Below are 124,598 nucleotides of genomic sequence, written 5' to 3'. Positions count from 1 at the left end.
TCCATCCATACTGCTGCAAATGGCACTTTTTCATTCTTTTTTATGGCTGAGAAATATTCCATTGTATAAATGTACCACACCTTCTTTATCCATTCCTCTGTCGATGGACATCTAAGTTGCTTCCACGTCTTGGCTATTGTGAATAGTGCTGAAATGGACACTGGGGTGCGTATATCTTTTTGAATTCTGGCTTTCTCCAGATATATGCCCAGGAGTGGAATTGCTGGACCATATGGTAGTTCTGTTTTTAGTTTTTTAAGGAACCTCCATACTGTTCTCCACAGTGGCTGCATGTTCTTTCTTTAAGGAGCTCACAGTCCAGCATGGAAGACAAATCCTTATAACAGTATTTGATAAGTGCCGTGACAGAGAAGGCACCAGGTACGTGAGGCCATTGAGGGGTAGCAAGCCTAGTCTGTGGAGGACATATGCTTTATCTGGGATCTAAAGGAGGGGTAGAGTGTTATCCGTTCACTCCTGCTTGAAAAAACACTTCGTAGGCTTCAGTGACAACACCCTCCTGAGTTTCCTCCTACATCTATGGCTGATCCTTCTTGGTTCCTCTTCCTATACCAGCTGGTAAATGTTGGCCTTTCTCAGGGTTCTCTCAGTATATTCTCTCTTGTGGTGACCCCTTCATTCCCATGATTGTAAATAGCACCTCAGTGTTGATGACTGCCAAGTCCAGCCCTCTCTTCTGAGTTTTGGACTCATAGACTTAATTGACTACTTCACAGCTCCACCGGCAAGTCTCACAGGCACCTCCAACTTATTATGCCAGAATGTGAACTCTTCCTTTCTTCCCTCCATCCTGCTCCTCCCACAGTCTTCTCCCTCTCACTGAAGGTTGTTGTCACAATCCACCCAGTTGCTCGAGCCAGAAACTTGTGAGTCATTCTTAACACCTGCTTTCCTTTGCCTCCCACACACAATACATCACCGAGCGTGCTGATAACACTTCCAAAAACTCTATCTCAAATCCATCCACTTCTTCTATCCCCACTGCTCACCACTCTAGTCCAAGCCACTGCCGGTCTCTCTCCTCACCACTGGTTACTTTCCAGCCGAGCCTCACTTCCACTTCTGCCCTCTCCAGACCATTCTCCACACAGCAGCTGCAGTGACCTTTTAAAGGCACAAGTCAGATCTCCTAAACATTCTTCAGTGGATCTCACTGAAGGTAAGTTAAAATTCAAAATGCTTGACATGATACCCAGGTTGCTGCCTGACCTGGCTTTTGCCTATTTCTCCCACCTCATCTCTTGACATTTCCCCTTAGGCCACTACTCACTCTGCTCCAGTCACCAAAGCTTAGCTCTTTGCTGCCTCAAGGCAGCTCCTTCTGTGGGGAAAGGTCTTTCCAGAACTCTTTTCCTGGTCATCTCCTACTTATGCCTCAGGTCCAGTTTACTGGTACTTCCTCAAAGAGGCCTTCCCTGTCTTCCAGTGTAAAGTACATTCTTCATTTTTCTCTTGCATAACACTTTGTTTTCTTTCCTGTGGAAGACTGCTAGTTGACTCCCGGAATCCATTCTCCCTTTCTTTTGTAGCAATGGAATTTAGCTGGGTCTTTGGCCACTTGGCCAAAGACTACGTTTCCCTCCTTTGCACTCAGATGTGGACACGTGACTGTTTCAGCCAAGGCGATGTGCATGGACATGATGGGTGCAAATGTGAGGGCTTCCATTTAAGGGACAGGGCTTATACTCTCCCCGGCCCATGTGCTGGAAACGGTGAGAACTGAAGCAGTCACCCTGGACCAGACATGGAATCCATGTGTTGTGCAGATGGTGAGGTCGCACCATCAGCCTTGGACTGCCTACCTGTGGACTGTTATATGAGAAAAAAAATTCTAATTCTATTTGACTACTGGACTTTTGAATCTCTTTGTTACAGTAAAGGGGGCCTTGGTGTTTTGTTTTTTGTTTTTTGTTTTGGTGGCACCACACAGCTTGCAGGATCTTTAGTTCCCCGACCAGGGTTCCTGGGCCCTGGCAGTGAAAGTGCCAAGTCCTAACCAATGGATCACCAGGGAATTCCTTTGGATGGGTTTTAAGTAGAGAATTAAGGTCTGCTGGTAGCACATCCAGGAGGCACAACACAATGTGAAAGGTGCCCTGGGATGTTGTGCAACCCTATGGGACTGCAAAGAAATCACACTGTCAGATGTTCTTAAAGATTACTTTGGTTGCAATAGGGAAAATTGATTGGATGAGAAAACACATTGAGGCAGAGAGGCCAGAGAAGTGATTGTCATAAAGCAGAGGAGAGAGAACCTCTCGGATTAGCATAGCACAGGAATACAGAGAAGAGGTCAAATTCCAGGAATATTTTGAAAGGAGGACTCCGCAGGGCTTGGTGTTTACTGGGTATGGTAGGCAAAATCATCGGCTTCTAGAGACGCCCATGTCCTAGTCCCAGGAACCTGTGACTATATTACCTTACATGGCAAAATGACTTTGCAGATATGATTAAGTTAGGGTTCTTGAGAGGAGGAGATTATCCTGGACCATCAAGGTGAGCCCAGTGTAATCACAAGGGATCTTATAAGAGGGAGGCAGAAGGGTCAGAGTCAGAAAAGGCAACATGGTTGCTGAAGCAGAGGTTAGAGTGAGGTACTATGAAGATGGAGAAAGGGGCCATGAGCCAAGCAGCCTCTAGAAGCTGGAAAAATCCAAAACATGGATTCTCCTCCAAAGCCTACAGATGGAATGCAGCCCTGCAGACACACTGATTTTAGCCTGGTAAAACCCATTTCGGACTTCCGACTTACAGACATGTAAGATAGTAAATTTGTTATGTTTTAATTCACTACATTTGTGGTAATTTATTATAGCAGCATAGAAAACTAATATGCTGGGTGTGGGTGTAAGGGTGGAGGGAGCGGTGAGTATAGGACCTTGTACAACTGGGTGGATGACGTTTGGGAACCCAGAAGTAAAAGCCAGGGGGGAGGGGCTGAAGATGGGTGCCTGTGAAACAACCTACTGGAATTAGCCATACAGATCTGGCACTCAGGAGAGAAGCTGTCCCAGAGAGAGGGGTTTGGGGACATCCTCAAATATTCCATGATTAAAGCCAAGGGAGGGGGTAAGAGCAATCACAGAAGAAAGAGAAGAAAGAAAGGCCTAGAACAAAACCAAAATGGAGTATACAAAGGGGAGTGGCTTGAGAGGAAGAGCAAAACCCAAGGCTGTGGGTCACAGAAGTCTGAGGAAGGGAGAGTTTCAAGGTGGGGGACACTCAATAGTGTCCAATGTTGCTGAGAGAGAAAAGTAGATGATACCATTTGCCTTAAAATAAAATCCCCAACCTGCCATATGTGAATATACATGTTTGTAAGAGTTTGCATGAGCTAGGAAGAGGAATTGGTTAAGAGCCAGGGCCCTGAAGCTAGACTACCTAGGTTCAAACGCAGATTCTATCACTTACAAGTGGTGTGAGCTTGGTAGTTACTTCACGTTTATATGCACCAATTTCCTCATTTGTAAAATGGGGTGATAACAGTACCTACATGTACGTGACTGTTGTGAGGCTTAAATTAATAAATACCTAAAAAGGGCTTTGAACAGTACCTGGCACAGGTAAGTCCTATATAAGTGTTAGCTGTTTGTTCTCATTATTACCTACTGTAATATGTTTGCTTTGTTATTTAAGAATAATCAGTTCTGCCAAAGGAAATAAGAGAAACAAACACTATAAGGAGAAGAAATGAAATTAAATGAAAGCAAGTAGTTTGTGAGACAAAGTAAACAGTGCATATATGAGCTGAACGTAGAGAGGAAGGGTTGGAAGGTCCAAATAGGCACCAAATATTCTTGATACAGTAAATATTCATGAGGCATATTAGCACTCAATATTTAGGCAGGATTCAAATGACCACCCACTGGTGACAGCTACACAGCCTCCATTTGTTCTCTGCCTGAGAAATGCAGATAAAATCCACAGCTGCGCATCGGGCTAATTGGTGACCTGGAACTAGCCAGCCATCCTCGCCCCTGTGTCTCTCAACAGAGAAAGTGTGTGCTGGCTCTGGCCCCAGGTACCCTCTGACTGCCAGTATCAACCTCAACTCTGGTCCTTGTAATCACACCATCAGCACCAGAAGGCTGACTCAGGAGAGAGAGGCACAGATTCTACACATGTTTCATAAAATATACCACCTGCTTGTACCCTAGCCTGAGTGTGTTAATCTACTCTATCTCCTGACTTCTTACTCTGCATTTTAAATTGATTCAATTAGCCACGTGATTTCAACACCCTAATTTTGTCTTTGAGCCCTTCTGTACAATGACCTCTGGGATAGCTTGCCTCGTGGTATACTTGGAAGCTAACTTCCCATACCACACCAACAGTTACCTCACAGGGGGTAGGGAGATATGGGAGGAGTGGCAGTCACTTTTTCTTTATGCATATTTGCATCTTCTCCTTAGTTATACTGAAAAGGGAAGGGGCTACCAGGAAAAAAAATCCTGCCCTAATAAGGCCAATTAAAACAACATTTTCTGCTGTGATGACCCTTGAGGCTACCCTGTCCTATTTGAAACCAGCTTTAACCTCTAGGATGATTTGGCTTCGCTTTTCAACATGGAGCCACTTCTGAGCAGCTGTAGGTTAAGAACAAACGCCCCGCCCCCTCCTGCCCTCCTTCTGTATACAGGAGAGAACCTGAATCTTGTTAGACCTGGAGTCCGCTCACTTTTCTTTTTCCTTCTTTTTCAAAAGGTTGCTTCTTTAATATCTGGACAGATAAGAAGGATGATAATTCTGTTATGACAGCTACCAACTGGGTACTTTATGAGCCGTTCAGTTCCAAATACTGCAGGGGAAGATGTCTCCAGGCCACACCAGACCAAAATCTGTCAATCTCAGAGTCCAACAACCACCTTAATCTCTTTCATATGAAACTTGAGCACTCACTGCTTTTCATCGTTTCGCTTTTATCAGTATTGCAAGTGGATTTATCATGAGGCTAATGGAGCATAAGCTTCAGGGACCCTTTGTAGGTTCCAGGAGAGGCCACAGTGACTTTGTAATTTTGTTTTATTCTTCCTAAAGAGGGACCTCAAATCCTAAAGCTTCGGGGCCTATAAAATTCTCATCGGTATGATTTCGTGGTTAAGAGCTTAAACGCTGGAGATAAAAGACTTCTCACCCTTTTACTATTTAGTCATTTTAGGTTAGTCACATTAAATTTCAGCCTTGATTTCCTCAGTTGTAAAATGGGAATAATAGTACTTATACTTTTAGGATTACGGTAAAGCTTCAATAGTACTTAAACAGTGTTTCATGTATGAGAAATGTTCATCGATGCTAGCTGCCATTATTATTGTTGTTATTCCCAGAACAAGACGATAAGCCTCCTGAGAACAGGATCTGGCACCCCAAAGGCCCATCACAGGCACCCAAAAATACTTGCTGAAGGAATGATACCTTTTACAGCCAACTCCACTCTCCCCACCCCCTCTGCGTGTCTAACCAGAAATACAACTATAATTGCGTTACTGATGCGACACACACGGTTACCTCTTCAGCAAGGTGCCAGATACTCCGTAGCACTTTCTCAGTTTGAAAGCGTGCTTTAGTCTCAGCCCTTCCCCGGTGAGTCCTGAAACCCCGGTGGTTTGCCTCCTGTCTCTTGCCAAGCTCCTCTCTCCCGGGTCAACTGAGGACAGTCGGCCACGGCCACGGCTGGCCGAGACACGCTGAGGCAACGCATTAATAGTGTTACCATTCTGCTTGGCACTGACTCAGCGCTTTATAAACGATGGCTATTACTGTTGCTGCTGTTGTTGTTATTATTATTATTATTACAATTCCCAACCAGCCGGCCATCTACTCTCCGCCCCCTCCCCCCGGAGCTAGGCCTGCATCTTTTGCCTGGGGTCGGGGTGGGGCGGCTCTTAGCCGGGACCCGGGGTGGGGGGACCTGGGGATAGACCCTCGCGTCTGCTCTCCCCCTTCGCGGCGCGCTTCCCCGGCAGAGCCGGGGCGGCGGGTCCCCCGGGGCCGCCAGGGCTGGCAGGAGGCCGGGAGGAGCAGTCGTCGACGCATCCGCCGCCGCCGCCGCAGGAGGCGGAGCGCCGCACCTGGCGGCGGGTCCTCGGCGCTCAGCCCTGAAACGGGTCCAGCCGGTAGCGAGCGGCGGAGGCCGGGCCAGAGGAGGAGGAGGAGAGAAGGTCGCGCCGGCCGGTGTGCTCGGCTCGCCGCTCCCGGTCCCCCCACCGGCCCGCATCCCTCCGCCGCGCCCCGCCCCGCCGCAGCCCCCGAGGAACCAGTGACCCGCCCGAGATGGTCAGCGCCGTCGCGACAGCCGCCGCCCCGGCGCCCGGAGCCGCCGCCCCGCGCCCGGGGGAGATGGCTCCCCGCGCCCCGCGCAGCTGAGCTCCCGCCGCCGCCGCCCGCCCGCCGCAGGTGAGTTGGGGCCCGGCGCGCTGGGGAAGGGGGCGCGCTAGGCGGGGCGGCGGGGTAGCCCCACCCTGGGCTCCCCTGCAGGGGCCGGGCCCGGCCGGAGGGCGAGGAGACCCCTGCGCCGCGCACACCTGCTGTCGCGGAGGGGCTTCCGAGGAGGGCCCCGGCGTCAGGGCGTGGGGCGGGGGGTGTCTCCGCTCCCAGCCCCGCTCTCCCGCTACTGCTTCCCTCCCCTTGGATCCGAGTCGGTTGTCATCTTTTGGGGCGCTGAGGGCAGCTACAGCCTGCACCCCCGGTGCGCCCGGCGCGGGCAGCACTTCCGCAAACGTAACTGCAGTGGGGAAAACAAAGGCGCTGCCCAAGGAAGCCGTCGCCGGCAGCAGCCAGGGTGCCGGGTGAGGGTTGCGCCCCAGTGTCCAGGCCCTTCTCGGCCCGGCCGCACTCGCGCCCTTGTCATAACCGTCCTCGGGAGAAAGAGGGAGGCGAGAACACCAGACAGTCCGAGTGCAGGGACGTAGCCACTTGGGTGGCAAGAGGAGGAAATTGACAGCGTCTGCTTACCCAGGTGAATAAATACGCAAAAAAATACCTCTTTCCCTTGTCTGCTATCATCCTGGGAGAAATTCCCCGCCTCCGTGTTGCTTTACTTAAGCCTGGCCTAACATGTCCCTAGAGCCATTTTGAGATAACAGTCGGGGTTTCTGGTCCTTTTGGGTCCTTTGTATCCCCTACACAGCTCCCTGTAAATTTAAGTAGGATGGTGAAAAATTCCAAATGCGACTTTCCCCTTCATTTATCCCATCTGCACGTGGACAGGCAGGTGGATTCATTACCCTTAAGGCCAGCACACGGTGCATTTCGCCTCTCCCACACGCATTCGCAACCACAAACATTTCCTTTCATCCGAAAATCTTTAATAAGTAAACACTTTACAGAGCTACTGGAACAGATGAAATCTTGCCTATTAGTAGTAGAAAAGAACCTTGAAGAGTTGAGGTTTTAATCCCAACTGGTGTCTAAATATTTGTATGCTGTTGGGCATATCACATCTTCCTGAGCCTCAGTTTTCTCACCTGTAAAAGGAGATGGTTGGATAGTACAGTGGTCAAGCTTCCCCCTAATTGTTGTTCTAGAAGCTTAGGATCTTCTGGAAATCTAACCTCTTCAAAATAGATGAATGTAAAGGGTGGGTGGACGTACAGTTGACCAACGACATGTGATAAAAGCAGATGTGTTTTTGGTAGCCCTCTGGTGCCTGCAGGGCATCTCTTCCCCAAGACATGGCCACTAGTCTGCTAAGGGTGTATGCATCACTGATGGCATTGTTAAGTGAAAGGAGAGGATAGGAAGTCGCCTCATTGGGAAGGTCGGCTTTTGACACTTTAAGCTGATGGTCGTCAGCAGACACGGAGGATATTTTCAGTTATTTTGTGGTAGTCAGATGGCTTGTGTTTACCACAAGTTGTAAGTAAAACTTAAGATTGCTTTTAGGAGGAAGCTGGGACATTGCTGCTGAGCCCAGGGCAAGACCCCCTGGGGGAGTAGGAGGAGAAAGGATCATATTTCAATAATGCATTAAAGCTACTAAGCATGTTTACAGGAATTTATTTCTAAGGCACTTTCTGTATCTGTACGAATAAGGTAAATGTAAAAACATGAAGGCAAACCAAAACACAAAGATAAACGAAACAGCAAGGTTTGCAGGTATTTGGTGATATGAGGTATTGGATCACCAAGTCTAGCATATATAATTTCTGGATTATTAACAGTAATAAGGCATTTTTTGAGCACTTAGTATGTTCAAGACACCATCTTAAACACTTAATTTCTATATCTCTGTAAGATAAGTCTTGTCGCATTTTATGGATGATGAAAAGGAAGCTCAAATGGTTAAGGAACTTACACAAACGACGTAATCAGTAAGAGGTGGAGTTAGGTTTGACCCCGTGTCTCTGGCTCCAAAGCCCAGGAAATTTCCACACGGTGTCCCTCCCTATTCAGGACCCATTAAGTCTTACCACCTACGCAGGTGCCTTCCTTTGCTTCTTGCCTTTGAATATTAATTTCATTTCAACATACACACATTACATATGTTAACATTTATCTGTGTAAGATAATCTGTATAGTGCATATATATTTATGCATGTATGTTTACCCATTTGTTCTCACCATTTTTAGGTTGAAGGCAAGTGTAAAAATGAATATAACCAGATATATTTAGTATTAGGCTGACAGGTTTTTTGTTTGACTTCTTTTGATATTCAGTAAATCTTGATTTAGCAGTCTCATTGTAGGGAAAGGGAGAAATGCAATAGATGTAAATGTATTTGTTAGCTGCTTTGGAACATTGTCTTGGGAAAACATCATGATATGGTAAGTGAAAAAAGGAAGAGATTTATATACAAACCATCATACAAGCACACATATACCTTGTTGTCTCCAAACTGTTGACAGTGGCTTCCTGAAGGAAGTGGGTTCAGATGGTAAAGAGAAGAGGGTACTTTTACTTTTTACCTTATAAAGTTATGTTTGGGCTTAAAAAGCTTTTTTTTTTTTTTTTGCAACAAGCATTTTTTCTTTTATTATAGAAACTAAGAAGAGAAACAAAAGGAATAGAATTGATTCACTTAATAAAAATCAAAAATAAAAAAATTGAATGTGCCTAAACTCTGTAATGTTAGAGAACTGAAATATGAGACTCAGGAGATCAAAGAGGAAGGTGGTATTCTGGGAATTGCACGTGTAGGAGCAAAGGGTGACGAGTCTTGGATGACTAAGTTTTACCTTTTCTAACAGTATCTATTGTTCTCCAGCACCCCCAATTTTCCTCCCCAATAAGAATGCTTTGGTGCACCCACCCCAATTTACCTGCTGGATAGGGTGATAAGAATTTCTTCCTGCTCTTGCTAGTGGTGGCTGTCTTTTTTTTAAAGCATAATTGTTCTTTATGTAGAAGGTAGGAGTAGGAGAAATAAATTTACCTGCTGTGTCATTTCCTGAAATTACGGCATTCTGGATGACTTCAGGTGTAATTATTTTTAGTAACATAATTTCAGGAGCAGGAAGTTGTCAAGTTAATCTAGTCTGATGCATATATAAACATACATATATATGTATAGATACATATACATATGCATATATGTACATAATCTTGTCTGATGTGTATATATACATACCGATGTATATATACAAATCCCACAATTCTGTTTTATGTAATACTAATAAAAATCATTGCTTAGAATCCTTAAAAATTAATACATTTCCCTGCTAAGACTTAGAAATCCAGAATCAAATACATTCAGACTTTTCAGAATCAAGAAAACACATTCTTCCTTGTGTTTTGTACCCAAAGGAAAAGTGAATAAGGTTGGTTCATTATAAACGTAATAGGCAATCCCGAGAAAAACATAATTGTAAAATTATTTTGCAGAAGAGATATTCTGACAATTTTAGGTGTCATCCAACGTTTCATTTAAGGTTCTAATTATGTTTTGGGCTGAGGGAAATCTCAGTCTTTTGATTTAGGAAACTTTGTTGCTCAGTAGGTTCTCTTTAAACCCAGAAATCAAGTGCAAAATCCTACCCTAGTACAAAGCCAGTTTTGGTAAAACCTTTTCCTCAAAGCAAAATGAATGTGTTATTTCCCAGGGCACAGCATTTTGGATTCCTGGGGAATGCAGACGTACACATCTGCTGTGAATTCTCTGTGGGGCAAAGAAAACACCCTTAATGTCTCCATCAAGAACATTCCATTTGGATATGATTCCTTCATGTTTAATTACCCAACATTAGCTGTCTTTGGCCATTTATTATACTTTACTGGCATTTTGGAGGGTGAGAATGCCTGTGTCAGCCTGATTTGTTGTCCTAAATCCTGAATGACATGTTATCCAGTACTTAGCACTATTGTTGGGTTTCAGTAGCTTTGCTTTGTAGCTGGTTTTCCTTCTCTGTATTTATAAGATGCTTATTTACTACTTTGTAAAATGGCATTGTTTAAATTAAGTTACTTGGCTGGGTAGCTTTTGGAAACTATCAGAGTCATTTGCTAAGATATTGATTTATTGGCACTGAGCCCAATAGAAAACTAAACCAAACCAAAACATAAAAAATGTGGAACACCTAAACTTTGAACCTATATATTAATATGTGTCTGCTATAGCTATTGCAACTCTGGTTGCTAGTTTGTGGCTCTAAATAGCATGCAAACACACACACACACACACCCCTACCTCAGCACCAACAAAGAATACCCCAAATGTTGTGTATTAAAAGTAGCTTTCATCTGCCTTTGTCTACTGTAATGTGAATATGGCTGAGCCATAGATGTGCTGATGATTGTGTTGAAGAGAGTTAAGGTTTGGAAATGTGAATGACTGGCCTGTACTGCCTTGTGACCTGGTGGTCCTGCTGTATTTAGGAAGGGGAGAGAATGGGGCAAAGATGGGAAGAAATCTAGGCTCTTACAAAAACCGTATTCCAGAGATATAAGAGAGGATTGAGTAAAGGATGGCCGAGACATCTTTTTTGACATTTGTTCTGGCCTGTGTTTGAGTAGGGGAGACAAATTCAGGGAATGATGTGCAAGTAGAAATCAGGGAAGTCCAGCTTTGAATGACTCTGAGGAAATGTTTTGATGTGAGACCAAGAGTGGATCTTGGGGGAGAGGGAGATGGGATGTTATGAGTCAGCAGTGGCCGAGGGAGCTCTGGTGTGGCTTTGTTGGGGATAAAAGGGGAACTGGAAAGAGGAACTGGTGTTGTCTCAACAAACCTGATTTGTGGGTTAATTGTGCCCAGCGAAAGTGAGTGAGAAGCCTAGGCTAGTAGTTAACTCCCTGCATGGTTCTGTAGAGAGACCTGGGTGCCCCCACCCCACTTTCCCCATGTGGCCACTTTGGGGGTGAAGAGCGGAAATGGAGCGGCAGAGTCCAGGACTTCCAGGGGAACTCTGAGCCCCAGAACAGAGGAGTGAGTCCCTATGAGCCATGTGGCGAATTCTTCTCCTATAACTGCTCTGGGCTTTTTTAGGCCCAAGGTTAAGGTAGAACACACTTGGCCCAAGGTAAATAAGGCCTCGCTCAACAGAGCCAAGCCCCAAAGCCCCACACTAAACACTTAAAGCAGAACCATACAGAGCGATGTGGACACTATCTATGACTTTTAAAGAAGTGCACTGATCTGATCCACCATAGCCAAGCTTCTGTAGCTATTGTGGGGTGCCTTCTTCTATTTCAAAATGCTTTCTGTGGAATCGTGTTTAACTGATGAACAGATGGAGCCCAAATTCACCTTTATGAGGGAGTTTGAATAAAAGAGTATCAAAGGGGTAAAAATGACACACTTTTAAATTTTATTTCCTATTAATGAGGTTCTCCTTTTTGAAGGTGTAATATCTTTGAGTATCTCAAAGCTCTTGTATAACTGGCCCTTTCAGTTGTTCTACTGGTGAGCAAGATCAGCACAAGGATAGGCAGACTTCAACTGAGCACCTCCAAGTGACCTTCCAGGAACTACAGGGTCAAGGTGTCCCAGTTATCACTCAGATACCTTGTATTTCAAATAATGCCTTTTAAATATGTATTTTATTTATTTATGTTATTATTTTTCCAAAAACGTATTTATTTATTTTTTGGCTATGTTAGGTCTTCGTTGCTGCGCGCGGGCTTTCTCTAGTTGCGGCGAGCAGGGGCTACTCTTCATTGTGGTGCGCGGGCTTCTCACTGCGGTGGCTTTTCTTTTTTAAAAAAAATTAATTAATTTATTTATTTATTTATTTATTTTTGGCTGTGTTGGGTCTTCGTTTCTGTGCGAGGGCTTTCTCTAGTTGCGGCAAGCGGGGCCACTCTTCATCGCGGTGCGCGGGCCTCTCACTATCGCGGCCTCTCTTGTTGCGGAGCACAGACTCCAGACGCGCAGGCTCAGCAATTGTGGCTCACGGGCCTAGTCGCTCCGCGGCATGTGGGATCTTCCCAGACCAGGGCTCGAACCCGTGTCCCCTGCATTGGCAGGCAGATTCTCAACCACTGCGCCCTGGGGTGGCTTTTCTTCGTTGTGGCATGTCGGCTCTAGGTGCACGGGCTCAGTAGTTGTGGCTCGCGGCCTCTAGAGCGCAGGTGCAGTAGTTGTGGCGCACAGGCTTAGTTGCTCCAAGGCATGTGGGATCTTCTTGGACCAGGGCTCGAACCTGTGTTCCCTGCATTGGCAGGCAGATTCTTAACTACTGTGCCATCAAGGAAGTCCCAAATATATATTTTAAAAGTGATATATGCTCATTGGAGAAAAATCCAGTAAAGTCTAAGAAAAAATTAAAGTAACTCCTAATTTTACTTCTGAGAGATAACCCCTAGTAATATTTGGTATTGTTTTCATATCTTTTTCTAAAGTATAGTTTTTATGAAGTACATAGAGTTACAAATATAAACTCTTACAATATATACAGGTTTGTGTCTTGCTTTTTTTCACTTAATGCAGTGCACAGATCATGAGCTTTTCCCCATATTCTATTAATTCTATTTAAGTTCTATTAATTAACTGCAGTTTTTCCATCCTGTGGATGTAAGTTTCTATTTTTCTCTCATGTGGACATACCATAATTTATTTAACTGTTTCTATTACTGATTGCTCACTTTGTTTCAGTTTTGATCATTATGATAAACATCCATACACTTAAATCCTTGCCTTCTAGAAAGACTATACTTCTACTCTCAGTTAATGAGAGTGACTGTCGATCTTCATCTTTACCAGCATTGAATAATCTCATTTTCAAAAATATTAGTATGGCATGTTTATTGAAGTATCTCATTTCTTTAATGGGCTAGGTAATAAATCTTTTTCTGAAAGAAACTGATAGCACTTGGTACTTCTCAATTTATCAGAGTCCTAACAGCATAAGAAGCAAGATAATTTTAGATTACGTATGCTGGAATGTGCTTAGGATATAAATGATTATTTTAGACTATAGTGTGCTTAGGGGATATAAAGAAGAGTCATTGACGGTAGCTACATGTCTATAGAAGAATGTATCTTAAACTTTGAGGTCTGTATTTTCATCTAGATTGTAAACTCGTAAAAGATATGTCTGAGAAAGAAACACCTATAAATTTCTGTTTAGAATGCCTTGTCTTATAGATAGACTGTATACTCTTTAAGCCTCTTAAGTTTCTCAGTGTCTAATAGTGCCAGAATAGCCACATAATAATACCAGTCTTTTATTGAATAAGCATTTATCAAGCACCCATTATAAATATAGCATTATTTTACATACATATACGTGTTATAGTACCAATACCTGGAGTTGTATTTTTATTTCTCATTATAATTCTTATTTTTCCACAGTCTACTTTTCCTGTGTTCCTAGTATTTTTAGATTTTGGACCCGTAGTCCTATACTAATTGTATTTGCCCAAGTCCTTTTCTGAAAAGATTTGAAAAAAAAATTAAATGTGTGTCTGTGTGTATAGAACAAGCATTCACATAACTAGGTTTAAAAATAAACCAAAAAACATTTTAATAGAATTTTAATTTCTTTTTTACTCATATATATTCTGTATTAATTGCTTCTCAAGTATAGCAAGCAAAAATTTATAGAGGAAAATCTAAAACTTTAAGTAAACAATGTAGCTTTCAATGTCAGTCTTTAAAAAAGTCTTTGTTTTATACTTTGAAAAGATAAGAAAAGAAAAAAAAAAGATAAGCTAAGATTTTTCTGTGTTAGCTTCTTGGCAAAGAAACAAAAATTGTGTTTATAATCATTAAAATAGTAAATAATTTGATAATAGAGACAGTTTTCAAATGACAAGAGTTGACTTGCTGTGGCTTCTGTTTTCACTGTGGCCTGTGCCCATGCTGACCAGGTTCCAGCCTTCCCTCTTTCTCTCCTCTTCTAACCCGATACCTGTTCTATTACCTAGAAGGTGTTTGAAGACACCGTTGCAATGCTGGCATAGTTCTCAGGCTCCCACATGAAAATAATTGCACTTGTAGGGTTCCCAATCTGAGAAACTGCATAATGTTGGAAAGCTAATAGGAATTGCATAAACATTTATTAGAGAAATACATGTATGATGGTAGCATCAATATACATTTGAAAATGAGTGGAACATGTATGTATGACACATTTATTCAGTGCTTTCAAAGACCACTGGCAGTAACTCCATGGCTCCCACAGGCTAGAACTGTTGCCCTGGAGGAAGCCAGTGGCCGGTGAGTCCATGCCCACTTCTGTGGCTCATGGCTGGAGGGGAGTGGGTAGGGAAGCTCTGGGTGGGCTTGTCTTTCGAGACCTGTTGCTGGCATTCCAGATTGAAAAGTAGAAGAATTTCCCCCAATTTTGAAGTTATGCGCTTTGTAACACTGAGGTTAGCACTCTTGGTTCAGTAATCTGAGTACCACCACTATTTGTAAGATTATTTCAATGGGAAAATGGTTTCTAAGCTTCAGCAATTGAAGTACAATGAATATTGGAAACCCGGCTGTTCAGGAGTTTGGTTATTTTGAACAAACAATTTCATTGCCGTGTCTAACTATTGATTTTGGTTTAGAGAGAGATGACTATGCACTGGTTCTATTTTTACAAAGTTTCTGTGGCCCCCTTAAATCCTTACATTGTTTTCCTTCTTGACAAATAAATGCAGAGTGTCAGCAGCAGCATATTCAATTAATTTTACTTCCTATTTTCAACACCTATTGGATTTTTTTTTTTTGGTTGGAGAAACAAGATATAAATATATTTTAAAAAACCTTTTTCTTCCATGCTGTACTATGAACTGTTACTTGTTCCTCACACTGGGCTTGTTTTATTTATTTATTTTTTAACATCTTTATTGGAGTATAATTGCTTTACAATGGTGTGTTAGTTTCTGCTTCATAACAAAATGAGTCAGCTATACATATACATATGTCCCCATATCTCCTCCTTCTTGCATCTCCTTCCCACCCTCCCTATCCCACCTCTCTAGGTGGTCACAAAGCACCGAGCTGATCTCCCTGTGCTTGCGGCTGCTTCCCACTAGCTATCTATTTGACATTTGGTAGTATTAGGAAGTTTATTTGAGAAGGAAACGAGGTTCGGGGGCCTGCTTCAAATTTATACTGTAAGCTCTTGGCACAATATTTAATCAAAAGCCTAAAACGAATAAATAGAAATCTGCTTCCATGATGGTTGATAAGGTCTAAGGACCTACATTACAAATTTTTTATTGACATTCAAATGTGTCTTCCACAAAGTGAAAGTGAAAACCCCCTTGGCTTTTATTACTAAAACCACCTTTAGGGTTAAAGTCTATGCCACGCCCCTGCGCCCCCCACCCTACCCCCCGTGAAAATAATTTGTTCTTTTTACTATCTTAGTAGGTGAAGGGAAATATGTTAGAGTAGGCTTCATCTCCTTTCTTTCATATTTATTATGTTACAGATATAATTAAAGTGTTCCTAAGGTGGCTATAGTTTTTAAATTTTTTAGTATTTATTTACTTGGTGGTGCCAGGTCTTAGTTGCGGCACAGGCACGTGGGATCTTCGTTGCAGCCTACGGCATCTTTTTAGTTGCGGCACGTGGGCTCTGGGTTGGGACATGCGGGATCTAGTTCCCTGACCAGGGATGGAACCCGGGCCCTCTGCATTGCGAGCGCAGAGTCTTAACCACTGGACCACCAGGGAAGTCCCAGGGGGCTATATTTTATTTTTTTATTTTTTTCTTAAAGTTACCATTTATTAAGAGCATACCATGTACCAGCCCTATTAACCTGTCACATCCATTTTTTTCTTCTATTCCTTGCAGCAATCCTAAGAGTTTAGTGCGAATGAGATTTACAGATTTATAAATGTAAAACCTAAGAGGTGAAGGGGTTAGAAACCTGGCCAAAGCCATGTGGCTAGTAATTGCTTCAAAACTCATCTTTCAGCCTCTAGTGCTCACCCTCTCAGTTATGACATGACACCCTTTCTAAGCACAGTCAATCCTCTTAATCGCCCAGTGAAATAGGTTGGGCTTGTGCCCCTGTTCCCACTTTACAGGTGAGGACACTGACCTGAGTGGTAACATAACTTGCCCAAAGACACCTGGTTATTATTTTATTTTTCACACACACACACTGTATTTTATTTTTACAAGAGATAAATAGACTGACACCAAGCATTGTAAATGGATGACCACAACAAAAGCAACAATGATTGCAATTACCAAGCACGAAACACACTCATACTGTGTCATAATATTGACATTCAGTCCAGTAATCCTCCACTGTAACACCTCCTTTACTTTGCAGTGAAAATTGATTTGTATATTTTTTGCCTCTGAGTCCTTGTGGGATTTTTTTTTTTATTCAAACAGAAAGTTACAAAAATTATAATCATCCTCATCAGTTCACTCAGTCCCAGGGGGCTATATTTTAAATGAATAGTTATTTCTTGCTGTGGATACTTAATTATCATTCTAGTCCATAATCCAACAATGTGTTCTCTAATAAGCCTGTGCACCCATCCCGCCTCCCAACTAGGCTGTGGTCATGGAAATGGATATGGATGTAAATTCATGAGCCATGATGGATAAAATGCTAGCTGGGTTCCGGGGTTCAAGGGTGGTGCCAGGGATTACGAGATCACTTGGGAAGAATGCTTTTGGAGTGATTGTAAAATAAGGCCCAGCATTGTAATGAAATATCATGCCCTGGAATGAGATCACAGCCACCACCGCCACCAAATGTTGCTATGTTGCTTTTGAGTTAGAAAAATGCTTTTTCATACATTATTTCATTTAAGCCCTAGAACCCCTCTGAGAGTTAATTGACTCTGGTTTGTGTTTTTAGTCTCCATTTTACAATGAGGAAAGGGAGGCTCAAAGAGGCAGTGCTTTGTCAAAGCCAGGAGAGCAACTGAGACTTCTCTCTGCACTTCCTAAAATTAATGTCTGTCACCTTAAGCTTTAGTAAAATCTTATGTGTATTTTGCCATCAGGTATTTGTCAGAAATAGCCAATATTTATTGAGTGCTTGCAAGAATAAAGGGCAATATGCTAAGTACTGGATTCCTCCCTCAAATAGTTTATAATCTAGTTGGGCAAACAGGAAATATCTATAAAAAGAGCAATAAAATTACCCCTAAGTCATGCAACAGCTCAGGTGTGGGAGTAATCTTCAGAAGTAGAGGAAGGAGTCAGGAAAATACTGCAAGTTTATTGTATTTCCAGATGTTATAAAAAATTGCCTTAGATTCAGTTCATAAAGTACTGTCTAAAATGATTCCATCACAGGATATCAGTATTTGCAATTAGTGTTACACTAAAATAGAAGGTCAGATGTTAGGGAATCCTTAGTAGAGGTTGCAGTGGCAGAACCCTGCCAATCTCTTTTCCACACTGAAGCTATAATGATCTTTGTAAAATACAAATGTGGCCCTTCTACTTTCCCGTTCAGTTCTCTTTGGAGGCTCCCCATTATACTCAAAATACATAATATACACAAGTTCTTACGTATCAGGCGCTGTGCAAAGAGCTCAACACGCATTATCCTTTTTTATCCTCACGGCTACCCTAACGGAAAAATATTATTATGTTCCTTATTTTGTAGATGAGGAAGAGTAAGACTTAGAGAAGTTAAAAGCTTTCCTAAGGCCACAGAACTCGACAGTGGCCGAGCTAGGATCCCAATCTCGGCCAGTCTCTCACTCCCGACTCAGGAACCCCTTGGCATCCTGCAGAAGGCCTTTCTTGATCAGCACCTCCCATGGTTCTCCTTTGTGGGTTACGCTTACTCATCCGCTAAGGCTCCCCTTAAGGCCCCACCCCAGAGACTCCTGTGTCACCCGTGCTTGCACCTATTTTAACATTTGGCACAGCAGGTTATGATTGTGGAGAGACCCCTGCCTCTCTTTCTCTCCACTGGATTTGATAGCAGGGACTGCATCTTTACACCATTTGAATTATTGGTCACCAAGCATGCATCCCATTTAATGGTTGGTGTTAAATTCATGCTTGTGGGATTAAAAAAAAAAAGCATGTCTTTATCTTCACTGTAACTCTCTAATGTAGTATTTTGTATTCTACCCAGTCATCCCTCAGCTTGATACTTGAGGGCATCTGTAATGTATTGCTGTTTGCTAGCCTCGTTTGCCCTTCAGCCCCAGTATTAACCTTGTAAGGATCTCTTGCTGTCTTTTCTTTCCCCCATCCTGGAGTAGTTTTTCCATCCTTTGTCTAAGGCAAATCGTACACATCTTTCAAGGTTCAAGTTAAGTCCCTCATTCTCTCGACAACTCCCATCTGGAGTTTGGACTCTCCACTCTGAACTCCAGAAGCACCCCTGTAATCAGTAACATTTTTGGTTAATTATGCAGTGTTCTGTGACTTCTCTTGTATTATTCCTCTGACTTGTCATTTAAATCTTCCTTGTGTTTTGGGCTCACCTTGTCAACTATAACGTCTTCGAGGCCCAAGACCTCTTTGTCTAGTAGCGGCACAGTGGGTTGACAGGCAGTACCTGCTAAGAGCACAGACTGTCTGGATTTGAATCCCAGCTCTGCTGCATATTCCCTATGTGACGTTGGGGTAATTATTTACCTTCTTTGTGCCTCAGTTTCCTCATCTGTAAAGTGAGGAAAGTAATCATGTTTACCCCAGAGAACTGTTGTGAGGAATAATGAGTTAGTACATTTTAAGCCCATAGCAGGTATTGTTTAAGTGTTGTGGTGGTGTAGTTAGTAATAATAGTGAGAATAATATAGCCCACTGAAAACCCTTATTAAAATACAAAAATGTTGTCCAAGGGGGACAACCACAGGCTGTGAATTAACCACTGTATGAATCAGTTTGTCACCTAGCAGACAGGTTTTGCTGTGAGCCTGGGAAAGGTCCATCAAGAATGACAAGGACAGCAGGTTCTGGGTTCCGGGAGGAGTTTCAGTCCAAGTGGAATGCTGTCGCTAGCAGCTGTGCGGAGCCTGTGGGTGTAGCACTGAGTGCCTGCAGGGCTCAAACTGGACTCCAGAGAATCGGGGCTGACAAAACTAGAACTAGTTTGATTCTTTCACAATTTGATGTAGCCATAAAGGAGCCACGTCAAAATGCTCCAAAAGGAAGAGGAAGGTTCCAAAATAGTCATTCACCTTTGCACACCTTAATGCCCTTGTAGCATGTGTAACTGTTGTAAAACCAACCTTATATTTCTTTTTCATGACGTTGGCTAAATGTGTAGCAGATGCTAAAGCAATCCTTATTGAAAAAAGATCTGTTGGAATTGACATTGAGTGCTGTGCTTCTGAGGAAAGCTCTATTCTGGAAAATGCTGGGGGTTGAACTGAATGTTCACAGTATAGTATGTAAATACCAGGATGCGAAGGCTTATTTAGAGGAGCTTCTGTATGTCTGTGTTAGGAATACATTGCAGCAGTGATTAGAGTTCTGCTCTGGGATTCACATTGCTCAGAGGCATAGAGAGTGGTCAGTAAGATTTGACAGGGTAGAGCTAGCTCTGAGGGTTCAGGAAGTGGATTTCCCCATTTTGCAGCTTCAGTCCTGGTCTCTGGTGGGCAACATCGTGTTGATAGCAGTGGTGCCAGGAGGAATGTCCCTTCTGTGTAATCCATGGATTGTTTCCTCTCCATCACTGGTAGTTATGTCACTGCTACATTAGAGCACACATTATCATAGCATTGGCAGATCTGACCTTTGGCAATTATTATTCCAAGTAATATATTCAGGTTTAAGATTTTCTTTCTTCAGAAGTTGAATCCATTTCCATACTCATGTATTTGTGGATAACTCAATGTATTTTTGAGCAGCTTTAATTTAAATATTTAATGAAGAAAGCTATCAATTTTAACAAGAATGATTTCATCACCCCTCATCAATAATTCAGAAATACCTACTATTTTTTAATGACTCAGTGTAGGTACTAGTAGAATGCCCTTCCAGGTTTTAAAAGGCTGTGTTATATATGTTCACAGTAATGATGTTGATTACTATCATTAGAGAGTGCCAAGTGAGAAAACTTTTCTGCTTTTCTAAAAAACAAACAAAAGCCCTTCTTATCCAAGTAGGATTAACTGCAAACCTGTAATATAGATTTTTCTAGAGAAATTCATAGATTTATTTCTGTTTATAATTTGAAATGTTTTCTCTCTTTTTTAAAGTTTCTTTAAAAAAAATCTTTAAGATTCAGAAGTTTAAAACAAAACATTAGCTTAATGGGTTCATGTTGGTGGACTATTAAATAAAAAAATTCTCCCCTAGATTTGTAAACAGGTTAAGTACTTCATACAGCATGTGAATATTCTAACTGCTCCTTATACTTATTCTATCAATCTTTATGGCAAATTAAATGTAATCTAAGTCATCCAAAGCATGCCCTGCTTTGGGACATATGTTAATTTTATTAAAATGCAGAGGTTTTTGGGGGGTTCATTTGTTTCTTTTTTGTCCCTGATCCTTTGATTACACAGATGACTATAGTTATACTTTATTTTGTTTCTTTGTTCACAATGTGATTATTTCAGTTTCTTTTCATAGTATCTAAATATGACCTGAAAATATTGAGTCTAAACACTAATGTCCAGAGTTGAAACTAAAAGTTTTTGTTTGTTTGTATTTTTAAATTTGAAATTCATATAAAAGTTACTGAATGTGACATTCATATAAAAGTTACTGAATGCCATATTACAGGAACATTTTCTTCACTACTTTGCATTTGTTGATATTTTGAGAACTACTTAACATCTGGACTCATGTTAACAAGAGAAACTTTGCATAACCTATGATAATTAAAAATCATTTGAATCAGATGGAGAGGAAAGAATGGTTTAGGGGAAGTCACTCATCAAGGTTTAAATCAACCTCCTAATGTAATATATTTTGCAGCTTTGAATTAGCATTTGGAGGTTGATTCAGTTCTTCATCATCACTTGAACAATTTGGGAATTATGCTTTTTAAAGGTAACTTTGTGTCCTTCTCTGACTTACTTGTTATAGAAGCAGTAGTTGATTTATGGAGGATAATTAAATAAAAGCCACCTGACAGGAATTCATGCAGTCAGAATTCGTTCTGTACAATTCTGAAAACTATTTTTAGTCTGTGATAGAAAGATACTAGCAGCTGCTTTTGATTATCTTGTACCAAGACAAAGCCCATGTGACTGCATATTTCTTTTTTAGCTTTGCTTTTTATTTTTTAAGTGAGTTATGCATGTACAAAGCTTTTTAAAAAAAATTAGCAAGTTTACAAGACTTGTTTCTTTTATTTTTTTAAATCAGACTTCTACGACATCCCTCCTCATTTTCCCTCCAGAGGCAACTACATTCTCTGCCTTTAAGGTGATTATTTTGATATTCACCAGTGCATTTTGAAATAAAAAGCTTGTATTCTTAATTCATGATTTTTAAATGTAGGCATTATCTGTTGTCTTCCCACTATGGAAGATACAGAGTTACTCTCCATGCTGCCCCGGCTCTCTGTGCCCATTCAGCCTTCTCATTTCCCTATCTTCCCCATATGGTTACGTGGCAATTTTGGTTAGTTCAGTAGTCACTACTTACGTTAGTATGACTATGTGATCGAAGCTGAGACATGTAGTAAACTATGATTATTTTTCTTTTCTTGTGCAACTTTTTGTTTTCTTATAGTGTTTTGTTTACCCTTCTCTAAACTTACCAGTAATTCATCCCTAAACTCTTCACCAGTGGTCTAAATTTCCTCTTAGGATGTTCAAATGTATTGGTATTCTGCAGGTGTCACTTTGCTGACAAAGCCTCTCCTGGAACCTGCACACCTGACCCAGCTACACTGGCCGCCTTTTGTGTCATCCTGGGATCTCCAGTCACCAGCATGCCGTATTCCCTTTGCCTCTCTCCTATGTTAGTTCTCTTATTTTCTAAATTCCATGTCTTACTCTCTCTTGTTTTATTCCCTTGTTTTGGCAGTGCACAACCTGAGAAAGGGTATATGAGAGGTACATTTCTTTTGAGAAATTGCATATGTGAAATGTCTTTCTTTTACCTATAAACTTGAATGATAATTGGGTTGAATACAGCTTCCAGTGTTGCTGAGATATCTGAAGCCATTCTGGTCCCTGATCCTTAGTATGTGACACATTTTATTCTCTGAAAGTTTGTAGGGCCATCTGTTTTGTTCTGATGTTCTGAAAGCTTGATGATGTACTTTGGCTTGGATGTATTTTATCCACTGTGTTAAGTACTCCGTGGTCATTTCAGACAACTCATATATCTTTCAGTTCTGAGAAATTTTCTTGAATTAAAAAGACTCCCATCTCTCAATTTTCTCTGTTTTTCTCTTGGAGTTCCTGTTTTTTAGGTACTTGACTTTCTGGGTGATCCTATATTTGTCTTGTCTTTTCTCTCCTACTTTCATCTCTTTTCTTTTTCGCTTCATATTTTAAGTTCTTTTTTTGTTGTTGAAAAATAATATAGTTCACTGACTTTTTATAACGTGAATACTTCCATTTAATAAAGATTCAGATAAAAACAAAAACAAAAAAACCCCAAACCCCCAAATTATCAGGACCCCAGAACTCCTTCTAGCTGCTACGTCACCCAAGGGTAATTACTATCTTGAATGTTTTTAATTAATCTTTTTTATTCTGAGATAATTATAGATTCACACACAGTTGTAAGAAATAATAGAGATAGCGCATTTATCCAGTACCCACTTTCCCCCAGTGGTAACATCTTGCAAAACCTTAGTATAATAGCAAAATTTTAGTATAATAGCACAACTAGGATACTGACATTGATACAGTCAAGATACAGACCATTTTTATCACCACTAGATCCCTCATGTTGCCCTTTTGTAGCCGCCTCCACTTTCCTCCCACCTGTACTCCCTACTGAACCCCTGGCAATCACTTATATGTTCTCCATTTCAATAATTTTGTCACTCTGAGAATGATATATGAATGGAATCATACAGTGGATAATCTTTTGAGATTGGCTTTTTTCACTCTTTATAATTCTCTGGAGATTCATTCAGGTTATCGTATGTGTCAGTCATTTATTCCTTTTTATTGCTGAACAATTTTCCATGGTACGGAGGTACCAGTTTGTTTAACCATTCATCTATGAAGGACATCTGAGTTACTTCCAGTTTTCGGCTATTACAGATAAAAGATGCAGTAAACATTTGTGTACAGGTTTCTGTGTGAAAATAAGTTTTCAGTTCTCTGGGATAACTGCCCAGAAGTGCAGTTGCTGGGTCATGTGGTAGTCACGTGTTTGGATTTATAAGAAACTGCCAAACTGCTTTGCAGAGTGGCTGTACCATTTTACATCCCCAGCAGCAGTGTATGAGGGATTTAGTTTCTCTTTATCCTTGTCAGAATTTGGTGGTGTTACTATTTTTATTTTAGCTATTCTTATAGGTGTATAGTGATGTATCATGTTTTTAATTTACATTTTCCTAACGGTTAATGACAATGAACATCTTTTCGTGTGTTTATTTGCATCTGTATATCCTGTATATTCTCTTTGGTGAAATGCCTCTTCATGTCTTATCTGTTTTCTAATTGGATTGTTTGGTATATTTTCTGTTGAGTTTTGAGAATTCTTGACATATTCTAGATACTAGCCCTTTGTTGAATATGTGGCTTGCAAATATTTTCTCCCAGTTTATAGCTTGTTTTTTCATTCTTTTAATAGAGCCTTTCACAGAGCAAAAGTTTCAAATTTTGATAAAGTCTAATTGTTCATTTTTTCGTTTTTTGAGTCATGCTTTTGGTGTTAAGTCTAAGAACCGTTTGCCTAGCACTAGAACCTGAAGATTTTCTCCTAGGTTTTTTTTTCCTAAAAGTTTTACAGTTTTACATTTAAATCCATGAATCCATTTTGAGTGAGTATCCATATAAGGTATGAGACTTAGGTTGACATTCATTTTTTGCCTATTGATGACTGATTGCACCAGCACTATTTGTTGAAAAGTTTTTTATCTTTCTCCCATCGAATTGTTTTTGCATCTTTGTCAAATATCACTTGGACATATTTGTGTGGATTTATTCCTGTGCTCTCTGTTCTGTTCCATTGATCTATGTGTCTGTTCTTCTACCAGTACCACATAGTGGTGATTAGTATGTGGCTAAGTAATAAACCTTCTTTTTCAAAATTGCTTTAGCTATTCTAGTTCCCTTTCCTTTTCAGATAAATTTTAGAGTAATCTCACCTATATCCACAAAAAAATCTTGTTGGGATTTTGATAGGGACTGTGTTAAACCTGTATATAAATTTGAGGATAATTGAAATCTTTACTGTGTTGAGTGTTCCACCCCATGAACATGGTATGGTTCTCCATTTATTTAAATTTTTAATTTCTTTTATCAGCATTTTGTAGGTTTCAGCATACAGTCCTGTACATGTTTTGTTAATTTATACTGAAATATTTCTTCTTTCTAGAAGCTTTTGTAGCTTTTTTGGGATTTCCTACATAGACAGTCATGCCAACTGCAAATAGAGACAGTTTCTTCCTTTTTGATCCGTATGCCTTTTGTTTCCTTTTTTTTTCCTTATTGCGCTGGCTAGAACTTCCAACACAAAGTTGCATAAGAATGATGAGACCAGACAGTCTTCCCTTCTTCCCTATCTTAGAGAAAAAGCATTCAGTCTTTCACCATTAAGTGTAATGTTACCTGTGGGTTTTTGTAGGCGATCTTTATCAAGTTGAGAAGGATCCCCTTTATTCCTATTTTTCTGAGACTTTTCCTGAATGAGTGTTTAATTTTGTCAAATGCTTTTTTCTGCATCAATTAATAGGATTATGATACTTTTTTTAAAAATAAATTTATTTATTTTATTTACTTATTTTTGGCTGCACTGGGTCTTCACTGCTGCTTGTGGGCTGTCTCTAGTTGCAGCAAGCAGGGGCTACTCTTCGTTTTGGTGCGCGGGCTTCTCATTGCGGTGGCTTCTCCCGCTGTGGAGCACGGGCTCTAGGCATGCGGGTTTCCGTAGTTGTGGCACGTGGGCTCAGTAGTTGTGGCTCGCAGGCTCCAGAGCGCAGGCTCAGCAGCTGTGGCGCATGGGCCCAGCTGCTCCGCGGCATGTGGGATCTCCCCGGACCAGGGCTCGAACCCACATCCCCTGCATCGGCAGGCGGGCTCTCAATCACTGTGCCACCAGGGAAGCCCCATGATACTTTTTTTTCTTTACCTTGTTTATATGATGGATTACATTGATTGATTTTCAAATATTGCACCAGGCTTGCATCCTTGGAATAAATCCCACATGGTCATATGCACAGTTCTTTCTACATATTGCTAAATTTTCTTTTCTAACACTTAGTTAAGGATTTTTGTGTCTGTGTTTATAGGGATATTGGTCCATAGTTTTCTGGGTTTTGGACTTTTTTTCTGCAGACAGGAGTCTCACCTGATAATTCTTTTCTTTCGGCATTTAAAAAATATTGTATTCCTTCTGGTGTCCATGGTTTCTGATAAAAAATCTGCTATCATTTGAATAGTTTTTCCCCTGTTGGTAAGTTGTGATTCCTGTCTCTGCCGTCAAGATTTTTTCTTTGTCTTTGGTTTTTATAGTTTGACTATGATGTGTCTTGGTGTGGGTTTCTCTTGTTTAGAATTCATTCACCTCCTTCTTGAATCTGTAGGTTTATGTCTTCTGCCAATTTGAGAGGTTTTCAGCCTTTATTCCTTTGAGTAATTCAGTACTGCCCTTTTCCTCTTCTCCTTCAAGGACTCTGATGACATTAATGTTCAATCTTTTGTTATAGTCCCACAGGTTCTTGAGGCTCTGTTAATTTTTTTCAGTCTATTTTCTTTCTGTTGTTCAGATTGTATGATTCCTATTATTCTTTCAGCTCACTGATTCTTCCCTCTCTCTCCTCCATTCTGCTGTTGAGTGCATGCATTGAGTTTTTCATATTTTGGTTACTGTATTTTACAGTTCTAAAACTTCCATTTTGTTTTTCTTTTTATATTATATTTCTTTGCTGAGACTTTCTATTTCTGTGCTTCAACTTTCTATTTTTTTTCATTTGTCTCAAGCATGTTTGTAATTGCTTGTTGAAGCATTTTTGATAGCCGTTTTAAAATCCTTGCTACCTTATTCTAACATTGCTCTCATTTTGGTGTTGGCATCTACTGTCTTTCTTCACTCAGTTTGAGGTCTTCCTGATTCTTGGTATGATGGTTTTTTTAATTGAAACCTGGATACTTGGGGTTTTATGTTGTGAGACTCTGGATCTTCCTTAAGCCTTCTGTTTTAGCTGGATTTTCTCTGACACTGCCCTGGCAAGGGAATGGGAGATGGTGCCTCATTATTGCCAGATGGAGGTAGAAGTCCAGGTTCCCCACTCAGCCTGTGCTGACACCTGCAGTAGAGATGGGTGTTCTGGCTCATGATTAGGTGTCCACTGATATCTCCCTGGCTGGGTGCCTTTTTACTGCTCCCCACATGGCCTCCCGTGGATACCACAGTGGAGGAGGGGGGAGTAATCTTGTTACTGCTGGGTGGTGGTGAAAGTTCTGGCTCTCCACCGGGCCTCCTCTGACACCACCTCAGTGGGGAAAGGGTGCCTTGTTAATCTGACAGGTAGGGGTGGAAGTCCAGATTCCCCATGTGGCCTCCACTGACACTGCTGTGGGGATGTGGCCTCATTACCACCTAACAGTGATGAAAGTCTCAGCTCCATACTTGACCTTCTCTGACACCAACTCGGCTGAGGGGTTGGGGTGCTCTGTTATAGCTGGTGAAGGTGGAAGTCTAGGTTCCCCATTTGGCCTTTGCTAGTAGAGGTGGGAGTGGGACAGGCTTTTCTTTCTCTGTGGTATTTAACTGGAATAGAGCAATTATCTATAGCTTTCTGTTTTTCTAGACTGCCCTTTCCTGGTTCTTTGGCTGGAGAGGCCCAGTTCTTTTTTTTTTTTTTGGTCTGTCCTCATTAACGTTTCTGAGTTCTTTAGCCCCACTCATCGTTGTGTTGTCCTTTGGGTATCAAGTCCCCTAGCAGGTCTGCCTTTTTCTGCCTACGTTTTAGAGTCTTCTATGTTTGTTTTATATATAATGTCCAAGATTTTTAGTTGTACTTAGCAGGAGCAGTAGGGAAAAGTATGTCTACTTCATCTTCTCAGAAGCAGAAGTCTACCTGGCTTATAATAGCATAAATTAGTTTTGCCAACTTTTGAACTCTGTATCAGTGGAATCATGTAGTATATGTTCTTTTGGTTTTTGCTTCTCTCATTCCATATTATGTTTGTGAGATTTATCCTTGTCATTGTACGTATTTGTAGTTTCTTCATTTTTATTGCTATATGGCATTTCATTGTATGGATATAACACAATTTATATATTCTGCTGTGGACAGGTTACTCCCAGTTTGGGGCTATTAAAATTGTCCTGAACATTTCTGTAGATATCATTTTGTGAATATATTACTATTTAATATACATACCTTAGACTTGTCATAGGCTATACATTCAGGATTAATAGCTATTCCCAGACAGTTATTAGTGTATCACTTTACACTCCCACCAGCAATATATGAGAGTTCCAGTTGCTCCACATCCTCACCAACACTTGGTATTATTTGTCTTATTTATTTTTCCCATTTTGGAGGTATGTTACATTATTGCATTCTGGTTTTAATTTGCTTTCACTGCTCACTTTAGTCAAGTTGAGCATCTCTTTATATATTTATTCACCATTTGCATAAGCTCTTTTGTGAAGTGCCTGTTCAAGTCTTTCGCTCATTCTTCTTATTGGGCTACTTGATATTTTCCTATAAATTTTAAGAAGGATTCTTTATATATCAGATACATTCTTGTGTCAAATATATATAATATTCACCCTCACCAGAATACCTTCTCCTACTCTTTGGCTTGCCATTTCAGATTTAATGTTGCCTTTTTATGAACAGAAGCTCTTGATTTTAATGTACTCCCAATTTATTTTTTTCTTCCTTAATGCTTAGCACTTTTTATGTCCTATTTAATAAATCTTTTTTCTATCCTAAGATCTTCAAGATGGTTTTCTGTATTTTCTTCTAAAAATTATGTTATTTTATCTTTTACTTTTAGATATACAATTCATCTGGAATTTATTTTTATATGATGTGAGGTCGAGGTATCTGTTTATTGTTGTTGTTTTTTCTAAGTCACCTAAAATTTTTCTTCCACATCATCTGTTAATTTTTCATTTGTGCTCTTTTTTCTTTTTCTTTTTTTAAAAATAAATTTATAAATTTATTTATTTGGCTGTGTTGGGTCTTCATTGTTGCACGTGGGCTTTCTCTAGTTGCAGCTAGCGGGGGCTACTCTTCGTTGCAGTGCATGGGCTTCTCATTGCGGTGGCTTCTCTTGTTGTGTAGCACGGGCTCTAGGCACATGGGCTTCAGTAGTTGTGGCTCACGGGCTCTAGAGTGCAGGCTCAGTAGTTGTGGCGCATGGGCTTAGTTGCTCTGCGGCATGTGGGATCTTTCCGGACCAGGGCTCGAACCCATGTCCCCTGCTTTGGCAGGTGGATTCTTAACCACTGCGCCGCCAGGGAAGTCTCTGTGCTCTTTTTTCTATAGCACATTTTTATAGCTTTTTTTTTCATTCAAGCATTCCTTCCTCCTCCTCCTCCTTCTTAAAAAATATGTATTATCTTATTTTTGTTTCATAGTTGCATTTCTTTTCCTATTTCTAAAGATATTAATAATATATTTTAAAAAATATTTTCCTCCTCACAGAGCTTCTATTTTCTCCATATTGTTTTTTTTTCCTGTTTATTTTGGTTCTATCTTTCCTGTAAGAGACTTTCCTTAAATATCTTGTAATTCTCGGTGACTGCTCATGTTTAGTGGCAGGGCTAGATAAGACTCTGAACTCCTGTGTGGAGTGATTTGGTTGGGTTCTTTAGTTGGGGAGGCTTCAATATCAGGATTGAGAGGTCATTTCTCTTGGGCTAGTCAGATTCTCCCCGGAAGAACCTTCCAGTTCTTGCCAGCCTCTGGGAGGATGAAAGCCTTGGAGGATAAAAGCCTTGCTAGCCTCTGGGAACCTAGTGAGGTTAAGTGGGATGGGGGCTGGAGTCGGGGCCAGGGCTTGAATCTAGGATGTATATGTTCACTTAGTGCCCCCTGTTTTCAATATGGCACCCCTACTCTCAACTGTTCCTGTTGCTCTATGGCTCAAGAACCTCTGTTTCATCCTCTCCAGAGGGAAAAACCTCTAGTTGTTTGGCTAGCTATGTGGAGTGGAGAAGGGAATTGGGCATTCAGAGTTAGGGGTCCAGACTTTAGATTAACTCTGTAGTTAGCAGCAAGTCCCCCTCAAACACACACACTCTTACTTGCAGATAACCTAATATGGCCAACCCATGAGCCTTTGAGGGATTCTGAGGAACAAATTGTATTAGTTCTTGATTTTCCCACCGTCAACCAGGGTTTCAGCTTTCTCAGATTTACCATGATTTACCAGTTGTCTATGTTCTGACTTCCAGAATTTTATTTTATTGCTATTATGTACCCTTTAATTTTCCCAGCTTGGATTATGACTTTAAAAGTGTGTGTGTGTGTGTGTGTGTGTGTGTGTGTGTGTGTGTTGTTATTTTAGTTGGATTTAGGGATGGAGTAAAACCAGATGCACTCAATCTGCCATTTTTACCTGGAAGTGTCATATAATTTTATACATTTTAAAAACAAATATTTCTTTCAAGTTTGAGCTCAAAATGAAATTAATTTAGAAAATAAGTCCAAAGGAGAATTGCTGTTCTTTTCAGGTGATGAAATAGAATTGGAGCTGCTGACTTGGGTAGGTAGAGGCAATAATGATGAAAGAAAAATAAGTAGAGAACATTGAGGAAGACCTTTTAGTATGATTTGGGAACTAGAGAGAGGTGATGGTTGCACAGCACTGTGAATGTACTAATTCTACTAAATCTTTTACTTTGAAATGGTTAATTTTATGTTATATGAATTTTACCTCAAATAAAAAAATTTTAACCTAAGTAAAAGAAATACATGAACATTTTCAAAGCTTATAGCTACGTTGACACCTGGCTTTAGGGGTAAAAGATAAACTGACTTATTACACAGGCCTCAGTAAGTTATGTTTCTATTGTCTGCCTAGGAGCTATGTAGAGATTTTAAAATGTTTACAAGCATGATTCTGGAAGATCTTCAGAAATTTATTCTTCATTTGGGGAAAAGGGAGAGCAAGATGTGTTCCAAGGGGTGGCAAGTGGAGTTATTTCTCTCTAGTAAAGAAGATGAAATGAATTAATAAGTATTTAATATGTATACCACCTACATCCAATTATATTCATTGCAACTTGACAAATCTTGATGCAAGCAAGACCTTTTGACTCTTTAATCATTTGTATAATAGAAGAAAGGGAAATTCTGGTGGAATGTGGCACAGTTCCTATAAATTTATGCCTTTGATATATTGCTTATCTTTCATATGAAGCACCCTGTCTCATAAAAAGTTTTAATAGCACTTTATTATCCAAAATATGGTATTTGGCAGTTCAGTGTGGTGTATTAGAGCATTTGTCCTAAAGCCATAATATTAGGGTTCAAATCCTTGCTCTGCCACATGTGAGTATTTAAACTCACCATGCCTCATTTTTCTCATCTGTAAAATGGAGAAGATAATAGGGTTATTTTAATGAATATGAATTAATACATTTAAAGATCTTTCAGTGTTGCCTGGCACAGAGTACATGCTCAATAAATGCTATCTGCTATTTTTTTTCTGACATTTTCTTAAACTATAATCTATAAAAGCACATCTGGAAAATGTATGTGATATAAGCAGCATAAAGACTACTTCCTTACCAGGATATCATTGGCATGGCTGTAATGACCAACTACAGATGCAAACGTGCAATTGGCTCCCTCTTTCTCATCACATTTGCGGTTGTGGTTAAGAGCTTATTTCTGTTTTTCTCTAAAAACTGAACGGTTTTAGCTACCTTTATTTTCTAAGAATTCTGGACTTCATAGTGCAGTGGATTTATTTGAAAAGTAAAACCAAGAAACTATAAATACTGTTTACTTTCAATTCCCTCTATTTGGTTTGGACATAATCCCTATCATTTGTACATTTTCCATAGGAATCAATGAAAAGATTGAGAATGAACGTGAGCTATACACCTGTCATTAGAAGATGTAATTAGTCAGTCAGTGGCCACAAAGCGAGTACTTGATTTTTTGAAAGCTATTTTTCTTTATCAGTACTGTATGGCTGCAAATGATAAGTTGTGATGGTTCTCTCTCACAATTACTATTTTTAGTTGTAGTTTGAAACTCCTCAGTTTCCGGCAAGATGAAGCTCTATGTCTAAATGTTATCATTTTCATACTAAGCCTTCTTTTAAATTTTACTTTACAGATCAACAACCAAAATTTTGAAGGTCATCAACTTTCTGATGGTGGTGATAAGCCATGGCGACAGATGATAAAGTTGCCATCTTAACCGATGATGAAGAGGAACAGAAGAGAAAATATGTGCTTGCCGATCCTTTTAATGGTATTTCCAGGGAACCAGAACCACCTTCAAATGAAACACCTTCCCCCTCTGAAACAGCTGCTATTCCTGAGGAGGAAATAGACTGGATAGAGAAACATTGCATTAAAATAAACAATGATCTTCTAATTTCCAAGGTCTTTTATTTTTTCTTTTACTCTGCATATGGCTCTCTTTACCCCCTTTTGCCTGTGTATTATAAGCAGCTGGGAATGTCACCAAGCCAGAGTGGGCTGCTGGTAGGTATTCGATACTTCATTGAATTCTGCAGTGCCCCCTTTTGGGGTGTAGTTGCAGATCGCTTTAAAAAAGGCAAAATTGTCCTCCTCTTTTCCCTTTTGTGTTGGGTTTTATTCAACCTGGGCATCGGATTTGTCAAACCTGCTACCTTGCGGTGTGTACCAAAGATTCCTCCAAGAGCTCATCCCACCAGTTCAAGCCACCTGTTCACTCTCCTGCCAACGAATTCCTCCACTGTCTCTTCCATTACCACATCACCAGGAATTCGTGAGAAAAGGAACCTGCCTCCTTACAATGGGTCAGAGATGTTAGAAGCAGGGCACAGTGTCATGGAAACTGTCATCTTCTCGACAGCTCCAAACAAGACCAGTGTGCCCACTCTGCAGCCTCAGACTGATGAAATTACTGACCATGTTATGAACTTGACCATGAACCCAAGCACTGCAACCTCTGCCCCCCCAGGAAATGCAACCTGGGAGACAACCACTTCTATTGTCACTACCACCAAATCTTTACCTTCTGACCAAGTCACTCTTGTTTATGATCAACAAGAAGTAGAAGCTATATTCTTGGTGATCTTGGTAGTTGTCATAATAGGAGAATTTTTCAGTGCCTCCTCTGTCACGATTGTGGACACGGTAACACTCCAGTATCTGGGAAAGCACAGAGACCGCTATGGACTGCAACGCATGTGGGGCTCCCTGGGCTGGGGCCTGGCGATGCTGTCCGTGGGCATTGGCATTGACTACACCCACGTGGGCGTGCTCATCAATGGGAAGGGGTGTAAGCCCCCTGAATACCGGAACTACCAGATTGTCTTCATCGTCTTTGGGGTTCTCATGACCATGGCCTTGATCGTCGCTACTCAGTTCCGGTTCCGCTACAACCACTTCAAAAACAGTGAAAATAAAGGGAAAGAGGTGGAGATCCCGCAAGTAGAGAGGAACAGCTCCACAGAATCCTCTGAGGAGACACCAACCGCCGCCAGCCACTCGCAGGCCTTCAACTTCTGGGACTTAATCAGGCTGCTTTGCAGTGTGCAGTATGGCTCCGTGTTGTTCGTGGCTTGGTTTATGGGTTTCGGATACGGCTTCGTGTTCACCTTTCTCTACTGGCATTTGGAGGACCTGAATGGAACGACAACTCTCTTCGGGGTCTGTTCAGTCCTGAGCCATGTGTCCGAGCTGACAGCTTATTTTTTCAGTCACAAGCTTATTGAATTGATTGGCCACATCAGGTAAGAACAGGTGTACTGTTGCTGCCCCTCAGCAGTTGAACTTTACCTTTTCATAGTTTATAGCTCCTTTGAGCACATTTAAGGATATTATCATTTGTGTTGGGGGTAGGGTTGGGGTGGGAATGGGGATTTCTGTTTCTCTTTCTTTTTAAAATAGAAACAAAAGGAAGGAAGTGATGAACCTAGTTGGATTATCTCAAACAAAATATGCTGTTTCTGCTCTGTATGCTAAGAGAATCTTACAGTAAATGTTTTCAGGTATAGGAACACCAGTTTAGTCAACTGTATGATTCCATGGACCTTGACGGGTCCGACCACCTGTCTCAGGCATTTATGAAGAGGGGCTTAAGTGGATAACGAGGATTATGTTTTTTTAGCCTTCAGTTATTCTCAGCTGCTTGCTGACACAGAAAGACCTTGAATATATGGTGTATGAAGATGTCCATTATATTTAATAAAGCTGTGATGTGACCCACCATCATCCCTAATCCATGATATTATGTGGAAGAGAATCTTACATATTTTTTTCTGATTATTACATGAGTCTCTGCGTTTTTATCTGCCATGAAGACATGGGACATTTAAAAATCTTCTTTCTACCTAAAACTTCCCGTGTAATCCTTTTCAGCAAAAAAATCTATAAATGCCCGGTGTTTCTTGTGTAATGTTTCTCACCATTAATGTTTGTCTGAAGTTGTTTGAATAGTACCTTGCTCTTTATAAGTCTTTCTGCTTTGCTGTTGGCTCTAAAATGTGGAGCCAGGTACACTTAAGCATTCTTACCTCATAGAAAAGTATGGCATGTCTGTCCCTAAAATTTGAAGTTGCCATAACTAAAAGAAAGCAACTGTGTGTGTTTGTGTGTATGTGGTAATGTTTAAATCTGCTGTTTCCACGAGAAATTACAAAGGAGAAATAGATAAAAGCTTTGAGAAACATGGACCTTTTTTCCTTTAATTTCCCTTTGACTAACTGAAGAAAGTATTTTCTAATGTGAAGTTTCAACCTAGAATCATTCTTTTCCCCATACAATTGTGAGTGTTTTTCCTTGTTTGGTTTGGTTTTGCTTTGGGAGGCTGTGTGCTGTTCCTTCTGTCTCTCAAATCTTTGACCCCTTTGTTGTCACAAACAAAGTCAGGCACTGTATGGGCAGTTCCCAGAGACACAGAGTCCCCGAGGCACACTCATTGGGACCAATCGGAAAAGAGCCTTGTGATATTAAGGGCTGGGGATGTCCTTTGACCTTGTCCAGGTCATGTTTACATTCTCTGAGCTGTGTGGATTGACCGTGATGAATCCGGCTCACAGTGATGAATTTCTTCAGCTTGGTTGTTGGTATGAACAGGATCTCACCTCAGCTAATAGTGTGTTTAAAAACCACAGCCATTTATTTCCAGAAAGGTACCCTGTCAGGTCTTACCCGTGAGTGGAGTTCCTAGACATCATGATTTAATCACTAAATAGTGTTAATTGAATGTTGACTCAGTACAGAGTACGTATATAGGTTTTATTTTCAAAGAAATGGTTAGGTTCTTCTTACATGCTAAGAAAAGTAGTTTCTTTTCTGTCTTTGCTTTTTGTCTGAGGTATATACCTTCATGATAAAATCCTAGTGGGTTTACTATTAATTTTGGTAATTACATGAACTTACACTTGTGTTTTCTTTCCTAAGTATTACAAGTTACTCATTATGTAAAAACCAATGGCTCACTTAACCTTAATTTTCTAGTTTTACGTACAAAAGCGTCTTTTTTTTCCTTCTTTAATGATGTGATGGAAGAAGAAAGCTCTTGTCGCATTGTTGCTCCCAAAAGCCTACTGGGATTCCATCAGTTTGTGGTCATTTACCTCTTTTGGATTTTTATTCTGTCCATTAAAATGTATTAACTACGTTTAGAAGATTCTGATAGTTGTAGTGAGATTATGCCTACGTATTCAGGTAGAATGGATATGTTTCTTTTGGTGAGAGTTTTTGGAGTCCAGTTAGTGGTAGTTGAGATTTGGGGGTTTAAAAATGTAGTGATGGAAGTTTGAACTTTTCACTGGAAGCATATTATGCATTAGTTGATGAAGAGAAATCATCTTTGTACGAATTCAGTCTTTATGTTTTCCTTGTAGGATCATAAGGAGAGATTGTCTGGCCCTTATGTATGCATGCATGTTTTTCAGTATTCTGTGACTGTCTTACGGGAGTTTGTTTCTAGGAGTCAGCACTACCACAAAGATTGTAACTATTCTAACATAGTCAAAAGTGGATTGTCACAAATTTTTATATAGATTCATAATGAAGAAACAATTTTTAAAACAGCATGTCCAATTTTGAACCATTTACTATTATAACATTTCTGCAGTTTGGGCTCAGTTTTTCAGGGAAAAACCTATTTTGAACCATTTACTATTATAACATTTCTGCAGTTTGGGCTCAGTTTTTCAGGGAAAAACCTATCTGTCAGTCTAAACACACACACACACACACACACACACACACACACACACACAGTAAATGACTTCTGATTTTGACCTTGGGTTTTGTTCTCTTTGGAAAGTGGCTTTCTCAGGCAAATAAGATAATGTTTACTATTTCCACTAAAAAAAGTAAATGTCTTTTGATTTGAACCTCAAGACTTTGGAATTTACAACAAGCATATTTCTAGGCTAATTTATGTAATGACGATGACTAGATTTCTTTAACTAGAGATATAAATGTTAAGACTATATTCACCTTGCTGAATGTTTCAGCAGCCATGAGTAGGGTTGTGATCAAAATACATTGCAATTAATCATTTGTAAATTTGTAAATCATTACTATTCAATGTTAGGCCATCACCTATGTTATGTGATTCAAATTTATTTACATTTTAAGGGACACACAAAAATCTACTCAAGCAACTCTGACTGCCCTGAAATCCTTGAAGTCAGTTTTGTCATGCAAATGCTATCTGGAAGGGGTAATGTATTAACCATTATTAGCCATTAATTACTACTTAATAGTAGCTAAATATCCAAATGAGCTAGCCAGTCAGTTAGGGAAAGAAGGAAGTGCATGATGCAATTAGCAAGAGGAGGAACATACAGACTTTCCTGGTGGGCACTGCAGGAAGACCCAGAGCAGATAGCAAGACGCTGGCTACCAGCTGAGAACACTTGGGAGGTAGTACATGTTAACATTTTGTCATTGGAGGAATAGCAATCAGCGTTGTAAGAGGGAGGAAACTGCAGCTGGGGTGATCAGGGAAGCTGAATTTCAGCCAGCCAGTGAAGGATTTAGGATCGTGTTTATGTTTTTTTTGCTTCCTATCCTCTTCCTTGTTTCTACCCACCTCTTTGTGCCGTATTTGTTGATCCTGGATCCCCTGGCTCTCAGGTCCTCTCCTTACCTTGCATGGCATGGTGCAGATTTCCACAGGCTGCTTTTTCTAGGACCCACTCTGCTGGGTTCACCTCCTGCAGTGGTACTCAACCATTAGACTTACTGGGAGAGCTTTTAAAACTCCTAACGCTCATCCTGCACTTAGACCAATTACATCAGACTCTCTCGGGGTGTTTGCAGTCATTCCAGCCAAAGCTGGTAACCACCAAACTGGTGAGAGTCACAGACGGAGGATGAGAGGGAGGGAGGAAGGGAAAAAACCCTAGCTCTCCGCAGGGTTTTGTGTGAGCCTTGGAGATTGTTCCCTCTAATCCTTTCATGTGGTTCTTGCCCTGGCCTCGGGTGGTTTCTTCACAGGCAGGTGTTGATCAGTACTCAGCTGGAGACTGCAGGGGAACTGCAGGGAATCAGTACTGCAGGGGAACCCTCTGCAGATCTCTGCAGCCCTCTCTCGATGTAGTTCCCTCCACTATGGTACTCAGCCCTGCTCCCAGACTCTCAGCCCTGCCTCCTCAACTCAGGAGTCCTCTGTACCCTGTCAGACGGCATCTCTGATAGCTGCTGCATCTCACCTGTGGCTCTGCCCGCTGTGGGGGACCTTGAGCTCTGGTAACATGGCCCTCACCCTTCATCCTTCGGACCTAGACCTTGTGGAGGCTGTCTGTGGCTTTCTCACCGTACTCTGGCTTCTTGGCTCTTCCACCACCTATCTAACCAAGCCCCCGAATTAAGATTGGTGCCCGTGTCCCTGATTATATCCTAACTTATACACAATCCTTAACTGCTTAGAACTTCTGATGACAATCGCCACAGTGACGGAATAGAATGGAAATAGAATAACTCAATTCTTGATTTAAAAAAAAAAACAAGCTGGTGGACCTTAAACAACTTTTTTCCCTTCTCATGTTTTAATGGAGTGTTACTTCTTATTTAAAAATTGACTTTTACCACAATAGAAAAAAATGTTAAGGTTTATTTCTCATAGTAAATTTGAACTCATAGTAAATTTGAAATTATAATTTACACATAATCTAAAGGAGTGAGTATTACTCTGTGTTGTTTAAAAATCAAAACCATGAATATTTGTTAAGTTTAGTTGAACAAACAGTTTATTTAGGCCTGGGGAACCCCAGATTAATAGGATGCAAGGATGAGCACTAAAAAGATGGGAGTTGGAAAAGACAGGGAGGTTGAAGGCCAGATGAGTGCTGGGATTAGGAAAAGGAGCTTTATTCTGGGTGCAGTAGGGAATTATAGCAAGGTTCAGAGCAGGGGAGGGCGACAGATTTTCATTTATTTGCAATGCAAATAATGCATTTGAAGCAGGGAGCCCACTGAGAAGCTTCTCAAAATAGCCCAAGTGAGAGGTGTTACAGTCCTGGTATGCAGCAGTAGCAACAGAAATTGAGGGAGGTAAAATCAGCAGAATGGTTTGATATGGGAAGTGATGTAGAGAACCCCATGTTTCAGCTTGGGTACAGTGGTTCCACTAAATCCCGTAGGAAATTCAAGAAGTAGATGCAGAATTGGGGAGAGGGTGGTAAGGCAATTAGAATCCAGTGTTGGGTGTGTTTAGCTTAAAATTGGAACATCTAGACGGGAATGTCTAGATGACAGTTGACTATTATACAACTTGAAGCTCAACAAAGAGGTTAGGATTGAGGATACAGATTTGGGACAGTTAAAACCAGAAATATGGATAAGATCAACAAGGAAATCTTGTGGTGGAAGAAGAGACATGGGCTAAGGAAAATCAATTATGATTGTCTCCAAGATTTTATTCTGAGTTTCTGATCTTATTGAAATGTTGGTTTATGTTTTATTGCTTAAAGTAAGTATCCTAATGCTTATGAGGAATTGTGTTGTATGATACTTACTGTACCTATTTCCACATCTAGCTTCAGGAGCAAATGACTTTCTGATCACCCCTCCAATGCCATTACCTGATCCAGGCGCCCTCTAGGAGTGTTTTATAAATGGACCTGAGATATAAGCAAGGGAGAGGGAAAAGTAAAGGGAGAGGGAATAAAAGGAGCAGAGATTGAAAGTAAGAAAATAGCGAGAGGAATAGCTGCTGTCTCCAGGGGAAGGTTTCTTCCTGTCCTGATTTATGAAAGGCAGTGTTACATAGTGGTTACAAGCATGGGCTGGGAGTCACGTTGCCTGGTTCAGAGCTTGGCTCCACCACTTGGAATCATGTGGCTTTGGACAAGTTATATTACTTTTTGTATCTCTGTTTTGTTACCTGTAAATAGTAATATCATTAGTACTAACCTCTTATTTTTTTTATGAAGACTAAATGAGATAAAAACACAGCAATTGCTTAGAACAGTGACTTGCATATATTCGGAGTTCAGTTGATTTTTTTTATTATTACTTTGCCAATCTTCTGTTACATTATGTTGCTTATAAGTACAAGACCCATTGGATCTGATAAAAATACAGTGACTTAGTATATTATTGGTGTGTACAGATCATTAAGGCTGCAAAGTTGTTTGTGGCTTTCAAAATAAGTAATTCCTCCTCAAAAACATTTTGGTCAAATTGAGATCTTCTCCCCCCTATTTATGATGACTGTAGATTGTTTATATTCTCTGTGCTATTTTTTAGGGCTTGGTGACTAACTCTGTAATAGCTGGCATACAGAATGATTGTAATTGTAGCCATTATTATTTATATGTGGGTAGGTTTCTATTTTTTCTATTCCTTTCCCACTTTACCTTCAAAGATGTTGGTATTCATTTTTATAAGAAAAGTCTTTTAGAGCTATTTCAAGTATAGATTCTCATTATTAATCTGTAAGATGTAGAGTCTCAAAAGTAGAAGAATTTATGATCAAGAGCCGAAAGGGCGTAATTTGGTTTTTATAGCCCCCTGAAAAGAACATCTTTGCTAAGAACTATATTACTATATTATATCATAGCTACCAGGCTGACTTGTTAATAACAGCATTACTGATAATTGAGCTATTCATAGTTCAGAATAAAAGGCCATTGTTGCAAGGTAGTGTAAGTGAATCCAGGGCTTTTAGTTATTGGTGTCATATTTGGTTTGTTTTCTCTTCCACCTTTGGTGGCTGCATTGAATGAGATACTCACTGAGTTAAAGAGAGCAGGACTAACTCCAAATGAGCTGTAGTTTATGTGGTTGCAGGTGACCCCCCTCACCATCTCATGGGGCAAGGTGGGTAGTCCTTGAAGTGTGCACCAGACAAGAGTAAAGACAGCTCCTACAAATTTTCATGACCTAGATAACCACTGTGGAGACAAATTCAGTAGTCCGTGGTAATGTGCAAGTTGGACATTTCCTATGGCTGTAAAATTGCATATTAAGATATATACCTGCCTAGAGAAACCCTTATACACGCACAGAAAGACATGTACAAGGATGCTTACTTGCTTACTGCAGCTTTCTAACAGTGAGGAAGAGAATTAGTCTAAATATCCATCAATTGGGGAGTGGATACATTCAATATGGTATAGCCATAAGATGGAATATTATGGAGAAGTTAAAAAGAATGGACTAGATCAATATGTCAACATGGAAAGCTCTCAAAAATATGTTGAATGGGAAAAAACAAGTTTCAGAATGATACACAGTTTGGTACACTTATGCAGATTTTAACAGTGCATTTCAAAAGTTATACATATTTTTATGGATATACCTAATTGTATAGAAAAACATTTACATTTATAGAGGGAAAATGCATTCTGAATTCATATTAGCCTTAGCTTTCTGGACAGGGCATAAAAAGAAGGGACTGGGATGGGGAACAAAGAGGACAAGGAAAGCCCCCACTTTATCTGTAACATTTTGTTTCTTTAAGGAAATATAGCAAAATATTCATAATTTCCATTCTTGGTGCTACATATTTGTATTCCCTACCTTCTTTGGTATTTTATATTGGAAAATAGCTTGAAGCTTAGGCCTACTTACAGTGGATCAATATAATTATCCTCCCATAAAAAGACCAACTCTGTGTGTGTGTGTGTGTGTGTGTGTGTGTGTAGCTGTATATGTTTTAAAGAGACATACTGTATCCACATATATCAGGTAAACATTGAGATTTTGTGCCACTAATATGTATATTGCCCATATATTTTTCCCTAAGTAGCGTAAATTTAAGTGATTAAAAGCCTACTTTACATAATTATCATGGCCTCAGGTCTTATTTCTTTCTCTTTAAAATGAAATCAGGTGCAAATTTATACTATCTCATTAGGAATTAGTGTCAAAATGTATCCAACAACCCTGATTTGGGTCATAATCATAATATTGATATTTCTTTATATATAAAAAGAAATCAGGGTACCAAAAAGCCAAGTGATATCCCAAAACTCATGAAGTTTATTGCTGACAGTGAGTCCAAGTATGAGAGTTCGCACCAGCTCTTTATCTTGAGTCATACAGTGTCAATTTACTGCCTTTTTTGTACAAGTCAAAAACATAAGCAATCTGGCTAACTATATTTCTACTTATCCTTGGAATATTTGATAGACTGTAATTATATAATTTCATTAGGATACTTTGAAGAGTAGATAAGAAGTATTCTTAGAGCTTACTTCATAGCATACCCCTCCAAAGCCTTTCCAACTGGAAGGAAGAATACCACCCCATTCTTATTTCTCAAGTATTAATCATCTTTTCTCTGCTGACAACAACATCTTTGAATAGTAATCTGTAGGCTGACAAACAATAACTTGTTAACTTTTTCTTTCCTTTAGAAAGATAACGTGTAGATGGAAGCTCAGACATTTTTGGAAAGTATCAATGTTAAGTTAACGTTTGTCTGGGGACTGTATCTTTGGACCATGCTACTGTGTGTTGTGGACTGCTGAGTGCAGTGAGGACTCCTCAGCGATGGAGGGTTGGCATGGTCCTGGGTTACAACTGTGGATGTTGGCCAAGCATTTCACTCTTTTTAGGAGAATGAACAAGAGCAGGAAGCAAATTGGTCCAGTTTTGACTCCAGTCATCTTCCCAAGCCCTGGTAGGAGTGTTGGGTAGTCTAGTAGCTATCCTGTTTCCTTATATTCTTCTTTTTGCCAGTTCACCCGTAAAGAGTGCACACGTGTTTGTGTGTGCATGTCTGTGTGTGCATGTGTGCATTTGACCTAGGTTCAAATCCCACACTTACTGTATGTCTGACCTTGGGTAAGTCAGCAATTTAGCTTTGTTAAGCCTCAGATTCCTCATCTGTAAAATGGTGGTAATCATTGTACCTAACTTCATAGCATTGTTAAGATGAATGAGGTAATGCATAGCACATAGTAAGTGCTCAACTGTAAACAACAGGTAGTATTATCAATATTATTGTTATTATTAATTCACTCCTTCAGCAAGTATTTATTAAGCACACACTAGACGACAGACACTTTTCTAGGCCCTGGGGATATATGGAGCGTAATAAGATAGACAAAGGCAGGTCCTCATGGAACTAACCTATTGGGGTAGACAGTAAACAGATTATTTCATTGCTGATAATGATGAGTGATACATGGCAAAATTAATGCAGGAGGAGGGTTCCCAGAGCGACTGAGGAGAGGCAGCTGTTTCGGGTTGAGTCAGCCGGCTCAAGCCGGTTTCGGCTTTCTCCGAGGAAGAGACACCTGAGCAGAGTGACATTTGAATAGAAGCCACCCAGTGAAGATGAGGAAGCCACAGGTGTGAATGGCCTGAGGAGAGAGTGAAGAATAATAGAAGTCAGCGAGGTGGGCAGGGCTTGTGCAAGGCCTCCAGGTCACACTGAGAGAGAGAATGTTTTTCTAAGAGAAGTGGGAAGCCGTTGGTGAGTGTGAGCAAGAGGTGACATGAACAGATTTCTACTTTGATATTTCTTTAAAACACTTACATGGGTGGAGCATTTACTATTGTTTATCCTGCCCTTCTTTCTTTCTTTCTTTCTTTCCTTCTTTCTTTCTTTCTTTCTTTCTTTCTTTCTTTCTTTCTTTCTTTCTTTCTTTCTTTCTTTCTTTCTTTCTTTTTTGTGTTGTTTTGGAAAACATTTATATTAACATGTAAGGATTTACTGTGGGGTTTTTAAATTATTATTCATTTATTTATTTTTGGCTGCGTTGGGTCTTTGTTGCTGAGCGCGGGCTTTCTCTAGTTGCGGCGAGTGGAGAGCTACTCTTCGTTGTGGTGCATGGGCTTCTCATTGTGGTGGCTTCTCTTGTTGCGGAGCACGGGCTCTAGGCGCGCGGGCTTCAGTAGTTGTGGCACATGGGCTCAGTAGTTGTCCTGCCCTACTTTAGAAAAGTCCCATTTTACTTCATCCTCTGAGTTTCAGAGAAATTATGAGTTGTTCTATGAGTCATAAGCTGGTGACTCATGCACGATCTTTGTTGATTTAGTGCCTTCAATCCCAGATGAAGGTTTGTTTTTTTTTTTTAGCAACTTCAAAATTTCAGAATAGCCATAGACTCTAGAAGATAAACAAAAAATAACAATTTTAAATTAAAAAACCTCCAACCTTAACAAAAAATATAATTACAGTATAATATTAATAATATATATTATTATTAATAAAAATAATAGTTATTACACTACCGTTTCAGCACTTATACATACAAGTGCTTACCAAGGCACTGTGCTAAACGCTTTACCTTCAAGCCCTCATTTCATCCTTGTAACAGCCTTGTGAGTTAAGCATTGCTATGTCTGTTTTAGAGAGGGGAAGTTCAGAATGGTAAAATAGGTTGCCCACGGTGACACAGCTAGTAAATAGCAGAGGTAGGATTCAAACCAAGCCACTCAGACTCCAAAGCCTATGTTCTCAGCTACCTTATAGATTCATAGGCACATAGACTTAGATTGGCCAGTATTTTGTCCCTTTATGCAACCCAGTCTCACCTCTTCATCTTACTCGTTTCTGCTCTGAGTGATCAGTGCCTGGTACAACTTTTTCATCTGTCACAAACACCCTCCTGGTAAGATCTCCATTCCTCTAAAATGCCCCATTTTCTCAAATTATCCCTTTTACCCCCAGTGAAACTCTCATTCCTCCAGATTAGCCACCCTCAAGCAGTGTTAGGAAGAGAATAATGTGATTAAACCAACTCACCGAATGTAAGTGGCAAAAACTGTTTTTTAATGATGACTAGGTATCATATAGAAAGAGTTAATTCACGATTAAGTATTGTGTCCAATTCAGTATTTCTTTAAAGAAGCCTTTATTAAATGACCGGGTTCTGTTCTAGGGATACAGTGTTGAACAAGACAGACAAGGTCCCTCTTTCATGGAGTTCACTTTCTGGTAGGGGGCGGATGACCATAAAACAAAAAGAAAATGCTGGGTGCTACAGAAGTGTTAACTTAGGCACCTCAGACATTGGGAGTTGGAATAGAGTAAAGCAAATAAAATTGAGAGTTCTTTTGGGCAGGGCCTAGTGTAGGTGGAATGAGAAAGAGTTATCTTATGAATTGGGTGGTGGTGCCACTCACCAAGAGATGGGTGGAGATGGGTGGTGGTGCCACTCACCAAGCAAGGGAACCCAGGGAAGGGGTATCAGTTCTGGAGTATGGGACTTGTGGAAATCCTATGAGATGATGCTCATTGGGAAGTTGCATTTATAAGTCTAGATCTTGGGAGAGAGGATGAGGCTAGAGACATCTGTGCAAAACATTGGCATGTAGGTAGAACAGCTAGCTCCTTCCCAGTGATTTGAGGTTTCTGTAATCATCTTCCTCCTCTACGCCTCTCCCTTCCCTTCCCTTCAGCTAGTAAATCTACTTTGGGAAATCGTCTACCTCAAACAAGAAACATGTTGCTATCAGTGTTACTTCTGGAAGCAGTGCCATAGAACAGGACTGTTGGGAAGCGACAAGTTCAGTGCTTCTAAGATGGGGATGAAAATTATATTCTAAAGTCAGAACATGAAGTCTTGATGGCTGTGTCTTTAATGTTCTCTTGATGTTATTCACTCATAACTCAAGACCTTCATCCTACAGTGAGCCTCCATTCACCCTTAGAACTGTGGCCCCTGCATTTCTGTGGGCCTGGAGAACCACAGTACCAGAGGGAATATGATGCCCAAAATAGCCTAATGGCTTAGGTGTGATTTTCTGTGCCTAATGCTTATCTGTTAAGTACAGTGTAAACTGAGAAAGAAATCAAGCCAAGACTATAACAGCAAAGAAATCATTGTTATTGTATTTAACACAAATGCCCGAGTGTAGGATTGTTTTTATTGCCTTACCTCAGGAATGCTACTAATAGGTGGAATATACTTTATTCCACAAAGAAGATTCTTGTATCTTTAATAGGGAACAGTTTTATGCTCAGTTTCCTAATTAGGCTAAATCAGAAAATCATTGTTTCCATTTCCAATGTTTAGATCACCAATAAAAATAAATGGAAATAATATTATAGTAGGCTTTACAATTTATAGTTTTCATAAATATTTTTGTTACAACCACCTTGCAAAACTGTTAAGTTTTCTTATACTCATTTTACAGTGGTTTGATGAGAGCCTGATATCCTCCATTGGTGGAAAGACCATGTTGACTCCCAGGGGGCCTGGGGTGGAGCCCCTGAGAACCTGCAGTCAGGGTTCATGGAGCCCCAGGGCCTGTTCCTAATTGTGTTAGCGAGTGTGGGTATTAGGGTAGAGAACTGTGTTGCTATGGACTGAATTGTGTCCCCCCAAATTCATATGTTGAAGCCCCGACCCCCAATGTAATGGTATTTGGAGTTGGGACCTTTGGGAGATAATTAAGGTTAGACGAGGCCATGAGCATGGGGTCCTCATGATGGGATTAGTGCCCTTATAAGAAATCACACTGGAGAGCTTGCTCTAGCTCTTTCTCTGAGCCGTGTGAGGACAGAGTGAGAAGGTAGCCGTCTGCAAGCTAGGAAGAGGGTCCTCACCAGAAACTGACAGTGCTGGCACCCTGGTCTCAGACTTCCAGCCCCCAGAACTGTGAGAAATAAATTTCTGTTGTTTAAGCCACCCAGAGCAGGCTGTGGCAGCCTGAGCAGACTAAGACACGTGCCTAAACAGATAGAGCAAGGAGAGCCTGAGGAGGGTATAGATGGCTGAGATTCCCAAAGATTCTAAGAGTCAAGAGGACACTAGAGTAGGAGGGACCTGTGGCCCAGCATGGGGATGACAGTTAGAGTGGGTCTGGCAGTGGCAAACTTATTTTTCTACTTGTGTACACATTCCTGGTAGCATGTATACTGGTTGTTTGGTCAGAGCTACCATGAAAGCCTTGGAAGGAACAGATTTGCTATGATTTGCCTAAGGTCCACCATTCTGAGTGATGGAGCAGGGACTCAGCCCAGGGTCCCTGGCTTATAATTCCCATGCTCTTTTCAGTTTATCAAGAGGAATGTTGGTATTCATCAAAGTAGATGAAGACCAGTATCATTACTATTTCATTAATCAAGTTACTATTAATTACTATTACTCTTTCGTTACTATTAATTATTACTAATAATTGAGTTATTCTTAGTTCTGTTAATGAGATTTTGTTAGAAACCTAACAATTTGTTTCAAGTACAGAGAGAATATTACAGCAAATCTCTGTGAAACAAGATGTTTAAGGTAGGGTGGCCATTAATATTTTTGTGTGTGAAAAAGAGCACGTTTTAAATTTCCCTGAGTTCCTGTCAAAGTCTTACACTCATGATGGAGGGGCTCTGCTGACCATGGAAAGGGCCTGGGATTTGACAGCAGAAGACCTAGAGTTGAGTCTTGGTTCTGCAATTTATTTAGACCTTGCAACTTGGTTATTAACCTTTCAGGGCCTTGATTTCTTCAGCTGTAAAATAGAATGAACGATAACTCTTGCTTTTCCTATTTCAGAAGATTATTGGCAGGAATAAATGAGATACTAAGTGGGGAAAATGCGAAAGAATTGGAGACTGTTACAAAAATGTTAGTATGGGGGGATGGGCATGGGGGGGGCTTGCAGCAAAGAGAAGTCTCAAGACCACTGATGTTGATGCTCTTTCTTCCCGAGTGTCACAAAAAGAGGGGACAGAAGTGGCTTGAACAAAATCTACTATTCAGTTAAGTTCCCTGTTTTAAAAAAGAATAGCACAAAATTCCTGGTCATAAAAATTTATTAGTTGACAAGTTTGGGGCAGGAGTTTATTGTAATTGTATTTCCATTATTTTTTCCATACTTGAAAGATCCAGAAGTTAATTGTCACTTCAGGGAGGATGTTTAGCATTATGAGTTGGGATCACATTGAATTAAGTCTGGAAGTGAAAGTTCAAGAAAGAGAGGGAGATGGCCCCAAACCCAGTGTTGCTGGAGCAGTTGAGACTCCTCCCAGTGGGTTCTGTGGAGCCACCTCAGGGGTCGAGGAATGGAGAAGATCGGGGCGCCGTTCAGCGCCCCTAGGGGGTGAGCCCATCTCGGAGACTTCCCAGGCTCATCTAGAGACCTGCAGGCGTGGTGAGCAGAGCCTGTGCCTGTGGTCGGATCTACCCAAGATGCAGCCTCCTGAACAGCCCCTGTCTTTGTTCTGCTCTCACAGTCCTGTTCTCTGTGTGGGGTTGGGGGTGAGGAGTTGGGGTGTGCCCCTGCATAGTTTCTACTCCTTACGCAACCCAAACCCTACAGTCAACTTCTGATTATTTGATTTCAAAGTCTGCTTGCTCGAGGCAGCCCTTGTCCAGCCCACAGGTGGAGGCAGAAATCCTGTCCTGCCTCAGCATTGATACCTGAGGCCTCTGGGGCTACATCAGTAGAAATGGTCTTTTGGTCCATTTCATCTCAGAACACAAAATTTTGCTGGGTAAATTTTTCTTTTGTGATCCAGGATATTGGGCAGCCGTTGAGTGGCATTTGTTTTTCTACTTTTCTCTTACCTCATTCCTACTAATCATTCATCAAAGTTTAAAATATTAACCATCTTCTAAAGTCAACTCAAACATACACCCAACTTCCTTAATCCAAGTGCACAGCTGCTACCAGAAGCATAACTAGGCCAACACAACCAGTCCCTGTCTCCACTGGTCCAACCCAGAGGCGTTTCTTCAAGTCCGTGTCTAGGTTTGACTTCACGCAGGGGCCTTGGTGTAGGAACACCGCACATTGTTATTACCTGCCGAAAGAGCCCTAGGGCAAGGGGGCAGGGACCTTGACCTTCCACTGGCCCACTAACGGTGGCCCCATTCTACCTCTCTGGACCTCTATTTCCTTGTCTCTCTAAAATAAGAGGATTGGACTTGATGTTGTGTCTTTGTTTAGTTCTAACTCTAATGATCTAACTTTTTACTTTGCTTGGTTTCAGTATGTGAAAAACCACACATCAGATCTCACCCCCTCCCTGCCCACCCTGCCAGGGACTCAGGCTTTGAATGGTTTTTGCTGATGAGTCAGAAATGTACACAAAGCCATTCATGCCAACTCATCCAGGCCATGCCATGACAACAGACTGTCTAGCCAGTGATAGGGGATGTGATTTATGATAGCAGTCGTTGGGGTCTGTGTGTAGAGAATTTTGTTTCTCCAACGCCAGCTGACTTGAATGGAAGTTAGAATCCTAAACCTTAGACATTTCTCCATGTGCTGGCTCAGACAGAATTTGTAAAAGACTTGGCTGCTCTTGGTGAAATATGTGCACTGTATTTAATGGTAGTTTACACATTTGCAAGATGTTTGCAGTTTTTCTTGACGTGCTTATTTGATCTTTTCAAAACCCCTGTAGTATAGCCCGGGCAGTTAAGACCATTCCTGAGAAAAATCCACTTCCAGGATGCCTGTGCCCTGGATTCCACCACTTCAGCCCAGGTGCAGCGTACGTCCCACTGTGCTACCCCTTGTGAAAACACATTTATTAGCACTGTTTGTCAAAGCCTTTCATTTTACACCAACCTCTGGAAAAGTAAATAGCAATCCCCTAGATAACGTAAATGAATAAATATAGTCAGATTGGGTTGTACAAAATGCTAACAATCCTCTGCTAAGGGTGCAGACTCACTCTCTGACTTTAGAGGCCAGAGAAGCTGCCACTGGTATCACAGGCTCTATTTCTGGTCCACAGAGTTAATGGCTCGTGAATAAAACAACAACAACAACAACAACAACAAAAAACTGGCACTCTTTACTAAATTTTGTTTCATGCTGGAGTTGTAAGTAGCCTTGGAGGTCATTTTTGTGAGCTGAATTGTGTTCCCTGAAAATGCGTATATGTTAAAGTCCTATTCCCCAGTGCCTCAGGATGTGACTGCATTGGAGATGGGGTCTTTAAAGAGATAAATTAAAATGAGGCTGTTAGGGTAGATCCCAATCCAATATGACTGATGTCCTTATGAGAAGAAGAGATTGGGACACAGACACATGCAGAGGGAAGACCATGTGAGGACACAGGGAAAAGTTAGCCATCTACAAGCCAAAGAGAGAGGCCTCAGAAGAAACTAATCCTGCCAACACCTTGATCTCAGACTTAGAGCCTCCAGAATTATAAGAAAATAAATTCTGTTGTTTAAGCCACCCAGTCCGTGGTATTTGTTACAGTAGCCCTAGCAAAATAATACAGTCAGGTAGGCCTAGCTTCATCCCAGTTTGGTTCACTTCCCCCTAATCCTTGGCAGATTGTTACTAAGCCTTTGTTTGGCCCCTTCTAGTGATATGGAACTTGCTATCTCACAAGGTAGCTAAGATCTTGTGTCACTTAGGACTCTTTCACTTGAGGTGGCAGAAAACCTTACCCAAAGTGGCTTAAGCAAAACAAGGAGTATATTGTCTATCTTAAAAGTCTAGCAAATGGCCTTAGGTGTGGCTTTAATCAGGTCTCAAATGATGTGATCAGAGCCTGGTCTCTCCATCTACTAGCTCTGTCTCCTGTTGGGTAGGCTTCATTTCTAGGCTTACACCGGAGGTCCCAGGCAGGTCCACATCTTCCCAGGATCAAGTCCAGTTGAAAAGAGAGAATGCCGCATTCCCTTAGTTTCTGCTTAGCAGCTAAAACAACAGTATTGTACTGACTGCTCTCAGGTATGAGTTTGGGCTAACACAGCCCACACCCTGTTCAGCAGTAAAGCCCTTCACATATTTGAATGTCCCTCCTGCCGCTTTGCTTCTCCAACTCCCTCAGGGATTTTCCCCAGAATATCTTATCCCAGACTCTCCCCTTTTTAATCTTCCCCCTCATTCAGACTCCTTTCTTTTTTTTTTTTTTGTCAGCGATCTCCTAATTGTACCCACTTCCTGCTGTGGTCTGGCCAAAGTCAAGAACAGTAGGATTATTATGTCCTTTTGGTTTGGTCATGATATTCCTTCAGCCTGAATTTTGATGAACTTGTTTAGTTCCCTCAAATTTAGCTTACGGTCAACTAAAACTCTTGAGGCTTTTTTCAAATTAATTGCTATGACAATTGTCAATGATTCTTGTTTGGAAATCATAGAATTTGTATTTTATGTATACCTCAGGCCATCCCATGGAAAATTTTTAAACAAAATCATGGTGTATGTGGGTGTGTGCTGTATATGTATGTGTGTTTGGTCATTTGACTTTTACCCTAATGGAAGGTATAACAACAAAACAGCATATTGTATCTTTCAAGTGGTTGGGTTCCATTAATCAAGGTTCTATTTTGTTTTAAACATCCTTATTTTTCTACCTAGGGATAAACACAAGCTAAGAAAAAGTGGGCAGATAAACTAAAAGAGCAATGCAAAGATGTAAATATGGCCAGGAACCAGCACCGTGACCCGGCTGATGGTTACCAGTATTTTTATACTCTTAGCTTAGCTTACCAGTCATTTGAAGAGGAAAGATTTGAAGGCAGCAAAATAAAGAATGACTTAAGACCAGCAGAGACTGAGACTTCACTTTTATCTTTTCTTTTTCTAGCAGAAAAAAATAGAAGGAAGTATTAGTAGCTGCAGAAAACATACATAGCTAGATGAATATTCTTTTTCCCCCATTCACTCTTCTGATATACAGGGTGGTTCTTATTCTCTGTTCTACAAAGATGGGTCAATGGCCAGTGACATACACCTGTTTGGCGATAGAAGCTTGGTGGCTTCCAGGGTCTCTGTTGGTGATCCCTTTGGCTATGCTGTGGTTGGTATGGCAGTGCCACTGACTCTTTGAGCTTTGTGGCTTACATGCTAACTCTTATTCTGGTGAGATAGGCTTGTGGGTACCCAAGATCCTTGTTATCTGCTTGTGCACATGTGTTGAGGATCCATTGCATGGTGCTTCAGGATGCCCCGCAAAAGCAAACTATAGTCAGCTATTCATTGAACTATTCCTTGTCCACGTAAATGACTGAATATTTATCTTCGAGCATAGCCTGTTAACATTAATCAAAAATATTGCCAAATGTGGACGTCCATTTTTTTAATCATTCTATTTCTAGGCCTCTTTTATAAGTCAATTCATTCTTTCACATACCCATCACTTACTCCTATACCATGATCAAGTATCTTATTATACATATATATATAATTACAAGTATGCATATATAATTACCAATATAATAGGTGCCTACATACACATATAATTACAAGTATAGTATATGCATAGTTTACATTTATATCGTGTTCACTACCATATGCCTGGCACTTAACACAGAGTATGTTCGTTCAATAAATATTTGTTGTGTGATGTTCTATTTAAAGTATGTATATTTTCCCTCTAGTCCATGAGTATTTATTGAGTGCCTGCTATGTGTCAAGCACACGAGATAAATCTGAGCCAACATAAAATGAAATAGACATCACTCTGCATGGAGCATACAGTCAAGTTGTCAATGTACAGTTACAACTGAGATAAGGGTTATGAGGAGAGGCACATGATGCTGTGATCATGTATAAGGAGCTGAGTGAGATCTGAAGGAGGAGTAGGAATCAGGTCACAGGTAGGGATAGGTGGGGACAGTGGCCCAGTGGGTCCACTGGGAATTCATGTGGCTAGAGGACAGAAGCTAGGCAGCGCACTGTGCCAGATAGTCCACCAAAAAAGATGTTTTATAATAGAATCTTTTTTTTGGTTGTTCTTAGCGGTTTTGATTCAAAGGTTCCCATTGTATTACATATAATACTTTCTGATGATCCAAGTGGCTCTTGAAGCAAATGAATACTTTTCTTAAGTTTATCTCTACAGACTGCCAATTTTCTTTGTCCAGAAAGAACACAGTCATGGCAATGCTGAATATTTCATGCGCCTTTCTTAACTATTTGTATGACTCTTTGACTTACACCCAATCTCATAACAGATTCAAAAGATAGAAATAATATTGAATATTAATTAAGCTAGAATGTTGTATTATTTTTAAACCAAAATAGAAACCCAGATAATGATCCCTTCAGGTTGGAAAACCATGGGTCAAGCATCATACATCATTTACTGTGCCTATGTATAGCTACAGGAAGCACAGTGACTAATCTTTATTCTTTGAGAAAGTAGATATACACATGGGAAGAAATTCAGGAGTTCTAAAAGATATTCAGTAAAGTCTCTCTCCCACCTTTGGGACAGTCCCCCAGCTCCACCCCCCACCCAGAGCCCATCAGTGATATGAGGTTCTAGTGTCTTCTTCCAGAGATAGTCTCTTCACATGTAAGTGCATACATGTGTATGTAACTCTCCTTCCCTGACGTGAGGATTACAATGCTGTACTTACTGTTCTGCAGTGACTTTTAGCTCGCTTTAGGTGACAGTATCAAATAGTTAGTGGTTGGTGGATTAATGATAAGATGTAACGTATTCACAACTTAAACATTTTGAAACACAAAAATATAAAAACATTTGCTAATCTTTGGTTGTAGGGCCAAACCTTTTCTTTGAAAATGATTCTGTTATTGGGGTTATGATTTCCATCAGTTTTGGTTTCTTTTGTGTGGAACACAGACATAAAGATACTTTAAAAACAATTTGGGTACAGAATTCTATTAGTTTTTTTATTATTTTAACCTAAGTTTTTAATGGTTGCCTTCCCATGCCTAATTTGATAGTTTTTTCCCCATCTTTTAAATGTTTATTTTTACATGATTTTCAAAAAGTACATAACTCACTATGCAAACTCAAAATCGACAGAAATACACTCCTTAGACAATGAATGGTCTGTAATCACAAATCTCCAAGGTAACCATTGATCATGGTTTGGTGTCTGTCTCCTTCTAGATTTGTTTAGGTACTAATATAACTTGAATATGGAGACACACACACACACACACAGGACATTTTATGATACAGTGACCAGGAAGCCTTTGTTTTAAGGGACTTATCTAGTGCTTCCCAATAGGAGGTGTTTAGAAATGTGTGAGGGGGCATTTTAGTTTTTTCAGAGACTGTCACTTAGCGCCCAAGGGCCAGGATCCTAAACATCCCCCGGTGAATGGGTGGGTCCCATATGATAAAGAATTATACCATCCAAAATGATAGTGGCCCATGGAGAAACGCTGTTTTCATGAGAATAGTGCTTCTTTTTGTCCTCATGTTTTACCCATTTACATAAGATTATATTAAATTACTTTACTATAATTCACTGAGCACTTGAGCAAGGCAGGCTCCTTTTGAGTACAAGATGAAAAAGACACAGTCCTTGCCTCCCAGGAACTCACAGTCTTCTGTGTATAGCACTTGTAGATTGTGACAAGTACCCTAATGGAAACAAAGAGTATAACAGAGGAAGAGTTATACCTGGGGACATTTGAGATGGTGAGATAGGATCAGTTATACCTGGGGACATTTGAGATGTTTTCTTAGAAGAGATGAGCACTTTCAAGGGTAGGGCTCTCACAATCAGAGATACTAGTGCCCAAAGTCGTGTCTTGGAAGAAGGAACAGGTGTGTCATCAGCTCTGCCGCTTCTAGGTAAGCACTGGGCATGAAGTGTGACAGCTCCTGCCACATGTTGCTCAGGTCATTGACTCTTGGCCACGTCTTCACTCTGTCTGGTTGCTTTTGCTACTACTGTGGCATGAGAAGTGTCCCATGATGGTAGCTCGGGCCCTCTGCTTAGGGTGGGAATTCCAAGGAATGCCAGCTAGGATCCGTTCAAGCCAGCCAGCCCTGGGTATGGGACACAGGGTAGAGAGGACAAGAAAGGGGAGGCAGGACAAGAGATTCCAGACAGTGACAGTAAAACCCTATTCTGCTACATAGAGGCAGAGAAATCCTGGGAGGACACCCACCGTGACATTACATCATGCAGGTTGGTTGGGAGGAGGGGGATGAATATGAAAAAACAGTAATTTTCTAGACTAAAATTTAACTCTTCAAGGCTTAAACCTTCTATTTTAGTTATCTTCTAAAAAGTTTGGATTTATATTTTCCTACCTTTCAAAGCTGACTATCGGGAACATCATTTTACTCTAAGGTTGTCAGTATTAGGTGATTATGCTGGAAATAAGCTTCATTCTTGGGGAGGAGGGCACTGCTTACACTGAATGCTTGCATTAAGCACCAGAATCCTGACCTTAATTAGCAGCTGATGTCTGCCTGCTCTGGAAAGACATCTGTAGCAATATCTGAAAGAACTTATTTTTTTACTGACAAGTTCATATAGACCATAAAAGGATGATCTGGGAATGATGGAACCCAGCCTAAGGGTGAGTCCGTATACTGTTTACCATACAGAAAACCTAAGCTGATTCATCTATGAGGCAAAGAGTAGACTGTGCTCCAAGTATCTGGTACTAATGACCACTTCTTTCCCATTAGGAACTGGTGTTCCTAATGAAACTCCAGCTAGGTGACATTGTCCTCTAGCTGAGGACATTGTCCCAATGGTCTGTAACCTGTCAAAATATTACTTTCTGAATCCTGGTTCGTTGCTAGTCTGTCTTCATCTCCACCCAGCCCTGGAGCAACACTTCTGTGCGTTGGAACACTGTGTCCTTGTGCGAGGGCTTGCACCACAGGTTGAGAGCATATTCAGACTCCATCTGCAAATACTCCATGTCTGGTTGATAAGAACCATCCTTATCCAGGGCATTTTGTTTTCGTCCAATGTTTTTTCTTTTTTGAGGAACTTTTCTGTTTCTCCATTAGAGGCTTTGCAGCATGCTTGCTGCCAATGACTCATTCGGCTGAGAATGGGTTCTCTTTGCGTGGTGTTGCCCTTTCATCTCATACATCTGAGAGCATTGCAGGATAATCCTACTTAAATCCTTCTCTGTTGCTCATAACCTGTATTGTCTCTGGAATAGAGAATAATTTCCAGATTGGATCGGGGCTGGAAAAGTTCACTCATCTCTTCATAAATCCTAAGACTTTGATCCTTCTTATATCGTTCAAATACCCTCTCTGCCTGCAAAGGCTTGAGGTTTTATGGTTAACCTTTCTATTGTTCCCTCCTCCTTTGTCCATTTGCTTCTAACCCAAGTGTCCTGGGACCCCCAGGGGGTAGCTAAGAACCTCTCCTTTGTGTAGCCATAGCACTTTGTGCAGACCTCTTAGGGTATTGTATTTAATTTATTTGCTTCTGTGCCTGTCTCCCCACTAGACTAAGTTCCTTGCAGGCAAGGAGGATTTCTCTTCATTTTTATTCCCTTTCAGTCCAGCACAGTGTATGTTACATAGTGGTATCTCAGCTAATGTTTATTGAGCAAAATTCATGTTCTTTGTAATTTAGAAATGTTCTCAGGGGTTATTCAGCCATGTTATAGATGGCTTAACTTAGAAAAGTAGGGCATCATAATTAACCCACACTCTGTTAGGAATTGCAGGATGACTCACAATTAATTGCTTCTGTATCTTGAATACTGTCTTTCTGAAAAACAAAACAAAACAAAAAAAACAAGTACCAGTTTCATTATAAGATAAGCACCAATCAACTTATCCTGTCAACACTGTGGGTTGTGGTTTTGTAAGAAATTAGAAACTCATAAGTACTTTTCTCCTACCATTATATTTTGCTCAAATAAAGAATCAAGGAGTTTGACAAGTGATCTGGGTTTTCCATGGTGTAGTGTTTTATGCTGAATCATTTGCTCCTTACCAATTGTGTTCTTTATAGATCAGTTATCTATAACACCTGTTCTAAAATTGTCTATTTCTTGTCTTACTTTTATACTTACTGACTTCTTGTTGTGAAATAGGAAAGCAATGATGTTGTTTCTGAGCTGTTTCACTATAGGTGTTCAGTGGGTCTCTGTATGTCACTGAGAGGCATTTTTCAGACTATTTTTCTGTATTTCCAGACCTCTTAATGCTCAGGCAAATTCTAGGACTCCAAAAATATGCTCTATATTCAGCATAAAGAATTTGTCCAGAAGATGATCTAGTAAAACATATTATAAATTCCTTTTTATTAGCAAATCCTTAATTTCATGAGTGTGCATGTATTCATTTCCTAGGGCTGCCATAACAAAGCACCACAGACTGGCTTTAAAAAACAGAAATTTTATTTCCTTACAGTCCTGGTGTTGGCAGGATGTATGTCTTCTGAGGACTTCTCTCCTTGGCTTGTCTTCCAGTGTCTTCACCTGGTCTTCCCTCTGTGTCTGTCTCTGTCCTAATCTCTTCTTATCAGGACACCAGTCATGTTGGATTAGGGCCCACCCATATTACATCATTTCACCTTAATCACCTCTTTAAAGGCCCTATCGCCATACCTAGCCACACTCTGGGGTACTCGGGGTTAGGACTTAGACCTTCAACATATGAATTTTGGAGGGGACACAGTTCAACCCATAACAGTGAATACTACGGCAGTTTAAATATCCTATTCAGATATTAAAGAGGTTCTTAGGTTGCTGCAATACTTTTCAGTGATTATTCAATAAATATGTTGTCTACTTCTTTCCCTTTTCATAGATCAAAATGCTGCCTTCCTTTCTGCTCATCATTTTACACTTGCTGATTTTTTTAAGCCACCAGCTTCGCCAGAATGGTTGGTGAGGGAGGAATGCTAGTGTCCTCTCTTTTGGAATTCTGGGATAAAAGTTTTATCAGAAAAAAGAAGGATACTTGGACACTTTTCTTTAAAATAATAATAGGAAGAGTAATAATAATACCTTTTATTGAGTGCTTATTATGGGCAACTCACTGTGTTGTAATTATCACAAGCCTGCAGAGTTGATGTTGTTGTCTACTTGATATATAAGGAAATTGAGGCTCTAAGAGATGAAGTAATTTGCGCTGGATACTTCTTATTTTGTGTTTTCATCTTTACGGCACCTGTTTGGTCCCAAAGAACTATCAGTTGTGAGATTAGAAACATGGAAAAGAATTGAAAGGTATATCAAGCTCGTAGTCACTGGGCTGGTTGGTGGCAATCCGAGACCTAAGGGTCCGAGAGATTACAGACTCCAGTGGCTGAATTCCACATGGGTAGAGAGAGGTTGGAAGGCATAGCACAGCCTACCTTTTATGGGTTACTTAGGGCCAGGCCCTGTGGACTGTGGCCTGGATTGAATAGCGGTTGTCATGGTAACCCTGATTCAGAAGTGGGCTCAAAAGAAAGGTATAGGATAGGCAATATGAACACAAGGAAGATGTAGTACCAAATCTTTTTATGATGGGATTATGGGCAAGAATTACTTGGAGCTGCTTAGAATGAGCTAGATCAGTGGTTCTCCACCTTTGGCTCAGTATCTGAATAACCTGGGGAGCTTTCAAAAGCACAGAGCCTGAGTTGCAATCCTAAAGAGCCTTAACTGAGGGTGGCATGGGCCTCGACACTGTAGTTTTTAACAGTTGCCCGAGTAAATCTGATGTACAGTCAGAGTTAATAAGAACTAATGAGCTAGGTCAGAGGTTGGCAAGCTAGGGCCAGGGGCCAAATCTGGCCTGCTGCCTGTTTTGTAGGACCCAGGAACTAAGAAAGGTTTCTATACTTTCAAGTGGTTGAAAAAAAAAATCACAAGGAGAATACTATTTTGTGATACATGAAAATTACATGAAATTTAAATTTCAGTGTTCATAATTCAAATTTTATTGGAACGCAGCCATCCGTGCTTATTCATTTACATATCGTCTATGGTTGCTTTCATGCTACAGCAGCAGAGTTGAGTATTTGCAAAAGACCTACAAGACCTATTTACTATATGGCCCTTTATAGAAAATGTTTGCTGACCATGAGTTAGGCTAAGTCGATGTCATCAGCAGGGCTGCTTTAGAATCTGGAAGGAAACATTTGTGTAACTTGTGTGTTTGTATAGTGTATTTTGCATTTTAATCTCCTGTGGGCTCTTTGTTGCTGTTTCCTAGCAGAGGGACCCTGGCCGATGGATTTATAGCAAGTTTGTTCAGCAAACTTTTTATCAAACAGGTTTGAAACATACTTTTTTCTTCAAAACATACAAGTAAAAAGAGCATAAAGTCCAAAGAATATGACAACCCAGACCTTCTCGTTATTGAAGAGCTCCTAAATCCATTCTAATATCCATTTCCTATCCCATCCCCACCCCCTCAACCCTTTTGTTGTCTTTCCCCATATTTCTTTCTGCTTCGTATTTGCAGTTAATACCAGCTAGATGCCTCAGGGCATTTCGTTTCCTTGATCCAGTGTTGGAAAAAGAGGACACTGTTTATAAGAATGATTTTAATATAAAAATACAGTTGAGCAAGATTAGGAAAATACCACTGATTGTCAAATTGGTTTATTTCTTTTACCTTCTAGTTTTCATCCACTTGGATTTAGAACACAAGAAAAGCATTAAGGTTGGGAAAATTAACAGAAAATGGAAAACAACCAAGAAAAAGAAATCCCCTGGGTTGTGTTTTTTTTTTTTTTTAGAAGAATTAATTCCCTCTACAATTTTTTTTTTAAATTAATTAATTAATTTATTTTTATGGCTGTGTTGGGTCTTCGTTTCTGTGCGAGGGCTTTCTCTAGTTGTGGCAAGCGGGGGCCACTCTTCATCGCGGTGTGCGGGCCTCTCACTGTCGCGGCCTCTCTTGATGCGGAGCACAGGCTCCAGACGCGCAGGCTCAGTAGCTGTGGCTCACGGGCCTAGTCGCTCCGCGGCATGTGGGATCTTCCCAGAGCAGGGCTCGAACCCGTGTCCCCTGCATTGGCAAGCAGACTCTCAACCACTACGCCACCAGGGAAGCCCCTGGGTTGTGTTTTTGTAAAGAGAAGTAGCCACCGTTTGCTTCCAAACCAGCCCGTCCAGTTCAGAATGAGAGAGATCGTAACCTTATGCTTGGATTCACCATTTTAGGCCTTTATTTTGTTTTTACTCATAATTTTGGTGGTGGTGATTGTGAGGGTGAAAGCTAGAGGCTGATATATATTTATCAATTTTGTAAGCATGTGATATCATGGATTTTTTTTTTTAAATAATGAACTTGTATCAATTGAACTGATAGGAAAAAGTGTTTGATTTCCAAATAGTTATTATTCATCGTTGGATGATAGTTTTCAATGACCTTGAGAGTCTCTTTGTGAAACTGCTTGGTGTCTTGGGTATCGCAAGCAAGGCCACATATTCACGTGTTCTAATTTTTAGCCGTTCTTCCCCCATCATAGTGAAGTGGCTACAATCCCAGGCATATTTACCCTACAGCCACCTGGAAGGAAGCCAGCAATGTCATTACAGATGGCAGTATGCCCAGACTATCTTAAAAAAGCATCATCTCTGCTACTAATTAAGTTTCAGGAAGGGTGATGTTTGCTTTTATATTAACAAGCATTTTGAAAAGGCCGAGAGCAGATATGTTAGAAGCAGTTTTCTTATTCCTAAGAGTTCATGGTTAAATTTAATTGTCCTTTAGCTTCCCCACTTCTGAGTTTGGAACACTGTCTGCTGGATGATGGATGTTTGGGGCAGGGGGAAAGCTAGGTGATATTTGCATGTTTTGTATCTCTACCAGAGCCTCAACTTATTTTCCTTTGCTTTTTTTAGGGTTCTGTACATTGGCCTGGCCTGCAATACGGCTCGCTATATTTATATTTCCTACCTGGAAAATGCCTGGACTGTTCTCCCCATGGAAGTTCTTCAAGGCAAGTTAACAGTTGGAATTAGAATTATTTTTCTACTTGAGTTATGACTACATGAAAGTTCAGTGGCCTTCAGCATCTGACTCTACAAAGGAAGGGCAGAGGCACTGTTTTATATGAGTTTGAAGTGGTTGTGAAGGAACAGGTTACGTCAGGGGGCTGGTTCTTCATTTCCTCTGAGCATTCTGTGTTTGTTGAACCAAACAAAGCTGGATTATTTCCCACACCCTTGTGATTAAACAAAGAAAGAGGAACTCTGCAATAAACTCTCATGTACAATTGTTAGGTGTACACATCCAAAGGTGGTTTTAAATATAAAAGGATTTATATTTTAAAGATTTTGGTATTTTTATAGGTTAACTATACTTACTGCAAAAAAAAAAAAAGGTTATCATAACTATTTTATTTCTTCAGTTACTTTGATCACATCTAGTGATTTGTAACTAAAGCTTTATAGTCAGGCTGTTGTTTTCCCATGCACCTTTATAATCTTTGCTCAAATATCCTGACCTGAGTTCTTCTCTTTGCTTCACTGGACCCTTCAACATGTAACTTTGAAAAACATTTCTTGCCATGTGGCTTAAGAGCAGTGAGAGCATTGATTTCTATTCATTAGCTCATATAATCCAGACTGTATCCTGAGAAGTTCTATTAGCAGCTTGGCTAAACCATTTGGTGATTGGCATTATGATTAAAATAAAGGTTCAGGATAACATCATTGGAGTTGAGGTCTTCCGGGGCTGCCCAGGCTCCTAAATCATTAATTGTACCAAACAGTCTATGACTATATACAATTTTATTAGCTTTATAGATTGCCATTATTATTTTCCCTAACCCTGAGGATGCAAATGCCGTACAATCAACGTAATTCTTTATCATAATATCTAAGATGAAAGACTCACAATTATATATCTAAACAAAATGTATAAAATGCAAAAGCTCATTCACCAAATCCCATCGTGGCAATGAAAAAAAAAACCTATCCTAATGAAAGGAGACATAATTTATAGTCACATTAAAATTAAAAAATTCAAATATGTACACACTTTAAGGGTGCTTTTCTCAGGTCTGATGCAGTGGTATAAATGATGAAAAGAGATTTTGTTTATAAATATATAGAAAATGGAAATTTGGTCTTACAATAAGAAATTATTGTTTGTAATAATTAGAACTCTTGAATAGTCTTGAGGTGGGGCATACATCTCAGTATTGTGTCATGTAAGAAAAACAAAGCACAAAATATGAACTGCAGGATAGAAATGTGCAACAACAAGGTATAAGCAATACAGCCTTAGGGGTTCCCACCTCTAATTCTGACTCTATTCTATGAGGCAGGGTGCTCGCCTGACTTAACTGCTTTATATATTGGTATGACACCACGTGCAGACTCTTACTTAAAAAAAACAACAAAAAACAAAATAACTGGTATACCTGTTATAATAATACATGAATAATACATGCATATACCTTTTTCTCTCCTTTTAATTTAATATGAATTAGATAAAAAAGGATGGTTTGCCTTAGTGACTTAAGAAAATAGAGCAGGGACTTCCCTGGTGGTCCAGTGGCTAAGACTCTGCACTTCCCAGTGCAAGGGGCCTGGGTTCGATCCCTGGTCAGGGAACTAGATCCCACATGCCACAACTGAAGATCCTGTGTGCCGCAACTAAGACCCGGTGCAGCCAAATAAATAAATAAATAAATATATATATATATATATTAAAAAAAAGAAAAGAGAGCAAAAGAGAGAAGCTTTTTTAAAACAGTGGTTAAAGAAGACATTTATAACAAGAGAAGAATTTTATAGGAGGGAAAAAACAAATGCTGTTGCGAATCGAAAACGTCTTTTTTTCCTGTTAATTTATTAAAGATACGTTAAATAGCCGCCAAGAGTCACGCAGCATGCTGAGTGCTGGGAATATAATTAAAAAACAATATATTAACTTAGACCTCAAGGTCTCACTGTCTGTTCTGGAAGCCAGATGTGTAAATACATAATTGCTACCCAGTGTGTTAGATGGATTAGATGGAATCAGAAAAATGTGCCAGGTAACAGAGAAGGAGCTCCATGGAGGGAATGATTAGCTTTGTGAAGCAGAGAGTGGGAGGATGATATTATTTATTTATTTATTTAAATTTTATTTATTTATTTATTTATTTATTGGCTGCGTTGGGTCTTCGTTTCTGTGCGAGGGCTTTCTCTAGTTGCGGCAAGTGGGGGCCACTCTTCATCGCGGTGCACGGGCCTTTCACTTTCACGGCCTCTCCTGTTGCAGAGCACAGGCTCCAGACGCGCAGGCTCAGTACTTGTGGCTCACGGGCCCAGTTGCTCCGCGGCATGTGGGATCTTCCCAGACCAGGGCTCGAACCCATGTCCCCTGCATTAGCAGGCAGATTCTCAACCACTGCGCCACCAGGGAAGCCCTGGGAGGATGATATTATTAAAAGATTCCCCAAGGAAATCACAGATAAGCTGGATTTTGAAAGGTGATGAGGACCCCACCCGGTGGCCTAAAGAGAAGCAGATATTTTGGCACAGAGAAGAGCCACGTGCCAAAGCACAGCCGTGGAGAGCGGAATGGCATCTCAGGAAACCTGAGTGGGAGGCTTTGGCTGGGGCTCGATGGGTTTGTCATCCTAAGCTGCTGACCCAGTACATATTTGTATAATATGTATTTATGTGCACCTTAGGGCAGTTATCCCTGCTTCCCATGGCAGGCTACAGTTTATACCTCTGTGTTTCATTTTATTTCCCCCGTGCCAGTAGAAACCTAGTTACTGATCTGAAGCTAGTAAAAAGGGGCAATCTGTAAATATGGGGAGTCTCCGCATCTAACACAGGGCTCTGTGACCAGTTCCGCAGAGCTCTTTGCGTCTAAAACTGGAGGAGACGGTTTCATTCCCTGGCAGAAGTGAGTGCTGAGTGTTTTGGCTGTACAACAAAAAATCCCTTGCCTTTGTTTGACCCATGCCCACCCTACGGAAAACAGTGGATTATCTATGTGGAATAAATCCTGTTTCATAGGAACACACTTCTGACTGAACAGGTTTGTTTTTCCAGTCTGAATTCTTCCAAATTTACAAGGCTCATCCAAATGACTTTAAAGTCCCTGTGCTTAAGGCAGCTCTACTTAGGATGCAATAAAACAAGAAATGATGACAAAACATGGAATGATTTAATTACAGGACAAGCCCACTATCATGATAGATGCCCCTTAATCCCTTGACTGGAACTGCTACCTGATGATTTCCAAAGACCCAGCCTTAGGAGGGGGAGGGTGGGGAAGCAGGACACGGGCTCTCATCACTGATGGTCGTGACACTGAACAGTCAGCACTTCCACTCTTTGATTCTGGACCCAGCGCCACACAGAGGGTCTTCTTAAAAAATAGAGGTGGGGGCTTCCCTGGTGGCGCAGTGGTTGAGAATCTGCCTGCTAATGCAGGGGACACGGGTTTGAGCCCTGGTCTGGGAAGATCCCACATGCCGTGGAACAGCTGGGCCCGTGAGCCACAAGTACTGAGCCTGCGCATCTGGAGCCTGTGCTCCGCAACAAGAGAGGCCGCGATAGTGAGAGGCCCGCGCATCGCGATGAAGAGTGGACCCCGCTTGCCGCAACTAGAGAAAGCCCTCGCACAGAAACGAAGACCCAACACAGCCAAAAATAAAAATAATAAATAAATTTAAAAAAAAAATAGAGGTGAGGTCTAGCTCTTCAACCTTTCACCCCGTGCCTCATCCCCAAAACACCATGAGAACTAGTACCACCTAGTGGAGCAACGGAAGGGGAGGAGACAGGGATGTGCTTTATTCCATGTCTCTGGCTACTCATCTCTTCCTCTTTGGGGTTACCTGTAACTGATGGAGGAAGATTCCTTGTTATCCTTCATTCCCTGAAGCTCTTGGTCGTCATCTCAGCATTTGTCTCCTCAGGCTATGTTGGTAATAATTAGCAGATGGGATGGGGATAAAGCAAATTTCCTCCTCTCTAGACCCCTAGGAAGGAGGCTATGTGGGTATCTATTTTGGGGTCAAGGTAAGACTGTTGGAGATTATGAGGATTTTTCTTTCCTATGATCTTTCTCACATTTAGTAGCCAGTGCCTCTTGCAGCCTTTTAGCCGTTCACTTGTCTTTTGCAGCAAACATGTCATACAGTAGGCAATGGGTGCCACCATGTAAAGAAGCAGAAGATGTATTTCCTACTCATAAGGAGCCTGTAATTTACTTTTAAAAAGAGACAGTGGTTCTAAGGGCCTAAAAGCATTGCTGGGTACAGTGGAGGGATTAGGATAGTTTATATTTATTTATAAGATCTCATTTTAAGAACCCACGTGTTTTTCTCCTTTACTTCTGCACGAGAAGCATTTAAACATATTCTTGATTGTGATCTGGAGTATACACTTCTGATAAAAATCAAAGTCAAATTTGTTATGCTCATTTTTATGCCGGTGTCTGTTGTGAATCCTTGCAAGACTTTGAGATGAATGTGATTCAAATTATTTTTGCTATTAAAATGTATTTAAGGAGAGTAAGGCCAGACCAGGGCTGCTGTAACTAAAGAGGTCCTTTTGTGGTACTCAAATTAATGGCTCAAGCACTGAAGGGTGAAAATGAGGTCTGTGTCGGGTCCTTCTCTGCAGGTTGCTTGATCGGTAGGATCCGGGTTAAGATTATGATGAAAGATAGTTTTTTAATGTCGCCAGTAGGAAAGCTTGAACTGACATTTATGGAGCTTTACTCTCCTATTTAGTATGCCTGCTCAGCCGGGTGAGAATCATGTTTTCCTTCCTCTCATGTTCTGGAAGAACATGGAGAAATTATGAAAGCATTACAATGTAGCCCTTATCTGACAGTGGAAATTCTGGCCCTGATTCCAGGCTGTTATCATCCATATGGGAAATTTTCTGTCTGACTTAACCCTTAAAACACAAGTAGCTTGTCGCATGAATATATAAGATATACAAAATGCTCTAAGTTTAGTATTTCAGTGAATAAATTGGCATACGGATGGCATTGATGTTACTGCTAAAGTTAATTTTTTTTTTTTTTTTGGCTGTGTTGGGTTTTCGTTTCTGTGCGAGGGCTTTCTCTAGTTGCGGCAAGCGGGGGCCACTCTTCATCGCGATGCGCGGGCCTCTCACTATCGTGGCCTCTCTTGTTGCGGAGCACAGGCTCCAGACGAGCAGGCTCAGTAGTTGTGGCTCACGGGCCTAGTTGCTCCGCGGCATGTGGGATCTTCCCAGACCAGGGCTCAAACCCGTGTCCCCTGCATTAGCAGGCAGATTCTAAACCACTGCGCCACCAGGGAAGCCCTAAAGTTAATTTTTAATCAGAATAGTCATAAATTGTAATAGAGCAGTTTTCTTCTTTATCATTCCCATGCTTTACAGTTACTAAAAGTTCTTATACAGTCTCTTACAAATAGACATTATTTTGTCCCTTCAGAATTCATTTTAAATATCTTCTGCTGCAACAATCCTTTTCTGGCAAACTGCATCTGACACTTAGCTCTTCCTTTTCTGAATTGTTCTCAGAGTTATGGACTGTGTTACACAGTTTAGCACTTAATTGTTACCCAATTATTTTATTTAACAAATACTAGTTTTACTTCCTGACTTAGTTTTAACCCTTAAGTGCAAAGACCACGCCTTACAGTTTTTGAATTCTCCAAAGAAGCATGCACACAGGAAGATATACTGTAAATGCTTGTTGTTTGATTTCACAGTCCGCTGCAAAATGTACTATAGTTGATATTTTCTAATTATTAAAGCTTTTGAATAATAGAGGACGTTCTACCTCAGAAGCTTATAAATATGTGAAGGAAAGCTGAAAACTAAATTTAAAAGTTGAATCTTTAATATGTTAGCTTTTTCCCTAGATACCATCCTGCCATCCATTGCACATTTGTAAAAACAGCAGTGTGTTTTAATCATTTACTTATGTCCCCACCTCATTCTACAAATTATTTGAGACAGCTTACCAAAATATGCAGTAAGCTGGAAACCATAAAGTGCTCAGGCTTGAATTAGGCTATCTTGTGTTCCAGCTCCCCTACCTATAAGCTCTGTGTCCTTTAGGCAAGCTGCTTAGTCACTTTAAGCCTCTTAGACTTTTGTGCTACAGAATAGGCTAATATGAGTATTAAATAAACTATTCTATGCAAAGTATATAGCATATTACCGGGCACATAGTTAGCCTTCAATAAATGTTAAATAACATGCAATAAAAGTAAAATAAAAAGTTATAATAAAAATCAGGACCAGGGGAAATGTAACTTAGAAGATTCTACCCTAAGAGGTTACATTGCAATTATGCATGAAAGCCCAGCCATAAATGACTAGTCAGTGTACAGTGGTTTTTTTTGTTGTTTTGTTTTTTTAAATTTATTTTTGGTTGCATTGGGTCTTTGCTGCTGTGCGCAGGCTTTCTCTAGTTGTGGCGAGCGGGGGCTACTCTCCATTGCAGCGCGCGGGCTTCTCATTGCGGTGGCTTCTCTTGTTGTAAAGCACGGGCTCTAGGTGCGTGAGCTTCAGTAGTTGTGGCACATGGGCTCAGTAGTTGTGGCTTGTGGGCTCTAGAGCGCAGGCTCAGTAGTTGTGGCACACGGGCTTACCTGCTCCATGGCATGTGGGATCTTCCCAGACCAGGGCTCGAACCCGTGTCCCCTGCATTGGCAGGGGGGTTCTTAACCACTGCGCCACCAGGGAAGCCCAGTGTACAGTGTTTTTAAAGTTATCTTTGGGGAAGTGAAATTTTTGCTGGCTTTGCTGTAAAAGCAGGTCTCATGTGTGGCTTGCTATGAGGAGACATTGGGCATATAGTATATAGTGTTGTTAAGTCTTGCCCTTAAACACAGGCAGTTTGGGGTGGCAGTCTCCTAAGACCTGTTTTAAGGTATGCCAAGGGTATAATGCCAGCATGTAAAATTCACGAAGGCCCCCAAAACATTGTTGTATTAGTTATAGACTTTTTTTTTTAAAGCAACTTACATGTCTTTCTTTTTTTAACTTGCAAAGTGAAGCTTATAGAAACTTCATTTCTTCTTTCCATTTTTACTCATGCATGGGAGTTGGAAGTTTTCTCCATTGTTACCCAGGGTACCTTTTATCCAGAAGTGCTTTCTTCCTCATATCCCAGCCCGCAGGCCACTGCCTGCTCAGTTTCATTTCAGCTCTCTTTTGCTCAGCTGCTGTTATGTGTCAAGCCCTGTGCCAGGTCCTGGTATGTTTGTTCTCCTCAAGGAGCTCAGTCTGCTCCTCCTTCAGGTAAATCCTGCCCCCTTCCACCCACCAGCCTATAAGCTCTGTGGTGGTTAAACACATGTTCTGTATATTGTCACAGTCTCGGTGCAGAGCAAGGGCTCCGGCACGTGGTCTGGGTGCTCAGTAAGGACTGTTGAGTGAATGAATGCAGGAGATTCTTGCAGTGCTGCACATGGGTGGGCGTGGGAGTGCTGATTGTTGCGTGTCACATATAAAGTCTCTTTCATGCGACACAAGAAGGTTCATGAAGCTTCTGCTAGGTCCACTGCTCTTTGTGGGGTCCTCTACTCTTTTTGGAAGGTCCATTGCTGTTGGTGGCCCTGACTTTGGCAGAGATACTGGCTTGTTGTTCACCTGCTACTTCCTTTTCTTCATGGGCACACACTGGACTCCACTTCCTAGCCTTCCTTGCAGTTAGGTATGAGCGTATGACTGATTCTGTCCAGTGGAGTGTAAGCAGGAATGATGTGTCACTTCTAAACCCAGCCCATAAAATTTTCCATGTGCCATCCTCTCCTCCGTCCTCTGTTGGATATCAGTGCCCAGGGTAACCATGTGAGGAAGAAGACAGAGTCTCTGCAGCCTGGGTCCCTGAATGACTATGTAAAGCAGAGCTGCTACTCTTCCTGTCCCTGGACCATTGGACTTTATATGGGCAAGAAAAGAAAACATCTAATGGGTGAAACCACTAAGATTCTGAGGTTTCTCTCTTACAACAGGAGCATTACCTTAACCAATACTGACTCCTTTTATTGCCTGCCCAGTGGAGGGTTTGTTTTTGCTTTGGTTTGGTTTTTGTTTTCTTGCGTTGTTTTTTGAAGAGTAGTCTCTTACTGGTTTTTACCAGGTTGATCTTTCAGAAACTTTTTTTAATCTCAGCATTTGAGAGGTACACTGAGCTAATTGAAATGTATGCTTTGTTCCATCAATGGAAAAGGTTTGTCACAACTGATTTAGTGTGCCACTGCTAAAGGGATATGTATGTTTTGTTCAGTAAGCACAAGTCAGTGGCAGAGCAAGAAAAACAAAACAAAACAATACTAGTTCCCTGATACCGCATCAGTTCTCACCCCTCCCAGCCATTATGATGTGATTTCCCCAAGCCAAGCAGCACTGTACAAAAAGCAGCTGTCTTCTTGGGGAGAAAGGATTTTTTCTTGTTCATATCAATACATGCCAGGTATTGCAATAGAGCATTCTTGTGGGCCAAGACTGGACAATCTTGAAATTCGTGTTGCAGAATCAGGTAAGAATGTTGAATATTATAAGGTAAAGAGTTATTTGGGGCATATAAAAAACTTGATATTATGTGTGATGTGAACTCTTTTAGGAGGGAGGGGAAGAAAGTAGTAAGAATGTACATTTTAAAAAAATTGACAGATTATTGGGCATGTTTGATGTTATCAAGAAAACCTTTCAAATTAGATGATTACATTTATTATATAGAATACTTTTAACAGTGGTTATGGGGACGTATAGTATAGTACTTAAGCACTGAAGTTCCGAGCTTAGACACCTTGGGTTCAAATCCTGTTCCACTACCCTGTTGTCTGTGTCACTCTGAACAAGGCACTTTAATCTCTCTGTGCCTTTTTGGAAAATGAAGAAAAAAATGGTACCTATTACTAGGAAGAATAAAGGAGATAATCTATGTAAAATACGTAGCACAGCTCCTGGTAGAGTAAGCTGCTATAATAATGTTATTAATGAGAGAAATTAAATGTTAATCATAATTATTTCTAATGGTTCTAGGTTATTCAAATGTAGTGTATTCACAAACAGTTAAGGTCTTGGCAGTAGGTGGTGTGAAAATATCTCTGAGTTTCTGTTAGCCTTGAAGGTAATCCCGAGGGACCCCAGTAAAGGTAAGAAAGGACTGAGAAGCGAAGTTTCCATGACCTATGTGGTCTTTGAGCGTTATTTGTTGTCAGTTAACATATGGTGTTGAATTGCCACTCAAACATATTTATTAAGCACCTGTTATGTGAGTTGGTGTTGAGTTGCCACTCAAAATTATCAGTAGTTTTGTAACAAGTAGCCAAGGAAGAGTTAATAACATATTGCAAGGAGAGTCAGTTCATGTGCCTTTGTTACTACTGTCAGTCACAGAGGTAACATCCTTTTATTCTTACTGTTTGATCCACCAACTTAGTTACCTCATACTAAAAGGTTTAAAAAGGTATAGCTCTAGGGTAAACACATTTACCAGTGACACAATACATTTGCTTATTTATTTCATCATGTAGAGAATAATCATCTACTCCTTTTTCACAGTTCTCTAATAAAAGGGAAAGAAGTAGAAACATTTTCTTTTTTCTGCTTATGATATCTTTTACCCTCTAAATTTTAAAGGAAAGTTGTTTTATACTTAAAATACAATTTTACAAATACGGAAAATGATGGAATTTTTTTTTTTTAGATTTCTAGATTGCTTTATTATAGAGGACCAGAACACAAGTGTAGTAAAAAGATTGGCAAGAGTTTCAGATTATTAATATGATTACTAGGTTGCATATTCAAGTTTAAGAACAAGAACCAAAACTCCACAGTTGTCATTTGTATACAAGGTATTGTTATCAACCCAATCCCCTCTTGTGGATTTACATTCGCTAGTTCTTTTCTAGGAAGTAATATGGATTCTTCTATTTACATGATATTTTGCAATAAAGGTATTTCAGAGAAACCAATTTTAATTCTACATCTACCCTGGAAAATGTTGGAACATACAAGCCAAATGGCTTTCATTCTTCTGCTTTTAGTACCAGAGAAAAAATTTTTTACTGAATGCTTTCCTATTTTTCCCTTCAGTTAATGCCCTGAGTTGCTTTAAAGAATGTAGTTTCCAGTGATCTAATCAGTCCCAAAAAAGCAACGAGGAAACTCTGGAATTCTAACTACAGAGAATCTTTTATAACTGCCACTTAATACCAGCCAACAAATTTTAACAATAGTTTAAAAGTATCCTAATTTAAGTCATCCTGCTGGAAAATGCTTTAATTATCTTAGAAGACTCAAAGGTTTAGAAAACCCATAGAATTAAAAAAAAAAAAAAGAAACCCTATTATTGGAAGATTTTGTGTGTGTCCAAGCCTTCACATTTAAGAGAATAACTGCTAGAATTATATTTGATCTAGAATTATAGCAAAAATATATTTGTTACTGTTTTGGTCACATAAATACATAGACCCATCTTTGCCTACTTGTAAATCCTGTAATTGATTGCTCAAACATAGACATAACAATAGACTTGGTATCACCATTAGAGTTAATTGACAACCATTTGATGTGGTTTCAGGTCTTTGATGATTCACCTTTAAGAAATAATTTCCAAAATCTATGCTGGATGTTACTATTGAATCTAATTAATGTTGAATAAACTTCATTTTATTTCTCATAATATTTTTGAGTTTCTTCCTTAGTGTTAATGAAAAGCTATGCATATCTGAAAAGAAATGGAGTTAGCGGCATCTTTAATAATCTATTCCTTAAAATATATAATATTTTAATTGTGTACTACTGTGTCAGCATTTTACAGTTAAGACTCTCTCCAGGCATTATTCAATTCTGAGAAGGCTGGCATTATCTAAAGTACTGCAGTTGTTTAGTCAGATAAAGCAAATACTTCATTTGAATTCTGTGGAAATTAATTAAGTGTGCATACTGCCTCTTCCATCTTTCTAGTTAAAAAACAGCCTACTTGAAATTATTACTGAAACATATAAGAAAAATTATTTTGATATTTCTCAGTTTACTATAGGGCATATAATCTAATGTACCCAGTGAAAATAGTGTTTATTCTATTATGGATCTACTTAAGTAAAATCATCCTGGTAATTTGATTATATGTCCGACATTGTGAATTTTACCTTGTTAGGTGCTGGATATTTTTGTATTCCTACAAATACTCTTGAGCTTTGTTCTGGGACACAACTAGATTACTTGGAACTAGTGTGATCCTTTTGAGTCTTGCTTTTAAACATTACTTAGATGGTACCAGAGCAGTGTTTAAACTAGGGCTAACTCTTTCATAATACTAACACAAGACCCTTTTGAGTACTCTACCAATCCCAGGAATCATGAGTTTTTCCAGTTTGGCTGGTGGAAACAGGTATTATTCCCAGCCCTGTATGGGTTCTGAGGAATGCTTTCTGTAATGCTTTTGGGTGGTTCTTTCCCTGGCTTTGGATAGTTTCTATACACGCTCTTGCTAATCAGTACTCTGCTGAATACTTGAGGGAAACCATCTGCAGATCTCTGGAGTTTCTGTGAAACTCTCTCCTTTCTGATACTCTGACCTGGAGCTCCAGCTGCCTTGGTCTCCCCAGACTGTCAGCTCCATCTCCTCAACTCACCAGTTCCCCCTCTGTGCCCTGCAGCTTTCAAACTCTGACCAGGCAGTAAGCTGGGGCTCCTCATTGTTTCCCGTCTCTCTGAGATCACTGTCCTTGTTGGTGATGGCCAGTGTCTTGGGAACTATTGTTTCATATATTTTGTCCAGCTGTTTGTTGTTTCAAGAAGGAAGTAAATCCAGTCCCTGTTATTCCATTTTGGCCAGAAGCAGACTAATGTCAGATTAAATCTTAAATGAATATTAATCTTTCAGTTTAATTTTCCAAAACATAGGTTAAGAATTTCTGATGATATTATCTCCAAATGAGATTATTTTTCAGGAAGCAAGTCCAAGACTTAATCTAGGCAGAACCAGATGATCTCTTAATTCTTTCCAGCTATCTATAAAACCTGTTGTGACAATATCTCCCTATTACATTTATTTTCCTTATTAGTTTTTTGGCTGCGTTGGGTCTGAGTTGTGGCATACGGGATCTTTGTTGAGGCATGTGGGATCTTTTTCGTTATGGCATGCAGTCTGCTCGGGTTTTTCTCTAGTTGTGGCATGCAGGTTTTCTCTCTCTAGTTGTGGCACACGGGCTCCAGGGCATGTGGGCTCTGTAGTTTGTGGCACGTGGGCTCTCTCACTGGGACGTGCGAGTTCAATAGTTGTGGTGCATGGGCTTAGTTGCCCCGCGGCATGTGGGATCTTAGTTCCCCGACCAGGGATTGAACCCACGTCCCCTGCATTGGAAGGTGGATTCTTTTACCACTGGACCACCAAGGAAGTCCCTCTTCCTATTACACTTAAAGCAGTGCTCTAATAAAGATTTAAATTCATACAATGCACAGTTGCTGTACATTAAAATAATGATCAAATTTTCTTTCACCTGTTATCTTTACCCTCCCCTCCCTGCCAACAAATGGTGAAGATATAATGAAACTGGTAATGAGGCATTGTAAATAGTCTCTACACTCTTGGAAAACAAATTGGAGCTGTATATTAAAAGGCAAAAAAAATATTATATCCTTTGAATCATTAACCCCACTTGTAGAATTATAGCCAATGTAAATAAGATATGTAAAAAGCTGTATTTCCAAAAATGTTAATCATAGTGCTAATTATAATGGAGAAAATGGGAAATAATCTTTTAAAAGTGAAGTACAGTTGATTTACAATACTGTGTTGGTTTCAGATTACAGCAAAGTGATTCAGTTATATTTTTTTCAGATTATATTCCATTATAAGTTGTTATAAGATACTGAATATAATTTCCTATGCTATAAGTAAATCCTTGTTGCTTATCTACTTATGTATAGTAGTTAGTATCTGTTAATCCCATACTCCTAATTTGTCACCCCTCCTGCCCTCCCTCTCGCTTTTGGTAACCATATGTTTGTTTTCTATGTGAGTCTGTTTCTGGTTTGTATATAGATTCATTTGTATTATTTTTTAGATTCCACATATAAGTGATACCGTATAGTATTTGTCTTTCTCTGTATGATTTACTTCACTAAGTATAATATCTCTAGGTCCATACATGTTGCTGCAAATGGTAATATTTCATTCTTTTTTTATGGCTGAGTAGTATTCCACTGTGTGTATGTACATATATATATATATATATATATATATATATATATATGTATATATACCACATCTTCTTAAGCCAATCATCTGTTGATGGGCACTTGGGTTGCTTTCGTGTCTTGGCTATTGTAAACAGTGCTACTATGAACGTTGGGGTGCATGTACCTTTTCAAATTAGAATTTTTTCTGGATATATACCGAGGAGTGGGATTGGTACCTCTATTTTTAGCTTTTAAAGGAAACGCCATACTGTTTTCCATAGTGTTTGCACCAATTTACATTCCCACCAACAGTGTAGGAGGGTTCCCTTTACTCCACACCCTCTCCAGACTTTTTAACGATGGCCATTCTGACCCATGTGAGGTGATACTTCATTGTGGTTTTGATTTGCATTTCTGATAATTAGCAGTGATGAGCATCTTTTCATGTGCATGTTGGCCATCTGTATGTCTTCTTTGGAGAAATTTCTATTTAGGTCTTCTGCCCGTATTTTGATTGGCTTGTTTGTTTTTATGATATTGAGTTGTATGAGCTGTTTATATATTTTGGATATTAACTCCTTGTCAGCTGCATCATTTACAGATATTTTTTCCCATTTCTTAGATTGTCTTTTCATTTTGTTGATGGTTTCCTTTGCTGCGCAAAACCTTTTAAGTTTGATCAAGTCCCATTTGTTTATTTTTGCTTTTTATTTCTTTTGCCTTGGGAGACTGATCTAAGAAAATATTGCCACGATTTATGTCTGAGAATGTTTTGCCTATATTCTCTTATAGGAACTTTATGGTGTCATGTCTTACATTTAGGTCTTTAAACCATTTTGAGTTTATTTTTTGTATATGGCATGAGGGAGTGTTCTAGTTTCATTGATTTACACGTAGCTGTCCAGCTTTCCCAACACCACTTGTTGAAGAGACTGTCTTCTCTCCACTGTATATTCTTGCCTCCTTTGTTGTAGATTAATTGACTGTACATGCATGGGTTTATTTCTGGGGTCTATTCTGTTCCATTGATCTATATATCATCTGTTCTTAATGTCAAAATAGGTACCCAGTAAGAGGTCAATATCCAAAATATATAAGGAACTCTGACAACTCAACAGCAAAAACCCAAACAACCCAATTTGAAAATGGACAAAAGACTTTCTCTAAAGAAGATTTACAAATGGCCAAAAAACACATAAAAAGATGATCAATATCACTAGTCATTAGGGAATGCAAATCAAAAGCACAATGAGATACCACTTCATACCCATTAGGATTGCTATTATAAAAAAACACAGAAAATAACATCTGGTGAGATGTGGAAAAATTGGAACTCTTGTGCATTTCTAGTAGTAATGTAAAATGGTGCAGCTACTGTGGAAAACAGTCCCTCAAAGTATTAAATATATTATTACCATATGACCTAGTAATTCCACTTTTAGGTATATACCCAAAAGAACTGACAGCAGGGACTCAGATACTTGCACATCAGTGTTCACAACAGCAGCATTCACAATAGCCAAAAGGTGGAAACAGCCCAAATGTCCATTAACAGATGAATGGATAAACAGCGTTACAAGGCTACATATCCTTTAGCCTTAAAATGGAAATTCTGGCACATGCTACAACATGGATGAACTCTGAAGACATTGTGCTAAGTGAAATAAGCCAGACACCAAAGGACAAACACTGTATGATTCCACTTATATGAGGTACCCAGAGCAGTCATAATCATAGACAGAAGGTAAATGCTGTTTCTCAGGGCCTGGAGATAATATTGTTTAATGGGTGCTGAATTTCAGTTTGGGATGATAAAAAAATTCTGGAGATGGATGGTAGTGATGGTTGCACAACACTGTGAATGTACTTAAAGCCACTGAACCATACACTTAAAAATGTTTAAATGATAAATTTTGTTATGTATATTTTACCACAAATAAAATATTTATCTTTATTAGGTATATATATATGTGTGTGTGTGTGTGTGTATATATATATGTATATAGTTAAGTAAATAACTCATGTTCCAAAAAAGAGTAATGTAAGGAGTGCTGATCAGTCACCCTGTCTGCTTCTCTTCCTCTCCAGGAGTGACACACGCGGCCATCTGGGCAGCCTGCATTTCTTATCTCAGTGCTGCGGTTCCCCCAGAGCTGAGGACGTCTGCTCAGGGTATCCTGCAGGGCCTTCATCTGGGTTTGGGGAGAGGTTGTGGAGCCATGATCGGAGGCGTGTTAGTCAATTATTTTGGTAAGAATGGTTTTCTCTTTTTCCCTTTCTTCTTTGATGAAAACTTACAAATTTTTTTTAGCAACCCCTCAATAAACACTCAAATTATTACTGAAGATTGCCAGAAGCTAAACTCCATTGTTCATATATTCTCTTTCTAGCTTTCATGGTAGTCAAAATTGCAGAGCAGTATGCTTCAGTAGTTAAGATGATTAGAGCCAGCTTGTAACCGTGCACGCTTCTCTGACAGCTTAATGCGATGCTACACGGATACCTCAAAGGAGCCAAACAAATGAATAATCACATGTGCTTTTGGTTTGAAGTAAAGTACCCTAAACCTGCTGATAATAATGCTAGCGGAAAGAGAGTTCATCATTGTTGTTCCATCAGGAGATTTTGAACCAAAAAAATCTAACTATATGCTGGCTTTGGTAATGTCACTGCATCTGTGATAACACAGTCTGTCTGCCCTGTCAGATCTCCCTTATTGGAAATACAAGGGTGGGGCTGAGGTGGAGATGGCATTATTCTGCTCCAGGAATCTTGACTATTCAGGTCCCTAGAAGGTGGGCTCAGAGATGTCTGAATTTATAGCACTACCTGAGCTCGGCTGTTCTAATCACAGATTAATAAGGTTGTTTACTATATAGTTAGGTAAATGGTCTTTATGAAGAGAGCACCAATGAATTTTAAAAAGGCACTCGGAGACAGTCCTTTATTTTATAAATGCAGTTTTAAAATTTGATCAATGACAGATATCCAGTACCAGCACTTGGGTCTCTTGACACCTACCCAGACCTGTGCTTTTCCTACTATAGGAAGCTAATGGCCATTTGCCATTCTTTGCTCTGCTGCCTTTGCCCTGAACTTTAGAACATTGACAGTTTTGGATGAGGGCTGCCTGTCTTTCCGGGAATCACTCTACGGAGTGCTGCTTGTTTCCACAGGGGCTGCTGCAACCTTCCGAGGAATCGGCATGGCCTGCCTGGTGATCCTCCTGCTCTTTTCCCTGATCCAGTGGCTGGCAGTGCCAGATGAGGAAGAAGGTAAACACGTGCACTGCTCCCTCATGGTTCTAAAGGTTGAAGCCATGGGGGATTCTACACACACCCCTCAGAAACCCAGAGGTGGAAACAGAGTGTACCACAGACCTGCATGGCTAGATTTTCTCAGTGGTGTATCAGTGAACTCATGTGTACCATTGCTGGAGAGAAGCCACTTGCTATGTTGAAAAGAATACTGGTTGTTTTAAGCAGCTTGCTTTTGTTTTGCTTTATGGTACAAGGTACTGGGGAAAGTACTGGTTTTAAATTTCTCTGGTATTCTAAAGAGATTTAAAATTTAAATCAAATACATATAGGATTATACAGTAATTTTACTATTAGGGATAGGAAGTGGTATTAATCTCTATGCTTTTAACCTTCATTTGATAAAAATGTCTAAACCTTAAATGTGAAGTTGTCCCTTAATTAGGCATGGCCTTCTTAAAAGTATTATACACAAAGAAGGTTATATCCAATATAATGTGTTGATGAGAACAAGCTTTCAACTTTTTGGGGGAATCAACTTTTTTTTTCAATGAAGAAGGCCAACCATTAAAACAAATATCCTTTCTCAGCTCTTGGGTCCTGGAACAGGGCTCATCTTCTATGGTGTCCTGTCCTTTGAGGAGCATTTGCCTCAAGTACCCAAAGTGCTTCTGTTAAGAGAAAAACTAACTAGTTACAGAAACCCCAGAGACAGATTTTAATTCCAACAAGTTACTCAGAAAGAAAGACCAGTACTGACTTTTCTTATTCTTGTTCTTTTATAATCCTGACTAGATATATCTCTTATGCAGCTTAGTCCATGCCTTCAGTAAAAGGCCAATAAAAGCAGCTACTGTGTGATTTTTCCTATTTTGATGCTTATCTTTAAAATCTCAATCCCATAAGTGGGCCTAAAGGCAACATTCACTATAACCTATGCCCCACAGATGTTACATACGTTAACTGAACCAATACATTTCATAAATAAATATAAGTTAATGTCTATTAAGCCCTGTAAGGAGACCCTGGAAGGTAAACATCACATTCATTTGCTCAGTACTTGCGCCAAGTAGAGAAGCCGCCCTTGGTACACAGCAACTTATCAACATTCCCAAGCATACTAGAATGGGCTTACCGAGGTTGTCCATTTGTTCAGTTTTTATTATTTATTTATACATACATACATACATCTGTTTAAATATGTAAAAACTCTGAGAAATGATTTAAACATGGCTTTCTCTCCAGACAAGACAATGCTGGCAGAAAGGATCCCTGTTCCTTCTAGTCCCGTTCCCATAGCAACCATCGACTTGGTCCAGCAACAGACAGAAGATGTTCTGCCACGCGTTGAGCCCAGACTTCCACCCAAGAAAACCAAGCACCAGGAAGAACAGGAGGATGTGAACAAGCCAGCCTGGGGGGTCAGCTCCTCTCCCTGGGTGACCTTTGTTTACGCGCTCTACCAAATTAAAGAGATGATGCAGCTAACAAGAGACAACCGTGCTTCTGAGATACAGCCTTTACAGGTAAAAAGTTCCTCTGCTGCCCTGCCTTAAGCAGGCTCGGTTGTTTCAGTTATTCAGTTATTCATTCAACAAGATTTGTGGGAGGTCTGGTGGGGGAAATAGACATGCAGACAAATAATTTCAGTGCTTTGTGACAAGTGTATTATAGAGGTGTATACAGGGTTCCATAGAGGGAAAATTCTGCCTTATGGGGTTCAGGAAGGCCTCACAGAGAAGACAGTACCTCTTGAAAGGAAGAAAATAAATCCATTCTGATTTTATATATTTCTTTGAAATGTCTGTTTTGGTGGACATGAGTTAACAGTGTGGATATATGGTTCTTGCCTTGGTGAATTATATATATTAATCTCTGTAATTTAAAAATTCTAATGGGGACATTCTATATAATAGGACCTCAATAAATATCTGATCAATTAAGTAATACTCTGAGGCCACTAAATGGGTCTGACAGGACACCTAACTCAGTGGAAATGTGGTTTTGCTAGCGGGCTCACCTGAAAGATAAAAAGTGTGGTTTTTCTTGTCCCTAGAGGTGTGGTCTCTCCTGAGTAGCGTCGAATCGCATGGATAAAAACACTGTAGGTAATTGTAACTGAAGCTATATAATACATTTGGAAAATGTTTAAGCGTGACTTCTATGAACAGTTTGGCCAAAGTAATGAGTCTACTTCCCTTTGTTTTTATTAATCACTCCCTTTCACTTGATGAATCATGTCAGCTCTATATCTAGAGTAGCTGCAGAGGACACAGGAGGAAAACAATAAAGGGGAAAGACTTTGAGTAGTTTGAGTAATTTCCTTAATTTGAACTACCTTAATTAAATTTATCATAATTTTGTAAACTGACATGTAATATTTCTCTAATTTAAACCAAATCTGATCCTTCGCTGATAACCAGAATGCATTCTAGTCCATGTATGATCCTACTGGTTTATCAAGATAATAAACTCACAAATCCTCTGCTCACAAGTCAAGGAAGATATCAGGGTGGGAGGAGCATATAAAGGATGTGAAGCAAGGAGGTGATGCAGGAGGAAAGATGAGTTCTGCCTGAATGGCAGTGTTTTCATTACTTTGGATACTCACCCTTGTTTTCACAGAAGCCTATTAGGCTTAAGTATCATTAAAATTTTTTCTGATACATTAAGATTAATAAAACCTGGCTGGTATGGCTTAGCTACTCTTATGAAGAAGTCATTATACTAATATTTTTTCTTTCACAGTTTAGAATTAATTACAGAAATAAAACTTTTTTTTTTTTTTTTTTTCCTTTTTTGGTGCTCAGCTCTTTGAAGTGATGGGTACTAATTCAGAGGAAAATCCATTAAAAAAGAAATGTTTCCTGATTTTTACAAATCAGGAGTGTGGCATTTTACAGACATGCTGCAGGTGATGTGCTGGAGTGATAGGTACTCAGTTACTCAAGTCAGTGGGTTACATACGTACTTGTTTACATTACTTTTTTTACGTGGATGTTCTCTCTTATTTAACTTTTAGTGTGTACTTTAAAATCCCAACTATACATCAGGACTCAATTTCAGGACCTTCTTTTCCTGGCCCTGTCTCCGAGGCTGAGGATGCCTTCCTCACTTCCTGTTGGACAAGGTGCTTTCCAGCCTTGAATTCTCTGGTCTTAGCAAGTGGCCTGAGTTCCCGTTCCGTGCCGCTTGCACAGTGACTTGCCACAATGGCTGGTGGGAGCCCAGTAGATATGTGCTGATATAAATTGTTTTCCTAGGAGTAACAGGCATGTTGGTAGTAACGTTCCTTTATCCACAAGATACGTCTGCTTATAGTGTCTGTGTTTTTCATGCGGCTTGGACAGTTGCACGTAGGAAAGGAGATGAAAGGTAAGACATTCTATCCTTATTCCTCTGTTACTTGTTTCCTGAAGTGGTTACTTCAGGATGATCTCCTCATGTTTCCTATATCTTACTTGAAAGCATATAAAAAGTTTGCTAGCATTGACCATGGGGCACCTCCTATTTTTTCCTTCCAGGGGACCAGTGAGGATCGGGAAACTTCTCCAACTGGTGGAGCCCGGCCTGGACCGTGTGAGGCTCCCTCTGACCCATCGAGAAACCAGCCGTCCCCTCAAGCAGCAGCATCTCAGACGCAGAGCAGCCCCGCTCACCCCGGTGGAGACCCGCGCAGGGAGGAGGCTGAGGACCAGCAGGCTCGGCCTGCCTCTGGGGGACACTGAGGGCTCCTGCTCGTCTCACACCCTGCATGGAACTGGGCTCCTCTGCCAGCACAGAGGGCGCACCTCGAGGAGCATAGCACCACATACGCTGCTGAACACCTGAACTCATCAACGCAGAAATACACACACACACTCACACATGTAGAAGCTACAGTACATATTGGCAGAAATAGGTCAACTTCCGTAGTCCCACTGGAGTCGCAGAAGGAAAATGGATCTCAGTGAGGACGTTCAGTTCTTGGATTGGTAGGTTAAGGACTACAGGCCTTCTCTGCCAGGGCAGTAAGCGTCGAAACCAGCAGTTACACTAAATGCGTGGAGGGAAAGAAAAGTGTTTCAAGGTGAATGCTGATATAATTTCCCTCTTCTGATTATTTATCCTAATTATTTGGTTCTTAATGCAAACTGGGAAGAAACAGAATACATCATCTATAATTTTGTTTCTCTTAAAGAGAACAATTAAAAAAAAATTTAAGACGTATTTTAAAAGTAACCAGATAAAAGTGGCATCTATGCTTTTGTTTAAAAAAAAAAAAAAAAAAGGAAAAAGTTTCATCAGAAACTTGGCATATCTCTAGCAAATATATTTTTATATGGGTATGGTGTATAATGAAAATAGTCAGTTCTTTGAGTGGCAAAAGCTGGTTACTGACTATTGCAAGCTAAGCTGAGCTTTAAAATGCCTTTTGTTTTAAATGGGCTTTAAGACCAGAGGAGGGAATATTTGAAATAAACCAACCAACTTAGTATCCTGTGGCTTGATAGACAAGGGTTTACTAAATATATTGATACTGTAAATAGCCTCTATCACTATTTACAACTTTATAGTGATTTGGGCTCTAATTAGCTGATGGACTAAAACAAACACACAAAATCACTGAATTCCTAAGCGTCTCTTTAATTAAGCAGTACTACTTACAAATAACAGTATAAGATTTAAGTGCCTGGGGAAGGGATACAATTTTTAAAAATTACATACTGGTTCAGTTTTTTTGTTTTTGGTGAGGGGAAAAGGTGGTGAATAGGAAACCAGGAATAGAAAAGACAGAAATAAGAAGTAAGCACACTTTCCAAATGACTAAAGAAACAAATCTCAGTATATTCTTTCCCATGAAGACATAGTCAGACACTGGACAGTTCAGATACGGGCATGCTACTGTAAATATTACAGCTACAGTCAGGACAATGGCCGGGTGACTCATGCATAAGGCTTGCTGCTAAAAATGAAAGCTGAGGTTATAGGAAGCCTTGGGGGAGGGCTGTGGACAAGGGAACATTGCTTTAGCTGAAGGAAGGTCAATTATATAGTGTGTACAATACTGTGGATGAGCACAGGAGAGAGGAAAGAAAAGAACAGAGTTAAAAAATGAGCAACTCACCTTACTCTCTGACTCTGATTAGGCAGGACCAATTATAAAGTGAGGGCTTCTCCACGATACCATACTTCTGCCCACAACTGCATCTGGAAGAAGAAAGTCTACACTTGGATATCTAGCTTCACCACAGAACACAGCTTAAAAACAAAATAACGGGAAGAAATAGAATTAAGCAAATAGTTATTTTTGCACTTGAACTGAAATGTACTGTACTGTAAATTATCATGACTCATTTTAAGTGACCTTTAAAAATCAGATGTATTTATTATGCTTATGTAATTATAGAAATAAAGAAATGGGTGACAGGCTGAACCTCACCTATGAATGTACAGTATGTGGATTTGTGAAACTGACTGTAGGAAGTCAAAAAACTTCTACTGTGTCTTGTGTTTACAGTTCTGATTTATTCCTCTGAAGAGCCTGCTGTTTTGGAAATGCACAGTTGACATGTTGAAATAAAAATAAATACCATTTTTAAGTATTTCTTAAATGATAATGATGTGACCAAACAAATAAAAGTCCTTCACTCTGTAATGAATGAGATCAAACTCTACAGGCCTTTTGTTATGAGACATTTACTGTGAGAGGTGATTAAACAGTGCAGTAATTTCCAGCCTTTTAGAGCAGACACCTTCATGGGTTTGTGGACTTTGTGACTTCCTCCTGTCCTCAAAGTGCCATTTAAAAAAAAAAAGTGAATTCAAATTAAATTTTGATTTGAGAATTTTCTAATCCCTTTTGAGATCCCCTGGAAATACCCAGGGAGGTCACAAAGCCCAGGTCGGTAATCACAACCTTAATGACTTGTTTCATATGCTTTTCCCCATAATTGTAGAAAAAGTGAATTACGCAAAGCGCTGAGCTCATGTGGATCCAAAGAGGTTAGTTACTATTTATTAAACTATTACTCAAGGCCTTAAGTAGAATAATAGATGACAATGACACATATACCTCCACCAGCCAGTAAACCTCGTGAAAAACCTAAGGAATTCATAGAAAGAATATCGCTGCCTTACTGGCTTATTAATCTTGTCACGGGCCACACGAAGCAGACAGTTGGCTAAGTGCTCCCCTCTGATTTGCCGTTCCTCCAAGACTGCTGGGCGTGGAGGCTACTGCTGGTGCTGAGACCATTATTTAAGTGGTATTCCTTGCAGCCAATCTGGAGTTAAGCAATGATTCCAGGAAACAGGGAGCCACACCCACTGTTACTGGGTGCTTGGTGTGTGCTGATGACATTGTTTTGTCCTAACAACAACGCACTGTAATACATATCACTATCCCCTCTTTAAATATGAGGATTTTGGAGCTGAACTCGGCTTACGTTATGGGAACAAGGTCACAGTGCCAGGATTCAAACTCAGACCCACCTGATGCCCAAGTGCAGGTCCACCCAGGACCTTCTCCAACCCCAGGAGGCGGGGAGGCCACTCTCTGCTTCTGTTGTGGTAGAGCAAGGCTAAAAGCAGCCCCGGCCATTCTGACCCTTACCTTGTGTGTCTGATACTCACCCTGTGTGGCTGCAGTTCCATTTAGGATCGCTAGCTATTCCCAGATACACAGAAATCCAGTGCCTTCAAACTCCTGCTGCTCTGTTAGTCGTGAGTGCCACTCTGGAGATAACTCGGAAGGTCTGGCAACCCTGCAGAGAAAACTTGGAGGTTGCAGGGACTCTGAAGACCAGTGCCACGGGAGCTGGGAAGGGCCAGCAGACACACCCACAGCTCAGTATCCTGAGGCAACAGCTTCGTAGAGCAGCACCGTCAGGTGTGGTGGCCATTAGCCACAGGTGGCTGTTAAGTGCTTACAAGGTGGCTAGTGCATCTGAGGAATTAGATTTCTCATGTTATTTATTTTATTTTTTTAACTAATTAATTAATTTTTGGCTGCGTTGGGTCTTCGTTGCTGTGCGCCGGCTTTCTCTAGTTGTGGCAAGTGGGGACTACTTTTCGTTGCAGTGCGCGGGCTTCTGGTTGCGGTGGCTTCTCTTGTTGCAGAGCACGGGCTCTAGGCATGCGGGCTCAGTAGTTGTGGCTTGTGGGCTCAGTAGTTGTGGCATGCGGGCTCAGTAGTTGTGGCTCACGGGCTCTAGAGCACAGGCTCAGTAGTCCTGGTGCACGGGGTTAGTTGCTTTGCGGCATGTGGGATCTTCCTGGACAAGGGCTTGAACCCCTGTCCCCTGCATTGGCAGGTGGATTCTTAACCACTGCACCAACAGGGAAGTCCCTCTCATGTTATTTAAATTTAAACAGCCATCTGTGGCTTGTGGCTACCATACTAGACAGTGCAGGAACAGAGGAAGAAATTACCTTTGGGAGATCTCTGGGTCTTAGTTTTCTCATCTTCATTGTGAAAGGCTGGACCCTAAAATTAACGTTATTCTGTGAAGATGGGGGCATGCTGTGACAGAGCTGACTGCAGGCAAATAAAAGATGATTTTCCCTTCAGAAATTTTTCTCTCCTTGGGTGCAGTGGGACAAGACAAAGCTACTTCTGAAGCCCCAAACCACTCCTGTGTCATTTCAGCAAAGTTCTAAGAATACCTGGCTCAAAAATTCCAAACCATCAGGCAGATAGGAGAGAGGTCAGTGCCTGGATGGGAACAGAAGAAAGGGGTGACAGAAAGGGGGAGTGGGTTCTCAAATCACTAAGTAATTTACCTTATGAGAGGACAAACTGCGGTTTAAGATAAGAGAGTAACTGGAAACTTGGTGATGTCTAGAATGGGGAAGAAATGAGCCAGTCCAGGCGGGCACCTTACTCTCACTCAACTCCCATCTGCTTCGGGCGGCTAATACAGGACCACTTGCCCCACTGTGGCTCCAGGGAGGTCCCAGTTTTTAGATGGCAACCCAAGGACCTTATAGTGCTGGGGTTAGGATTGCCGACTCTGGAGCCCCACTGTCTGGATTTGAGTCTTAGTTCTGCCAGTGAGAACTCACATTAAGTAACCTCTCTGGGTCTCACGGCCCTCCTCTGTAAAATTAAGATGATTACAGTATCTGCCTTACAGGTTCTTTTGATGGTTAAATGACATACCCGACACACAGTAAACACTCCATAAATGTTGCCACTATTTTTGTGTGACAAATAGCCCATGGCAAGGGGAGTGCTGTCTTATTTCCCCATCCTGGCCCTAACTCTTAGTGCTTTGTTAACATTAATCTATAACCATATTGCATGCTCCCAAACTACAGTGCTATGTTAAACGTTTACCTATACCTAATAAGCTGTCTAGTAAGACATTCAGTTCCAACATGCATTGTAAACATTAAGTGGTTGGAGATATGAATTAGTTAAGGGACAAAATTAATCAAAACATAAGCTGAAGAGAATGGGGAAAAATGACAAGTAATGTTATATGGCAACAAATTGGACAGCCCAGAAGAAATGGACAAATTTCTAGAAATATTCAGCCTGCCAAGACTGAGTCAAGAAGAAACAAACAATTTGAACAGACCAATCACTAGAAGTGAAATAGAATCTGTAATGATAAAAACTCCCTGCAAATAAAAGTCCAGGACCAGACGGCTTCACTGGGGAATTCTACCAAGCATATAAAGAAGAAATTATACCTATCCTTCTCAAACTATTCCAAAAAATTGAAGAGAAAGGAACACTCCCAAATTCATTCTATGAGGCCACCATTACCCTGACACCAAAACCAGACAAAGACACTACAAAAAAAGAAAATCAGAAGCCAGTATCTTTGATGAATACAGATGCAAAAATTCTCAGCAGAATATTAGCAAACTTCAGTGGAACAGGATAGAAAGCCCAGAGATAAACCCATGCACATATGGTCACCTTATCTTTGATAAAGGAGGCAAGAATATACAGTGGAGAAAAGACAGCCTCTTCAATAACTTATGCTGGGAAAACTGGACAGCTACATGTAAAAGAATGAAATTAGAACACTCCCTAACACCATACACCAAAATAAACTCAAAATGGATTAAAGACCTAAATGTAAGGCCAGACACTATAAAACTCTTAGAGGAAAACATAGGAAGAACACTCTATGACATAAATCACAGCAAGATCCTTTTTGACCCACCTCCTAGAGAAATGGAAATAAAAACACAAACAAATGGGACCTAATGAAACTTCAACGCTTTTGCACAGCAAAGGAAACCATAAACAAGACGAAAAGACAACCCTCAGAATGGGAGAAAATATTTGCAAATGAAGCAACTGACAAAGGATTAATCTCCAAAATTTACAAGCAGCTCATGCAGCTCAATATCAAAAAAACAAACAACCCAGTCCAAAAATGGGCAGAAGACCTAAATAGACATTTCTCCAAAGAAGATACACAGATTGCCAACAAACACATGAAAGAATGCTCAACATCATTAATCATTAGAGAAATGCAACTCAAAACTACAATGAGGTATCATCTCACACCAGTCAGAATGGCCATCATCAAAAAATCTACAAACAACAAATGCTGGAGAGGGTGTGGAGAAAAGGGAACCCTCTTGCACTGTTGGTGGGAATGTAAATTGATACAGCCACTATGGAGAAGAGTATGGAGGTTCCTTAAAAAACTAAAAATAGAACTATCATACGACCCAGCAATCCCACTACTGGGCATATATCCTGAGAAAACCATAATTCAAAAAGAGTCATGTACCAAAATGTTCACTGCAGCTCTCTTTACAATAGCCAGGACATGGAAGCAACCTAAGTGTCCATCAACAGATGAATGAATAAAGAAGATGTGGCACATATATACAGTGGAATATTACTCAGCCATAAAAAGGAACGAAACTGAGTTATTTGTAGTGAAGTGGATGGACCTAGAGACTGTCATACAGAGTGAAGTAAGTCAGAAAGAGAAAAACAAATACCGTATGCTAACACATATATATGGAATCTAAAAAAAAAAAAAAAAAAAATTGGTCATGAAGAACCTAGGGGCAACACGGGAATAAAGATGCAGACCTACTAGAGAATGGGCCTGAGGATACGGGGAGGGGGAAGGGTAAGCTGGGACAAAGTGAGAGAGTGGCATGGACATATATACACTACCAAACGTAAAGTAGATAGCTAGTGGGAAGCAGCCGCATAGCACAGGGAGATCAGCTCAGTGCTTTGTGACCACGTAGAGGGGTGGGATAGGGAGGGTGGGAGGGAGGGAGATGAAGAGGGAAGAGATATAGGGAAATATGTATATGTATAACTGATTCACTTTGTTATAAAGCAGAAACTAACACACCATTGTAAAGCAATTATACTCCAATAAAGATGTTAAAAAAAAAAAAAGAATATTAGCAAACTGAATCCAACAATGCATTAAAAGGATCATATAGCATGATCAAGTTGAATTTATTCCGGGGTCACAAGGATGGTTCAACACACACAAATCAATCAACGTGATACACCACATTAACAAAAGGAAAGACAAAAACCACGTGATCATCTCAATAGATGCACAAAAAGCATCTGACAAAATTCAACATCCATTCATGATAAAACTCTCATCAGAACAACAAAATGGACACAACAGCAAGAACAAGCAGACACACCAATGTTCCATGCAAATCAAGGGATTATTGAATCTCACAGGGAGAAGGAAGAATGAACTAAATGGTAGATTTTCACACTCAGGATTCAGTAAAGGATCTTTTGTTTGCTGAGGGGAAAAAAACCCACAAAAAACCAAAACTCTCACCAAAGTGGATAGAGAAGGGAACATATCTCAACATAATAAAGGCCATTTACTACAAACCCACAGCCAACACAATACCCAATGGTGGAAAGCTGAAAGCTTCCTACTAAATTCAGGAACAAGACAAGGATGTCTACTCTCATAGTTTTGGAAGTCCCAGACACAGCAATCAGACAAGAAAAATAAAAGGTATCCAAATTAGAAGAGAAGAGGTGAAACTGTAATATTTGCCCATGACATGATATTCTATACAGGGAACCCTAGAGTCTCCACCCCAAAACTATTAAAACTAATAAATGAATTCAGCAAGGTTGCAGGATACAAGATTAATATACACAAAATACAAAATATTTCTATACACTAATAATGAAATATCAGAAAAAGAAAGTGAAAAAACAATCCCATTTAAAATCACATCAAAAAGAATAAAATATCTAGGAATAAACTTAACCAAGGTGAAAGACCTATATGCTGAAAACTATAAAATACTGATGAAGGAAAATGAAGATTCAAAGAAATGGAAAGATATCCCATGCTTTTAGATTGGAAGAATCATTATTATTAAAATGGCCGTACTACCCAAAGCAATCTACCGACTTAATGCAATCCCTATCAGAACACCAGGACATTTTCCACAGAACTAGAACAAATAATCCAAAAATTTATGTGGAACCACAAAAGACCCCAAATTGCCAAAGCAATCCTGAGAACAAAGAACAATGCTGGAGGTGTAACCCTCCCAGACTTCAGACTACACTACAAAGCTACAGTAATCAAAACAGCATGGTATTGGCACAAAAACAAACACATAGATCAACAGAACAGAGTAGAGACCCCACAAATAAACCCACACACCTATGGTCAATTAATCTGTGACAAAGGAGGCAAGAATATTCAGTGGAGAAAAGACAGTCTCTCCAACAAATAGTGCTGGGAAAGCTGGACAGCCACATGTAAAACAATGAGATTAGAACATTGCCTCACGCCATATACAAAAATAAACTCAAAATGGTTAAAAGACCTAAATGTAAGACATGAAACCATAAAACTCCTAGAAAAGAACACAGGTGAAACACTCTTTGTCATAAATCATAGTAATATTTTCTTGGATCAGTCTCCCAAGGCAAAAAAAATAAAAGCAAAAGTAAACTAACGGGACCTGATCAAACTTAGAAGTTTTTGCACAGCAAAGAAACCATCAACAAAATGAAAAGACAACCTATGGGGAAAAAAAAAATGGAATGGGAGAAAATATTTGCAAATGATGCGACCAACAAGGGGTTAATATCCAAAATATACAGAAAAGAGCTGGCTCCCGGGTCAGATAAAAATACCTGTCTCACTGTGGGGGATCTTCAAAATTCCACATCTATTATGTTATCTATGCATAGGATCCTTCTTTCAGTTGGACAAAAGAAAAAGGTGATTTAAATACTGTACTTCTCTAACTCGGTAATAATCACATACAGAATAATATAAGATCCTTTTTCTTTTCTTGACATCATTCTGGAGGTCTTAATTCTTCCACATGTCTCGATGTCAGCTATTCCAAACCTCTTAATATCTAAAATCTCATAAATTTCTAGATTTAAAAAGTCATAAATTCAAGTATTGTCCTAAATGTCAGATGGACACTCCCCTGTAATTCAGCTCTAAGTATTATTGGCAAACTATACAACTAATTGACAAAGCATTTTTTGTGATATGTAAAATGTGTTTTAAAACCTTTAAAAAATAGGGACTTCCCTGGTGGTCCACTGGTTAAGAATCTGCCTTCCAAAGCAGGGGACGTGGGTTTGATCCCTGGTCGTGGAACTAAGATCCCACATGATGCGGGGCAACTAAGCCTGTGCGCCACAACTACTGAGCATGTGCACCACAACTAGAGAGAAGCCGGCGCACTGCAATGAAAGATCCCGCGTGCCACAACTAAGACCCGACGTGGCCAAAAATAATATTTTTAAAAAACCTTTAAAAAATAACATTGGGGGGCTTCCCTGGTGGTGCAGTGGTTGAGAGTCTGCCTGCCAGTGCAGGGGACACGGGTTCATGCCCCGGTCCGGGAAGATCCCACATGCCGTGGAACGGCTAGGCCCGTGAGCCACAACTACTGAGCCTGCGCGTCTGGAGCCTGCGCTCTGCAACAAGAGAGGCCGCGACAGTGAGAGGCCTGCGCACCGCGATGAAGAGTGGCCCCCGCTTGCCGCAACTGGAGAAAGCCCTCGCACAGAAACAAGGACCCAACGCAGCCAAAAATAAATAAATAAATTTATTAAAAAAAAAAAAAAAAAACATTGGGGCTTCCCTGGTGGCGCAGTGGTTGAGAATCTGCCTGCCAATGCAGGGGACACGGGTTCGAGCCCTGGTCTGGGAAGATCCCACGTGCCGTGGAGCGGCTGGGCCTGTGAGCCGCAATTACTGAGCCTGCGCGTCTGGAGCCTGTGCTCCGCAACAAGAGAGGCCGCGATAGTGAGAGGCCCACGCACCACGATGAAGAGTGGCCCCCGCTTGCCACAACTAGAGAAAGCCCTCACACAGAAACGAAGACCCAACACAGCCATAAATAAATAAATAAATAAACAAATACTTAAAAAAAAAAAAACATTGAATATGACTGTTTAAGCATGGCGACCTACACTACATCTCACTAATATGTTTTGGGGTCAAACAGTCCAACTTGCTAACAACAGTGAGCTTCTGTGAGGCACCTCGTGGGCGCACTAACACAACAAAGGTTCTGTTGTGCTCCACAACTGCACACCTAGGGTGGCATGAGGCACAGAACCAACTGTCAACAAACTGTGAAGGGTATAACCATTTTACTGAATGATCATTTAAATTGTTTAAAGGCCTTTAAATAAATGAAGAAAAAGAGGAGAGAGGGAGTGGGGTGGGGGGAGAGAGAGACAGACGGATAGACAGACAGGGGAAGGGAAGAAGGGAAGGAGAGAAAAAAGATCTCTTAGAGGAGCTGTCATACACACTGCTTGATGGGGGCTAGACCTATGATCAGCACTACAACAAACCCCAATTCAAATAAACACAACAGAAATACACCCAATATATCACAAGCAATGCTTTTAATTATTTAGCTTCTCACAGTACTCACATAACAGAAACTGACAAATCCATGGTTTCCTCTAAAAGTAAACATGAAAAACAATATCCCCAAAGCCTCTTGTTGCTCTTTTTCTCTTCCTTTAGCTATTTTTATTGCAATAAAAATCACAATAAAAATAGCTACACCTAGCTTGTTGGCCCACCAGGAGCTGCTTTCTTCTACTGTCGGCAGCTGTTCACCCTGGCGCAGGTGAGGCCCAGTGGCTGTCTTGGCTGGGATGTCCCCTGGGAACTCCAGCAGACTGAACACGTTATGCACACACACATTGTGTAGTACACACACCGCCTCTTGGTGAGCACAACCACAAACACATCTGATACATTTATAATATAGCACCAATAAATAGAATGACAAAAAAAAATCAGATTAAACTGTAACAAAAACACTATTACAACTGTTTACACTTATAAAAGTCATCATCTTCATAAATCTGAATGAAAGATACTTTGATTTTTTTATATCAAAGTCTATGTGAAAGCACAGATTAAATTTAGTGTATTTCACAAAAATAGCAAAGCTCCTGATATTAAAAGGTGTCTGGCAAAAATAGAGACCCGTAGAACACTGACACACTGCTTCAAAGAGAAAATATCATTTGGAAATCAATCTAAAGAATTCCAAACAGGCAGCCACACTCTTATTCAACGATTTAGAAAAACGCTATACTAAATTTGCTTCCGTAAGGCAGTGCCCAAATGATCTGTGTGTCCCTCCTCCATAACCCTTCTAGAAAAGGGAGATTCCTCATTCTTTATGCTGCTACTCTTTATGGCCCCACCACAGCAAAAGAGCCTGCGTTTGATTCTTAAAGAGAAGTTAGCAACATCTTAACCCTTGGATTGTTTTGCCATGTTCAGATCTTTTCTCAGACCAATGTTTTGGCCTCTTTTCCTCAGGGTCAAAGCTCATGGTTAGTCCCTCATTTCACTCTGGAGTCTAAAATCATGAACCACAAGAAGAAAAATGATTTGTTCTCTATAAGAAAGATCACAAATCTGTTTTGTAGAAAATTATTATAAACACGTATAACTAAACAATTTTTTAAAATAGGCCAGTCGAGGGGCTTCCCTGGTGGCGCAGTGGTTAAGAATCTGCCTCCCAATGTAGGGTACATGAGTTCGAGCCCTGATCCGGGAAGATCCCACATGCCACAGAGCAACTAAGCCTGTGCGCCACAACTACTGAGCCTGTGCTCTAGAGCCCGCGAGCCACAACTACTGAGCCTGCGTGCCACAACCACTGAAGCCCGCGAGCCTAGAGCCCATGCTCTGCAACAAGAGAAGCCACTGCAATGAGAAGCCCGTGCACTGCAACGAAGAGTAGCTCCCGCTCGCCGCAACTAGAGAAAGCCCGCGTGTAGCAATGAAAGACCCAATGCAGCCAAAAAAAAAAAAGAACTGTTGTAGAAATTCAGGTGTGAACACTATTGAGACCTGAATTTAAGGAGTAAAAAACAATAAAATAAATAAAATAAAGTAAAATAGACCAGTCGACTTGAGGTTAAATGCCTTCAATTTCAACATACAAAAAAATGTAAAAAGTAATTCTAAATTCTAATCTTTATATATGTCTATAAAAGTCTTATCAAAACTTTAAAATATAACCTTAGGAAATGTTTCTCTTTATCACAGTTATCAGTTAGTTGGCTATTATTAAAAAATAAAAACTAAGTCATGAATATTGTGAGACCCAAGGCTGTGGAGAGATGGCTGTGGAGAAATGGCCCCTCACACCAATACTGTGAGACCTAAGGCTGTGGCGAGATGGCGCCTCATTTCTAAAAGTCTCTTCTTCTACCTGAGTCATTGGAAACAGTAGGGCTGGAGTTCTAGTCCCAGGGCTGCCTCTAAAAAGCCCTGTGGTCTTGGACAAGTTATTTAACCTTCTGAAACCTCCATTCCTCCACCATCAGCGTTTTCCAAAGATGTGTTCCAAGGAATATTAATCTCATGAAAAAGGGTTCTGTTGTCAAATTAAGTTGGAGAATGCTGCACACAATTTCTCCTCTTTAGGAGGTTCACAATGTGCATTAGCATTATTAAAGGCTCTGAGAAGTCCTGCAGTACGTTTGTTTAATCATGCATCCATCTTAGTTGACCTCAGGATTCCTTTACCTACTAACACTTATTAGCATCCTGTGGACTACACTTTGGAAGATACTGGTCCAGTGTATCTCAGGTCTCTTCCAGCACTTACACTGATAACACGCAGGAAGAGCAATGCAGAGTCTTTTGACACAGGTTCTGGGGATTAAGAGAGGATTTAATGCCCTGCAGTTGACAAGGCACCTATTCACATTAATTGGCCCCTTGAAGATCAACATGATCCCTTTGTTCCTAACGAAAGTCTTCATTCAAGGATAGTGGTAATGACTGTCACAGAATCTTGGTGGCCACCTACAGTACAATACACAGAACTGTCCAAGAAGGATAAGTTATCTTCAATACAGTTTAGTTTTCCTTTCCAGTGTGACTTTTCTCCATCGTGAATGCTTTTGCCACTGTTCCCCGGCACAGTTCTGCCCACCTTTAATAGGATCCCTGCCCTTCCCCACTTCCTTGTCCAGAATGAAGTCAGTGTGCAGGTAGACTGTCAGGAGTCCTCAGGTTAAAGAGCTGCTCTTCCAAGAAGGCACCCGCAAGGCCATATTGTTCTTCATGCAGCCTAATTTCTTCAGGCGACAAGTGGCTTCCTCCAAGAACAAAGTCTGCAAACCTAGTAAGTATTTGTTTTAAATAAAGTTAATGTTATCACAGAGAGGTTTATTTGGAAGATAACATGTTCCCTGGCTACTTATCCCCTTTAATTAAATTTGACTTTGCATCAATAGAGGATGGCATTTGCACAGTGGGTGTAAAAACAGGAATGGCTTATGTGATCCTTCTCTAGACGTTCAGGGAAATGATTGAGAAGTAGGCAGACTTAGGAGCACCTAATGCTGCCAAATATACCCATTCCTGCTTTCTAATTCCTTCTTTCTCTCTTTCTTATTAAACGTATTATTTATTCATTATTTTAGTGTCAAGACTTTCCCCCTTCAATCTTTAATTTGAGGGCCCTGTCGTTTGGATAAAGCTAGGAAGAAGGGAAAGCAGTAGGGAAAAGATGCTGGGGCAGAGATGTCTTTCTTGGTGATCTTTACAAATGACTCTTCCTCTCCCCCGTAGGAAGAGAAACAGGTGACACATCCCACTCCGTCTCCCTTCTCCTATGAGTTATCTTTATGGCCTTCCCTATGAAACACATCTGATCAACATTTATTCTGACACTGGCAGTTCCACGGGGCGAGGCAGAGCACTGAAGCAAAAGCGACTCTGACAGCTTCCATGTCATTTGCTATCCAGGGAAGTTGTCTGTTTCTAGCCTGAAGTATCTGATCCAAACCATCATGTTATTTTCACGGTAACTCCAACCCAAGCTGTGTTGTGGACAGTGGAGCGGGGCTTAGTTTTTGGACAGTGGAGCGGGGCTTACGTTTTAGGCGCCCGGAGCCTGGAGACGGCCAGCCAGGACGGGAAGCCGGGGCTGCAGCAGGCCTGGCGCAGGTCCTCCAGGGCGCGGGTCGTTGCAGCATCGGCTTGTTCCCTGTACTCGTCTTCAGTAAGAAACTTAACCACCAGCTTTTCTGATGTAAACCATTTCTTCATTTTCCTAAAACAGGCGGCATTTGGTTGCTAGATTCCTGGCCATATTTGGTTGCTCAATTCAACCCTTAAGATTTATAAAAATACATTTCTTTTGACAGTAACGGTAATAATTCTTAACTTCCTCTATATCATTCTATATTATTGTTATCATGACGGAGGTTTACAGAACGTGTAGTTTGGGCCTAACAGTACATTTCCCCTCTTCCTGGACCATCTGAAATAATGTCCTATGGCGTTTGAGGATCAATTTCTGATAGAGATGTTGATTGCATTTTTCTTCCTCAGTGATTTCAGATCAGACAATTACAAGTCTGGCTTCTTTATGCTTGCCCTGCTGATTTTCTTAGCAGCAAGCCTCTGAGATGTCCTTTTATGGAGACCTAGCAGAATCACTTGCCTCTTAGTCTGAACAGAGAAGCCAGGAAGATTTGTGGAATATCGCCTCCACCTAGTGGTGGGGATTCTGACTAATCTTAGAGGAAGTAAACACTGTACAAGGGTCGTGTATACACAGTCATTTATTTTATTTATTTATTTATTCTTCCTCTGCTACATGCTGAGGGGCTCATGATTGGAAATTTTTTCCAACCAAAAAAGTCCTAAAGGGAAGAATCTCATAAAAATGGTAATGATGAAAAGGTTTTAACATATATGTTATACATACCAATGAGTTTAAAAAAATGTTTTTAGGTGGTTTAAAATTTAATTTAACCAGAGATTCCCAAATATAAATGAGCATCAGAATTACCAGGAGGTGTTTTAAACATACATTTTCTTGAGGTTTGGGACCTGAAAAATCTTTAAACTTTTATTGATTGTCTGGTGGTTGATGAGCTGAATTAGGGAACCACTGACATTATTTCCTTCTCCTTTTCTGAATACCTAGACTGTCTCCCTAGAGGAAAACTCCTGGGCTCTGAGGAGAAGCCTGGGACACAGTCCTGGCTTTGAGGTTTACCCACTGTGTGAACTGGGGCAATTCCTTCACAGTTCTGAGCCTCACCTTGCTCACATGGAAAAAAATGAAAGCAACAAGGAGGTCACTGTACAGATGAAATACATTATTTTGTGTCAAGTGCTTAGCACAGTGAGTGGTCTATAATAAGTGTTCAACAAAGATAATCAAAAGAATAGCTACCATATATTATTAAAATATATTCAAACAGCTCTTTGCAAAGTAGAAAGTACTATACACATCAAAGTATTTCCTCTGGTTTATTATTTAACCTATAAGTTCCTGTTTTATCCCCTAATGTTTCACATAATTACTCACTAGCAAGATGAGAAGTTGAGGAAGTTACAATACATTTTGATCATTACGTTTGTGTTAACAGAACGCACAGCAAATGCATTAAAGGATCACCGTGCAGGTGACAGAACACACTTTGCTCTTGGCAGGGCAGTGGATGTTTAAAGGGAAAGTGGAAGGAATTCTCTCTTGGGCTCCTCGGGCCACAAGCCTGGCAAAGGACCAGAGGTCTGAAGGATGTGTAGTGGCCACTGTCCTCCTGGCAGAGGGACCTCTGAGACCCCCAGTCACTGTCTACCTCTGAGACAGGGCAGGGGGAAGCAGTCAGCATCAGTCCCCCGACCCTGCTGCCTTTCAGTCTCCCCAGCATCCTCTGCAGAGGGGTCCTGCCCTGTCGCTGGTGCATTTTAACCCTGTGACGTCACCACACATGCAGTCATCAGATCCAGAAACTACCAGTTACCACAGAGTCTCCTTCCTCACAGCCAACTTTACCTTGTAAATATTAACTCCCTCTTCCTGCCTTGATCTCACTGCCCCACTCCAGGCCCTCATCGCCTCTTGCGTGGATTGCTGTGATGTCTGGTGACTGATCTCCTGCCCCAGAACCTCCCCTTAACCTCCACCCTCTGTGCCAGAAGACAGATGGGCCCCTCCTACTGCCCGAGGCATGTCATGGTCTCTGCTTTGATTTTTGCTTGTTGAATGTATTTTTATTTTCAGATTAGTTGCCAACATTTAAACATTGTGTCAGAATTTACATTCTAATCCACATTCCCAGCTTTTCTAGAAACCCAGAAGAGCCGGCCAGGCGAGGCCCATATTCCCACATGGCAACAGTCAGCTCAGGCCGAATGGCAACTGACCCCCTTTCAAGGAGGCAACGTTGTAGAGTTTCACACAGTCCTCACCACTGCCTTCCCTCTGCTCGGACTCATTCCTTCAGTACCTTCTGGGCCCCAGGCATTTGATTTCTAACCCTGTCGAGGCAGCAGTCAGAGAGCACTGACGAAGATGCGTAACGGCCAGCTGCCTCCGCTGCGTTACAGGATCAGATCAGATTCTCCAGCAGGGCCTGCGATGCCTCCATGACCTGGCCGACACCCACCTCGCTCGCCGGCCCTGCGATGGTACCAAACCGGGCTTTCTCCCCGTCAGGAAGGCCCTTCCTACATTTATTCATCTGGCTGTTTTGATTCATTAAAATTCAGCCCAGTGACCTCCTCCAGGAACTTTCCTGAACTTTTTCTACACACCACAGTTCCTGTGCAGGCCTACTTTAACACTTCAGGGCTATAGAAACACATGCCTACGCGTCAACAAGTGCACCTCGAGGGTGGGGACCATCTCCTTCACCTGTGCACCTGACACAAAAACAGGTGCTCAGATTCCATGACTGAGGACATCATAAAGCCGTGACAACAGAAGTTGTCTCATCTTTCTTTCTGTCCTTTCCAAAGGCTTAAGCCTTATCTTAAAACTTAAGAAAAAAGAAAGCCCGAATTATATAAATCATAACTTTCAATCATTTGTGATTCATTTCTGTTCCCTAACTCTTATCTCATATGCACAATTACCTCTAAAGCAGTCCTGGGCCCTAAAAAAAGGAAACGTAGAATGAAAGTAGAAATTATAGGCGACCCCGAGCCCAAGTAACTTTGCCACTGATTTTAGTGACTTCTGGGTGAGCTGTCAGTACCTAGTGATCGGTGGTGCACCTCTGACAGATGAACGACGACTAGCAACGGAGATGGGATCAGATGCTTATTACGTTCTCTAACTGTCCCCCTCTCAGAGGGAAATATCCAGATGAAGTGGAGTTAATTGTGAGATTAACTATGATGTGTCCAAAAAACTCCCCCCCCCAAAATAAATAAAACCAGAGCTCAAAATGTCAAATTTATGATGGAAAAATTAAAAAAAGGATACGCACCATCTCACGTAAGCGAGCGCTCGCAGTGGGAAGTGCAGGACCTTGGATGACAGGACGAGGAGCATCACTGCACAGGCGACCTGAGGAATGGCCACGCCGGCGTAGACCAGGAGCAGGGAGAGGAGCTGCAGCGTCCACGCCAGGAGGGTCCTGCTCCTCTCCTCCACGAGGGGCCCATGCTTGTAACAAACGGTAAAGCTGACACACCCAACTACCAAGACGTAGCCTGTAAAAGCAGAAGAATGTAACAAAATATAACGCTGAACTGAAAAGTTATGGGAAGAAAACCCGGCCGAGCCATGACTTAGAGCTAAGAACATATCAGAAAACCTTCATTTCTGTTTTCTTTCTCCAATGAAGTTGAAAAATGCATTTAGGGCTAGTTATTCCCTCCATGTGAGATATTAGGCTGACTTCTGTAATAATTAAGGATGTATAATAATAAATTATTATAATATTATTAGGTAAGTATCCCTATTTTCTGGTCCAGAGTCCTAGAGGACAAATGTGATCACAGTTGCTTTGGTCAGGAATAAGCCTCAGTGTATGTCACAGTCTGCTACAAAAGCTATTCCTAATTTTTATTTTCTAGTCCCTAAATGAAAATATAATTTTACAGTGGAGGGATTGGGCTGTCACCCTCGTAATCCAGTGCTCAGTTTCTGTATTACCAAAAGAGGGACAGTGAGATATTCTGTGGTGTCTCCTGTTGTGATCCAATGTCACGTGCACATTGCCTCTTACATATTTTGCCAAGTGCTTCATTTGTATGTAAGCAAGCCTCAAGATCTAATTTCCAGCTTATAAAAAATACAGGGGAGAGAGAAACAAATTAAATTATACTACAAAGGAATAATCAGAGAAATCCAGAAAGTGGCACATTCTATAGGACAACTTGGTCTCTTCAGCATATCATTGTGATGGAAAAAAAAAAAACCCAAAACCTGTTATGGATTAAAAGAGACTTACAGGACACAATAGATGCAAAATGTGATTCTGGACTATATCCTACCTTATACAAAACAAGCATCAAGGATGTTTAGGAAATTTGAACATGGCCTGGATAATAGATGATTTTATGTAACTATTCATTTTTTTAGATTTAATAGTTACTTAACTATAGAGGAAAATGCTCTTGCCTTGTAGAGATGCTTAGTGAAGTATTTAAGGAAACACACCATAATAGCAATAATTAACTTTGAAAATACTTTAGCGTAAAAAGAAAAATGGGCTAAGAACATAAAACCTTCAAGTGAAACAAAGAATTGATTGCTTTTGTTCTGGGTGGGTGGACTTATGGGAGAAATTTGGCACTAAGAGGTTAGGAGAAAATTGATTCTCCCATTCTCTATAATTTCCCAAATAAAACACTTTAAAAAGTTGGGTTTTTCTTTTTTGTTTGTTTTTTAAAATAACATCAAACAAGAAGAATAAGTGTCTCTGTTTCTGAAAAGTCAAGTTTTCATTAGTCATTTATATTTAGGATTTCTCACCTTTCATACTGAATAAATTAAGAAAAAGAAATAAAGAGCCACATTTTAGAGAAGTTTTTTCATTACAATTTAGATGTGGTTAGAGCGTAACCACAACTCAAAGGCACATGCAGTCAAAAAGGGCAAATGCTTTTTTGCTCTTTTGATCATTAGTATAGAAAACTAAGAAGGATGTCATACAGAAATAGTCTAAAATGAGAACTAGTGAACTGAAATCACCAACCATTAAAATAAAATATTATTTTTAACAGTTCTTCTCCTTAGTTCAAAATGAAAATTTGGATGCTGGAGAGAAACGTATGTCAAAAGAAGGCCCCTGGCTGTACATCTCAGCTTTACCAATAATAGACCATATTTTTTAAAGCTTTACCTACCTAATATATATATTCTGTTTTCACACCACAGCCACTTCAGATCTTCCATCAGTTGCCACACAACGTAAACTGAAGCAAACCAACAACCAACCATTAGAGCCCAAAAGGTGCTATACTGTGTGTGGAAGAAAATAAATGACACAGTTTTTGGTTCATTCACTCTCATAAAAATAGAAATAAACAAATAAACCCTTTGTATTCAAAACTTCTATATCAAACTGCACTGAAGTCAACTCAAGGCACTCTTCTCGAGTCTTGTTAAAGGTCTGATCCACGCACCGGCAGCTTCGACGTCACCTGGGAGCTTGCTGGGATGCAGACTCTCAGGCCCGCTGAGACTCCTGAATCAGAGTCTGCATTTCAACAGGACCCCTGGGTGACTTGCATGTACATTACAGTTGGAGAAGCACTGTTCTAAAGAATAAATTTATCTCAAAATAGTGCTGGTGTTGCAAGCTTTCATCAGAGTAACTACAACATGAGCATCATGAACTAATATATATGTATCCGCAACTAAGTGCGGCGCATTCTTTTATTGAAGGTGTTTTGGGGGAACTAATAATGATGAAGAAATCCCCAGATGTAGCAATGCTGTTATTCAAGGCCCCAGTGGTTCAGCATCATGACATTCCTCAGCTAAGCCAGGAGAAATTTGCACTCAGCATAGAATAAGCCCCCATAACTCATAAGAAAAACGTATTATCTAGAAAATAAAAGGGTCTCAAAAAAAGTATCACCAAAACTTAATACTTAAGCCTACACATAGTAATAAATAAAAATGGAATCTCTTGGAAAAGATACAATTTAAGCCAGTTTATACAATGTAGAAATACGGTTTGAATTAGGAACTTTCATAATAAACATGAATTAATTTTAATCAATTTTTCATGTTTATGAGATCATGATTTCCATTTTTTTATTCATTTGTACATGGTATACCTACCTTAGGAATGAACTTTTTCACCAGCAACAGGACAAAGACTAATGTCATTAGAATACCTAGCATAGTCCCCGAAGAGTAAAAGAAAACAGGGCTCCTGTCAAGACAAGCAGATAAAAGCCATTTAAATGCCAAGTCGCTCTTTCAGTATTAGAAACATGTTTAACTTGACAGTAGTCATAAAGATTACTAAGAAGAAAAACTCAGATGGCAGCTTTAATTACATCCTATACCCTTAAAAAGTGAAATCTCTACTTGAAATTTATGGTAAATAGCTTGCCACTAACTCGAAACAGAATGTCTGAGTTATCTTCTATGTTTAGAATCTGGTCCAATAATAATTATTGGAGCACCTATCACATAGCAGGCACTTGTCTGAGAGCTTAACATGCTCTCACAACGGTCCTGTGAAACAGCTATCCATGTCTAAATTTTACATGGGAGGAAACTAAGGCGCCAAGAAATTAAAGGCTTTCCCAAGTCAGTATCTGCCAGTTGGAGGATTCAGGCCTGCAGCCCAGCTCCTCTGAGTCCAACCTCTACTCTTCAGGCTATGTAAGCAACATCCAATTTATTAAGACCATGGAGAACATGAAACACACTCTCTTAAGCCATAAGGAAAAACTTGAAAATAAACAATGGCCAGAATAGCAAGTTAAGAAGTAAAATATTATTGGAAAGAAATTCCTTTTTCATGAGAGAAGTTATAAGAAAAAAAGTATCAGGAAAACATGTTAAATTCAACCTTTTGTATCAGAGACACAAATCTAGGAGGTGGTGCAAATGTAAGAGAGAGGAAGGCACCCAGCATCAGAAAACCTGAGTATAAATTTCAGCCCTGGCAAGACTACTCATGTAATGACGGATGTTGGTTTTCTCATTTATAAAATGAGAACAATAATCCAGAGCTCACATAGCTGTTAAGAGAATCAAATCGATTAAAATATTGTATAGGGGCTTCCCTGGTGGTACAGTGGTTAAGAATCCGCCTGCCAATGCAGGGCACACGGGTTCGAGCCCTGGTCTGGGAAGATCCCACATGCCGCGGAGCAACTAAGCCCGTGCACCACAACTACTGAGCCTGTGCTCTAGAGCCCGTGAGCCAAAACTACCGAAGCCCGTGTGCCTCAACTACTGAAGCCTGCCCGCCTGGAGCCTGTGCTCTGCAACAAGAGAAGCCACCGCAATGAGAAGCCCTAGCACCGCAACGAAGAGTAGCCCCCGCTCGCTACAACTAGAGAAGGCCCGCCCGCGCACAGCAACAAGAGACCCAACACAGCCAAAAAATAAATTAATTAATTCAAATAAAATAAATGTATTAAAAAATGTATATTGATATGTAATACAAAATAATGCACGTGAAAGTACTCTGTAACCAGTACATATCATACTATACAAACAAATGTTACTGGTTTTAAAACCCTTCAAACACTGTCTTCAGACCAATTGTTTGCAAAATCTAAAGCAAGACCTACAAACTAGTGTGGAAATATTCAGCACAGGGTCAAAAATGTCCTACTCTTTTTGATTCACAAATTTAAGAAAGTAAAAATGAATACTTACTGACTCAAGGTCTTCGCATAAAAGAAGAGGAAAATGCCTGCCACAAACACAAGGAAGAGTTTGAAATCCACAACTGGAGCAAAGAAGACACAGACACACAACAAACAAAGATTTTGTGTCAATGTAGTGTTAGTCAATTTACTGAAATGTCACTCCAGAAAAACTGATTCCAGAAATCAAGTATAATAAAAACAGACTTACTATTTCGATTCACGCTTACTGTATAGATAAATATCTTCCTGGCAGGCTTCACAGAGAAGCACACAGTCTCCCCATATGGATTGATGGTTATGGTTATATCATTAGACTCCTTTGGTGTCCAAAAGTTATGAATCACACATCTGATAATAGACAGAATGGTTTCTGGATACTGGCAATTATATCTTTCTGTGATATATACGATACTGAGCAGGCCTGAACTGGTAATTTTCACCTGGAAAACAAGAACAAACAAATTCACAAACACAGAAGTTAAAACTTCTTATAAGCTTCTTAAAATCATGAGAAAAGGAGTAAAGAGAGCCCAAGACTGGTTAAGTAAAGAACACTCAGAGGTACTTGGCAATGTTCTGATCCCAGGGACAGACCCAGAGATCTGTGTTTAGTCAACACACACTGGAGCACAGACACTTTTTAAAGTGGATGTTTCTTCCCCTGAGTTGTGGATGATGGAATTCCCTCTTCCAGCAGGTTATTGTGGCCAAGGGACATGTGAAAATGGATGAGACAGAAAATAATAGGTAGCAAACTATTTGGTTATAAACCTAATGAGAATAGGGTTTATATACCTACCACTTCTACTGTGATTGAGAAAAAGCATTTCTATCTTACAGATCAGCTGAGCATATGTGATTCAGGCTTCTCTCACCATGCCCGCTGAAGAAGGATCAGAACCCAACCCCAGGTCCTACTCAAGTCTCACAGCAAAGAACCAACTACAATACTAAGCAGATGATGACAGCCCAGGGATCATTAAAGGACAATTCTGCTGCTGCCTTTGTCCCTGTTTCTCTTCTTTGTCCAAGGATAGGGCAAGCCTGAAAAGGGGAGAGAGAGCACCAGCTCTGAATCTCAGGCATCAGGTGAAATCACCCATTATCTGTCTACCTATGCCCCGATTCTCTTGGATTTTAGCTCCTGGCTCTCTGTTGCTCTCTCTCCAATTCTACTTCCTGTCATATGTCTCTGGGATTAAATATACACAAGATACACACAAAACTCCTTCCAATATCCTGTCCTCTTGGCTCCTTGAACTCCTCCCCTCTTATGCTCCACTCACCTCAGCTAATCATGCCTGCGGCCACACCCTCATCTTGTCAGTCCCAAACTGCAGCCCCCAACACAGGCTGCATGAAATGTACCCCACTAGCTGACCACCACCTCCTATCTTTCCAGCGTGCCCCCCTTAACACCCCGACCCCAGCAAGCATTAACCCCAGCAGGGAGCAAGCACCTTTCCTCTGCTCCTCACCCTTGATGTCCTCAGCCCCTTCTTTTCCAGCAAGTTCCATGATCAATCATTATAAAGCATTCCCTTATATGCACCCTTAACTTGTTTGTACCCCTTGTGCTCTGTCACACTCACTTGCAAAATCCAACCCTCCACCTATTCCACTTTTGCATCTGCACCACCGATCATGCTGGAGAAACTCGCAGTGCTCTCACTTCAAACCCTTGACTGTGAAGCTGAAGCAGGACCGGAAGGCTGCCGGCAATCATACCACACGTTCCTATCCAGTCGCTCGTCCACTCTCTTCAACGATGACCTCACGGCTTCTCCTTCCTCAATACCCCAACGACCCCTCCCTCCCTCACTTCTGGCTGGTGATCCTTCCTACTTCACGGAGAACGGAAGATGTCGGAAGAGAACCGGGAGGGCTCTTATCCCCATATCCACCCACCTGTCAGCATCTGCAGGCACATGCTCTGCTTCTGGCCTGTGCATTTCCGGAGGAAATTTCTGCCACAGAGGAGATTTACATGCTCCATTCTAAAGGCAAGTCCCCAACCTGTGCGCTGGATCCGATCCCCCTCTGCTACTCAAGGACATCCCACCAGTACTTCTTCCCGCTCTACGAGACCATTCCTATCAGCTTACAAACATGCTGGCATTTTTCCCACTTAAAGAAAAACACACAAAACCCTTTTATTGACTCCATTTTCCCCTTCAGCTATCACCCCCTTTCCTCGCTTCCCACTGCAATAAAATTCTTTTAAAAGTTGCCAATACCTGCAGCCTCCGGTTCCTCTCCCCCATTTCTCTCTTTAGCCACTTCGGTCAGGCTTTCATTTCCAACAGGCTGCCCTTGACAAGGTCATCAGTGGCCTCCATGTTGCTAAACCGAGTGGCCAACTCATTGCCAGTCATTCTATCTGATCCGTCAACAGAGGCTGGCGCTGCTGATCACTCCCTCCTCCCTGTCGCACTTCCTGGGGCTCCCTGGGCACCTCCTTTGCTTGTTGCCCCTTCTCTCTCTCCTCTGCTGACCCCTTCCTCCTCCCAGACCTCTTAATATCTGACTGACCCAGGCTCAGTCGCTGGTCCTCTCCTCTTCTCCGCCTAAACTCACTCCTTAGTCCCATGGCTTTAAGCACCATCTATAAATATGCATCACCACTTACTTTTGTAAAAAGAAACACAGGAAAGATATACCAGAAACTAACAAGATTGATTACCTACATGGGTTGGGAGGGAAGGGATGAGGGGGAGTGACACTTCTCTGAGAACACCTTTGTGTAGTTTTGACTTTTGAGCCATATTAATATTGTACATACTAAAAAATAATGATAATAAAATCAACCAGGATGAGGAAAAACTCTGAAATGGAAACAAATAAAAACAAGTGTATTTCAAATGAATAATATAACCATATTGAAGGGGGATGGGTAGGAATGAATTAACCCAAGTAACTTTTGAGCACAATATGTAGACTGTGACCCCTCAAACTGAAGATAAAACACACTGTAAACAAATACTGAGCTCTTGTCACTAGGTTTGTTTTTCACAATGGTATGGCTTAGCAACTCTGAAATTACTCTAGGATTAGGCAAATAAGTCAATATATTGACGATAATTGGAACCAGGTTTCTCACAATCAGAGAAGAGAGTTATAGATATGGAAAGGAGAAAGACTAGAGTGAACCCAGTGGTGTTGGAGAGATCAGAATTCATGGTTTTTGAAGACAGATAGACAGGATGAAAGAAGAAAGAAAGGAAGGAAGAAACAGCCATGTGTATAGAAGTATGGGTGTGTATATACACATATGACAATGATATCCGGTAGTAATGAACACACCTGACACTGAATGCTCCTTGGAAAAATGTATGACTCCAGAGCTGCCTCTAAGAAATTACAGGATAAGCTTGGGAACATCTTGTTTGCCAGAAGGTAAAGAAGTGCTCAAATAATGACAGGCACAAGTTAAAGAACATAAGAGCTAGTTCGAGGGGGCTCCTACTGGCCAAATCTAGGACAATTTGAATTAACAAAACAAATAATAAAAGTAAGGAATTGTAGTCCAGCAAATGAATTGGCAATCCATGAAGCTATATGGATATAAATAAATTGGGGAGGTAAAACTCTTCCTTATAGAAGAATGCCAATGAATGTAGAAGGAATAATGGAATTAGAAAATCACCATTTGATAAACATCGTGATGATAATCGATTCAGGCAAGCATCATCAACAGATAATAAAACTAGGGGGTGAAAGTTTGATGAGGAGTAGAGTATATACATAGTCTCAAATTATCCCCTCAAAATAGTCATTCGTTACAGAGGTGAAAATAGTTATTTTATAGTGGTAAAACTGTAAACTGACAGATAACACCTTAACCAAGTGACCAACGTGGTGTGTATTATCAGTAACAGTACAAAGCAACATCAAGTGCCTATTGATATGATGATGTCCTAGCTCTTCCCTCAGATACCCTGTTGGGTAACTCACATCACTGAGATCTTACTCATGTGTCACCTTTACAATGAGAATGACCCTGACCACTCTTTTTAATACTGCAACTTGCCTCCACCCACCTCATTCCACTTATCTCACTCTACATTTTCTTTTTTTATAGCACTTACTAGTTTTATAATTTTCTTCTCTTTTACATTTATGGCTAACCCCACCCTACCCCCTACCCCCATTCCCAAGAGTGTAAACATCACAGGAGCGGGGATCTATTTTGTTCACTGATGGATCCTAAGAGCCTAGAATAATTCCTGGCACTTAGTAGGTGCTTAATAAATATTCATTAAATGCTGAAGGAAGGAAAAGTGCTAGGCTATTAAGAGTAACTACTATCTTGACCACACCTGGGATCAGAGGTAACTTCAGAATTTCTATAGAGAAGGGTTTGAGATAGCAATTATTTTGGAAAGTAGGCGAGAAGGTATTGTCTTGAGCCATGTCCGAACAGCAAGCACACTGCACTCAGATAGTATATCTACTTGGAGTGGTTGGAGAGGGGCTGATGAAGAGTATGGAGGTTAATGTCCCCTCCCATAGCCCTCCCCCTGAACTATTGTGTGTAATTCCCCAGGCAGCTTTCATACTGATACACAGCTCTATGTCATACAAAAGCTACTTCTACTCTTGAAATAGTACGTTTTAACTCCCTGTTCCTAAGACATAATTTGAAAGTAGGCTCTTACCTGCACAGTTGACCATATATACTTCCATTTCACTTGGGATTTTTGATTGTAGCAGTAACAGTCTGACTGAGACGTTTTAATTAAATCCATTTCCTTCAAAGCTTTACATCTTGGAACTGAGAAACGGAAAAGAGAATATATTTCCTAAATATGTAATTGCCCAGAATCTTATCTTCTTTCTTTTTTAATCACAGGGTTAATGACGGCTGTTTTTATAGTCTATGGCCAGTAAATTCTTCTACGTGGTAATTATAGTCCTTCAGTCTCTCCAATCTAGCAGGAGGCAGACAAAAAGATTACAGTCCAGTACCAAAACTCTTATGACAGATGGAGGGACTGTAAGAGCACAGAGAATAGGCACTTCTTCAATCTTGAAGTAGAGGGCAAGGATTGAGGGAGGCTTCCCAGAAAGGAGGAAACGTGAGTGCAGCACTGAAGCACAGTCAGAGGCAACGAGACAGAAGTCAGGGGGTGGGGTGACAAATGTGTACAGAACCATGGAGATGAGGGAAATCATGGAAGTGCTTCGGCCATTCACGAGGACGGAGTGTAGGGAATACACAGGACATTTCAACACCTGCAGCTAGAGAGCTAGGTGGTTTCTATTACGCTGAGGAGTGTGGACTTCACGCAGAAAGCAGAGCATTGATGGATTTTAGGTAAGTGTCAAAGTCTCAGCAAGACACTGTTGACATTCCAAAGGGTTTAACTGAGTTCAGTGAAGATGTAGGCAGGGTTAAGGCATTAACAACAAGGTACCGTGAAGTTCCCAGGCACCAACAAGAGCAGAAAGCCTTCAACATCCCTAGGCCTGAAAAGGCAAAGGGAGGACCCGTTGTTACTGGAGCCAAGAGTACAGTAGTCTAAGGGAATGCAAACCCTGCCAGAACTTCAGGGGGAGCTCTCTCCTGCCCTTCCATCAGTGCCTCTCATCTGCCAAACCCAATCAGAAGCCAGAGGGCAAAGAAGCCCACAGAGGCCAGCTTCCAGGAACTGAGCAGGGGAGAGCAAGGCAGAGAATGGATCTGTGGGAACAGAGAACACAGTCGTGTCTTAGAAAGAGCATTCTGCAAGCCACACAAAATGTTAGCGGGGAAGAAGACTGAAAGCAGAAGAACTGTGGAGGCTCCCGCAGCAGTCTAAACAAGAAACAAACTAAGTAGGCAGGAGAAAGAACAGATGTAAGAGCACCTAGGAAGTGGAATCAACAGACTCAGAGATTCAGAAATGACCTGATGGTTCTGGTGTGTGGGATAAGGAATACTAGAGAAGAAGCAAAAAAAGGGGAAGAGTTCAATTTTAGAAGTACTGAGTCTTGGTTGGTGGGGCTAGGTGAAGATGGATAGGTCTGTAGCACAGGAGAAGTTTGGCTGGAGACAGATGTAGTACATACATATGTGTGTATGTTCTGTGTAATACACAAAAAATATTTTATATATAGTATGTAATATATAATACAATATAACACAGTATAAAAGAGAGAGAGAGAAGACAGGTGCTGCATTACAGATGGTAAATGTAGTAAATGCCACAAGAAAATTATGAAGTAATGGGGTTCATTTTATTCTGAGGCTGCTGCTATATTTGAATTTAAAATGAAGTGAGATAAAAGTCACAGATGCTTCTGGACCCAGGATAGGGTATCACCACTACGTCTGTCAAATATGAAACAGCAACAGGGAACGTTTATGCGCACATCGAGAAACGGGCCTTATGCCCAAACCCCCGCTCCTCTAAGGAGAGTGTGATCAGCTGTTTCTCCAGAAAAACCTGAAATGAAGCTAGAACAACCTGCTACACCAAAGTTGGGGAAGGATCGGGTAACCAGTAATAACAAGTCGACAATTACATCCATTTAGGGAATAACACTAAGTAAGCCCAGATAGGTCCTGGTCCTGCCTAGAAGCATCCTTAGCATTAAGCTGGAGAAAAGTGAAGAAACAGACACTGTGAATGCCTATCACCTCTGGAAATACAACTGCATAAAAGTTAAGGTTCTCAGGTGGCTGCACAGAGCAGGGAAGTTACACGAGGATCCAGTACCCTCCACTGCGATGCTGTGAAACCATTTAATCTTTACTCTTAACATTGTGATGCATATGTTTTTAAATACACCAAGAAATTTGCAGAGTTTGAGAGTCTGAGATGCAAATATAAGAATCCAGGTTAAGAGGCAGATCTCAAAAAGGCATGAGAAGGAAGCTCTAGAGGCTCTCTTTTAAATATAGGATACAAAAATTAAAAATGCATTCTTTCATGGTCTGTTTATACACAAGGGCAAAAAGGAGAATGCAGAACAGTGTTAACAACACACAAAGCAACAGATGCTGAGGAGCCTTCTTGGGTACATCTGGGACACAAATGACTCCTGGCCACGGGCTGCACAGGGGACAGGGCCCTCCCGGGACCCCAAGGGGCTGCAGCTGGCCGTATGAAAGATGCGTGTCCAAGGAGGCAGTGCGGATCCTGGAAGGGCCTGAGCGACTGCCATGATAACACACCACGCACGTTAAAAGCCCTCAGCTAGAGAGCAGCAGGGGCGGCTCCGGACTCGCCTTCTGGTATCCCATGTCCTGCCTTCCACGGTCCCCTGTGGGCTCTCTAAGCAGGAACAGGGCGAAATCGGGCGGCTGGGGTTGAGAACCTTATGCTGGGAGTCCCCAGCGGAAGAGGGGTTCCTACCTATTGTCGGGGAGGGAGCACACTCTGGGGCTAGGGGCAGGTGAAGAGCGCGAGGTCTATGGTCTGCAGACCCCAGCAGCCCAGACCACCATGAGAACGTTAACTGCAGCCCGTTCTTTCTTCAGGGTTACTCCTAACGCCACACGCGTGCTCACTAGGGGCTTTTCTTGTGGTCTTTCCAGGGTCCCTCCGTGCATCCCCTCTCCTAGAGAGCGTTCCAATACTTCAAGGGCTGAGTCAATTCCCCTAAGTACACGAACTACCCTCTTGTTAGTGGTCTGAGGAAAAACCCTTTGGAGCCTGAGCTTTGCAAACAAATGCTGCCTTCCAGTGAGGTTTTTTTTTTCCATTTTGGTCCTGAGACTGTCTCCTAAATCATTTGATGTCTGTAACTCTTCAGATAAGAGCAAGATGATGCAATTTGGGTAGAGTGCAATAGCTTGAATTTAGGAGTAAATGCTTCTCTGCTGTCCAGGCCGCAGTCTTCTTGCACTTGGGTTACTATAAGGGACTTCTAGCTGGTCTGCTTCCAGAATCGCCCCTACGATGCTCCTCTACAACCTGTTCTCTAATCAGTACAGGGACCTTTTAGAAACATCAACCACAGCACAGCATTTACCTGCTCAAAACCCTCCAATGACTTCTCATCACACCCGTAAGAAAACCCACCCTCCTTTCCTAGGACCTGGGTAACTCTGACCTTTCCTCCTGCTTGGCCTCTCTGGCCACACCACCCATCCTGTCCTCAGGATGCCAAGCCGCCCTTGCCTCAACCTTTCCTACATGCTGTTTCCTCCACCTGCAACTGGCTTTCCCCAGATCTCGGGAGAGCTTGCTCCTTCTGATAGATAACGTATGTATTTGCTCAAAATTCACCTTCTCAGGAAGGCCTTCTCTGACCCCACTGTCTAAAATGGCACACTCCAACCCCTTTCACCCACTTTCTTCTTACTCTGCTTTATTCTCTTCATATTATATATGTATTTTTTAGTTTATACTCTCTTTCCATGAAGTTAGGGACATGGCGTGTTCATTACTGTATCCGTAGCATTTAAATATTTGTCTTTCATGTGTGTGTTGTAATTCGAGAGGATTAGTAGGTTATTTGGGCGTGCACAGCCGACCCAGTGAAAGCCTGGCCAATCTCTGTAAGAGGCTGGCCAGTGCCAGCACTGTAAAAAGGGGTGCACTCTGCTTTTCCCCTTGAAGCAACCTAATGCTGGACACCTGTCCAGCCCATGCCATTGCCATCCCACCCACAGAACCTGCAGGCTACGCCTCCTCCTTACCCTACCCCATCATCAATGTACCCTTAACTAGAGGGCGGAGAGCTGTAACCCTTAATACCCCTTGGGCTGAGAACCCTCTTCTTTCTCCTCACCAGGCAGAAGAGGGCAGAGGGAAGCAAGAGGTGGCGATCAGCGTGTTTTTGTTGTACTCTATGTGGTACATCAGTGTACTCTGTGTAAAGACCTCCCAGTTAGAAGAAAAGAACTTGCTCTGATTCCACCTTGGTCTTCAACCAGATTAAGGAAAGTACAGATAGGGGTACGTTGCCCTGATTCTTTTTTTTTTTAACTTCGGGTTTATTTATTTATTTATTTTTATGGCTGTGTTGGGGCCTCGTCTCTGTGTGAGGGCTTTCTCTAGTTGCGGCAAGCGGAGGCCACTCCTCATCGCGGTGCGCGGGCCTCCCATTATCGTGGCCTCTCTTGTTGCGGAGCACAGGCTCCAGACGCACAGGCTCAGTAATTGTGGCTCACGGGCCCAGTCGCCCCGCGGCATGCGGGACCCTCCCAGACCAGGGCCCGAACCCGTATCCCCCGCGCTGGCAGGCAGATTCCCAACCACTGCGCCACCAGGGAAGCCCATGATTCTTGATACTTATAGAAACACTACTAAAAGCATGTTGCAAACAGCATCTCCCCTGGATTCTCCAGAGCGGCCTCTGGCTTTTGAGGTGAAACTGATGTTGAATTCACACAATACGAGACATTATAGACAAGGTGTCAGCATTTCATGGTGCCCTCTGGTTGCCCTCATTGTTATCACCTGTCTCCTCAGGTGAATGCATCTCAATCAACTCACACAAGAATTCCTAATTATCTAAGGAACTAGAAACTCACAGCCACAAGAAACCACAACCCTAGCTCCAAGGGAGTTCATGTGAATCTTAAGCCATGGGCAACTAGCATAAGACAGTGACTTGGACAATCAAGATTCTTATCGCAGCTGGCCTACTGCCTTCCTAGAGGGAGTCAGATCTTTTAATCTTAGATTGTTTATAAACGTCTTTCCTAGGCCTCTCCTCCCTTCAGTAATCTTCTTCTAGAGACATTTCATTATTCAGCTTCTACTTCCTCTATCTCTGCCTGCGGGTAGGAAACAGAAATTATAGCCAGCTTGACTGCTTAGCTGAACTCTATCACCTGTTCCAGCCCTGACACTGAGGGCTGTGAAGCTGCTGGCAGGTCTGCAGGCGTCCTTTATTCATGCAGTCTCAGTCTTTGCCGGTTCATTCAGCTAGGATTGGAACCTCCTGGTGTCAGATCTGGGCAAATCCAAATATATCACAATATCAACAACATCCCCTCACAAGGCAATCCAGAAAACAAAAGGGAATTTCTAGGGATTCATAAAAATGTAATAATAATCATTCACTTGGTCAGACGAGAACAACACCTGCCTAGGGAGAGCCACTGCTTCCCCCTGGAGCTGAGATATGTCTCCTCCCCAGAGGGTGCTCCCATAACCTAGGCATTCACTTCCTCAAGCCTGATTCAGGTCAGGAGAGGGATCTGCAAGTGTGGGCTATCCCAGCTCTGCCTCATTTCCCAAATACTTAGGAGTATAAGCAGGACCAACCCCGAATGCCATGCTTATTATGGCTACCCCAGCAAGGCCACGGACCGAGCACGGCCCTCCTTAACTACCTGCAGTCCTCGGCAGGCCCTCTTGAACCTTTCAATAAACCTGACTCCTGGAGAACAGTGTATTTCTGGACAGTTGTGCCCAAACTGCTATGACAAAGTGCAATTCTTTACATTACCAAAGGATTTGAGTCAGGGTTACCTTTACCAGTGAAATCCCTTAGTTCATTTAAAATACCACTCAATTTGAAAATATTCAATTAATCTAATGTTAGGACTACATATCATATATAAAAAAAGAGACAACTGCACATCACTTGCTTTAACTGATAAATTAAATTTAAAATTACTCTTTCGTACTACTGTTGTCATTTATGTTTTCCTAAATGTACAAAGATATAATTAAGTTAAAGAGTTTAGTCATAAACTAAATTACCTTTTATTTTAAGGTAAAAATATTCAGTCAAAACTTCAGAAAAGGGCAGGCAGTACTTAAACCTACTTATAGAATATGCTAAAAGTAAAAAGCACATACACTCTTCTAATCTAGCAGATCTTAAACAATCTCCAACATAAAAATATTTCAGCAATGTTCCTTCTGAAAATTTAACCTTACAGGGTCCTTATGGGAAGAAATATCTTCAGATGAAATTATAACTGAATAATAAAATCACTTATTAGACTGCCACTTTCTCCATCTGGCCTACGTAACTGCTTTTCTTTTGGGATAAGGGAGGGAGAATAGTTAAAACAAAAAGCAACAAACCTTAACTCCTTAGAGTTCAAAGGGAGGAAGGATTTTTCTTGGTATTATTTTGTAAATTCAAATTCAAAGTAATTAGCATGTAGTATCCAAGTTACAAAGGATCTTCTCTATTAACCCCAGTTGTTGTTCTTCTAACCTGGCTTGAATATGAATCTTGATTTTCATTTCTCCAAGAATGTGCATAGAGAATGGAACTGCAGCTATCACATGCTAATGCACATTCAGGCCTGATTTTAACTTCAAGTACTGATTTTCTTCTCCATAGATGAATTTGAAAGCTGTGGTTTCAAAGGGCCTATTGCTATGGTTCATTCCTGGGCGTGAACTTCATCTCAGGACATCACATGGTTTCTAGGGACCTCACAAACTATGGGTGACTCTTGTCTTCAAGTTTCTTTTCCTCTCAGCCCGACAACTATCCGCCTGTCCTATATCAACTGCCTCTGACCTTCCTCCAAATAGGGAACCAGAAAGCTGGCTTCAGTCTGGATGTTCTCCATTCCATGGAAGGGTGTGTGTGTGTATTGAAGACAGAAATTTAGAACAGGAAATATCATTTAATCCAAGCTTCTCACATTATAGTTGGGCCCTATTTTTTGAAAAGGAAGTACCAGCTGTTTGAGTTCAGGGTTCCTCATAAAACTGCAGACTTTTAGAGCAGCAATGGGTCTCAGACCCAGTCTAGTCCAGAGGTGTCACTGGCACACCACAGTAACCAGGATGCTTCAAAGTCTCAGTTGTGAAGCCCATCTGGAAGGGCAAGTGTTGCTATAAGGCTACAGAAGTTGCCATTTTCTTAGCTCTGGACTAGAATTTTATCAACTCAGTGGGCATCCTGCCTGTCTCAGGCAGAACAGAAGCATTTATTTATGATTTAACAAAATAAAGAAGTTGACATTGTTAACACTAAATCTGGTAGCATAAAAACCTGAAAAACAATGGGTTCATTGAGGCAAATAAAAGGTAAGGAAATTATTGGAGAACATTCAGTAATAGAACATCTTCATCTTTACTGATGAGAAAACTATGGCCCATAAAGATTACGTGCCTGGACCAACGTAATTCTGCAAGTGGGTGGCTGAATGTAATGACCGAACTAGAGAAATCAAGGTTCTGGATGCTGGTCCAAGGCTACTTACAATTTTCTGGCTGTTGCCATGCTCAGAAACCCTCCTTCTTAGACAGATCTGTGATTTATTTTTTCATCAGTATATACTGGTTACCTCTCTTACTACCAAGCCTTTGTTCCCTCTTTTGTAAAATGGGTATATAAATGGTACCTACCCCATAGGGCTACTACGAGTATTAAATAAGATAATGCGGTTAAAGCACTTTTAACACTGCCTAGCACATAGTAAATACTCAACAAATGTCCATTCAGTGAAAACTGGTATAGAAGAGTCCCCCAAGGCGTACCTCACTGCAAGATACAGAGGAGTTGGTAGCTCCAGCTCAATCTGATAACTGCCTTTATCCTTAGACAAACAGTCCTGATTTTATTGCAGGGGAGCAGCTATGCCCAGCTAAAAGCCCACACTTGGTTGCCTCCCTTGCAACCAAAGGGGGGCAATGAGATGAAGAGAAGTTAGTGGACAGGGATTCCAGGAAATCTTTTAAAAATAGTGAAAACAGTGAAAAAGTTAAGCTCATAGCAAATTAGTAGCAGCTGTGGAGTTAGAACTCCTGCCTTGCCCCACTCCAGACAGCCCATAACAACACTATGAACAGCTACCATTTCTTGTTTCCTTTGTACCAGGCACACGTTAAACATCACAGTAATCCTGTGAAATATTATTATCCGTGTTTTACATGCGACCAGTAGTAGAATGACTCACTCAAGGTCACAGAGCTAGTAAGAGCAGGGAAATTTCAGTCCAATTCTAAAGCCAAAGCTTTTACCTTCTCTAGTCTTGAGTCCAAAGTTTTAGCTAGATAAATAATAATATTTTCAACCTAAGTTGATGTATACACATGCCCTGTGTTGAAAGTCGGGAGACTAGGATCATCTGTACAGTGACTATCTGTGTGTCCTTGGGCTAATCAAAACTTCTCTGGGCTTCGGTTGCTTCCGTAAAACGAGGGAACTGTGCCAGAATGAACTCTGCAGTTGCTTCTAATCCTAAAATTATAGTGTCCAAGTGCCAGCAGAGACCAGGGAACCCCAAGCAGACGGTAAGGGAGGCCGCGCCCGCGGAGGGAGCCTTAAGCCCGGCAGCGAAACAGCTCCCCGCGCCCCGCCGCCGGGGGAAAGGAGAGCTTGGTCCATCACCGGGGAGCTGGGCGAGACGGGGGAAGGGGGCGAGGAGGGGGGGACTAGGGAGCGGGGGAGCCGAGGAGCGTGCGCGCGCTCGCCGCCCGTGCCCGCGGTTACCTGACAACGCCGCCTCGTTCTCCTCGCCGCGCACCGCGCCCGCCTGCAGCACGGCCAGCGGCGGCAGCCAGAGGAGCAGCCAGCACGTCCCCGGGGGCGGCCGCATCCCGCCAGGGGGTCAGCTCCGCGCTGCCCAGCGGCGGGACGAGCCCTGGGGGGCCCGCTCGGCCGAGAGTAGCGGAAATGGCGCGGGGCCCAGAAGGAGACCAGGGGTCGGTGCGGCCTGCTCGCGGGAACGCGGAGGTCCCGCCCCCGGCGGAGGAAGAATCCGGCCGCCGCCGCCGCCCCGCTCGCGCCCTGTCCCTCCCTGTCCCGCCCCTCCCGCCTCCGGGGCCCTCCGGGCTCCGCCCCGTCTCACCCTGGAGGGTGTGGGGAGGAGGAGACCCTTCGTCTGTGAATTGTACCTAAAACTGCCCTGACCCGTGACTGTGGGGTTTTAGGGCTCAGTTGTCAGGGCTTCTGAGAGTCATACCCCAGGAAGGCGAAGTCCCTTCAGCAACCCTCTTATTTAGAAATAAAAATCAGTTTATTTTTCCTTTTTGTTTCTCATTTTCCTTTTTGTTTGTAACAACAGATTGGCAATTTGGTTGCTTAAATAGCATTGACTTTTCACATTTCAGTATAAAGAGCATGTAAAACGTTCCCTCACCAATATATCCCTTAAAATTAGCGTGTGTGTGTGTGTGTGTGTGTGTGTGTGTGTGTTTAAAAAGATGTAGAAAACAGGTTGGTGGTTGCCAGGGTTGGGGGAGGTGGGGGAACTGGGTGAAGGTGGTCAAAAGGTGCAAACTTCTGCCAGTTATACGATAAATAAGTTCTGGGGATGTAATGGTGACTAAAGTTAACAGTACTGTAACGAATATTTGAAAATTGCTAAGAGTTGATCTTAAAAGTTCTCGTCATTAAAAAAAATGTGTAACTGTGAGGAAAAGGATGTTAAATAAATTTATTATATGTGCAATATATACATATATCAAATCATTGTGTTGTACCCCTAAAACAAATACAGTGTTATATGTCAATCGTATCTCAATAAAACTGGAAAAATATCTTGAGTGGTTTTAATATCGATAATGAGTATAGAGCTTGTAGTCTTAAACACTATTATACTGTACTTTTTTTTGTTTTTTTAAGGCCCAGACCCTCCTCAGGCCTTGGAAACCCATTAACGTGATTCAATATTTCCTACTAAACACTCGGTAGAACAAAAGGTCATTTCCTCTTTTCTAATTTTGGGCTTCTGCTAAGGTACTTCAGAGAAGCCAGTTGTAACAGAAATCATCCTCTAAAAATAGCTTAGCCTCATTTTCCCCAGAGGTCTGAGTAGAACTCACTAGACTTTCCCTGGCTTCAAAGTTAGGTTTAACCAACTGCCTTCAAACCCCTGGTGCCATGTGCACACCCATATATGGCTTTTCGAAAGTTCAGAAATCTCCTTGTAAAGGACTCCTGGGGAGGATGATTTTTACAGATAAACTGTTATTACTTGAACTCGACCTTGTCTGACCCTGCAGACTGTCTCCAGAGAAATAGCAGAGACCCTGACCCCACTTGCCTCTTGCCCATTTTTTTTCCCTAACCATATTCATTTTGATTTAGTTTAATTTTGAGTGGCACTATGAAACGTGACTAAAAGAAACAGGTATATTCTTTTTTTTTTTTAATAGGTATATTCTTGAACGACAAGTGTGTTTTCCTACAGCTGTATCAGGTAGAGGAATAAAAGGACAAGAAGTAGTGTATTAAATTAATATTTAAAGTGCTATTCATGTAGCATACCCTTAATAAATATCTTTAGCTTCTTAGTAAAGAAGCTAACTCAAAACACCACATTCCTCTTTATAGGATAGCAATAATTTTTTTTCCAGAGATAACAGACTCTTAGGAGGTGATAATTTTGTCACTGGGGGACCATGATGAAATCTGACCTAACCTCCCCAAACCTTTCTCTCATATGAAAACCTCTCATATGAAAATAGATAAGCTTTGTGGTGACAATGCAATGAGAAGAAGGGAAAAAAGACAGCAAAGAACCGTGGTGAAAGAAATAGAAGAAGACAGAATAAGGAGAGTGGTCAGATTTAGGAAGGCTCATAGGTCCTTTGACACATCATGGAACACTGCTTCCTTCTCACGAGGAGCAGATGGGATTAACAATCTGTGATTAGTGCAGTCTATTGTCTTTTTTGTTGTTGTTTTTTTAATTTAATTTTTTTTAATCAGTCATCAATTTTATACACATCAGTGTATACATGTCAATCCCAATAGCCGAATTCAGCTCACCACCAGCCCCACCCCACCGTGGTTTTCCCCCCTTGGTGTCCATATGTTTGTTCTCTACATCTGTGTCTCAACTTCTGCCCTGCAAACCGGTTCATCTGTACCATTTTTCTAGGTTCCACATACATGCGTTAATATACGATATTTGTTTTTCTCTTTCTGATTTACTTCACTGTATGACAGTCTCTAGATCCATCCACGTCTCAGCAAATGACTCAATTTCGTTCCTTTTTATGGCTGAGTAATATTCCATTGTATATATGTACCACAATTTCTTTATCCATTCATCTGTCGATGGGCATTTAGGTTGCTTCCATGACCTGGCTATTGTAACTAGTGCTGCAATGAACATTGGGGTGCATGTGTCTTTTTGAATTACAGTTTTCTCTGGGTATATGCCCAGTAGTGGGATTGCTGGATCATATGGTAATTCTATTTTTAGTTTTTTAAGGAACCTCCATATTGTTCTCCATAGTGGCTGTATCAATTTACATTCCCACCAACAGTGCAAGAGGGTTCCCTTTTCTCCACACCCTCTCCAGCATTTGTTGTTTGTAGATTTTCTGATGATGCCCATTCTAACTGGTGTGAGGTGATACCTCATTGTAGTTTTGATTTGCATTTCTCTAATAATTAGTGATGTTGAGCATCTTTTCATGTGCTTCTTGGCCATCTGTATGTCTTCTTTGGAGAAATGTCTATTTTGGTCTTCTGCCCATTTTTGGTTTGGGTTGTTTGTTTCTTTAATATTGAGCTGAATGAGCTGTTTATATATTTTGGAGATTAATCCTTTGTCCATTGATTCGTTTGCAAATATTTTCTCCCATTCTGAGGGTTGTCTTTTCGTCTTGTTTATGATTTCCTTTGCTGTGCAAAAGCTTTGAAGTTTCATTAGGTCCCATTTGTTTATTTTTGTTTTTATTTCCATTACTCTAGGAGGTGGATCAAAAAAGATCTTGCTGTGATTTATGTCAAAGAGTGTTCTTCCTATGTTTTCCTCTAAGAGTTTTATAGTGTCCGGTCTTACATTTAGGTCTCAAATCCATTTTGAGTTTATTTTTGTGTATGGTGTTAGGGAGTATTCTAATTTCATTCTTTTACATGTAGCTGTCCAGTTTTGCCAGCATCACTTATTGAAGAGACTGTGTCTTTTCTCCATTGTATATCTTTGCCTCCTTTGTCATAGACTAGTTGACCACAGGTGCGTGGGTTTATCTCTGGGCTTTCTATCTTGTTCCATTGATCTATGTTTCTGTTTTTGTGCCAGTACCATATTGTCTTGATTACTGTAGCTTTGTAGTATAGTCTGAAGTCAGGGAGTCTGATTCCTCCAGCTCCGTTTTTTTCTCTCAAGACTGCTTTGGCTATTCGGGGTCTTTTGTGTCTCCATACAAATTTTAAGATGATTCGTTCTAGTTCCGTAAAAAATGCCATTGGTAATTTGATAGGGATTGCATTGAATCTGTAGATTGCTTTGGGTAGTATAGTCATTTTTGCAATATTGATTCTTCCAATCCAAGAACATGGTATGTCTCTCCATCTGTTGGTATCATCTTTAATTTCTTTCATCAGTGTCTTATAGTTTTCTGCATACAGGTCTTTTGTCTCCCTAAGTAGGTTTATTCCTAGGTATTTTATTCTTTTTGTTGCAATGGTAAATGGGAGTGTTTCCATAATTTCTCTTTCAGATTTTTCATCATTAGTGTATAGGAATGCAAGAGATTTCTGTGCATTAATTTTGTATCCTGCAACTTTACCAAATTCATTGATTAGCTCTAGTAGTTTTCTGGTGGCATTTTTAGGATTCTCTATGTATAGTATTATGTCATCTGCAAACAGTGACAGTTTTACTTCTTCTTTTCCAATTTGTATTCCTTTTATTTCTTTTTCTTCTCTGATTGCCATGGCTAGGACTTCCAAAACTATGTTGAATAATAGTGGTGAGAGTGGACATCCTTGTCTTGTTCCTGATCTTAGAGGAAACGCTTTCAGTTTATCACCATTGAGAATGATGTTTGCTGTGTGTTTGTCGTATATGGCCTTTATTATGTTGAGGTAGGTTCCCTCTATGCCCACTTTCTGGAGAGTTTTTATCATAAATGGGTGTTGAATTTTGTCAAAAGCTTTTTCTGCATCTATTGAGATGATCATATGGTTTTTCTTCTTCAATTTGTTAATATGGTGTATCACATTGATTGATTTGCGTATATTGAAGAATCCTTGCATCCCTGGGATAAATCCCACTTGATCGTGGTGTATGATCCTTTTAGTGTGTTGTTGGATTCTGTTTGCTAGTATTTTGTTGAGGATTTTTGCATCTATATTCATCAGTGATATTGGTCTGTAATTTTCTTTTTTTGTAGTGTCTTTGTCTGGTTTTGGTATCAGGGTGATGGGGCCTCATAGAATGAGTTTGGGAGTGTTCCTTCCTCTGCAATTTTTTGGAAGAGTTTGAGAAGGATGGGTGTTAGCTCTTCTCTAAATGTTTGATAGAATTCGCCTGTGAAGCCATCTGGTCCTGGACTTTTGTTTGTTGGAAGATTTTTAATCACAGCTTCAATTTCATTACTTGTGACTGGTCTGTTCATATTTTCTGTTTCTTCCTGGTTCAGTCTTGGAAGATTATACCTTTCTAAGAATTTGTCCATTTCTTCCAGGTTGTCCATTTTATTGGCACAGAGTTGCTTGTAGTAGTCTCTTAGGATGCTTTGTATTTCTGCGGTTTCTGTTGTAACTTCTCCTTTTTCATTTCTAATTTTATTGATTTGAGTCCTCTCCCTCTTTTTCTTGATGAGTCTGGCTAATGGCTTATCAATTTCGTTTATCTTCTCAAAGAACCAGCTTTTAGTTTTATTGATCTTTGCTATTGTTTTCTTTGTTTCTATTTCATTTAGTTCCACTCTGATCTTTATGATTTCTTTCCTTCTGCTAACTTTGGGTTTTGTTTGTTCTTCTTTCTCTAGTTCCTTTAGGTGTAAGGTTAGATTGTTTACTTGAGATTTTTCTTGTTTCTTTAGGTAGGCTTGTATAGCTATAAACTTCCCTCTTAGAACTGCTTTTGCTGCATCGCATAGGTTTTGGATCATCGTGTTTTCATTGTCATTTGTCTCTAGGTATTTTTTGATTTCCTCTTTGATTTCTTCAGTGATATCTTGGTTATTTAGTAACGTATTGTTTAGCCTCCATGTGTTTGTGCTTTTCACGTTTTTTTCCCTGTAATTCATTTCTAATCTCATAGCATTGTGGTCAGAAAAGATGCTTGATATGATTTCAATTTTCTTAAATTTACTGAGGCTTGATTTGTGACCCAAGATGTGATCTATCCTGGAGAATCTTCCGTGCGCACTTGAGAAGAAAGTGTAATCTGCTGTTTTTGAAAGGAATGTCCTATAAACATCAACTAAATCTATCTGGTCTATTGTGTCATTTAAAGCTTCTCTTTCCTTATTTATTTTCATTTTGGATGATCTGTCCATTGGTGTAAGTGAGGTGTTAAAGTCCCCCACTATGATTGTGTGACTGTCGATTTCCTCTTTTATAGCTGTTAGCTGTTGCCTTATGTATTGAGGTGCTCCTATGTTGGTGTATATATATTTATAATTGTTATATCTTCTTCTTGGATTGATCCCTTGATCATTATGTAGTGTCCTTCCTTGTCTCTTGTAACATTCTTTATTTTAAAGTCTGTTTTATCTGATATGAGTATAGCTACTCCAGCTTTCTTTTGATTTCCATTTGCGTGGAATATCTTTTTCCATCCCCTCACTTTCAGTCTGTATGTGTCCCTAGGTCTGAAGTGGGTCTCTTCTAGACAGCATATATATGGGTCTTGTTTTTGTATCCATTCAGCCAGTCTATGTCCTTTGGTTGGGGCATTTAATCCATTCACGTTTAAGGTAATTATCGATATGTATGTTCCTATGACCATTTTCTTAATTGTTTTGGGTTTGTTTTTGTAGGTCCTTTTCTTCTCTTGCGTTTCCCACTTAGAGAAGTTCCTTTAGCATTTGTTGTAGAGCTGGCTTTGTGGTGCTGAATTCTCTTAGCTTTTGCTTGTCTTTAAAGCTTTTGATTTCTCCATCAAATCTAAATGAGATCCTTGCCGGGTAGAGTAATCTTGGTTGTAGGTTCTTCCCTTTCATCACTTTAAGTATATCATGCCACTCCCTTCTGGCTTGTAGAGTTTCTGCTGAGAAATCAGCTGTTAACCTTATGGGAGTTCCCTTGTATGTTATTTGTCATTTTTCCTTTGCTGCTTTCAATAATTTTTCTTTGTCTTTAATTTTTGCCAATTTGATTACTATGTGTCTCGGTGTGTTTCTCCATAGGTTTATCCTGTATGGGACTCTCTGTGCTTCCTGGACTTGGGTGGCTATTTCCTTTCCCATGTTAGGGAAGTTTTCGACTATAATCTCTTCAAATATTTTCTCTGGTCCTTTCTCTCTCTCTTCTCCTTCTGGGACCCCTATAATGCGAATGTTGTTGCGTTTAATGTTGTCCCAGAGGTCTCTTAGGCTGTCTTCATTTCTTTTCATTCTTTTTTCTTTAGTCTGTTCTGCAGCAGTGAATTCCACCATTCTGTCTTCCAGGTCACTTATCCGTTCTTCTGCCTCAGTTATTCTGCTATTGATTCCTTCTAGTGTAGTTTTCATTTCAGTTATTGTATTGGTCATCTGTTTGTTTGTTCTTTAATTCTTCTAGGTCTTTGTTAAACATTTCTTGCATCTTCTCTTCTCGATCTTTGCCTCCATTCTTATTCCGAGGTCCTGGATCATCTTCACTATCATTATTCTGAATTCTTTTTCTGGAAGGTTGCCTATCTCCATTTCATTTAGTTGTTTTTCTGGGGTTTTATCTTGTTCCTTCATCTGGTATATAGCCCTCTGCCTTTTCATCTTGTCTATCTTTCTGTGAATGTGGTTTTTGTTCCACAGGCTGCAGGAATGTAGTTTTTCTTGCTTCTGCTGGCTGCCCTCTGGTGGTTGAGGCTATCTAAGAGGCTTGATGGGAGGCTCTGGTGGTGGGTAGAGCTGACTGTTGCTGTGGTGGTCAGAGCTCAGTAAAACCAGTCTATTGTTCTTAAATTACACCAGCATTTGTGTGCCTCTTTCTAGGAGATGAACTATACTGATTAAACAAACCAAACCAAAACTGAATCCCGTATAAACAGGACACCTGCAGAACCTTCTGTTCAAAGCCTCCTGGGATTATTATGCAGGTTTGCTTTCTATCTTTCTGTTAGAAAATAGAGAATATGTTTGCCCAACAGTGGGTCAGTGAGGTGAGAAAATTGTAGTTGGGGGGTCACCATTAAATTTGCCCAGGTGATGTAAGATGATTAATTGTAACTGGATTTTAACACCAGCCCATACATTTCTACACCAAAAGAGATGCTTGAAAAAGGACAAAATTCATTGTCTCTTTGAAGAAGTTGCCCAATTGTATTGCCTACAGATTTCAGCTATGGATTTTATTATTATTTTTAATAACAACATTGGCAATACTTTGAGTATTGTCACTGTTGCTTTTGCTTGGGAAACAATTTTTAAAATTTGTTTATTTATTTATTTTTGGCTGCGTTGGGTCTCCATTGCTGTGCGCGGGCTTTCTCTAGCTGCGGCGAGTGGGTGCTGCTCTTCTTTGCGGTGCGTGGGCTTCTCATTGCTGTGGCTTCTCTTGTTGCAGAGCACGGGCTCTAGGTGCATGGGCTTCAATAGTTGTGGCACGTGGGCTCAGCTGTTGTGGCTCGCAGGCTCTAGAGCGTAGGCTTAGTAGTTGTGGCGCACGGGCTTCGTTGCTCCATGGCATGTGGGATCCTCCCAGTCCAGGGATCGAACCCGTGCCCCCTGCACTGGCAGGCGGATTCTTAACTACTGTGCCACCAGGGAAGTCCCTCAGGTATGGATTTCTGGTAAACACCCCATGTCCGTCTCTAAGACAAAATGAAGCACTGCCACTTGGGGGATCTGGATCTCATAGATAGGGAAGAAGTTGGAACTCTTGCCAGAATGCTAGTTGTGTGGGTAATATGTAAATGTTTAGCATTGTAAATGCAGATTCCCAGGACATACCCTCCAGAGACTGATTGAGTTCATCTGGCGTAGAGCCCCAAATGTCTCTTCTTAACATGTAACCCAAGTGAGTCAAGAGTATTAGGACTAAATTTTGAGTTTTACAAGTTTCACGCTTGACAGTAAGTAGAATTTTGGGCAAGTTTATAATCACAGCTAAAATATTGTGTGTGCATTTTATGTAATCCATATTGCTAGAATATGACATATTCTTATTTTAAAAAACCAATGTATAATAAAGAGCTTCCTTAATATTATTTTAGTGACCCAAGTTCTTTAATTCCATTTGACTATTTCCACATGGTGTGAAAAAGACTGCAATTCAAATTTCAGCCTCTGCATTTTATTTCTAGAGTTTTTGCTCTTCATAACTAATTAATTTTCTGTAACTGTCATAGGGTTATAATCAGTCATTATGAATCAGAAGTAAAATTTAGCTCATGTCAGAAATTATTTAGGAGCTTTCACTTGGTTTCTAGGTAGGTAGAACATTTAATTAAATGTATTAGAAGAAATAGGCAAAGTTCTACTACTTTGGGTTCTTTCATAAGGAAAGATTTAGAAAGACTGTAATGATATCCACCAATGCTGCAAAGATTATAGAAGTTATGTCATCATTTCTTCCTTTTAAAAATTCCCATTTTTAGAATTTTATATATCAAGAGAAAAAAACAGGCTGTTCAAGACTTCTCCATAAAAGAAAAGAATAAAAATAGACATTGACTTGTTGGATCATGATTTTCTTAGCATATTTCATTTAGGAAATACTTTGAAATTGACTTGCCATATACTAGTTCAGTAATTTTAGTAATTCATGTCAGAAGTAAAAGATAGGTAGCTTTTCAGTATGAATAAATGATGTTGGGAGGGATTAGAATATAATTCATTAAGAAATACATCAAATGTTCTCTAAACTAAATTGCTAAAGTCCTTGATAAAAGATAATTGGTCAAATTCAACTCAGGTCTTTCCATTCAAATTGAGAGCTGTGGAATTCTTTAAAGTAGTGGTTCTCAAATTTTGGTGTGGATAAGAGTCCCATCTCCAAAGATTCTTATTCAGTAGGTACAGTGTATGGCCTGGGAATCCACATTTACGATTCTGAGGCAAATAGTCTTTTGACCATGCTATAAAACTGGTGGGGAAAAAATATTCAAAAGTGATTGATGATTAGTTGATGATGACTGGAAAATAGTACTGTATCTATGGGAAAAGATTGATGTTCTTGGTTAATCTGAGAAAAAGAAGGTTGAAGAGTTGCAGCTTTCTAAGAGTTAATTTAAGGAACTAGGATACAGAAAAATAGTCACCAGTTATTTGTTATGTTTTCTTAAGAGCAAAAAAGAAATAGGTTTAAATAGGTTTAAATTGCAGTGAGTAAGCTCAGGATTGCATGTAAAATGCAATACATTTTCCCAGCACTGGGATTCTAGTTTATTTCTTACCTGGACACCATCCAATCCCGCCACTCCACTTGACTTGATTCCTAAAGAACCTCTGCCAAAGTCTTCTTTTCTGCCAACTCACCCTTAGGGAGCATTTTTCTTAATCGGCCATTCCCTACAATCTTGGTCCTCCCACCCTGCCCCCCGCCCCACTGGAGTAATCTCTCCAAAAAATAATTTATAGTGAGATAATTATATTTGAAAGTCTTTTCTTCTTTCAGGGGAAGCTATAAACTGCAGATATCCTTTTAGTTAAGTTCTTTAACTGCCTTATTAGTCATTTATTGACAATGTAAAAGATCTGTGTGTAATTTAAGGAGCCTTTCAATTCAGTTAAAACAGATTTTCTCTTCTTGCTTTCAGTTTCCCA

The 124,598-nt window shown here is 40.7% G+C and overlaps 2 protein-coding genes and 1 non-coding gene across 7 annotated transcripts; 1 reads left to right on the top strand and 2 right to left on the bottom strand.

The window, feature by feature from the left end:
* The first annotated feature begins 6,326 nt into the window (after positions 1-6,326).
* On the top strand, positions 6,327-79,725 carry MFSD6 (major facilitator superfamily domain containing 6). Of its 2 annotated transcripts, none has more exons than XM_068544773.1 (7): positions 6,327-6,414; positions 31,732-33,343; positions 59,478-59,575; positions 74,826-74,987; positions 75,914-76,012; positions 77,240-77,520; positions 79,519-79,725. In XM_068544773.1, exons 2-7 carry the CDS (start codon positions 31,785-31,787, stop codon positions 79,720-79,722), a joined length of 2,403 nt encoding a protein of 800 aa, XP_068400874.1. In that variant the 5' UTR covers positions 6,327-6,414; positions 31,732-31,784; the 3' UTR covers positions 79,723-79,725. The 2 variants fall into 2 exon arrangements, with proteins under 2 accessions (XP_068400874.1, XP_068400876.1); XM_068544775.1 differs by lacking the exon at positions 6,327-6,414 and adding an exon at positions 6,803-6,976.
* Positions 15,997-16,069, bottom strand: TRNAA-CGC (transfer RNA alanine (anticodon CGC)). Its single transcript has one exon. It is a non-coding gene; the product is annotated as a tRNA-Ala (tRNA).
* A 215-nt stretch (positions 79,726-79,940) lies between the features above and the next one.
* On the bottom strand, positions 79,941-114,693 carry NEMP2 (nuclear envelope integral membrane protein 2). 4 transcript variants are annotated; one of them, XR_011074135.1, is made up of 10 exons: positions 114,433-114,693; positions 105,744-105,859; positions 101,294-101,525; positions 101,093-101,165; positions 99,533-99,626; positions 98,590-98,704; positions 96,723-96,948; positions 82,610-82,740; positions 81,102-81,184; positions 79,941-80,029 (listed from the first exon to the last, which is right to left on the bottom strand). XR_011074135.1 is itself a non-coding variant. In XM_068544778.1 (9 exons), the coding sequence occupies exons 1-8, from the start codon at positions 114,536-114,538 to the stop codon at positions 82,644-82,646; spliced, it is 1,059 nt and encodes a 352-aa protein (XP_068400879.1). In that variant the 5' UTR covers positions 114,539-114,693; the 3' UTR covers positions 80,949-81,184; positions 82,610-82,643. The 4 variants fall into 4 exon arrangements, 3 of the variants coding, with proteins under 3 accessions (XP_068400879.1, XP_068400877.1, XP_068400878.1); XM_068544778.1 differs by lacking the exon at positions 79,941-80,029 and having other exon boundaries at positions 80,949-81,184; XM_068544776.1 differs by lacking the exons at positions 79,941-80,029; positions 81,102-81,184; positions 82,610-82,740 and adding exons at positions 91,506-92,608; positions 93,368-93,544.
* Positions 114,694-124,598: the final 9,905 nt, after the last annotated feature.

The sequence above is a fragment of the Eschrichtius robustus genome, chromosome 5, assembly GCF_028021215.1.
Source record: "Eschrichtius robustus isolate mEscRob2 chromosome 5, mEscRob2.pri, whole genome shotgun sequence".
In the NCBI taxonomy this organism is placed as follows: domain Eukaryota; kingdom Metazoa; phylum Chordata; class Mammalia; order Artiodactyla; family Eschrichtiidae; genus Eschrichtius; species Eschrichtius robustus.
This window is presented reverse-complemented; position numbering and strand designations above follow the sequence as displayed.

Bases quoted from the DNA above. Each gene is read 5' to 3' on its own strand.
- NEMP2 (XM_068544776.1), bottom strand. From the start codon at position 114,538: ATGCGGCCGCCCCCGGGGACGTGCTGGCTGCTCCTCTGGCTGCCGCCG. The intron at 105,860-114,432 runs GTAACCGCGGGC...TCCGTTTCTCAG, and splicing joins GAACGAGGCGGCGTTGTCAG to TTCCAAGATGTAAAGCTTTG. The intron at 98,705-99,532 runs GTAGGTATACCA...TTCCACACACAG, and splicing joins TGAAAAAGTTCATTCCTAAG to TATAGCACCTTTTGGGCTCT.
- MFSD6 (XM_068544773.1), top strand. From the start codon at position 31,785: ATGGCGACAGATGATAAAGTTGCCATCTTAACCGATGATGAAGAGGAA. The intron at 59,576-74,825 runs GCAAGTTAACAG...CTTCCTCTCCAG, and splicing joins CCCCATGGAAGTTCTTCAAG to GAGTGACACACGCGGCCATC. The intron at 74,988-75,913 runs GTAAGAATGGTT...TTGTTTCCACAG, and splicing joins CGTGTTAGTCAATTATTTTG to GGGCTGCTGCAACCTTCCGA.